The sequence below is a fragment of the Tiliqua scincoides genome, chromosome 3, assembly GCF_035046505.1.
Source record: "Tiliqua scincoides isolate rTilSci1 chromosome 3, rTilSci1.hap2, whole genome shotgun sequence".
NCBI lineage: Eukaryota > Metazoa > Chordata > Lepidosauria > Squamata > Scincidae > Tiliqua > Tiliqua scincoides.
Genome location: NC_089823.1, coordinates 22,267,728 through 22,403,454, shown reverse-complemented (window position 1 = coordinate 22,403,454; position 135,727 = coordinate 22,267,728). Strand labels below are relative to the sequence as shown.

The 135,727-nt window shown below is 42.2% G+C and overlaps 2 protein-coding genes and 1 pseudogene across 5 annotated transcripts; 1 reads left to right on the top strand and 2 right to left on the bottom strand.

Annotated features, from left to right (window-relative positions):
- The first annotated feature begins 18,317 nt into the window (after window positions 1–18,317).
- On the top strand, window positions 18,318–19,826 carry LOC136644129 (gap junction alpha-3 protein-like). The gene has a single exon (XM_066619695.1). It carries the CDS (start codon window positions 18,318–18,320, stop codon window positions 19,824–19,826), a length of 1,509 nt encoding a protein of 502 aa, XP_066475792.1.
- A 10,138-nt stretch (window positions 19,827–29,964) lies between these two features.
- LOC136646265 (5S ribosomal RNA) lies at window positions 29,965–30,084 on the bottom strand (annotated as a pseudogene).
- Window positions 30,085–42,813: 12,729 nt separating this feature from the next.
- ZMYM2 (zinc finger MYM-type containing 2) lies at window positions 42,814–125,240 on the bottom strand. Of its 4 annotated transcripts, none has more exons than XM_066622667.1 (24): window positions 125,153–125,240; window positions 105,085–105,573; window positions 104,742–104,835; window positions 102,430–102,715; window positions 100,096–100,261; window positions 98,704–98,916; window positions 82,580–82,730; window positions 80,931–81,046; window positions 75,132–75,248; window positions 73,113–73,263; window positions 71,030–71,202; window positions 69,522–69,687; window positions 69,033–69,067; window positions 68,392–68,521; window positions 68,117–68,232; window positions 63,877–64,054; window positions 62,007–62,114; window positions 60,659–60,753; window positions 59,250–59,418; window positions 58,687–58,838; window positions 54,724–54,838; window positions 54,074–54,325; window positions 49,280–49,403; window positions 42,814–46,612 (listed from the first exon to the last, which is right to left on the bottom strand). In XM_066622667.1, exons 2-24 carry the CDS (start codon window positions 105,502–105,504, stop codon window positions 46,420–46,422), a joined length of 3,720 nt encoding a protein of 1,239 aa, XP_066478764.1. In that variant the 5' UTR covers window positions 105,505–105,573; window positions 125,153–125,240; the 3' UTR covers window positions 42,814–46,419. The 4 variants fall into 4 exon arrangements, with proteins under 4 accessions (XP_066478764.1, XP_066478763.1, XP_066478762.1 ...); XM_066622666.1 differs by adding an exon at window positions 111,770–111,883 and having other exon boundaries at window positions 104,742–105,573; window positions 125,153–125,207; XM_066622665.1 differs by having other exon boundaries at window positions 104,742–105,573.
- Window positions 125,241–135,727: the final 10,487 nt, after the last annotated feature.

The window sequence follows — 135,727 nt, the reverse complement described above, 5'->3', positions numbered from 1 at the left end:
CGTGAACTTACCTTCCCAGAGCATCACAGGAACATTAAACATTTTAAATGTTTCTTATACAATGAAGTGGTGACTGCAACTGTAATTTTTTTGTATGATCAAAACTTTTCAGTTATCTTAAACCTTTTTTTAGCTCTCCTATTTCCTAATAATTGCAATACAGGCTGGTGCCTGTATAATACACTGGAAGCAAGTGTAGTCTGTCCCTGGTCTGTCTCCCTGGCTATGGGCCTTCCTTCTTTGCTTCTTTGCCTCAGTCTGTTGGGCAAGTGTCTCTTCAAACTGGGAGAGGCCATGCTGCACAGCCTGCCTCCAAGCGGGATGCTCCGAGGCCAAGGTTTCCCATCTGTTGAGGTCCATTCCTAAGGCCTTCAGATCCCTCTTGCAGATATCCTTGTATCGCAGCTGTGGTCTACCGTTAGGGCGCTTTCCCTGCACTAGTTCTCTATAGAGGAGATCCTTTGGGATCCGGCCATCGTCCATTCTCACGACATGACCAAGCCAACGCAGGCGTATACAAGATAATCCAATAAAACAACAGGTCACACTTGACCCTTAAAGGCATGGCGAATAGGAGAGTTTTAACTTGCTGTCTAAATGATGCTAATGCTGGCACCACCTCAATTTGTCTGGGAAGGACATTCCATAAATTGGGTCCTACTGCCACCCAAAAGGCTCATTTACCAGTCAATGCCTCCCTAATTTCCAAAGGCAGATGAACTCAGAGAACAGCTTTGGATGCAGACTTTCAAGACTGGGCTAGTTTGTGTGGGAGAAGGCAGACTTTCAAAGTCACTGGTCCTGAGCTGATTAGGCTTTATAGCTCAAGTAAAGAGGCAGAGTCCATCAACGCGACAGGCTTCACATAGTGGAGCAGTAGCCTTGGTATATATGAACTAGGTCATATATTGAACTAGGTCATATACTTCATTGCACCATTTAAGAGCTGTTGACATATATTAATTAAGCAATTTCGGTCCAACGTTGCATATATGCAACAGGGACCAAATGTGTACACCTGTGGGCTGGGTAAAAATGGGTTAAGTAACATAAATGTACCAGTTTTCCCAGGTTTGCCATGAAGGATCTAGCTCCACTTTTGCTTTGTCAGAGGAATTATGACAAAGGAAAAGCAGGACATAACCGTTCTTCTAAAGAGCATGAACTCTTGAATGTTGTTCTTATGATGGTATCTCTAATGGGGTCGCTCCCATAAGCATGCTTATCAGTGGATAACTCCAGTATCCTGTGGTGCTCTGTATCCTTCAATAGGCCATCACAGACCAAACACTCAACAGATATTTCATATTGTCTCTAAACAACATGCTTTTCCATGGAGGCAACTCAGCTGCTAATTTCCATAAGTCATCAAGGAATGTGACACGTGCATGTGATTAATGGCCCAATCCTAATGGGGCTTTACACTGTTGGAACTAGTGTTCCAGCGCAGGGAAGCAGAGGTATGCATTGAGTGCTGGCTGATATATTGGGCACAGCGATTGTTCTGGTAAGTTGGTTGCAGCGTTGAGTCACCCACTTAATTTAATTCTTGGGATAAATCCTTGAAGAAACCAGGGTTCAGAAATGCATCCTATCAAAAAGTGTTTCCTGTTCGGGGAACCCAAATTCCTTCAATGAAACCAGAGGTGCAGAACTGGGGAAAGCTCCCCTGTGAAAGTTGGAGTGGGGAATTATATAATATCAGCACACAAGTTATTTTCCTGCCCTTAGAAGTCCAAAGCGTCAGAGGAAAGCTCCCACACTATTTGCTACAAGGGCTTCTGGGATGCCTACAGAGTCAGGAAGACTGCCAGAAGTTGACTGGCAGTGCAGGAAAAGGGTCTAGCATGGCTTCCACTATGACAAAAGCCCTGCATCACAGAGTGTTCCTCTCTTGTATACTTCTTTGCCCCTTATCAGGGGCCACCTAGCTGAAAATGTGCTGTGCCTGCCACAACTGAGGAAAGATGTGCACAGGTGTGACTAGGGTCAGTGTTATTGTTAGGACAACTAGACCTCAAGGGGCACAGTAGTAACCTTTGATTGTTAGTGGAACAAAAAGAAGGGGCAGGCAAAGAATGTGCTGGCTTGATACCATCAAAACAAAGATGAATATTCAACAATTGGAAGAAGCCGCGCTTGACAGGGTAGTATGGAGAGCTTTCGCCTATAAAGTCACCAAGAGTCAGACATGACTGAATGGGTAAAACACACACACACAAAACGTGCAGGGGGGCCTTTGTATCTGCAAATCAGATATCTGTGGATTCAATTATCTGTGAATCAAGGGGACCTGCATCCCCTGTGCAAATTCCATTACCTTAGATTTAGGGTACTAGTGCTGGAAGTGCTAGTGTTACTTCTTTAAATAAAGTGAAATCATTACTGAAATGAAGAGCAACTGAACCAGCCTGCACGCTAGATGGAGACTAACTGAACGTTAACAGGAAGTGCTTCCTGTTCACACTGAATTAGTCTCCTTCAGAGGTGTAACACACTGCCCTGGAACCCAGGGCAGTGACATGATTATGTCACCTGACATTGTGTCACCTGATGTCATTTCCAGGTTCTCCTTGGAGGAGGGGGCATTCACAATGACGGCTTTGCGCTCCCTGTTCCTTCTCCTGTGGAGACATCCCTTGAAGGGGAGCCTCCACAGGAGAAGAAATGAGGGCGAGAAGCCACCAGCACCTCCTTCTCCTCCAGGGAGAACCCAGAAGCAGTCAATTCTTCTGCCACCAGAACCTCCTCCTCCAGGGAGAACCCGTAAGTGACCACTTTGCTCCACTAGCAGTGCAAGGCAGTGACTTCTGGGTTTTCCCTGGAGGAGGGAAACTCACTGTGGCTGCTTTGTGCCCCCATTCCAGAAGGAGCAGGGCATGAAGCTGCCAGCACCTCCTCCCCTGGGGAGAACCCAGAAGTGACTGCCTTGCGCCGCTTGGAGTGCAAGACAGTCACTTCTGGATTCTCCCTGGAGGAGGGGCACTTGCTGTAGTGGCTTCACACCTGCGTTCCTTCTCCACTGGAAAACCAGAAAAGACTGGTACCAGAAAGGAACAGGGGTGTGAATCCACCAGCATCTCCTCTATAACTAGGGTGGAGCCTAAGGGACAATTATGTGCCTCCCCTTGGCATAGCAGCCAGGGCAGATGCCCCTTAGTCTCTGCCCTAGTTATGCTTCTGGGTTTTTTCTTAATCATATGGCAAAATACAGCATCATTATATAAAATGCACAATACAGGTTGAGTCTCCTTATTTGCAAGGTTTCCATTCCCAGAAGTGGCAAAAATTGCACTAAAGCAAATCCATTTAAAAACCAATGTCCTTTTGCTCAGCAATTTAAGAACAGCCTTGCTGACCTTTTGTAATGAACACAGAGACAAACAGTCTCTCTCCAGGCACTTAGAAAGGCTTCTCTCCAAGGAAGCGACCCCTCCTTTCCCCCTTCCCCAGGAGCCCAGCTAAGGGAAACAATGGAGGAGGTGATAATGATTTGCATTCTTTCATGTGCTCAGGGGCAAGGGAGGGGTTGCTTGCCTGGGAGTGAGGATGTTGTAAAGTGCCTGGAGAGAGAATGATTGATGGATTGTCTACCAACTGCCCTCTCCTCCATTAACAAGGCTATTGTTAAAAAGGTCTTTTTTCCTTTTATTTAAAGGGTCCTTCTCATTGTGTTGTGATATATATATATATACAAAATATAGTATATAATATAAATATAAAATAATATAAATAATATAATATATATAAATATATAATATAAACAATAAGCAATACATCATGGAGGACCTCTCATGGACTATTAATACTAGCATGTTGGTAAAAAGGCACAAAAGCAGCTGTGTTTTTGCAGAAGGCTTAGGAAGATAAATTTGTCACAGCAGCTGCTTGTGTCCTATTATCATTGCACCATTGAGAATATCCTGACTTACGCTATTTTGGCATGGCATGGAAACTGTTCTGCAGTGGACAAAAAAGCTTTGCGGAGAATTATTAAGACTGCGCAGAACATCATCAACCTTATATATACGAGTATATATAGTTTTTTACGTCTGTATCTCAATGGTGCATCAAATTTCGTTGTGCATTAAGCACAGTGACAATAAAATAATCTAATTGAGAGCCCAATCCTGTGCTCGGCGGCATGCCTCTGTGCCGCCAAGCACTGTCGCAAATGTGCCATAAGTCATGTTTGCGAGCCTCACCGCTGGGCTCCCGCCCGTGCTGGGCTAGCGTGGGGCAGTCGCCCAGCTTCCACAGCTCAGCAGTCTCCCAGACCGCCAAGCTGCGGCACGGTAGGCAGGAGCAGGGAAGGGGGCGAGGAGGAGGTGTTCCGGGGAGATGTGATGTGGGGAGGGGGCGGGCTGGAGGCGTGTCTGAGGGAGGGATGGGAGGCGGGTCCATGGAGCTCCGCTCCGCAGGATCCAAGGCACTCATGTGGGGCTGAGCGCCCTACACAAGTGCCTTTACCTTAAAGTTGACCTTTTGGTTGTCAGTAAACTGAGTAGCCCCATTGCGAGGCTGCTTATCTTACCTGGGAGAAGGGAGCGAAAGTAGCCCTTTCTGGGGACGAAAGTAGCCTCCTGCAGTAGCCTAGGAGGCGCAGGATCCGGCGGCAGCCCTTCTCGGTGCCATCGAGCCTGGACGCCCCGGGCAGCTCAGGATTAGGCTGCCTATCTAATCTAAACATTATTAAAACATGGTGAACAAAATCATGAATAAAGTTACATTATATGTTATATATGAGCAGTTACCAAATGACTAGACCTATGCCTAGTGCAGAGTTTGGCAACCCGGAAGTTTGGGGGGGGTTACCTGAATCAGAGGTCCTACTAATATGGAATAAAGAACCCTAGAGCTGTTCCCTTTGTGTGGAAGTGGAGTGTGTATGATCTGCCATTGTGGAGACAGAGCACATATCCCACACATCCTTCTTCTGTGATGGGCTGGAAGGAAGAGACAGTGTGAGAAGGAGGGGAAATAATGTTAAGGACCACACCTCCGCCAAGAACCATAGAAGGGCAAGTAAAGAGGTTTCAGGTGACTGGACAGTACACTGCCCTGCAGGCGGCGATACATCAGAATTCCATCATTCTCTCCATTACTATGAAAGGCATTGTGCTCACAGCAGGTCTACAGGTAGACCACAGCTGCGATACAAGGACATCTGCAAGAGGGATCTGAAGGCCTTAGGAATGGACCTCAACAAGTGGGAAACCCTGGCCTCCGAGCGGCCCGCTTGGAGGCAGGCTGTGCAGCATGGCCTTTCCCTGTTTGAAGAGACACTTGGCCAACAGGCTGAGGCAAAGAAGGAAGGCCCATAGCCAGGGAGACAGACCAGGGACAAACTACACTTGCTCCCAGTGTGGAAGGGATTGTCACTCCCAAATTGGCCTTTTCAGCCACACTAGACGCTGTTCCAGAACCACCATCCAGAGCACGATACCATAGTCTTCCGAGACTGAAGGTTGCCAACTATTCACCCACATCTGAGATGTTCTTCAGACGTTAAAGAAGGCCTTTCTTTGACAGAGTAAAAAACAGAATATTTTAAAGGGATTTACCTGCGCAGGGTCACTGACTAAATTTATAAGATTCAAACCGAAGCACAGAACACCACCTATGCCCTTAACAGAGACCAGAATGGCACAGTACGTAGAGTAGCAGACCAGAACTGGGTTCAAGTCCTTGCTTAGTTAATTACTACCTCTTCACTTAACCTGCCTCACAAGGTTGTTGTGAAGTTATATGGGGAAGAGAACCATGTACTGTATACCAGGCTGAACTTCTTCAAAGAAGGGCGGGATAACATGTAACTGAATGAGTGAATAATGAAACCTGACTATAGATTTAATCAGCCTGTCATGTTATTATGAGCATAATTCAGTGATGCATCATTTTCATATAATAATAATAGTTGCAGTGGAAAAATCTAGCCAAAATAATAACATGTTGCTGGAGGGGGAAGCATCAAAATTAAGGAAGGCAGAGTCCCTGTAGAAATGGGAGCTTCTTTTGACCTCAAGGCCCTCTAGTGGAACAACTTTAGTTTGCATCCCATGCAAGAGGAGAGAGGAAGAACCTGGAAGGAATGACACCCACCCTCACCCACTCTGGGCCTTTGAGCTCCTCCCTCACTTCTTCCCCCTCCCTGTTACAAGACTGCTTGAGGGAGAAAGAGGGGACTTGCTCTTTGCACCAGCTAGGGACCTGCGGTGGGAGGAGAGGCAGGGGAGGCAGAGCCTCCCCAACAGTCCCTTGAGAAGCACTGCTGCTATGTGAGGCGAGTGCTTGCGTGCCTCACATGGTGGCAGTCCTTCTTGAAGGACTCCAGTGGGGAGGCTCTCCCCACTCACCATAAGTCCCTGGCACCAGCTCAAAAGACACCTGGTGGCACTTGGAAGCCATTGCACATGCGTAGCTCAGAGGGAGAGAGGGTTGGAGTGGAGCAGTCTAAGGGTCGAATCCTAACCATTTTGCCAGCACTGATGCAGCCAGGCCAGTGGGGTGTGCACTGCATTCTACAGTGGGTGCAGTCACAGAGGCCTCTTCAAGGTAAAGGAATATTTGTTCCCTTACTTCAGGGGCTGCATTGGGCCTGCATCGGTGCTGAAAAGTTGGATAGGATTGGACCCTGAACGAGTTGGCAATGGTTCTGCTCAAACACTGACTGAAGTATTTCTAATTCATATTTCTAATTGGGTAAGAGGCACTTTTTCAAGTGGGTGCTCCTTAGCAGGGGGAGAGCTGGCCCACCTCACCCCAGCACTGTCTGTTCTAGTGGCTGTCTGCTGGTATTCATTTGCATCTTTTTAGATTGTGAGCCCTTTTGGGACAGGGAGCCATTTAGTCATTTGATTTTTCTCTGTAAACCGCTTTGTGAACTTTTGGTTGAAAAGTGGTATATAAATACTGTTAATCATCATCATCATCATCATCACAGGGAGCCCTGCATGGGCCAAGCATTTGGCTTTGGGTTACATTTTGCATCACCCAGCCCATCAAACCAGATGTGCCCTCATGCTTGTTTGCTTGATGGGCTGGCTATCCTGCAGTCCTTATTCTTCCGCCCTTATCCACAACCAACAGCCTCATTGGCCCTGGCTGTTTGAGAGCTGTGGAGGGTCTTGCCTCTGCGGGGCGACTAGAGTGGGAAAGCAGAGTGACTGTAGGTCCTGAGCCCGGGTAAGAGAGACACCTCCCCCACTTTCTCTGCAGAGTCCCATCCTGAGGTCTGCTAAGTCACAACAAAAAGGGGGATCTCTAGCAATTAACCGTGAGTAACAAAGGAATTGTTGTGACAAAGTAAAAGCATTTACTGAGCAGCCTCTGAGATGAGAGGCATCTGAAAGCAAGTCGCATGCATGGAGTTGCCAACTCTCCCACCCCAGAAGGTCCCTTGTGCCTTTACAAGGGGTATGACAGCAGCAGGGTGGTGCCTGGTACTGTCCATCACTAAGGTTGCAAGACATGCATAGGATTGGGCTCTAAGTGACTCTCTTTCATTGCCAATCCAGAGAGTGGAAGAGGAACAGCAGAGACAAGCGGGTGGTCAGAGGTGGGTGCCTCCTATCTACACCCTGAGGCAGGCGTCTCAGTTGCTCTCAAAGGTAGCCCTTTGGGTGTGTGTCATCAGTGCACGTGTATATTTGTTTATTCCATCATACTGTCAGCATTCTGCTGCTTAGATATGCATCTGCTATTCCATCAACCTTACAACCAGACACTACTGAGTTGGTACTGCAGGGAGAGTGGTCGTGAATTTTGCTTATGCAGGGGATGGATAGAGTGGATGGAGGGATGCTCTTTTCCCTCTCACAGAACACCAGAACCAGGGGACATCTACTAAAATTGAGTGTTGGGAGAGTTAGGACAGTCAAAATATTTCTTTACCCAGTGTGTAATTAGTCTGTGGAACTCCTTGCCACAGGATGTGGGGGTGACAACTGACCTGGATGACTTTGAAAGGGGACTGGACAGATTTCTGGAGAAAAAGTCCATCACAGGTTGCAAGCCGTGATGTGTATGTGCAACCTTCTGATTTTAGAAGGAGGCTACCTCAGAATGCCAGGTGCGAGGGAGGGCACCAGGATGTAGGTCTCTTGTTGTCTTGTGTGCTCCCTGAGGCACCTGGTGGGCCACTGTGAGATACAGGAAGCTGGACTAGATGGGCCTTTGGCCTGATCTAGCAAGGGTGTTCTTATGCTCTGTCATGGACGTCAAAATTCTCTCTGGCCCACTGTTTCACCCACACCTGCAGAATCCTCTCCTGCCTGCACAGCAGGGACATGCCGTGAGCGGGGAGGCAGGTGAGGCAGAGCCTCCCCACCTGAATCCTTTGAAAAGCGCTGCCACTGTGTGAGCTGCACAAGCACTCACAGCCCATGCACACAGCGTGGCAGAGCCTTTCCGGCTGGCCCTCCCCTGGCTTGGAAGAGGGCTGTGCTATGGGTGGGTCCAGGGGCCTGGCCACGGGCGTCCTGCAAGGCGCTAACAAGGCGGGTGCAGCCAGGCGTGCTGGTGCAATGTGACAGCAGCAGCGATGGCTGAACGGGAGCTGCTGCTCTGGCTCTTTCTCTATGGGAGGCCCACGTTGAGACTTCCCGGCTGGGTGCATCGGGGACGGTGTCTTTATTGCTGAGAGCCTTCCTTCATGTTTCCTCCTTCTTTACTACTACTCTACTATCACTTCACTATCTTTAGTGCTCTCCCCCCTTTTCTCTTTCCCCTTCCCTCCGTTGCGCTCTCTCTCTCTCGTAGCCTTTAACTGTCTTGTAGCCTTTACCTGCCAAGAAGGAGGTTGTTGAGCTTGGCTGGCTGCACTCAGCTTTGGGGTAAGCGCTGGGCTGGGCTGCCTGGGGTAAAAGGGACCCCTGCGCGTGGGAGGGTGGATGGCAGGACGGGTGGGGGTTTTTCTTTGCATAGCCAAGCCCTGGTGCAGTGGGGACACAGTAGAACTAGTTCAGAACCTCAAAGTGGTCTAGCACCTTGAATGACTGATTTATCTTGTGGCATGGACTGCTTTAAGCTGCTCTATCCACACTTACCTGGGAGTAAGCCCCATTGACTCTGATGGGACTTGCTTCGCAGTAGACATGCAGAAGATTGGGCTCTCATTCTGCGGTCTTTTCCTTGCTAAGATCAGACGCGTTCCCCCTCTCCAGGCATTCGATGCTATTGAGTCTTTAGACAATACATACAAAAATGTAATTTGTTTCCTTATTATTTATTATTATTATATTAATATAATCAATAACTTTTTATTAATATTATTATAGTATTAATAAAAAGTAGTAAAAATAATAATAAAAGTGTGGGCTTTTGATAAATAGTACGGTTGACTTTAAAAAAGACTCTTTTCCCTAGACATACATGCTGTTAATTCTGCAAATCCCTAGCTAGCGGGCAAGTCTGTGTTGTTGTGGGGAACAGCGTACTCCACAGAGGGGGAGGTGCCCTGGTCTCCTCCAGGCAGACTTCTGTTCATTTTAGGGACACCAGAAATGTACGATTGGAGAGTTTTCTGCTTTGCCTGTGTGTTCAGAACTATTATGCAAAAAGCAACCTGGGAGAAGAATTTTCCAGGGTCTTCTTCCATAATTCATCCTCCATCATTGCTGCTTCTTTTCCTCACCTCCATTTCTTGTGTGCTCCACTGTCGAAATTGGTCAGATTGTAAGCTTCTCGGGGCAGGGACATTTTTTCTCTCTCTCTGACTCTGTGAAGCTTCTGTATGTGGATAGATAAGAGGAGGAGAAGTAGTTGTTGCTGATAATGATGACGATGATGATGATGAAGTGCAGATTCGAGAAAGAAGGGGAGAGAGCCGAAAGGGAGACTGCCCCACTCTTGGATGGGTCTTCAAGTCTTCTCAACAGGGTTTATGGTCTTTCTTGAGGACCTGCAGGTGGTGGTACTATTGCAAAGAGGCCATGCCTATCACGTTTGAGGAGGATGCTAAATTAAATCCACTTGGGATCAGGGCGCTGTTGATTGCCACAGTGGCAGACAGTGAAGCATTTTTCGGCTGCAGTCCTGTTGACGCTTCACCTGAGAGTAAGCCCCATTCCACGTAACAGGACTTGGGCTGCATGCTTAGCACAGCCAGTGGCTGGAACCTCTTGCCTGCCCTGGATCGCAGCCTCAAAAGGCAGAGACAGGATTTTGCACGGCCCCCCCCCCCACATTAACAGCACAATCCTAAGCAGGCTTCCTCGAGAGCAAATCCCACTGAGTCAATGGACCGATGCTGCCCCCCCCTCCCAAGCACACGTGTTGAGAGGACTGCAGCCTTGGGCCCCGATCCTGTGTGATTGAGACATACAAAATTATGCAGGGCCTGGATAGTGTGGATAGAGAGACTCTCTTTTTCCTCTCACGTATCACCAGAACCAGGGGACATCCAGTAAAATTGAGTGTCTGGAAAGTTAGAACAGATTTCTTTACCCAGCATGTAACTAGTCTGTGGAACTCCTTGCCACAGGAAGTGGTGATGGCATCTTGCCTAGATGCTTTTAAGAGGAGACTGGACAAATTTCTAGAGGAAAAGTCCATCACAGGTTACAAGCCATGATGGGTATGTGCAACCTCCTGATTTTACAAGTCGACTGGCTTGGAATGCCAGATGTAGAGGAGGGCACCAGGACTCAAGTTTTGTCTTGTGGTCTTGTGTGCTCCCTGAAGCATTTGGTGGGCTACTATGAGATACAGGAAGTCAAACGAGATGGGCCTTTGGCCTGATCCAGCCAGGTGCTTATGTTCCCAGGTGGGACAAAGTCCTGAGTAAACCTACAGAGGTAGACTCAATCTGCATGCCCAAGCCAGTTCAGGTCGTCCCTTTGCAGTGTAAGACGTGTGTGTTGGGTGTGAGGCTTCTCTTAAGAAATTGCTGCCTACTTCATTTTGGTTTACAATGGAGGGGGCTTTATGGAAGTTTTTTGAGGCTGCCCTGCAACCCCCTGGCCGTTAACTTGGAAGTCAATTTCTTGGAAGCTGATGTCACTGAAATGAGTGGGACTCCATCCCTACCTGGGGCTGCGCTGCACAGGTGGCACACTGAGAAAGCGCCGGTTTTAAATTGTCTGCCAAGGATCTGATTTCTACTCAACGTTGTGTGTACACAACGGGGATCAAATGTGTACACCTGTGGGCTGGGCAAAAATGAGTTAATGCTTATTTAGGACATAGACATGCAAAACCCTAACGCATGATACTTTCAGCACTAAACTAGAACGGGACTCAGCTGCAGCTTCCCCCACCCTCAGCCCACGTTCAAATGCTCAGGGGATTCACTCCCAGAGACGAATGTGCAGTGGGTGGGGGGAGGCAGGTGAGGCAGAGCCTCCCCATCGAAGTCCTTCAAAAGGAGTTACTGCCACCCGGACGTGTGAAGTGTGCAAGTACTCTCAACCCACATGGGTTGTGGGTGCTTGCACACCTCATCACACTGCAGCAGCGCTTTTCAAAGGACTCCAGTGGGGAGACTCTGCCTCCCCACCCACTGCCAGCGCATAGGTTGTGAGTACTAGCACACCCCACACCCTGGCAGCACTTTTGGTAGGACTCCGGTGGGGAGGCTCTGCCTCACCTTCCTCCCTACCCACTACATGTCCCTTCTCGACTGAAATTCACAGACTCCAATCGGTTTAAATTGCCACCTGGTCAGTTTGACGGGGCTCATCATAGTCTGGGCTGCACTTGGCTCATACCTGCTGCCCTCGCTGTTGAAGCAGAGAAATAGTTCCCCGCTCCAAGGACATTACATGAGAAAAAATGAGCCAAGGCACATCAGACTATTCAAGCTTAGCCATTTTGACTCAGATGCAGCTGGAGCATTGGAGCGAGTGGCGTAGCTAGAGGGGGTGCAAAGCACTAAGTTTTGCAGGGAGCCCCTCCCCCTCACAGCCATTCTGGGTGGGGGCGAGCAAAACTGAGGTGTACTCTGAATGGCTCCGAAGGGGAAGGGCCCCTTGCATGCCGCAGGGAGGTTCTCTGTACTTAGTGCTTTGCACCCCTTCTAGGTATGCCACTGGTTGGAGCTTCTATAAAGAATCTACATTACTAGTATAGCAAATGTAGGATGGCTAGACTGGGAGAAGTGGCCTCCTCCACCTGCTTCAAGTTGGGCCTCTGTGGCTTTAAAATTGAAGCTGGACAGAAACCCTTCCTGGCAATGCTCTCCCCCTTTCTTGCTGTTTTAGAAGTGATGTTTTCTCAATGGAAGTCAGGCTCCAGCAAAGACCTGTGTGACAATCAGCTACATTTTCCTGGCAACCGGAGAGAAGAGGCTGAATAAGGCTGCAATCCTATCCACACTTACCTAGGAGTAAGCCCCACTGACTATAACAGACTTACTTCTGAATAGTCATGCATAGGATCGGGCTCTAAGAGGGTTGGTTAGATTACAACTGTCTGCTGTTCTGGTGCCCGTTCATGGAGTTGTTTTAGTGGAGTTAAGTAGTGGTAGATGAACTGGAGAAAAATCATGCCTTGTTAGGTTTGAGCTTACTCATGTTGCTGTGGCCTTTGGGAGGTTCAGTAAGTGAACTGACAAAAAGTATGGTTCACATGTCCAAACAGTTGTTTTTTAGGCAGACCTATGATAGGAGTGCCTTAAAGTTTGATAGATTGGGGCTCATGTTGTCCAATACATTACAAATATCCGCAGGGTGAACTATTCCAATCCAGGCTGATATTGTATTGCTTGGAAACTTCATTTGGTCCCTGTGCTAACCAAAGAAGGACCAAAGAAATACTGTGGCTCACAGGGAATTTTGCCCCCGCTAAAGTCTAGAAACAAAAATCTGTTCCAACAAGACTGTCTTGGTTCAATACGATTTGGGTCAAGATAAACTGTGGTCAAAGATAAAGGTTAATTATTTAATAAATAATTAAATGGTAGTTATAACGGCAGTGTCCTAGAAAGCGGGCTAAGTTCTCTTCGCTTGATGCAGCCTAACAAAGCATCATATACAAGACTGGAAAGGTTGGAATTAATCTTTATTCTATGAAGTATGAACCACAGACATGTTTTTGATTTCTTTTGGGTAAAATATCACATATTCCTAGTAAACAAATACTGTTAAAATCCTGCTGATCTGATTATTTGGACCCTATCATAACACCGAGCTGTCTTCACTCTACCCCCCCCCCCCCGGTCATTTTATTGTTTGTAACTGGTTGGTTGTTCTAAAATATGCTTGTATGTATTTGATATGAAAAAGTGACTTCTTAAGAAAGTTTAGGCTGTGGTACTTGGGGATGCAACTCACCCTAAGCATCATATTTGCATTGAGCAGGTTTCTGAGGTGTATTTTGAATTGTTGGCACTTTCACTTCCCAGTTTATCTTAGTTCCTCCTTCAGTATACTTTAACCCAACTTCTTAGATCTCCCTCCCCCAAACTAGCAGTCATTATACCTCAAAAGATATCCTAATGATACTACTGAAAATACTGATACATATCTGAAAATATGTCATAGAAGTATAGGCATGTGCCACTTAACAATTGTTCACTTAACGACAGACCACGTATGTGACAGTGGTCAAAGTACAATAAAGATGATCTTAATGAGGCAATCGCGTCTCCCATAGACTGCAGCAGAGTGTCTGTTTACATAACAGAGAGGCTCTTAATGCAAAGAAGAGGCAGTCTATCTCCAGTAGCCTGTGCAGCCAGCTAGTGTCTGCCAGGGAGTTTTTGTTGACACAACAAAGGCAATAGATTGGACTGAGTGTTCACTTAATGACCTAATTGCATAAGAACAGGGATGTGAGAATGTATCCCCTTTGTTAAGTGGTGCACACCTGCATTTGATTTTTACATGAAACAGTAGTAATAGCCAGCTATTGCCTGAGAAAGTAAGCCATCTCACATTATAAAGAGAAGGCACTGGCTTAACACCACAGCACATTCAAATGCTTCTGCAGGATTCCTTCCTTCTCATGCGCTGATGCTGCACATCTCATTGGTTTCAGCTGGAGAGAAAACCTGCCTGGAGCACATATCTCTTATCTGTATTCCATCTGTATGCTGTAACTCCACTCAGGGGCCAAGTAAGCATGGAATTTGCTGCTGAGCAAGTGTGTTTAGGAGAAGGATGGCAGTTTACTAACTCTCTGAGCCATAGTTTAGGTAACCTGAAGTTACTAAGCTGCTGTGCAGAGGCATAACAAGGGTGGAGCCTGAGGGGCACCTGTCCTGGGTGTTATGCCAAGGGGTGCAAACCTTGGTTGGGTGCCAACCAAGATGGCAGCCACAGCGAGGTTGTGTGTTCCCACCATATCTACCACATGTGTTTCTCCTGCTGCACCCTGGTGCTGCCTTCTTTGGAAGGAGTGGGGGTGGCAGGAAGTGAGATTACTCCCTCCTCCTCTAAGTAGCAGCTGACTTGGCTGCTTTTTCAATGCACTGTTGGAGAGCAGCAAAAAAGCAGTTGAGTCAGCTGCTGCTTAAAGGTGATGGTGGTGGGTGCGATTTCTCTTCTCACTTCCCCCATTCCTTCCTTTTCCCCCCAAAAACAACTACAAACAAATACACATAACACATAACACAAAAAACATAACACACTTCACTACACAAAAAACATAACACACTTCACTACACAAAAAACACAAAGGGTGCAGGAAATCATATATCATCATATATCACTAAAACTAATAAATCATTACATATCTTGATCAATTCCTCTTCTAAATTTACCTCTTAATATTCTTTTTTCATTCATCATACATGCATCATATCATATCAAAAATAATATATATGTAAAACAATCATCTAAATGCCTATTATATATTTCTAAAACTTCATTTTCAACCAAGCAGGGTTTTTTCAATTTGTTGAAAAATTTGTTCAATTTGTGTCAGTTTTCGTTGTTAATCCAAAACTTCTAAAAGTCTGTCCATTTCTGTCACATTCATTATTTTCTCTATTAATTCATTTTTCATTAATATTTTAGAATCCTTCCAATATCTAACATATAAGGTCCTCACTACAGTTAAAATCATAATATAATAGGTATACATCATTTTCTTTATCTATGTCTAAAATAATATAAAATTTATTACTCTAATAAATTTTTTTAATTATACTTCCAGATCTATTCCCATTGATCTATTGTGATATCATGGCCTATATTTTATGCCCAATTTTATCATGCATTGTTTTACTGTTTCTTCTTACATCTCAAAGTCCAATAGTCCATCTTATAATGCATATATTAATTTGATCTCAATCTTTCTTTAACATAAATGGCAACATCTTTTTTTTTTTTTTCATTTGAAACCACAAAAACTTCTCCTAATTTTTTATTCTCCAACAATGCCCTATTCATTAGTCATCACATTTCTTTTTACTGGTCTTCCTCTCTTTTTGTCTTTTTCTTGTTGCTATTGATGAGCGCCTCTTACTCGCTCCTCTAAGCTCTTTCCTCTCTGATTCATCTGTTGTTCCTAAATCATCTGATTTCTTTTCATCTGACACCATTTCTGGTCTATATTCTTCTAATTCTTTTCTTCTCAATTTCTCTTCCTCCTTTTCTTCCTTTCTTATCTCATCTTTCATCACTGTACTCTTCTGCTTTCATTGTTGAATTTGTATTATATCTCTGTGTCTGATACTGAAAAAACATACCTTCTGGAGAAAGCCATCTATATGGTATCTGCCTTTCTCTTAAAAATTTTGTCAGGTTTTCATATTTTTTTCTCTTTTTCCTCTCTCCATGGAACATGTCTCAAAATGTTGACTTTGTTATCATCAACCGTCCATTCCTTTTCCTGTGAGGCCTTCAGTAATTTATCTCTGTAAAAGGTTCTGATAAATTTCACATGGATTTCTCTTGGTAATTCGTGTTTTCTCAGAGAAGAAGTGCTCACTCTTAGTCCAATTCTTTAGATATCTCCTCCATCGGTGTATCAATCCATTCTGATATTAATCTGACAATCCGTTGCGATGTATCTTCTCCTTTCTCCTCTGGTATATTTTGTATCCTCAGTACTCGAGCTGCACTATCCATCTGAATTTCCATTAACGTTGTCTCTGCATCGTGCTGATTTTCTTCTGTCTCTGATATTTTAGCTTGATCTTTTCTTATCTTTTGTCCCAGTCTCTCAATCTTTTGTTTATTTTCTTCTGATGTAATTTTCACCTCCATCAGTTGTCCAGTAAGATCATCTAATCATTTCGTTAAAGCATCCACACTAGCTTGAGTTTGTACAGATTGGTTTGTTAGTATGTTGTCTTGCATAGTCTGTTTCCAGTCTTTCCCTTTTGGTTCCTCTTGTACTAATTTTCCAAGTCCCGTATCAGACGCTGGCGAGCCTTGGACTTTCACTGGTTTGCCTGCCATCTTGGTTCTTCTTTCCTTCTGCTCGCAATGTTCTTTAAGGCCACTAGATGTCCTCAGCATATTATCTTCTTTACTTCAATTATAAACACAAATCCAGTTCTTGCAATGTCTTTTAAAATCCACTAGATGTCACTGGTGCACTGTTGTTTTATTTATATTTCTCTTATCTTGTTTAGACTTGTAACCTTGGCAACTCAGGAATGCCCGACCGCAGGAATGTCAAAACATCCAGCCGCTCCTTCAGGCACTCCCAAACGATAGTAACAAACCAAGGCAATAAATGCTCCAATACACAAACTTTTCAAGGACAGTTAATTTGTAATCCACCGAAATTCAAAGTTGTAAAGTTGTAATTATATTTTCATACATCCATAGCAAACTTGGTAAATCTCCTCTACGATTTCTCCTCACACCGATAAACAGCTGGGGGGGAACCTTCCCCCCTCCTCCTCTTCTCACGGCAAAAAAACAAATCAGGCAATCAAATTACTCAGTCCACGCCAGGCATACACAAATGGAATAACACTTACTTACTTAAGTCTTTCAATGTCTTTACCTGCAGGGGCCTTCAGCTTGGTTCAAAATGAATTCTTCACCATTGCTGCCAAGATGGCGGAATCTCCTGGGAAAGCCCCCTGGCCGTAAAGCCCCACTCCTTCCAAAGGAGAAGGCAAGAGGGGGGAGCAGACAGTAGGATTGCACCTGTTACTTATAAGCACCAGCTGACCTGGCTGCTTTTTCAGTGTGCTCTGAGAGCATTGGTTTGAGAGCTCTGCTCTGAGAGCAGAGCACACCAAAAAAGCAGCTGTCAGCGGCTGCTTACTCAGAAGTAATTGGTGGTGATTGGGTGATGTCATCACATCACCATCAACTGCATCTGCACACTGGGGGGGGGCAATGCCAAGTGTCGCCCCCCTGGGCTTCAGATGAGTCAGGTATGCCTCTGCTGCCATGTTCAGGGTAGGGCATAATCAGGATTAAACTGCCACTGCAGAACCCCTGCCACATCTCTCACACCATTATTCCCCCCCCCCCCAATATTTACCAAACAAGAACAGAAAACATAGGGTCAGGTTCTGCAGTTATTGCAATGTGTGGCTCAGCCTTGAGATCTCTCTTCTTGTGCAGGTAGATGCTGAATGGAATGGATCGTGTTTTGTGTTTCAGTAGTTAGAGATGATGTGTGTGGTGTGTTTTTCCTGACCTCATTTATTCAATAATTAGAAACACGTTTAATTGAGGACTGCATCTACTGTTGCCACTGATGAACAGAATTCTGTTTTGTACACCCCATTCATTCATGTGTTCAAGGGTTTAGTTAGTCGTCTAGCTGGCTGAACTGAAAGTCCCAAAACTGAATCCTAGGAAGATTTCCATGCCACAGCTGGCAAAGTAGTTTCCCAGAAAAACAGCCTCTCTGGATTAAATAGGATAAACACATGATAAAAATAATAATCCTGGATTCTACCACTCTAGATAGCCCACTTGCTATCTAGAGTCGTAGTATCCAGGAATATTATTTTTATAATAATAAAAGTGCAGACTGCCTGCACTCAAATGTTTTTGCCGTTGAAAATAGTTCTATTATGATTGTCCAGGTTAATGGAATTGCACGTACATTATGCACCCTATTAAAGTGTGCAACAAGACTATTAAAAATGGCACTAACTCTCCTTCTGCCCCAACGTGTTGGGAACTGTGGTTTGCCTTAGTTATGTTTACAAACAATTCATAGTACAAAAAATATGTAATAGAACACTATACACTACGATTTTGCTATTTTTATCCTCATTCTCGCCTATAAGTTTTCAATGAATTAGAAATGTCTACTCCAAATTACACTGTTTAAGGTAATTTGAATATGTTGAAATGCACTTAATACATAGGTTACTTTTATGGGTTAATTGCCTATCATTTTTTTTGTAATAATGCTGCTATAATGTTCTTATTGTAGGTTAGAGATCTGAAACAATGGGTGACTGGAACTTTCTGGGGAGACTATTAGAGAATGCCCAAGAGCACTCTACAGTTATTGGCAAAGTTTGGCTGACGGTACTATTTATCTTCAGGATCTTGGTGCTCGGAGCCGCTGCTGAGGAGGTCTGGGGAGATGAGCAATCAGATTTTACATGCAACACCCAGCAACCTGGCTGTGAAAATGTCTGCTATGATGAAGCCTTCCCTATCTCCCATATCCGTTACTGGGTGCTGCAGATTATCATTGTTTCCATCCCAACCCTCAGCTACCTTGCCTATGTGCTACACATTGTGCGCATGGAAGAAAAAAAGAAAGAAAAAGAAGAGATGAGGAAACTAGGCGGGGATGCTGGCAACCAAAAAGGATCAGAAGCTGGTAGTGGTAACAGTAGCAGCAACAAAGAGTTGTCACCACAGAAAGATGAGAAGTTTCCACTCCGTGATGAGCATGGCAAGGTGCGCATGGCGGGAAGTGTGCTGAAATTTTATATTGCTAGCATTGTTTTTAAAACCATTTTTGAAATAGGCTTCATTGTGGGCCAGTACTTCCTGTATGGCTTTCAGTTGTTGCCGCTATACCAGTGTGGCCGCTGGCCCTGCCCGAATGTTGTGGATTGCTTCATTTCACGCCCCAGAGAGAAGACTATCTTCATTATCTTCATGTTGTCTGTGGCCTGTCTATCTCTACTGCTCAATGTGGTTGAGCTGTACCATTTGGGACGGAAGACAGCCAGTCACAACATGATCAGCAGACACAACCATGAAATGCCCATCATCACTACCACCGTCGCACCAGCCTCAGAAGCGGAGGACTCCAAATCTCTTTCTCAGCCAGCCTTGCCATCACCTGCAGCGCAGCCTGATACTTCCATAATTGTGCCTGAAACTCGCACCATCACCCCACTGGTTTTTCATGAAACCGGGTTGCCACATTACGCAGAGGCTACCTCTAGGTCTCGACCAGTCTCTGTGTCAACCTCCCTGGCTGGCTACCCGGGAGGAGCACCAACCGGTGAGGAAAGACATAAAGCCACCAGACACACTGTAGACTCTACCCCTATAGAAACTACATCCTCCATTCATTCACCCTCACCAGTTGTCAACTCCTACTTCAAAAGCCACAGCCATGCACTGGCTGATGAGCAGAACTGGGCTAATTTGGTACTTGAACGGCAGAGGAAACTTCCAGCCTCCAGCTCAGTTGCCTCCTCTACTCCCAGTAGCCTCCAACAATCACATCCAGAGCAAGAAGAACCTAATGAGCACCCCCCACCTCTACCTTCCTTGTCACCTGTAGCTGCTGCCAACAGTAGCAGCTTGAGCACCAGCCTGAGTGGGGAAAGTGGGAGCAAGTGGGAAGGAGAAGAAGAGGAACGATCCATGTCGGCTACCTGCACCCTGGTGGAAATGCATGACCCACCCCTGCTCATGGACACACGCCGCTTGAGCAGGGCTAGTAAGTCGAGCAGCAGTAGAGCCAGGTCTGATGATTTAACTGTGTAGCCTGATCCTTTGTGCTAGGAAAAGTAGATGATGAAGATAGCAAAGTGTAAAGGGGAATGATATGGGAGGCGGTGATTAGACTAGGCTCAACACCAGGACAAGGTGCTAGGGAAGGCCAGGATTCCAAAGCTTGCAGTTCTTGCACTCTGTGGGTTGTAGTGGTGGTGGGATACATAACAACACTTTCTAGTAGGTCAGAGGTGGCCAAAGTTCAACCCATTGACCAAGGGACCAATATTGGCCAGATCCTGGATAGGGATGGGGAGAGGCTTTCTCAGACAGCAGGTGCATGCAACAACTGGGATCATGCTGTTTAATGGCATTGCCCTTATTATGTATGTATGTTCTTTCAGTTTTTGACACCTGCGATCTCATTCTTGCTCTCTCTTGCTGTTGCATTTTCTTTCATAAGTCCTCATTTCTTATGCTGAGTCATTTTCCAATCTGATAAACATCTCCCCATTCACATTGTTTTCATAAATAGGAAGATATTGTCAGATCATCTGTTTTGCCAATCCATCATATTAGGGTTAAATGTTAACCATTAAGGGTTAACCCCATTAGGATTAAATGTTTTCCATTTAAGCAGGGCAATTTTCTGCTCTTGACACATTGCCAGTTTCCAGTGGCTCTGGACACGGCAATACTGTAATAACTTCTACTGTTTGCATTCATCTTTCTTATTACTATTCTTTCTTTCTTTAGCTTTTAGTCTGTGAAGCATTCAGCTTAAGATTCTATCCACTGTTGACCAACCAGGATGACCTGTTTTAAATTCATGTTTTTTTTAATTGTTTGATTACATTTTTCAAAATTATTTCTGAAACTATAAAGACAAAGGACAAGAAATAAAAAAAAAAACATCTCTTAGCCTATGACACAATATCATTTTTAAATGAGAAAAGTGTAGAAAACAGTTTAAGCATTTTATGACTCCTTTAGACTGGATATAATTATAAGAATGAATTAGAACTGTTCATTTTAAGTAGAAAGCATTTTTGAGCTAGGTGGAAAAAATATACAGTTAAAATCTTATTTCAACCAAGAGACTAAAACAAGCACTTAACTCTCTAGTTAAAATAAATGGGTTTTAAGATATTTCTATTGATCAGTGTCTTCCTCTATTGAAATAAAATTCATTTGGCCAAAGCCATAAATAGCCAAGGAGGGAAAGTGAAACTAAAGTTCATGCTGAATATTTTAAAATAAACATAGGCTGCAATCCTATACCCACTTACCTAGGAATAAGACCCACTGGTCTCAGTGGGGCTTACTTCTGAGTAGACATGCATAGGATTGGGCTATTAAACTATAGATTTCAAATTAATATGACAATATACTTAGATGTTTAGTTTTACCTTTAAACTAGAAAAGAAAGAAACATAAGGGGAATTAAAATGTAGTAGTGTTTCTTTTTAGCATCCCATGGCATGGGAAACACTTGAATTCACAGTGGCCATGAAGCCCTTTGACAACATTCAGAAGTGACACTTTCCAGACTAACAGCCCAATCCTACCCAACTTTCCAGTGCCCTTGCAGCTGTGCCAATGGGATGCATGCTGCCTTCTGTGGTGGAGGGGCAGTCACAGAGGCCTCCTCAAGGTCAGGGAATGTTTGTTCCCTTATCTCAGATCTGCATTGCAGCTGCATCAGTGCTGGAAAGTTGGTCAGGATTGGGCTGTAAAGCTGCAATCCTCTGCACACTTTCCTGTAAAAGAACTAATTTAATGCAGCAGGACTAACAGCTGGGCTCCTTATCCTGGATCCCATATCCATGGATTCAGATCACCCCCTCCAGCACCCCTCATGCTCATTAGCATTGTTTAAAAACTTATCCAGACAAAGTTGAAGCTCATTTAAGCTTGTAGCACCACAGAGCAGGCTGCTGACAGCCTGAATGCTTGATGAAACTAGCCCTAAAACTAAACAGGAAGTTAACCACTTAACTTAAATGCTTATAGCGACCTGTTTATACAAGAAAACTTTGCCCCTGTAAGCTTTTTAACAATGTTAAAGGGGGCGCAGGGGGTGGTGTGGGGCTTCTGCTTTTATAGCATCCCCAGTGTCTGCAGTTTCTGTATCCGTGGGGGGTCCATGAAATAGATCCCCTGCGGATATGGGGGCATGCCTATACTTCTAAATAAATTTGTATAGAATTGTGTTGTACAAATCTCATTTGTCGCATAGGACTGGGCTATATGGCTGCAATCCTGTGCACACTTACCTGTAAGGAACTAATTTAATGCAGCAAACTTGCTTCCAAATAAACCTGTATAGGATTGTGTTGTACAGGTCTCGTTTGTCAAATACCCTTAGCGAAGTGCCCTGCCCTAAACACCAACTCCCTAAGAATTCAGCTGAATTTACTTTGCTTGTTGATGATGATGCCTGTCAATCAATGGAATTGGAGATTGGAATTTTCCATGTGCAAAAAATTAGCCAAGTTTTGGTCTAATAGATGCAATGATAAAGTTATTATGCATCTAACTGTTGGAAAGTTAAATTCTCCCAGCTGAACTATACTGAAAATTGAGCATGAAAAGTTTCCATGCTTAACGTTCTTTGGGGCACTGTTTGATTAGTTAAAACTGATATGGCAGAATACAAATGCAAATGAAATTTTTTATTATTATTATTATTATTATTATTATTATTATTATTATTATTATTATTATTAATAAGAATATTTATATACCGCTTTTCAATCAAAAGTAGTTTTCAAAGCAGTTGACACAGCAAAATAAAATCAGAAATGGTTCTCTGCTCCAAAGGGCTTACTAGTTTAAAAATGTGTAAATTACATCTTTGGAAAGAAATGCTCTCGCTTAGGATATTTTAATTTTTATGTTAATACTTTCCATCAGCAGGAAATATGACTCTTTTGAACAGGATGAATTATGATGTGGGTTTTACCAGATGAATCAAACACTAGGTTAAAAGTTTGGCTTATATTGCCAAGCCCATATCGCATGGCAGCTTATATAAGGGATATGATTTGGGTTCCTATACCCTGAGCCAGAGAACTGTGGAGCAGCAACAGTTTGTATTTGTTGCTCTGAACTTGAACAGAGAGTGCCTAGTGTGCCAATTTGGGGTGCATGGAATTCTTTAAGAGTCAAGGCTTGGGCTTTCCAGGTGCATTTCTAGATTGCTGGGTGCAACATAGTTTCCACCACATCATACACCTGGCATAGCAGATCTGCCTGCAGTACTGTCTCTCTGAATAGGGATGGTGCAAACTGAACAAGATGAAATAATTTAAAAGTTAGCAACGCTAACAATTTTTTAAAGACTTTCTGATAAAGTATGGTTTAAGCCATAAATTAGAATACAATGGTAACACAATATTCTGTTCTCAGGGTTGCATATGTAACATTGCTGACACCCGCATGAAGTAATCAATTCCTATAAAAGACATGAGAACAGAATTTCATTCCATTTTTATACATATATATATAGTGTCTGGAATAAAAAGCAATTCATATTGCCAAGATTGAATTATGTGTCTCTGTATTTTAAGAACTTTTTTTAAAGATAGAGAAAATTGCTTTCAATGTTCTTCTGGTAAGTACTATACTCATACTTCAGTGTAATGAGTGATTTTGCCAAAGGTACTCCAGTTTTTTATTTAATGAGTGATGGTCCTAATCTAGTTTGCTTGGACTGAAATTTGAGTTGTGATGCTCTAGGCTTCTGGTTAATGCTGTTCTTTTCCTCAAATTTTCTGTGCGTGTGTGTGTAAGAACGACAGTAATAACAAAAAAGGCAGGAGATACCCTGTTTTATATGAAAGTTGAGGCACAAAATATCTATAAATTCAATTAGTCAACAACTCTATTGTAACACCATTTAATTATTCATTTTTCTGTGCGAGACAAGTCCCAATCTAAATTTTTCCAGTCTTAATATATTGGTTACTTATATGTCAGGTATTTTAATTTAATTAAAGGGCCTCATCTTAGGTACCCTAAAAAGTTCCATCTCCCTAGGAAGGACATGGGAAAATGCTTTGGGATCAGATTTCAGTATTACTTCTCCCTGAGATAAACCTATGATTGTAAAGTGTTACATAAGTAAGAACTGAAACTAGAATTGTTGAAAAGAGTGGTTCACTTCATGACTACTAAGCTATCTTTGTGTAAATGTTTATGTATAAATAATTGAAGACAATGTACAAAGTTTTTTTTGTTTGTTTTTTTGCATATTAATACTCTGTTTACATTTTCCAACCAATTTAGGAAAAAAACAAATCAATATTACTACGTAAAACAAATCTCCTGATGGAAATATGTGCATTTATTTTGTGTTTTGTCATTGATTTTTTTAAAAAATGAGAATAGTGATAATTAACCCTTGTAACCTAACCGTGTAGCTTTCTTTTGGACCCCAGTTCTTGAATGTTTTTCATGCTTTGCCTTAAAATAAGCAAGTGAGCTAGCAAGGGAGTTTTCACAACAGACTTTCTGGATAGTATATGAGTGTTCCAAGATTGTCTACTAAATGAGGCTTTTGTCTACTCTTTTAGTCTTTTGAGTACCCAAGTGCAGCATTCATACAGAGCAGATTGACAACATAAGGCACAATTCAGTGCATTTGTTCTTAAATCTGACTCGCTTCAATGGTACTTAGAGCACAAAACTGTGCATTTAAACTGAAGGGTGGTCCAACTGGATCCACTGCCTGAAGTCATGGGTGTGTCCCTGAAAAAAATCAGAAAAATGAAGCCCCTTACCTCGCTCCTTCCTGCATGATCCTGTTTCAACAAAACAGGAAGTGTGTGTCATGTTGGAAGCCCCCAATATGTCTCACACTTCTTCTTTCCTATAAAGAGAGCAGAGGGGAGGCGCAAGGTGAGTGAATAACAAAGCAGATAGCTGCTGCCCGCGACTAAGTAATTCATGTGGGCCATTGTGACCATGTAAGGAAGGAGTAAATTGAGTGGGTAGGGATTGATGTCTGTGATGGGCAGCAGACTTGGGGTACAAGACAGTCCAAGTTTGCTGCTCCAGGCAAGCCACATCATCTACTTCATGGATGGCCTGGTCTTGCTTAAACCCCATTCAAATCAGTGAGGCTTAACTATGTCCAAGTCTGTACAGAACTGCTGCTTAAATGGCACTCTTTATAGCAGCACTGTGCACCCTAACCTGGGAGATCTTGGAAGGATGTAATTCTGAGTAAACATGCCCGTATATAGGCCCGTATATATAGTATATAGGCCCGTAGATATTACTTGTAAAAACAATCTTATGGAGAAACTACATGTGATGGTGGCCAGACACATGTCTTCACACATAGGTCATTGTCAAAGCCCTTCCATCACAAAAGCCCCTTGTCCACCATTTCTCCACTTGAAACTTTCCCCACCTCTGCAGGTATTGTTTGGTTACATGTATTTGTCAGGTTTGTCTTATGTCTTTAAAAATTAGAATTTCAGGAAGTAGTAGAGTCAATATTTTTGAGTATGAAATGCTATATTCATCTTCTTCAAATATACATGTAAATTTATAAGCAGTATGGAATACCATATTATCTATTGTGCCTAACATTCTAGAATGTAGAGCACATGCAAAAACCTGAAATAGTAAAATAAAAGCCACAAGAATTTGTAAAGATTACTAAGACGGCAATCCTAACCACATTTTCCTGAGAGTAAGCCCCATACTGAGAAGGCTTTAATACATTATCGTATTAGCTCATTTTGAGTCTTTATTTAAATATTCTCTTTATAGGGGTCTAATACATGAACATTCATTTTTTAAAATGAGCTCTTCTAGCTCATTTGAGTTTCTTATAAATATGTATGAGGCATTGAACAAAGTAGACCCAGTTCATCCAACACAGATGTCAAACTAGACAAGAGATTAAATGCATCTTTACATTTGTGTCTTGTTTTTGTATTAATAAACAACCATTAGTCCCCTGATACTGCTTGATCCTGCAGAGCCAAGAGAAGGTTTAACCCTTTACTCACACACCATGGCCCCAACAAAAATATCCCCCATTGCCATTTTTGCCCAGTGAATCATCTGTAAAGTCATTAGTGGTCTCACTCCTGGATTAGCACACTTCTTCAAGGAGATGAAACAGAGAGAAGTTGCAATATGTGTTCCCCTAGGCAGAAGGGACATTCTAATAAGTTCAGTAAAGACAGCAGGATACTGAGGAATTGCCATGGATGCAAGGTATAGTATCTCCCTGTAGACCCCCCCCCCTCCACCTTAATCCACATCCTCTATGGCAGAGGAACATCTATGTTAAAGTTGCTCCTACCTCCATCAGAAGATCTGGTCTAGGGAAACCTTGCACCAGTATTATGCAACCCACGAAGCTACACAGGTTTGATCCAATACATGTAACTTCTATTAAGGTACTGATCATTAAGTGCACTGAAAAACTGTAATTCTTTGTAACATGAAAAACATAATTGAGGCTTCTGTATAAAAGAAAAACAAGTAAAATCATTCTCTATTTTTAAAAAATCAGTATTTAAGATTTGTTTTATTTGATCTGTTTTTGTTTAAATAAATTAACAATCTGTTATTAATACTGACTTTTACAACCTGGTAGATTTTTAATAGATATATTTTTAATGAGCTTTTGTTCATTACTGTGCAATGCGGTTTTCCCAAGTTTCTATTCAATTATTGTTCCTTCACACACAATTTTTTTCGATAAGGCTATCACTTCTGTGAGGGAAAAGTCATGTACAAACAGTTTATATCATATGTACTTGTTTTGCTGCACATATATGCAACAGGAAAGTGCCCCAACTATTATTTTGTATGAAATGGATATGGCTGCAGGGTAGCTCAAGGTTTCAAAGGTCCCTCAACAAACTGTCCTTCCTGGACCCCCTCCTAACTGGCAAGCTCCCCTTTAAGTTTGTGGTGGGGCTTAGCTTGGCAGATGGGATGGAAGAGAGGAGGTTTCAACAGATCAGCTCTTTTGGCCATGGAAGCCACTCTAGAACAACCGTATAAGGGCATAGAGGTGGTCTTAGAGATTGGCAGTGTGCCCTTCCGAGAACCCTTGACAGCTGCCCAGTGGTGCTGGCTCTTGACGCTGTATTATAAAAAAATTTATGTCCATAGTTGAAGAACATGCAAATTGTATTTTTCCGACATGTATTTTATAACCATATAGAAAAATCATCATTGCCCTGATCTAGCAAGAGTTGCAGACATATAAGCAAGCTTTTTTTTAGCACATGTATTCCTGATGCAGATATACATCCCCATGAAGATTGAGATACACATCCAAGCTACTCTAAACTGTCTGGATAACCTGCCTGATGCAAATGGAAGCCCACAACCATAGACAGGGCCATACCTGACTATTGCATGTAATTACAGCTAGACTGGGAACCACTTGAAAGCAGGTGTTAGGATCTACCTGCACATTATAGTGGCAGACCTGTGATTTAGAAATCAGTTGTACCAAACTGCTGTAGTGGGAATGATTTCAAGCAGAGAAGCATTGATTGGGGGCGGGTGGGTTGCTGAATGCTTTCCCCCACAAACCTTCACCCCAGTCACAACTTTTGCTGGGAGCAAAAGTAGGCAGAGGAAGCATTCAGTATCCCTTTCTCCTGCCACTTCTCCACCTGAAATTGCCCCTAGCCCATCACTTCATAGCAATTCAACACAATCCACATTCTACCACATGGACTGACCACCATAACATGTACTTGGGTCAACTAGATGTTACTTTAAGGATATGATATGGGCTTGTATGCTTGCTTTTTAATCAGAAATGACCTGGTTAGGACCACAGCATGGGAGAAGGGAGTTTACTTTTTATGAGTCTGTCCCTGCCATTGTCATAGTAGGGATTCCTCTCTGCACAGCTGCAACCTGCCTTAGAAGAAAAGCTCCCATTGCTGCCAAAAAAGATCCCCGTGTTGTGGCCCTGATTTGGCCTCTATTTTCTGAACAATGAGCCATTCATGTGCTTAGAGCAATGTTCAGTTTGATCCTTAAAGTCATTTTGGAATTGCCCATTTGCCCTCAACATGCTGCACTCAAAGTTTAGGTCGGTCTTATTTTGTATTTTTGTTCATATAGCTATGCCAATTTGTTAACCCTAATGGACTGTAACATGAAAAGCATAGTACCTCTTCAAATATCAAGCAATAACTACTCTGGGTAGAAATTGTGATCTCTAATTTACAGGTCTTTCTTCCTAGGTGAACAGGATATGCCAATCGAACCAGGGAAAGTTGTAATTAAGGCAGCAATCCTATGCAAATTTTCCACATTATGCTTTCCAGGTGGCTTGCCACAAATTATTCCCGTGTAGGAACTTTATAATAAGTGAAGTAGCCCTGATGTGAAAACTTCTTTGATAGCTTGATAGGAATAAGTTTAAGGCCAAGTAGTTACAGAAGAAATGCCACCATAGGTTCAGGCTCCTCCCCCCAGTTTCCATTTGCTCACAGATATATTTTCTTTGAAACTAGTGAGTTGATTTGCAGAAGCAGAAATTATTTCCACAAGACAGGCGGAGATGTTCAGCTTTGGATTCAAAAACTGTTATGACCCTCTAATTTCTGGCACTTCCCACTGAAGTTGAAATCTCAGAAATAAATGCATGCAATTTTGAAGCAGAACGTATTCCCTCTTAACATATTTCCCCCAACCAAACGGTTGTGTTGTGTGATTCGGAGGTTTCATGTTGCTTGATCTTTGTGCGTCTTGGACATCACCAAACCTCACAACAAAAAAGGAGACACTTTTCTGGGCAACCAGGGACTTGTAAAACCAAAAAATGCAGCAAGTACTGTCTTTGAGGAAGTGCCTTGTGTATAGGAACCAGTTGATGTAAATGTTCATTTACCTCAAATGTTTACAAATGTGCTACTAAATAAACTTTTGTACCATAATTTTGTCTCTTATAAATGAAATTTCAGAAACCACCTAGCTTATTTGTACTTCTTGCTTCTTTATTAGTTAATTTATTATTACTAGAGCACCGCTTCCCAAAGACAGGTTCCTCCCTCATAGTTTACCTTCTTTTTCAGGGACAAGATACCACAGGGGAAGGAAGGTAATGGCAAAAAGCAAAGCAAATGCATTTACATATTCATTTAAACATTTTGTATTCTGCTTTTCCAGTTTTCAGTCTACCACAATTACAACAATCCTTTGTGCGCAACATCACAAACAATGCAAGCAGAAACAGTTAAAAGCAGCAAAGCAGTGGACATCAGTACCATAAAAGCAAGAGAAGATTAATAACAGTGTAGAAAATTTGAACAATTCCACGTTTATCTGAATACAGGCGTGCGTCACTTAATGATGGGGATACATTCTCTGATCCCCATTGTTAAGCTATTAGATCGTTAAGTGAACATTCAATCTAATCTAGTGTCTTTGCTGTGTAAATGGGCACTCCCTGCCAGACACTTGCTGGCTGCATAGGCTATTGGAGATAGATTGTCTCTTCTTTGCATTAAGAACCTCTTTGTTGTGCTTTGACCACCGTCGTATATGTGGTCTGTCGTTAAGCAGAAGGTTGTTAAGTGACACACACCTGTATTTTGATATTTCTTTATTAATTTTGGTGTGAGGAAAGATAAAACACAAAATTTAAGATAACTAAAAAAGTTTTGATAATACAAAAAAACTAAGATTACCATTGGACTCCGCACCTCAGAACATTATAAGAAACATTAAAAATGTTTAATGCTCCCATGCAGCCCGGGGAAGCTAAGTTCATGCCAACCTGGGGAGACCAGCATGGGGTTTTGGGGAGGGCAGAGGGATGGCAGAAGTGGGGCATTTGGGGATGGGGGGAGGGAGGGCCTGGCCTGGGAGGGAGGTGGACTGGGAGAACTGGCCAATGCCAGTCCAACACTTCTTCTGGACTGTGCCCACAGTGCGATCCAACAAGCTAATCAAGTAAAAAATTTTAGATTGTGAGCCCTTTTGGGAGCCATTTAGTTATTGATTTTTCTCTGTAAACCGCTTTGTGAACTTTTAGTTGAAAAGCGTTATATAAATACTGTTAATAATAATAATAATAATAATAATAATAATAATAATAATAATAATAATAATAATAATAATAAAAACAGCAGGTCATATTTGACCCTTAACTGGCTGGCAACCTTCAGTCGCGAAAGACTATGGTATAAGCCTACAGCACCCAGTATTCCCAGGCGGTCTCCCATCCAAGTACTAACCAGGCCTGACCCTGCTTAGCTTCCGAGATCAGACAAGATCAGGCATGTGCAGGGTAACAGTTGCTGTTTGACCCTTAAAAGACATGGCGAACAGGAGAGCCTTAACTTGCTGTCTAAATGATGCTAATGTTGGCACCACCTCAGTTTGTCTGGGAAGAACATTCCATAAATTGGGTCCTACCACCACTGAAAAGGCCCACTTCCCAGTCAATGTCTCCCTAATTTCCAAAGGTAGATGAACCCAGAGAACAGCTTTAGATGCAGACTTTCAAGACTGGGAGAAAACAGCCTTTCAAAGTCCCTGGTCCTGAGCTGATTAGGTTTTATAACTTAGGTTTAGGTTTTATAACTCACATAAAGAGGCAGAGTTCATGAAGGCAAAAGGCTTTGTATAGTGGAGCAATAGCCCAGGTATGTATGAACTGGGTCATATGCTACATTGCACCACTTAAGAACTGTTGACGCATATTAAGTAACATAAATGTACCAGTTCCCCCAGGTGGGAATATACCAGGTGGGGAGGTGGTATTATGACAAAGGAAAAGCAAGACATAAGCGTTTTTTTTAAAGAGCATGAACTCCATGAACTGGGTTCTCTGAGCCCAGCAGTTAAAAAAAACGGACTTTCCGGTTTAACAAAGAAACCATAAGTGATGTTTTTAATGCTTTATAAGGCATTAGGAAGCCCAGGGATACCCTCCGAGCCAAAATGTCACTTCCGGTTCTCTGTTGTTGTTGTTTTTTTGCTGCTGGGCTCAGAGGACCCTCTGGGCTTTGGAGGGTGGGGGGAGAGGCATTCACCTGTATCCATGGTTTTACGGAACCCCTGCAGATATGGGAGCATACCTGTACATTCAAAAGGACATGGGGAGAAGGAGAACTGGGTATTTATTTTATTTATTTTTCACATTTTTATTCCGCCCTTTCTCCAAAGAGCTCAGGGCAGTGTACACAGCTGCTCCCCTCCTTTTATCCTCACAACAACCCTGTGAGATAGGTGAGGCTGAGAGAAAGTGACTGGCCCAAGGTCACCCAGGAAGCTTTGTGGCTGAGGGGGGATTTGAACCTGGATCTTCCAGGTCTAAGTCCACCTCCCAAACCACTGCACCACCCTGGCTCTCTACATTCATTCCCAAGAGAAATATTGCATACAGAGTGTCTGCTCATGCATGCACACCCATGTTCTATGACTATGAGCATGAAAGTTCTCATATCTGCTATCAGTCATACAGTGGTCTGGCTCAGGTCCACGCTTGTGATCATCAGGAGCAGATACCACAATATGTTATCACCTGGGCAATTAGGCTATGATTGGTGTGGAAGCATTAGGTGTTAGATCCATATCTATGCTGTATGGTCTCCACACAAAGTGCAGAATCATACCCTGCAGGAGCACTATTGGGATCAAATGCTTAGGATGACATGTCACATTGAAAGTCTAATTTGGGCTACTATATCTTTTTCTTCAGTGAATAGTATGTGCATGGGTTTCAATCCAGATTGGTCCCATGGTGAAACTCCCAAGTTGCTCTTTGCCTTGGGAGAGAAGGTTCCCACAATCACCAATGGGAATTTTCTTTCTGGCACAAATAGCAGCCCCAGGGGTCCAAATTCAAATTGGGACCACGATATGGGTAAAGAATTAAAGCCCCATACACACACACCATGGACCAAATTCAAATCAGAGCTCTTACACATGCTATTTACTAAAGAAAAAGAAGTACATATGAATGTTTAACCCTTAATCTAAGCTATTTGTATTGTTCCAGATGCTTTTGTTAATGTTGGAGCAGGCACAGAGGTGCAGCGATTTTGAGTTAGAACAGTTGACAGGTTTCAGGAAATCAGACATGAGTTGCAAAGCTATGTACACATGCCTGGGAAAAAGCTGCACTGAACTCGGTGGGATTAACTTGAGTAGACATATCTAGAATCAGGGATGTGCCAGAGTCACAAATCAAGTTGCAAATCTCCACCTTCTTGACTCAACTTGCTTGTGAGTCATTGCAGGCTGTCGTCACACTCATTCTGAGCCTTTTTTAGAGTCATGTTGACTCAAGTTTGAGTCTTACAAAAAAATGAGCCAAAGCATGAGTCAGGCTCGGCTCCACAGAAAACATGGAGGTGCTGGTGGGGTGTATGTGTGAGAGTTCTCATTTAGCACTGCCCTGATGTTCCCAACCAGTCAGTGATGTGTTGAAGTCCTTCACTTCAACCACCATTTTCATTTCATATACATAAACAAAAGCTGTACTGTTATTCAAGTGAGTGTAGCAGTGCAGAAAAATGATTAGTTTCTTACAAACCCCAGAGATGACCCCCCCTTTCACATCATCCCAATTTCGCCTTCCGAATGAGCACCAAGCAGCATGTCATGGACAGACCAACAGGCAGGCGTCTGAGCTCGGAAAGGCTGGAGGGGACAGACAACATGAGGGGACAGAAATGGCTGGCGGGAGGGAAGGTCGCTCACAACAGCTGGGACGCTTATGACTCAATCCTTTGCAGATATACTCAGAAGTCCAATTGCAGTCAATGGGGCTTCCTTCCTCCCCTTCTATTACAAGGAAATGCCTTCCCCATGGTTTCTTCACCTCCTTTACCTTCTCCCTAGGCTTATCCAGCCACTAGTTCCTATTTCAAGACTCCCTTCACCCCTCCACTGTGCTCCTCCTTGTCCCCTCCCTTGTCCAGAAAAAAAAGTCAGGCCATCCAACCCTTATCCAGTGGATCATCTGTTCCTTCATAGATGGACAAGATCTCATATCCTGGCTGCTCCTCCTTCTGGTTTCTCCTCCCAGCCTTGTTAAGCCTTCTTCCTTCCCCTCCACCCCCCAACCCCTGCCTCCTGGAACCAACCTACCCTCCTCCTACCATGTCTGCTGCTTGTGCCAGTCTGAATGCCAGCTTCTGGCATGCCTCATGAGGTCTGTTGCATGATGAAGAAGCAGCAAAAAAATAGTAAACAAGCACACACAGACACAGAACCAACCTGCAGGCACAAAACACACAAGTCTTTGTGACTTGAGTATCTAAAAGCCATCATTCCAGTCTTTTCTGAGTCACTGCTATGAGTTGCAAGTCAGGGTCTAAGTCAATGACACTTGTGACTTGAGTTCCCACAAGTCATGTAAAATGTGTGTTTTAACAACTCGAGTTGAGTCAACTCGTCAGGACTCAAGCACCCATTCCTGCCTAGAATTGCACTGTTATGGCCCAATCCTATACAGGTCTTGTGCTGACAGAAGTTGTGTTCCATCAGTGTAAGGTCCAGGAAGCTGGCACAACAGCTGCTGTGATGGCATATGGGCCAGGGTGGCCAATGCAATTGGTTCACATGCATGTGACAATGACATCCAGAGCCCCCACCAGAGCAGGTAATTTGTCAGAGGGGTATTCTGGGGCAGAATTAGGGTGGAGATCGAGACTGGCCAGGGCATTACAAGGGTGGCTGTGGGCAGATACTGGTGGCAGCAGTGGCACTAATATCCTAAGCCCCCAGCCCAACACGTCCCTTGGACCCACTCATATTTATGCCGGTCAAACAGCTGGTTCAGATCCAAATAGGTCCATTGGGGACAAGGCAGCAGTGGAGTAGGTAACTAAAAACATTTCTGCCTGGTCCCCAACCAGGCCATAGCATGCAGCAGAGATTGGGCCAGCACTGCTGAATGTTCTGGGCCGGCCCAAGATAAGAATAGGCTGTGTGGAAAGCACAGGCAAGAATCTTACATTTTCTCAGAGAGATATATATATAATCTTGTGCAGCTAAACAGCTGAATAAAGGCTGATTTTTATTCCATGCAACCCTGCAGTTTTTGTTGTAACCCTGTTGTAACACCCTGCAGTGTTTGGGCAGGAGGTCTGGTCTAGAGGGTAGAGCCTCCATTTGCCTGAAGATTAACATCCACAAGGTCGCCAGTTCGAGGCCACCGGCACCGTGCAACCTTGAAGCAGCTGACAAGCTGCAGCTGAGCTGTTCCATCTGCTCGGAGCGTGGGAGGATGGAGGCCAGAATGTCAAACCAGATCGGAGTGTAACACCTTGAATGTAGCGGTTCTTGAAAGAGAGAACCTCCTTTCAATTTGTAAAAATCCCTGCATGGATTTAATAAGCCTGCCTATGTAAACCGCCTTGAATAAAGTCTTGAATAAAGACCAAGAAAGGCGGTATATAAATACTGTATATTATTATTATTATATTATTGTACACAGCTAAACACCATTAGAATTAGTCAATTTTGGATCCATTAATTTTTCTAAATTTGTCTAATGCATTCTATTGGGCAATGTCATATCCTGTGGCCACAAAGCACATTTTTTAGACAGTGGCGCAATTTGATACTATCTGTTCTTTTCGTATGTAAAGAAAAAGATATGAAATAAATCATCAAGATGCCTTTAAAAAAGGTCCACGCCTTCAAACTGAAGTCCTACATCTTTCAGTGTGTCTTTCTAAATAAGAAACTTCAACAAACACAGCCAGGAGCACACAGAAACTCATGCTTAATGAGCTCATGCTTCATAGTTTGAAACGATCAAACAGTATTAAAGAAGAAAGAATGTGCTACTCCTTTGAGCAACAAATGGCCGGATACCCTCAAAGCGGCAGCATTACATGGTGTTATTTTAAGAGACTGTGTTTTGCACAAACTGCAGATGTAAGCAACTGGGTAAGCCGAGTTAAATAAACTGTGTCTCAAATGAGGATCATTCGGGGAAGGCGTAGATGTGAAAAGTGGTGAGCAATGACAAGCCAGCTCAACTGAAAATACTTTTGTTAACTGGATATTTTCACAGCTTGTGTGAATTAGGTCCCAGAGCAGTTTTTAAAAAGTATACGCTACAGTCTTTTCAGTTCATTCAACTTTTAATAACCACATTAGCCATAGCAGAATTTGTTATCCTCTGTCTTCATTTTTGGGCATCTAGGAACTTCCTTCATTTCCTTAGCCTGTATTTATTAGTTGTGCACATACAAACATCAAGACATATAAATGGCTATAACTTAGAATTCTCTCAACATGGAAAAAGGCAAATCTATTTATGGCTGGAAGGCAGATGAGCTGGCAAGATGTGTCACAATTTGTCCTGGTCTACAGTGGTTTCTAAAGGTATGCAGTGATCTGGATGAGGTTATTGGGGTCCACTCTGCAGGAATGGGGGAAGAAGCAAGGTCTATCACCCTGTGTACCTTCTCATGTACCCTCTGACACATTCTGGCCAAAGTTAAGCACTTTTGTTCAGTGAGTTTTGGCGAGAGAGATAAAACAACTGCTCAGCTGGGAGCACCTGTAACCACTGATACTCCCCAGGTACGCCACTGCTATTGTAAGATTTTGTGCTTCAAACTCCACCCACACATAATTACCCAAGGGTAAATCTGACCCTACTATCAGGCAAAGTTTAGTGTCTTGCATCAAATGGCACATTTGGAGGGTTCCATTAAAGGGCAGCAAACCATCAATTATTTAATAATATTTTTATCACAGGTGACACCATTTGGACTTCCCCAGGCAGCAATATGCTTCCCCAGAAAGCAATATTGTCCTGGACCATCTCTGTCTGAGGGCTGGTAATGAATATTATTTATATCCCACCTTTTTTCCATGGTAAAAAACTGTATGGTGTTCCCAAGCAATATCCCATCCAGGCACTGACCAGACCTAGAAGGCCTGCTTAGTTTCAGTGAGGTCGCTTAATCAAGGGTCCTTAAACCATGCCCTAACACCCAGTTTGAAGCATCCTGAGTGAGCCCAGAACCCAGATTATCTATGATCTTTTTGCTTAACCACCTTGAATCTCAGATATTATACCTTGAAAGCCTTCTTTCACCTCTTGTGTGTGCTTTACCTGAGATTGTGGAGGGCATACCTTGTCAAAACTAGCTTTAGGACAAGGGACATATTTCAAAATATCATTTAATTTTATTCAGTCTCAGTGTGCTTTGCCCAAATTAGTTTTCCTAGCTCCATCGTATGGGGAAAGAGTTATATATTTCAGTTTAAATGGCAAAATGTGACACTCCATATCTTGAATGGCTGAAAGCCTTGTAGAAAATTCAAATATACAGTATCAAGGTGGGTAACTGTGTTCTCCTCATCCAGTGAGCTAGACAGGGCTGACTCTTGGTGCCTGAAGTGGTGCGCCAAACGGTGCCTCTCCTTAACCTGGTGATGCAACAGCCTCCCTGCTTCTCACTCCCTGGAATGGATAAGGAAGAGGGGGGTGGAACAGAAGTGTGGAGGAGAATAGTGCAAATATGGATCCCGCAAGTCTTAAGTTCATCCACCCCTGCTCCAAAGCACCTGACTAATTTTAAATATTAGGAATAGGAAGTAGAGATAAGAACATAAGAACAGCCCCACTGGATCAGGCCATAGGCCCATCTAGTCCAGCTTCCTGTATCTCACAGCGGCACACCAAATGCCCCAGGGAGCACACCAGATAACAAGAGACCTCATCCTGGTGCCCTCCCTTGCATCTGGCATTCTGACATAGCCCATTTCTAAAATCAGGAGGTTGCACATACACATCATGGCTTGTAACCCATAATAGATTTTTTCTCCAGAAACTTGTCCAATCCCCTTTTAAAGGCATCCAGGCCAGATGCCATCACCACATCCTGTGGCAAGGAGTTCCACAGACCAACCACATGCTGAGTAAAGAAATATTTTCTTTTGTCTGTTCTAACTCTCCCAGTACTCAATTTTAGTGGATGTCCCCTGGTTCTAGTGTTATGTGAGAGTGTAAAGAACATCTCTCTATTCACTCTGTCCATCCCCTGCATAATTTTGTATGTCTCAATCACGTCCCCCCTCAGGCGACTCTCTTCTAGGCTGAAGAGGCCCAAACGCCGTAGCCTTTCTTCATAAGGAAGGTGCCCCAGCCCAGTAGTCATCTTAGTTGCTCTCTTTTGCGCCTTTTCCATTTCCACTATGTCTTTTTTGAGATGCGGTGACCAGAACTGGACACAGATGGTGGAAGAGGAGTGGTGTTGCATTTATTATTCCTAATCAACACTATAGCAAACACATTTTCTTATTCAGCTGAAATGATGTTCAGTTCTGTTGTTTCTGGTCTGAATAAGGATCAGTTGTTTCTATTATATTATAGAGTTATAGGCCAATCCTATTCTTTCCCCCTCTGCTGATGCAGCAACACCAAAATAGCTACCACAGCATCCTGTGGAGGGGACAGTTGTGGAGGTCTCCTCTGACTGAGGGAACAATCGTTCCCCTACCGGGGGGGTTAAGTACAGCATTGGAAAAAGTTTCACCTACTTAATTTTTGCAGCTAAGCCTACTAAAGTCACAGAAGCAGGGTTAGTTTAGAAAAGGAGGAGTAAATGAAGCAGATGTGTTTTCTCTCACACACACTCAAGCATTTGATGATACTTGGAAACTTTCACAGTCCAATCCTATTCTCTGCCCCCCCCCCCCATGCAGCAATGCAGAAATGACGACTGATGTATCCTTCAGAGGGAGCAGTTGCAGAGGTCTCCTCTAGGTAAGGAAACAATTGTTTGTTCTGGTGGCATTGGGCATTATAAAGAACATAAGAGCCTTGCTGGATCAGGCCAAAGGCCCATCTAGTCCAGCTTCCTGTATCTCACAGTGGCCCACCAAATGCTTCAGCGAGCACACAAGACTACAAGACACAACCTTCCTGGGGCCCTCCCCTACATCTGGCAATCTGAGGTAGCCTACCTGTAAAACCAGGAGCTTGCCATACCTACCATGACTTGTAATCCATGATGAACTTTTCCTCCAGAAATTTGTCCAATCTCTTCTTCAAGGCATCTAGGCAAGATGCCATCACTACTTACTGTGGCATGGAGCTCCACAGACTAATTACACGCTGCATAAAGAAATAGGATTGAGCCAGTTGATGTCTGATTCACACATGCAAACCTTCTCAATATGATACAATGATGAACATACATGTGTGAACACTCAAAAACTATGCCGGTCAGGATACAATGAACATATCAACAAATAGCAAACACTGCAGCCCAAATATCCTTCTCTATTGGCACACTGGCAGCCACGCTAAAAGCATGGAACAGAAAAGTGAAGCAATGTGATCCAAAGCATTGTGTCACATTTAACAACACTGCATGCTTTTGAGTGCACACACTGAGCAAACTTGGAATGTTTTCAATTTTATATCTGGATTTTTGCCTTCATGCCTTCCTGACAAAATAACTGTAAAGGATTTTTTATTTACTGGCGTACAAAGAAGCCCTAAAATAGGAACCTTCAACTGAAAATACAGTTATTTCAACTTAATTTTTCCTTGTTGTCTCACTCAGCCACACTGTACTTGCTTAAACAAAACACTGAAAAATGCATCTGTCATCCATTCTAATCCTCCTGGAGCTGAACACTTTGTTGTTTTATCATGAATTGGTGACTTTCATTCATATCATGTGATTAAAAAGGATTCATCACACATTGGAGCCTATAATCGCAGCCTATAGCCCCATTTTCACTTTCCTCCCTGGTATATCCCACTTGACCCTGCTTACAGAAGCATTTTTATTATGCTATCGAAAAGAACAAGGGATTGAACACAAAGAAAAAATGCAGGGGAGCAAATTGCTGTCACACCCACAGCTGAGTTCAGTATTACCCACCCACCCACCACCCGCTCCAGATGAATGGGGGGAGGGGGGAATGGAGTCTAGCCAGCAACGCTTGATAGGGGTCAAACTCCACTGATCAGTCCACCCCAATCCTGCCCCCTCTTTTGGCTTTTGAGTTTACTGAAACAATTTCACCAAATAAGTGACTGCATTTGCAAAAGTACATGATGGTATTGGTCAACATGCTGTCTATGATCCAAAGAGTAATTAATTTTGTGCTGCAAAGAGGACCTTAGATTCATATTTTTAAAACAGAAGCTTTTCTCCCACTCCATGGCATTGCAAACAACTGCTGCTGAAATTGAGAACTTTTTTTTTTTTTTTTAAGAAAAAAAGATTGTTAAATTGTTTGGGATCCGTTGTAAAAAGAAAAGTAGGAACCATGGGATGCAAAAAAAGCTCTCTGAGACACCCAAAGTTTTCCTTGGTTCAGGGAGACCATTGACATTACATCAATAAATATGAACTGCTTTTACTGGACTCAGAACTAATCACCATTGATTCTAGCCTGCAGTGACGAATGGCTCAGGGTCCAATCCTATCCAACTTTCCAGTGCTGGTGCAGCCACAATGCAGCCCTGAGGAATGGGAACAAATGCTCCCTTGTCTGGAGGCCTCCATGACTGCTCCCTACTGCAGAATGCAGCACACAGCCCATTGGCACGGCTGCACCAGTGCTGCAAAACTGGATAGGATTTGGCCCTTAGTCCAAAAGCCTCCAAGCTGGCTGACCAAACAGAGCAGACCAAAACCTTTTTTAGTGCTGAAAATACAAATGTTGGCCATCAGGGTTTGTGTGTGTGTGTGGGGGGGGGGCGTGTAGCGAAGGGATAAACCTGATGCTTAGCATGCTGAAGCCTCCAGGCTCAATCTCCACATATGACTGGGAAGCACTCTGGTCTGAAACTTTGGCACTTGTGAGATACAGGAAGCTGGACTAGATGGGTCTATGGCCTGATCCAGCAGGGCTCTCCTTATGTTCTTATGTTAAATTGAGGGGAATAGAAACAAAACTAAACGAGATGGAAAAATGATTTCTTTTTTCTATTTTAAAATTGTATTGTATGTAAAGACCATTTGATCCAGTTTTGCATGCCCAATAATGAACAGCCACAGTTTGTAAAAATGCACCAGATTGAATTTGTTCCTTTTGTTCGATCCAGAAGTTTGTCCTTGTGAGCTATTTCTGTTAATAACCAGCCTTCTGCAGAAGTTTTCTGCTTCCAAAGTGGTGCCCAAATTATCCCTGCTACCATTAATGATTGAAGATTTAACAATTTGTTTATGATCCCCGTAAAATAAACAAAATATAGTGTGTCTCAAGAAAATGCCATGTTTGGCCTTGTGCCCTGCCTAGGTTCGCCTACCTTTGCTTTGCAGGAGGTAGAATGGTTGTGGTATAAGGAAGGCCCTTGGTTTTTTTTCTAATTCCACATTGGATGTGTAGGCTTCTGCCATGGGTGACAGACACTCCAAGTTCAAAATGCCACTCAGTCACTGTGTAATCTTGGGCTAGTCACTCTCTCTCTCTCATCCTAATATAAAGATATGGGCGGAGATGGTCCCCCTCACTCAGAGGATTTTCAGGGTGCAGAGGGCTACCTCACCTGTGGTGGGAATTAGGAACTTGCTCATCACTCTCCTCTCCTCATGTCTTCTTCTGCTCCATTTCACCCTCTTTTTTCAGAGTGCACTGAAGAGACTGGGGTGATTCTTTGCATGCTGCCATTAAGCCAGGAAAGAGAAGCGGTGAAAGCAGGCACTGAAAGGTCTTACGCCACCTCTGCAACCTAACCTGCCTCGCAGGAGTGTTGTGAGGATAAAAAGGGAGAAGAACTATGTTCACCACTGAGCTCCATTGAGGAAAGATGGGATACAAATGGCAGAGAAACCGCCCCCCCCCCTTGCACACACACACAGACATGTAATATCTGTGTCTCACAAATTAAGTAATTTGCGTTGTGTCTGGAAGAAACCAAAAAAGTCCCTCAGTCCAATACCTCCCTGTCTGGGGGAGAAGCTGTAGCCAAGGGCCAGTATCTGTGCACAATGATAAAAAGGATTCAAAAAAGAAGACACTCCTTTTTTTGAATAAGAACATCCAGATCAGCGATTTGCAACCAGTGTGCCATGGGAGGGTCATTTATTAGTAGGGCCATCGCGGGATGCAAGTCCCCTACTGATAAGTGTGGTGTGCCTTGTCAATTGTCAAAAAACTGATGGTGTGTTTTGACAATTTTAGTGCCTTATCAATGTGCTGTGAGATGAAAAAGTTTGAAAATCACTGATACAGATGCTATTTACACTGTTCAAGGAGGTTTGGTGTGCCTGGGAAAATTGCTGTTGACAGGTTTTAATTTATTTACAAATATTCTCATTTGTCATTCTCACCATGACAATCATGTACAAACCACTGAGTTGCATGTACAAGCCATTGAATAAGAAGCACTTCATTTAAACCTCAAAAGCTTACTTTTGAGGTTCAAAGCCAGGAGGATATTTAAAAAAAAAAAACTTTAAATCTATTCTATTCTATTTTGTAAAGACAATGTCTGGTTGGATCCCAAAGTTAACGTGTTGTATTTTGACAGCGCTGCTCAGCAAAACAATGCAAAAGGAGAAAGAATGGTGTCACTTAAAATTTGGTAGACCAATCAGAAGTTAACAGCTGCAAGAGGCTTGTGCCCAACAGGCTAGTTCAGTGATTCTCAAACTTTTAGCACCAGGACCCACATTTTAGAATGAGAATCTGTCAGGACCCACTAGAAGTGATGACATGGCTGGAAGTAACATCATTAAACAGGAAAATTTTTGATAATCCTAGGCTGCAATCCTACCCACACTTACCCAGGAGTAAGACTCATTTACTATCATTGTTAAAAGCATATAAAATAGTCTGTTAAAAGTACAGATGTGTAACATTTTGCCAAATGCAGTCACATACCATGGTAGCATCAAGTCTAATAGATTAAAAATAAAATACTGAAACTAATGGGGACACACCTGAAATTAGCTAGTGGGTCACAGTTTGAGAAACACTGGGCTAGTACATTTGGATATATGAAAAACTGACAGGTCAGAATAAAAGTCCTTTCAATCACAGATCTCAATATCCATTCAGGTTTATGCAAAACTGCTTGCCTCAACCCAGAAAAATGAGAGAAACAGGAGGGGAGTGGTATTTGCAAAGAATGCCGGTGCCAGCCTTCCTATGTTGCGCCGTATTTCTTGAGTTAAGAAAAAAAGGTATGTAGTGGTTCTGAAGTTAATGGCCAGAATCCAAAGGACTGTGCAACCGTTAGAGCAGAGGATGCTTTTCATCTGCTTTTATCTCACAGCACAGTCTCATGGTGCATGTCAAATTGTGTTTAAAACTGAAGAAATGTTTGAAATAAATTGTGATGAGGCAAGGCATGGGGTGCGTGTGAGCATTCAGCAGCTCTTTAGACCCTGGCAATCCTGTGGGGTGATTGACTTAACTCTGACTGCTGACTGACCTGCCACTGGATTAGCACATTCCCTATGGGGAAGATATTTCTTTGTGGGATTGCTGTCTCTGCACAACGGGCAGTAAGACTAGTGAGCAGGGATAGATAATTGCCATCTACATTCCCCTCTTCCCTCTAGCCAACTATCCAGCACTTGATAATAGCTTCTAGGTGGATAGAAGCTTGGGTGTCAGATATGTTGGGAAAGGTCCACGGAGAATAGCTCTATTTCTGCACAATGTGATCCTGACCAGAATCCTGCCTCCCTCTATGGCTATGTTTGTTAAAGAAAGGAGGGGATGGCTAAGCTTTACTTAATGCAATAAACTTCACAAGTAATTTGGCCAACCAGACCATGTTGTTTCCACCTTCAGTTCATTTCTGTCCTGAGCTCTTGACAAGTTTGCCTCACTCCCCAGGTGAACTACACACCCTTCTCATTTCCCAGCTCTAGCTCACACCCTGCTCTTCAGTTCTCTGTTCATGCTCCTATGCAGTTGAATGAGAATATAGTACAATTGCAATATGTGGCTCTGTAAGACACCCAATTTCAAACTGAGAATGGACAGATTTAAAAATACATGTTCTAAAATGAAATGAGGTACTTTATGAAATTTAATATTAATTTTATTAGTCATTAAGTTGCTGAGTCTTCTTTTGAGGAGCAGCAAAATAAGTTTTATTTAAAAAATCAGGCAAGTTAATAAAAAATGAATAGAGCGACAGATAGAAACCTTTAAGATAGTGGAGGGAAAAAAGCAAACCCCTGATCTTATATACACAAGAACAATTATATACAGAAAAGTAACTGTGGACCAGCAGTAATCACAATTACCTTTACTGCATAGTACATTCCCTTCTCCATCAAAGAGATACATACTTATGCTGCCCATCCTTGACCAGACCCTGGAAATACTCCCAATGATTTTTACCCAGTCACATTACTACCATGGCAGTTATTCTGTACAAAGTTTCCTAGGCCCAATGTACACATGAAACCTACATTACAGCAATCACTACAATAACATCCGCAATCTCCTAATCATAGTTAGGAGGTTGAGTGCATGTCACAATCTTGCATGCTATCTATTCCCTTGCCATCGCTTAATTTAACCATGCTGTACTGTTAGATCTGCATTGGTTGTAACTATGGTTAATAGCCCTTGTAACCAGGTTGAAATGAAAATTTGAACTAGGTTTCCAAACCCTAGGAATCTAGTTAGTGGGAATGTAGGGGAGACCCATCATATAGGCTGTAACCCTAAACACACAGACCCAAGAGTAAGTTCCATTGAAATTAAATGAGACTTACTTCCAAGTAAGCCTTAGGACATACTTCAGAGTAGACATGCATAGAATTGCACTGTAGGTTATGGTTAAAGCAAAGCATAGAAGAGAGATTGAAGATCATGGTTAGGACAGCAGATCTTCACCAGACTGGAAATGTTATATTGATTGATGTTATATTGAAATTGATTTATATTTCCAAGTCATCAAGTCTTCTTTCAGAGCATTTTTAGAACTATGAGATGGAATGAAGTCACATGGGGGCTTCTAAGATTGCATATTGCTGTATCACTTTGGGAAACAGAGAGACTCAGATGTATGCATGCAAATAAACCCTTTCTGTGTTATGCATTTGGAACAATTACACTGGACAGTGTTACACTGGAACAATTTAATACTTTAGTGTCTCATTAAGGGAACAAGGCCTTAGGAACAGAAATGTGAGTCAATAAAAACATTTATGGCTGATTCTAGGAGTCTTTTTTCAAAAATCAAGTGTAAATGGAGAAGTTGCTAAGGGAGCAGACATAGAAAGCTCTCCATTGGTGCTGTTACATCCAATGCTGCATTTCTTAGTGACAGGTAACTCTCACCACCTGAATATAGAATTTTCATGAGACATGAAAAATCATTGATCACCAGGCGCAGTGACGATATCAAACATACAGATTATCAAACTGATGTTTCAAATCAATGCTAGGCATATAGTTTGTAGAAAACTAGGCATAGGATATCATGCAACTAAGCAGCTGTGAAAGTTATAGGCTATATTGTAGGCTCACACTGTCCAATTGAAATGTAGCTTGAACACAAAAATCTAGCCAAGTACAGATTTTTACTTGTTCTCTTACTTCAGAAAGAGAACAATTGCAAACAAAATTCCTTGCATTTATTTCTTGACACCATGCAAACAAGATTGTAGGTGAAAGTAGCAGAACACTGCATGTCTCAAACGCCTTTAAAAAGAACTGTATAGTCCTGTCCAACAGTGCAGTTAATTCATCACTGAACTTTACAGAACATGGATTTCTAAAATGAAAGAGTCCCTGAGCTCCAGCTATTACAAAGTTGTATCTTCTTCTTTTTTTTTAAACTAAAGCCTTTGTTTATTATGGTATCACAATAGTTGATGAGGTTTTATCTGAATACACTTAAGAATCTGAAGAATCGTTATTGCAAAGTATGGAATACAGATAATTATAGAAAATCTTCAGGAGTGGTAAGATTTTAGCCATTATTATCCAAGTTTATAAATATTGTTTTTAAAGTCTACTTTACAGGTCAACATGGGCCAAATATGGAGAAACAAGTGTTAAGCGCTAAACTACTTCTAATATGAGTTTAAGTATAATTACCTCAAATACATAATCCTGAAGGTTGTCTTTCATATGCTACGTTCAAAAAATGTCATTCACCCTTGGTAATACTGAGTAAAAGTACAGAGTTGCTTAGATGACTTTAAACACACCCCACACATACATGCGCCTAACTCCATGTTGTCATTATGGATCTCAATGAAATTAAATCTACACTTGGTGGTTCAAATTTGAACCATGATGCATACTCCTTGGTGTTTGAAAGTGTATGTAGCCTATTTTATATTCCTCAAATGTCTGTAACAATTTGGAGTTGGTTGCATCTTCCACCTACCATGATCAAAGAACGTAACATTTTTGCGGATGTGTGATATTCCTCTAGTCTATACCAAGGAAGTGGATATTATTCCCATTTAAATGTGTGTGTCCCCCACATTTTAATTTGAATTTTTTTGCATAGTATGCATGCCTCCTCTCCTCCACAGAAATGGAGAACATTTCTAGAAAGAAACAGATTTTTAATGTCAGAACCAGTGCAGTTATTTCTACCTACAAGAAAGCAACAATTACTGTCTAGTAATATGAAGATCACTTATCACATCATGCTATTTTCACTGGAAAAGAACTTGGAGGAATACCAAACAAAGCCCAGGATCCAGACAGCAGCTTATTTTGTGGCTTTTGTATGTGGCTATCGCTTGCAAGGACTCTTCAAGCTTTTGGTCAGATTTCAGTTGTATGGAAACACAGCAAAGCAGAGACTTAATAGAAGATTTTCAATCACAGCATACTTCATTATGCAATCAGTTCCTTTACTAAAACTGGTAAGGTGTGATCATGGGTTAGTTAAATGTAAGAAGGAAAGTTGCTGCACTGTACTGCCAGGTGGCAATCTCTGCTTAAATGGCCTATAAGTCTTCAGTTTGTACTCTTAAATCCAATATTAATTTGATTTGTTTGGGAAATTCAGAGAGTCACAAATAGGGAAAGGATACTAAGGTTTTTCTTTTTTAATAAGGGCAACCAAAAAGAAGATGTTTTCACCAGTATAGATTCACATTACAGTACATCAATATTGACAGCATTCTCTTTCATCTAGTTTTTGGTACATAAGATGGAACCTCTCTACACAACCTTGTAAGGCTTCAGTAACTAAGAGTAAAAAACCTATTAGTTTACAATTTCTTTAAAAAATTCTGAAAGACACAGCAAGTTCTAAACTTTAGTAGTGCCACTCATACACAACTACCTGGTTTCAGAACCCAGTAAAAGCCTCTACCCTCTTCAAGGAAGCTCTGCAACAGTGAAGTTGTGCAATATGAATGTTGCTTACTATGACCAAAAATAATAATAATAATAATAATAATACACATGGCACATTCTCATTCAAATTTTGCAATGTAAAAAGATACAAACATACCTAACCAAATAAATAATAATTAAAAAATGAATGTGTTTAAGTCTCCTAAAACCACTATGTAGAATAATGGCCACTGTCGCTCACAGATTATTTACATGGTAATACCCAGCTGAGGGTACACTGCTACAAAACGTGTTAAACAAAGAGTAAACTTGAAATGTTTCATTTTTTTCCATAATAAAAGTCTAGCAGCTTGACTATCTAATGCTGTTGTGTTTTCTCTTTTTCCACGAACGGTTTGTGAAGTGTTTAATCTATGTCTTCATCCAGTTCGTAATTGTCTTTATCATAAATATCTTTTACTAAAAGAACCTGTACAAGCATGTTTTCCAAAGTACTGCGGTCCACTGAAGTGGAGGTGTACCACACTGGTCTGTCTGAGGAAACTGGGCACGCTGGTCGCAAATAGAACACATCCATTCTCTGACTGAGATTTGGTGGGCTAAAAGGGAAAACAAAAGGTTGGAAGAGAGCAGGTTTAATTAGAGAATTTGCAGATATGTACATACAGATGTCCTTTACATAGAGATACATACACAGACATCTGTAGTTTTTAGCATATTGGATCTACACTTTATAAGCAGGCAGAAGAAAACTTATGCAAGGAAGCTTTACTGCTCCCCTCTTCTTACAGCAGCTCCCTTGCATCCTTTGAAAAGACGCAGTTCAGTTGGGGTAAACCTGGGCAATGGGGTACGACAGGACACAGGAGGCTGCAGGAGGAGAAAAATTGCCAAAAACTCAGCAGAGACACATCCATGAATAAAAAGACACAAAGGGCTAATATGGAGCTGGCAGTGGAAAAAGTTATGTTGCACAAACTTCTTTTCATTCATGCAAGACCTGGATCCAGCCTACCAACTTGGAAATGTGTTTAAACCAAAGAGCAATCAACTAAAAGTGTGCCCATTAATAGCAGCTAATGGCAGGCCCAATCATATCCAACTTTCCAGCACCAGTGCAGATGCAATGCAGCCCTGAGGCAAGGGAACAAATGTTCTCTTACTTTGTGGAGGCCTCCATAACTCTTCCACTACAATATGCAGCAGACATCCCATTGGCATGGCTACGCCAGGGCTGGAAAGCTGGATAGGATTTTGCCCCGCCTCAGTCACAAAAGGTAATACTTGAATACATCCTGAATAGTTTTCAATTCAAAATATGAGAAGTTCCAAGCATGTGTTTCATAAGATAAACTTCAAAACAATGGTCTAACTGCCATTAACCTATTAAAGGGGTTATCCAATATATAAGAGACTGTGCTTCTTCTTTTGCAGATGGAAAACCATCTTAATTGCTGAAATCACACACTCTGGAAACTGAGACAAGCAACAGCAGTCATATGATTATACATTGATTAAAATGATGTAAACATTACATTTATAATTTTCTGTTGAATTTCTTTTTATTCTTTCAGGGTTCCAAAAATTAATATACAGTAAACCTTCCAATACAGTACATATCTAGGGCTCCCCCTATTGGATTTTTAGCAGAAACTAGAAAGCTTTAGGTACAAATAAAATTACTTTGGTATAGCACTTACTAGTCCCATGATCTCAGTAGAGAGCAGTAGAATGGCAATTCCTCAAGGCAGTGATTCTCAAACTTGTTGGTTTCAACAGCCCTTAATATGCTGAGTGTTAGGGAGCCGTGCTGGTGCATGTGCCAAGTCTCAGGGAGCCTCAGAACAGAAGAATAAACTGGGCAGGGAGATGGTGGCCACTTAGGGTGTGCTTGTGAAGCCCCTGAAAAGGTCTCAGGGAGCTCCTAGGAGCATGCTTCCACCAATCAGCTAGGAGCAGCCAAGTGCAGCACTGCCCAGCAAGGGGGAAGGCAGACCTGCAGTCTATCCAGACAACTAGAAAGTAGAAGATGAGTCTCCACCCACTGGAGGAAGTGGAGGGTAGAAGCCGCCAAAGGAACTGGTTGTTACCTGCTCTTGGCCAGAGAGGGTAAACTGGTAGAACCTGGCTAAGAGGGGGTGGGGCCAGGTCCAGCCCTTAAAAAGAGGTCAGTGGAACCAAGTACAAAGGGGAAAGCAAGGAGGGCACCAGGACTGGTGAGAGTTAAGTGCACTGACCCTTAGAGAAGAAGAGAGCAGGGACCTCTATCACAGACAGCAGCCTGCCTACAGGAGAGGCAAGGGGTAGAGCCCCAGAGTTCTGGGTCCCAGTTCCATCACTTGGATGGAACCTAGTGAACCAACAGGCAGCTTGGGGCCTGACATATGGGAGGCCTGAAGATAGGCTTCTATGTAAGCCCTTCAGCTCAGACCCCCAGAAGAAGAGTTAAACAACTCAGAGAGACTACCCTCCCAGCCACCCATTTTCTTTTCTGTGCTGGCTGGGACACTAGGGCAAACCAATTGTCAGGGTGCCCTCCTCCCCGCCAGACCCTGACTTACTTTGCAAGGGGGCCAAGGAGACACAAGGGGAAGGCAGGTTGGCCAGGCAAAAGGGAGAGCTGCCTGGCTCAGGCAAGTCTGCCCAACAGCCTCCCACATCCCCAGCTTGCAGGGAGAGACCTGCTGACAAGGCACCTCTCCCTGACTGGAGCACCTGGAAAAGGTGGGAGGCCAGAAGGACCTGACCCGGTAAGAGGTCAGGGAGGAAGGAGAGACAAGAGAGGTAACACCAGGAAGAGAGGCCCTGGGCGGGGTCCCTTTTATGCCCTTCCCAGTAAGGAAGGGGCGGGGTTGGAGGAGGAAGCAGCCTATATACCTGACAGGAGGCCCATGATGAGGGCAGAAAGCTAGGACTGGAGAGACAGTAGGCTGTATCTTCAACAGCTCCTGCCTAGGACTCACTCTCAAGAGCTATGCCAGGGAGGAGGACCAGGGTGACTTAACCCCCTCCCCCTGAACCAACCTGAGGCCTCCTGAAAGGCCCCAAACTGGGACCATCCCCAATCAGAAGCTGCCTTCTCCCCCAGCCCGCCTGACACCCCTACACCAATAGAAGGGAAAACTTGAAGGATAGCTCCCTTGTCTAGACTGGTATGCTACAGGGTTTTGCAAACGCCCTGAAGGTGGAGATCCCCCATTGGGACGAGGAGGTGGAGACTGCAACAACAAAACAGTTGTTTAAACAACACTTTAAAAAAAAAATACCTCTTTGATAAGTAGCATTCAAACATTTTCACAGGACATCTAAGAGGATCTGCTGTGTTTTCAATTTGTTCAAATACTGGCTCATCATCTTCATGCTTCCTCTTTCCAGTAGTAATTTTATCTTCTAAAAGGGGATTAAAAAAAATTATAAACAATAAGATCAGAATAATAATAATAATAATAATAAAAACTTTATTTCTATCCCGCCCTTCACCCTAAAGGGACCCAGGGCGGCTTACAACATATTAAAAACAGATTAAAACATAATTTAACAAACAAAAACATATTAAAAACACATTAACAGAAACCATAAAAACAGTAGTCAGATAAAAATCAGAATAAAAAAAGAGCAGAAAACAGCAGTTCATAGAGGAATCAGGCCTGTTAAAAAAGCCATGAAGTCAGAAGGCTTGTTTAAACAGCAGGGTCTTCAGGCCTCACCGAAAAGTCTCAAGAGAGGGAGCCATTCTCAAGTCAAGGGGAAGGGAGTTCCATAACATTGGTGCCACTACTGAGAAGGCCCTGTTTCTTGCCGCCGCCCCATGTATCTCCTTAGGCGGCAGCACTTGTAAAAAGGCCTTCTCTGATGACCTGAGAGGACGAGCCGGATTGTACGGGAGTAGGCGATCTCTAAGATACCCTGGCCCAGAGAAGTATAGGGCTTTAAAGGTCAAAACCAGCACCTTGAATTGGGCCCGGAAACAAATGGGCAGCCAATGTAGTCCCTGGAGAAGCGGACTGACAGAGTCAAACTGCCTACCTCCAGTGACCACACGGGCTGCCGCATTCTGCACTAATTGCAGTTTCCGAACCGTCTTCAGGGGCAGCCCCACATAAAGCGCATTACAATAATCTAAGCTTGATGTCACTGTAGCATGGATCACCGTGGCCAGGTCTGCACGATCCAAGTACGGACGCAGCTGGCGCACCAGCCGAAGCTGAGTGAAGGCCCCACTAGCCACAGCCGCCACCTGGGAATCCAGGAGCAGCTGCAAATCCAGGTGGACCCCCAAGCTGCGGACCTGCTCCTTCAGAGGGAGTGCAACCCCATTCAGAGCAAGCCGATAATCCAGCACCTGCATCGAGGATTTCCGAACCAGGAGAGCCTCTGTCTTATCTGGATTTAATTTCAGTTTGTTAGCCCCCATCCAGATCCTCACTGCTTCCAGACAGCGCTCCAGGCCCTCAACTGCCACCCTGGAGTCTGGAGGAAAGGAGAGATAAAGCTGGGTGTCATCAGCATATTGATGACACCCCACTCCAAACCCCCGGATGACCTCTCCCAGCGGTTTCATGTAGATATTAAATAGCATGGGGGACAGAATTGAACCCTGCGGCACCCCGCACCTCAAGGACCAGGGTGTCGAACAAGCATCCCCCAGCATCACCATCTGGGACCGACCCTCCAAGTAGGAGTGGAACCACTGCAAAACAGTGCCTCCCACTCCCAATTCGGCCAATGAGCCCAGAAGGATACCATGGTCAATGGTATTGAAAGCCGCCGAGAGGTCCAGCAGGACCAACAGGGACGGACTCCCCCTGTCCAGTCCCCGGCGTAGGTCATCCACCAAGGCAACCAAGGCAGTTTCCGTCCCAAAGCCCGGCCTGAAACCAGATTGAAAAGGATCCAGATAATCCGCTTCATCCAAGACCCTCTGGAGTTGGGCCACCACCCAACTCAATTACCTTGCCCAGAAACGGAATGTTGGAGACTGGCCGGTAGTTATCCAACACAGTGGAATCCAGGGAGGGCTTCTTCAGGAGGGGGCAAACCACCGCCCGCTTCAAAGCGAGCGGCAACGTCCCCTCCACCAAGGAAGAGTTGACCACCCTTCCTGTCCACTCAGCCAGTCCACCCTGGGCAGCTCTTATCAGCCAAGCTGGGCAAGGGTCAAACAGGCAGGCAGACGGCCTCACACTCCAAAGGAGTCTGTCCACATCCTCAGGCTGTACAAGCTGAAAAGAATCCCACAACACTGGACAAACAGTTGCCAAGGGGACATCGTCAGACATAGTCAATGTGGCATCCAAGTCGCAACGAATACGCTTGATTTTATCTGCAAAATGTTGCGCAATCACGTCACAGCGGCTGACCGTGTATTCCTCCCGGTCCACTGGAGGGGCCTGATGGAGGAGGCCCCGCACCACACGGAACAGCTCTGCCGGACGTCTATCAGCAGACGCAATGATATCAGAGAAGAACAATTTCGGAGTAGGCTCTATAATGAGCTCTACTCCGTGTCCGATCGGATTCATCGTGAGTTTTCTGCCACCGTCGCTCTAGACGCCTGCCCTGCCGCTTCATCATTCGCAGCTCCTCAGTGAACCAAGGAGCCACTCCGAGTCTGCGACGTGGCAGAGGTCGCTCCGGAGCAATCTCATCCACAGCCCTGGACATTTCCCCGTTCCAGAGGTCAACCAGGGCCTCAGTTGAAGTGCCAGTCTCCCCCCAGAGCCCTCAGGAAACCTTCAGGATCCATTAGCCTCCGGGGGCGGACTATAGAAAACGGTCCCCCGCCTCTGCGGAGGTAGGAAGTCGCAACCAGCCTAAACCTTACCAGGAAGTGATCTGTGCATGACAATGGAGTGATCTTGATCTCCTCTACATCCAGATCACCGCCCCCGTACCCAGCTGTAAACACCAGGTCCAACACGTGTCCTGCAGTATGCCAAGATCGGGGCCAAGATCTTCTGGGACAGGCCCATGGTTGTCATGGCAGCCATGAAATCCTGAGCTGCACCTGCCGCAGGGGCCTCGGCATGAACATTGAAGTCCCCCAGCACTAACAGGTGGGGGGCCTTCAATGCCACCCCCGAGATCACCCCAGTCAGCTCAGGCAGGGAGACCGTTGGGCAGCAGGGCAGGCGGTACACCAACAGAATCCCAATCCTGTCCGGTCCTCACAACATGCAGGCACTCGAACCCAGCAGACTGCTGGACAGGGCACCTTGTAAGGGAGATGGACTCACGATAGACCATTGCAACTCCCCCTCCCCGTCCCTGCAATCTTGGCTGCTGCAACACCTGGAAGCCTGGTGGACAAAGTTCAGAGACTAACACCTCCTTCCATGTCCAACCAGGTCTCCGTAATGCATACCAGGTCGGCTTTCTCATCCAGGATCAAATCCCGGATGATACAGGTCTTGTTATTCACCGACCTGGCATTCAGAAGCAGCAGCTTCAGATCCAGGGACTCACCGCCAAGACCACCAGGCATCCAAGAATTGGGGGAGGGACCAGAAGGGGAGATGATCTGCCTACGATGAACTCTCCTTCTCCTGTAACGGCCTGTCCGACGGCCCTCACCGCCATATCTCCCCTGGCCCATCACTCTCTTGATAGTGGCACCCTTCCCTTCCCCTAAGCTCCCTCCTGAGAAAACACACATGTGGCGAGGCCCACCTTCTGAGACTGGCCTGCAGGCGGATCCTCTGCTGTAAAACAACTGTTGCTCCTCTCTCCCTTGCCTCAACAGAAGGGGAGGATATCTGACCGCTGTTACTTGGTCCACTGTCTGAGAAGGCACCAGATCTTCCGGGCACAAGCCCCAGGCTAAGAGCCACGGGCCAAGAGCGCTTTGAATACAATAGACTGGGATGAATGGGGTGTAAGTACAATGCTATAAGTTGTGGACATTGGTAAAAAGCTGATTTAGGAATAACTTGTTTTGACACAGTAAAAAATGTTCTTCCAATCACTTACCATGCCATTTTTGAATAAGAAAGAGCTTTTATAAAAGGGCCCTTGTGGAAAAAATGAAATCACTGTACTAGAGAAAACACTTGAAAACCAACAGTTTTTCTTAATATGGGAACTTCCTACACACTACCCACTACTTCTGTTCTCATACACATCATGTCATGTTATCTCTCTCTCTCTCTCTCTCTCTCTCTCTCACACACACACACACACACACACACACACACACTGAATGTGCAGTCACTGAAAGTAGATCTTGCAATGTAAAAAACATAACATGCTAATCAACTCCTTAATATACAGCCAAGAGAGCTACAATGCTCAAATCTGCTCCCAAAAGCCTTATCTGGAATCCCTGAAGGGTGCTTCTGGGTTGTGCCAGCCTGCAATCCACTCCATGGGCCTCAGAATCCCTCCTGGATGTGACAAGAAGTTGCAGAGGCAAATCAGAAGTAAACCAGAAATAGCTTTTGGTCATGACTAGAAGGAAGAATTCTGAGGCCCACAGAGGCTCATGGAGTGGGTCGCAGGCGAATACAATCTGGAAGTAGCCTCCAGGGACTCCAGGTAATGCTTTCTAGGACAGGTTTGAGCATTGTGTTGTGACCCACAGTTTGGGAATATGGTATCCTGAGTCAACTGGCTGGATTGGGCCGAAGGAAACAGGAAGTCACGTTTTTTCAGTCGAAATCGCCATTCTGAAGCCTGCAGAGGAAGCAGGCGGACATATATTGCCTCTGCAGGCTTCAAAAAGCCCTCTGGAGGAGATCAGAATGCAGCTCCAGTCCCCTTCAGAGGGCTTATGGGGCTGAAAATCACAGACTTGATTATCAATAGTTTTCGGTATCCGCAGGGGTATATATGTGTCCAAAAACAGACTCGCCCCGTGGATACCAAGGCCCCACCTCTATTGTTATTTGCTTTTGCCATGTTATTATTCCATTTCTGAATTTTTATTCTGATTGTATTTCTTGGTGTACTTTGTGGTTTTAACATTTTCATTGTTAACCACCTTGGTTCCTTAGTTTAATGGGAAAAGATAAAGATGCTTTTAAGTAACCAAATAAAATATTCTCTTGCCGATGTTATACTACCTTCATTATCTGTTCCACAAAGGGAGGAAACCTGGTATCTAACACAAGCTTTGCTTTCCATTGTTATAGGATTTTTCTTCCAGTGTTTATAAACAGTGCCAAAGGAAAGTCTTAAGTGCTGCTCCACTGTTTTCAGGCCAAAATATTTGGTATTGAAGTAGAACACTGTATTTAAAAGAGCAACTGGAGAGTGGGATCCAAGCTGTTTTATCTTCCAGAGATAGTCTTCTTCCACCCGAGAAAATATTGAGCCTGGCAGTAGAAAGAAAAAATAGGAGTATATATAAAGAAATTTTCTATTTAAAAAAATTACACATCTGCAGCTGCTAGCTTCAAAAAATACAATTTTATTTTTATGCAAGTCAAATTAAAAACACACACACGTCAGAATAACCTCCAAAGCTAAACTGTTCACATATCTCAGAAATTCCTGATACAAAATAAAAATTCAGTGTCCCAGCTCTTCAATCTACCAAACTAGTTGCAGATTACACAGAATCATAAAATCTGCATTCAAGGTAAAACTACATTATTTCATGGAATTTAAATCGAGTTGCTGCACACGGGAAAAATGGGGATTTTTAAATTACACTGATCTAAACTGCATAAGGAGCATAACAGAAAGGAAAAGACAAACAACAAAAAGTTACCATCTGGAAGTATGCTTGGTTGCCAACTTCTAAGGATTTTATTTAATTCCTGCTCAAATGTGTGATAATTTGGATCCATAAAGATATTATCCTTTCTATTGCTTCCGTTCAGATACTGTAAGAGAAACAGGAGAAAAATATTTAGTATTCTCAGATAAAAATGGTAAAATTGTTATAGGAATATTTATTTATTTATTTAATACTTATTTATTTCAAAGATGTATACCCCGCCTTTCCTCTGCTTCAACACAAATGTATGAATACAAATTCCTTCTTCTTAGACATGAATGTAAGTAATTTTGCTGGGATGAATGACCTGTTTTTGTTTTCCTTATTTTTCCTTATATCTAGACACTTCTGTCTAGATTCTGGTTGGTTCAGCAGCCTAAAAATTGCTGGGACATCCTCCTGCAATAGCCTGTGTTCTTTGCTTCAAAATATCATGTGCTGATGCAGATCCTAGTCCTTCTTTGAGTCTTGAGTAGTCAAGCTACTGAGAGTGGCATGCTGATTGGGCAGCCAAACCTATCTGTCAAGGTAACACAGTGGAATGGAGTGGACAGGTAGACTCCAATCCCCCATTTACTTAAGTTCAAGTACAAAGATGCTTGTGTGTCATTCTGTCAGGTCTGGCATGAAATCTAATGCTCATTTGTAGAAAACACATCTGCTTACTCCAGTAAGTGCAGGACTGGAATGCCTGGGACAATATAAGTAGCCTGCAACAGGGGTTGAATTTCTAGCAAAAATGTTCAATTAGTTCAAACTAATTTTGTTTTCTTTATTCTTTTCATTCCAAGAGAGCCTACAAACTTCACCAATTTAGGAACTGTTTGGGGGTTTTGTATACTTTGCTCCCTCTGCTGGATATTTCAAGTTATTGAATCTGAGTTGATCAAGCTTTGGGTCCATCTGGATGAATTCAGGTACTTTCCATCAGCCTGCTTGTATTTTTCCCCATCTCCTTTCCCCCATTTTAATTTCTTTTCTTTGGGTTTCTAATAAACTAGTTATATTTTGACTCTTTTGTCTGCCTAGTTCATGTTCATGGGTAATGCAGTGGTTTGTCATGTCTGATTGCTTCTGGGTGCTACTGCAATTTCATTTTAAATAAGAACCCCAGAGTTCTGCATTCTCCTGGCAGAGGTGGTCTCCCTCTGTCAGGTCTCAATTTGAGATGGTGGCTTTGGACAGAACTACATTTCTTGGCTGTTTCAGAAAGTGGCAAGCAGGAAGACGTGCATGAACACTAGCTACTAATCCCATCAGTCTATGGCTGTCTCTGGCTACCTTCCCAGATACAGCAGCAACTCAGTGACAAGCAACAAATCTGTCTACAGTAACAAATCTGTAACGATGAGGTTTGTTAAATACAAAAATAAGTCTCTTATAGTGCAATTCTATGCATCTGCTCAGAAGTCCAATTGAATTCAATGGGACTTACAGATAAGTGTCAATAGGCCTGCAACCTGAAAGTCCAAAATGGGTACCTGTATTTGAAACAAGCCTAAACAACTGAATTAATAGAAGCCTATCATGTGATGCATTAAAGCAGAATTTAAGTACCTATAATCCAACTTTACCGCTGTGACAACCTGCCTGTATTACCAATTAAAATGTTTCAAAACAGTTTATCACTCTATATTTCTTCAAAATACAAACATACGCTACAAAGGAGAAGTAGATTAATTCACAATAATGGCTGTGTGATTATTACTTAGCCCAGTGTTATTCAAACTGTGAGGCGTGGCTCGTTAGGGAGGTGCCAGGAACTCAAAGGGGAGGAGCGGGATGTCCTCTAGCAGCGATACAGTCACACCCCTGGACAGAATAGAGCCCGTCTTCTGACCATCTCTGCATCTCCATCAGCAATCCCCCCCCCCTCCATCAACTGTGAGTGTTTGCTGTCGCCCCACCCTCTTCTCCCTCCACTCCGAGGCTGCCGCCTTCTGTGTTCGCTGTATGTTGTTTCCAAAGCTCTTCCACCCCCATCTGGCAAGTACCAAATATGCTCATTTTGCAGTCCTTGCCCTTGCTGACCGTCAGAAAGAAACTCTCCTTGATCCTTGTCTGGTTGGTTCCTAGTTCCCAGCCTGGGATCCCTCATCAAAGTGAAATCTCTTTTTTCAACCCCTGCCCTCTTCCACTCCCCCCTTTCAATCTCCAAACCTTCCCGCTTTCCTCCCCCTTCCCTTAAAGTTGTTTCCATGCAGTTGGCAAAGGGGGAGGGGAGAGACAAGCACACACTTTACTTGGCCAGGAGCAGAAAAAGGGCACTGTTTTTTAAGTAATTTATTAATCTTGTTTGACTGAAGAGGAAAGGCTGTATTTTTAAAGTGATGAATCTTGCTATTTGAAGGGAATACTTCTCAGCCATTGATGAAGTGATTACCAGCCCAATCCTATCCACACTTTCCTGGGAGTAAGCCCCATTGACTCTAAGGGGACTTACCTTTGAGTAGACATGCATAGACTTGAGTTGTGCATCTCCTAGTATAGGAGACAAATCAGTTTCCTAACCAAACCTTTATCAGCTCTGATAAATTTTCATGGTCTATTTTTGTTTTCCCCACCGGCTGCTGGAAAAATTTAATTTAATTAAATTAATAAAAGGTTCAATCCTATCCAAGGAGAATGGGAGAAATGACTAGTTGGATTGGGGTCCACAGGGGTGTGTGTGTGTGTAATGTTGGTCAGACTGGTTGTTCACAAAGTTGACTTGATAAAACAATTCAACTGGTATGCTTACAAAGTTAAAAAAAATGAGTCTTCCTGGACCAGACAAAATCTACCTACTCCAGCATCCTGTCTCCAACCGTGATCAGCAGCTGATCATTTATAAAGCATGTATATTGCTGTGTATTAATAATATATTTTTAAGATCTGCATTTAATTAATGATATGATTAATATAATTAATATTAATATAGTTAATATTTCTGGTCACTTCCTGTTTAATGATGTCACTTCCAGCCCTCAGGAACATGATGGGGAGTCATGGCCAACAGCCATGGGGGTCAAGGGAGCCACTGGCCGGAAAAGTTTGAGTACCACTGACCTAGCCTGATGTAGTGTGTGCATGGTACACATTTTTATTCATCACATTTATATTCCTCCCTGTTTCATTGATCTCAGAGTGTAATACATGAGGATAAAGAGGAAAACCATCATCAATAATGCCCTCTACAAGGTAGGTGAAGATGGAAGACAGTGTTTAGCCCAAGGTCTCCTAATGAGCTTCACAGCTGAAAAAGGAACTGAACTGAGGTAAGTTTGGTCCAGGTTTAATATTCTATGCAAAAGACCAAACTGGCTGGCTCTCAAGAATCCAGCGATGTGCTTTTCCACAGACAGCAGAGCTTTCCCCTTTTCATTACTTTGTAAGTTGCTTTATCAACTCCTGAGGGGTTGTACACATGGGTCAGACTCTGTGCACAAAGAGAAATCATGCATGCAGCAGGAACTTCCACTATTCTTGGATCAACTGTTTCTACCATCATTTAAACAAAGCACAGTTCAGTTTAAAAAGCATTTAGGGCCCAATCCTATCCAATTTTCCAGTGCCAATGCAGTTGTCCCAATGGGGCATGCACTGCATCCTGTGGTGGGGAGGCCTCCTTAAGGTATGGGAACATTTGTTCTCTTATGTGGGGGCTGCACTGGTGCTGGAAAATTCGATTGGACTGGGCCCTTAACCTCTTCAGAAGGAGGAACTGCTGCATCAAAAACAAAAGCAGCTTCTGGCTCTTCTCACAGATCCTGGCCATACTTTCAGGTCTTCCATTAATAGATATTAGGTGGAATTTTTACCAGCCTCCATATGCGTACTAAAGCATTAGTTGTTTGCTATGAGTTTATAGACATCTCTTCAAAGATTATTCCACATTTTGTCATCTCTGGCTTTGCATTAAAGCTTATCGTAACATCTATCCCAGATAGATTCCCCCAATTTAAGATGACTCACCTCCTGAATCCCAAGACACAAATAATAGATGCTGTCAGGTGCATAGTTTTCTCCATTTGGCCTTCGAATTTCGTTAATAAAATGGGCCAATCCAAAGTTTAGCTCATCGGGATTATGCAACACTATGTCTTCCTTTAATTTTACTGCCTTTGCTGTAGCGTAAAATATAGGGCATCATATAATGCAAATGCTTACATTTATGTAATAAAAAGTATCCAGCAGAAGAATACAGAAGATAACAAAGCATCCAACAGAACTACAAAAAATAGCATAAACATTTGTCACAAAGGCAGGAAATATATAGTTTTGCACTAAAATGGTCAATTTATTTGGCACTTTTAACACTTAGCTACTTGGAACTCATCATAAAACGTTGAAATATTTTGCTAAAAGCCCATTTTGCTAATCAGGAGCTGAGGCTGAGAATGACTTGCCCAAGCCATCCCAGTAAGCCCAAGGCAGACCTGGAATTCAAATTCAGGTCCAAGTTCAACAAACTATTTACTGGAGCACACTGGCTGGCTGTTAGACCTAAGACTTATAGCTAAGTAGGAAATACTTACTTGATTTCAGCTCATCTAATACTGGGAGATCTTCATCTAGATTCCTAGTTTTTACCCAGTGTTTCCATGCATTTACACCATACGCATACTTGAAGGGAAAACTGCACTCTGAATTCTCAGAGCTATCATCCTGAGAGTGGTATTCTGACACTGCTTTTCTCTTCGCTCCCTGCCATTAAAACAGATCTGTAAATATTACTGCTTATTAACATTGAACAGTAATTCTGCTCTCTACTACAGATAAGACAAAAGTCAAGTAAACTGTAACTAACAGCTGCCAAGCAGATTTCAAAAGACCAAGGTAATACTTGTGCTTCCCTTAAGCAAAAAGATCAGCTTGGTTAGTTTCTTATACTATAACCTTTTTTCAATAACTGCTCTGCACTATGGTCAGAAATTGGTTTAATTACACAATAAATAATGATAATTATTTATACTGCCCCATTAATGATACCTTAAAGAACCTTGTCAGAAATGAAAAACCCAAGACACCTGCATTTGCAGGTTCATTTTATACCTTACATAGTGTCACAAGCCCTGGCGTAAGGTTTGTATGACACTAAAAAGCCCACAAAGTTTACAACTTGGAAGAGTGAAAAAATAAGGATATAAGTGTACAAGAATCTAAAGTATCAGTCCAAACTGAAACTCTAGTCAGGGAAGGTACAATCATATTTCCCTTAAAATTGATACACTTAACAGTCTAGTATTAAGAGCTTCGGATTTCCATTTGTTAAGGAACATAAGATCAGAAATAATTTTCCATATTTGAAAAGCTACTATTAGGGCTTACCAAAAGCATGTTGTTGCCCGAGGGCCAAACAAGTCACATTGTGAATTACACTGTTTGGTCTGCATGTTTGTCTTCTGAAAAATAGCAGCTGTAGGAGCTTCCTTCCAAACTGGATACAGACTAAGGGGGAACTTTAACCTTTTCCCCCACCATTTTTCTAAGCAAGAACAGCTGATGACCGCTATTTTCACTTAAGAAACTAAACAGGCAGATCTAAACAACATAATTAAAGTCATGTCTAATTTGAAGTTCAAGGGGAAAATCCAAAGGGGATTCACCTCTACTCAATTTAACATGAAGGACAAGCCACCTAGAGGTTCTCTTGCACAAACCCCCTTTGAACGAAAGGAAGCAGTACAAGAATACTACTATGCCATCAAGAAACTCCTTTTCATTTCTGTGCTTATGCGAACAGCATCCCAATCAATTTTGTACTATAGGCCACATCATCTGTCTTTCAATTCTCATGGCACTCCAAATTCAACCCTTCCCCCCCCCCCAGCCAGGTGTGTCTCCTTCCCTGTGGTAAGGCTATTTATAAATGAACATAACTAAATAAGACATCCCATTTGCCATGCAATGCTTATTAGTTCAGAATGCATTTCAGACATTATACCTTCTTTTTAGTTCGAGGTCTTGGCTGTTCCTCATATTCTTCTCCAAAGACAGGGGGCAGAAAAAATTCATTTTCTGTGTCAAGTTCCTCTGTTGCTGTACATATATTAGAAGTATTTTCCCATAAGAAATATTTAACTATTTAGTGGTTCAAAAAATTTTTTTTCATGTGCATATAAAGTGACAATATATTTTCCATAGTATTCATCAATATTTGCAGTCATTGTAAAAAAACTGCAGACAGTTGGTTTCCCAACAAGGATGGCTTTTCATAAAATGAAGCATACTAGTTGCTTCAGCAGTGCTTGGTCTATAACAAAATATTGAATTCTTCATTTTAAAGAGGAAACATTTTAAGCCATTCCCAAGTATCCACTGTGTCACACTACCACACAAACTTTTTTTGTTGTCTTTTAGATATTCCACACCTAACCTGGTCCTATAAGTGTTTGTAAATGAAATTATTCAATATTTCAATAGTTTTCATTCTCAACATTTGTAGTTCTCCTACAAATATTATACTGTATTTGACATAAAATATTAATATCTCTATTTCCTTGCAGATGAATAACATCTACCTCTTCTCCACGTCTCATCACTGTTACCTGCAATTTTTCATTACTTCTCTGCTGCCCAAAATATATAGAACTTAGAAAAAATGGTTTCAATGGGCACCACCGACTTTTGAGTTTCATTCCCATTTCTTTAGGGAGTATGTGTGTGTGTAAGAAAAAAGTTGTGTGGCTCTTGACATACTGGTCAATATTTCACTCTCAATATGAATCAGATTGGACACTGATATTTAGCAAGTCCTTCCTCGGATATAAAATGAAAGCCTTTCGCAGACAAACTTTGATTGCCAACAGGCTCAGGACAAACAAAAAGTCTATGTTCCCGCAAAATGTTACAGGATATACAGCCACAAGATGGTCACTATAGTAGATGGTTCTAAAAAAGATTAGACACATCCATAGGAGAGTATCAATGACTCGTAGCCATAACAGTAAAAAATAGTACATATATACTCAGAGTAACCTGAATGCTAAGAACAAATGATAGTCAGAATCATGCCCTGCCTGTGAGCTTCCAAAAAAGAATCCAGCAGGCCAGCTTCTGAGACCAGATGGATCTCTTAGAAACACATCACCCACCATTCTCTTTTTTAAATGAAATTGTAAACATGCATTTTTGTTTGAGCCATTCTGAAGGCTTGATTTAGAAATCTAAACAACATTAATAAAAATTTATACTTCAGCATGGATTTCTAAGGTTAGTGGGGAGAGTAAGTGGCAACATTTAAAATAATTTTGTCCAATGTTGATATTCATTCATTTTATAAGTATACAAACCTCTTGGAAAATCAAGTTCAATATCAAGCTCTGGTTCATATGGAATATCAGGCAAGCTTCTCTGTGTTTCTGTCTCAGAGTTGAGCAATTCCGTGTCAGTAATTATACCTGTAATTAAAGAAAGACAAGTTATATTTTTGCCCCCTTTAGTAACTAACAGAGTCCAGTAGAAGCTAGTTAGGAATCAACGAGATGCAGAGGATCGGTGAATGTGTCTATAAGGGTTAGTCAAGTACATTACTGCCCTATCATTGTTTTAAATGTTTTATTTTATATATAGAATGACGGACTTCAAATAAAACAGTGGTCAAAATACAACTAAGAGGCTCTTAATGAGTCAATCAGGTCTCCAAAGCCTGCAGTAGAGTGTCTGTTTACACAACAAAGGGCACAATCCTACCCTGCGCTGGCACACCAAGAGACTTTTCCTCTTACCCCAGGTAAGCGCCCTGGCCCCAATAGGTCTCCTCGGACCTGCGCCACTTCCGGAGGTGACACAAGTCTGAGGAGAGTGGAGCTGCTTGGAGCTCCCCGGGAACAGGGGTTGGGATCTGGCATAACTGCCATCCCCACCTCCCACTCCCCACCTGCCCGCCCCCAGGGCTACCCACTGCCTGCCCTCCCACCACCCATGAGCGCCTCCCTCCTGCCCACCCCAGAGCCTTGCGTCAGCCCAGTCGGGCCGACACAAGGCTTACAGAGTAAGCCGCCATGGAGGCTGGATTCAGATTCTGTGTGTTAGCAGACCGCTGTGTGCCAACGCGGCTTACTCCTGAGGAGGCGTAAACGTGCTTTACGGCATGTTTGTGACCCTCCTGGGCCAGCACAAGGGACTTGCACCAGACCAACTCATTCTCAGCGTCGCACCCAAAGAGGCTCTTAATACAAAGAAGAGGTAATCAGTGTCCAGTATCCTGCTCAGCCAGAGAATGTGTTGTAGGGAGTGACTGTTTACACAACAGAGGCATTAGATTGGGCTGAATGTTCGCTTAATGATCTAATCACATAACAGCAGGGATCAGAGAACGTATCCCTGTCATTAAGTGGCGCACACCTGTATAGGTTTTTAGAATTGTTTTATTTGTAAGCCAAATTGACTGCCCTCTGTGGGGTAGAAAGTTGGGAATATAAATTCTAAACTAACTATAAATTAGTTATACTAACTAACTATATATAACTAACTAACTAAATATTAATATTTCTAAACTAACTAACTATAAATTCTAAACTGAATGAATGAACCAACTGAATAAATACATCTTACTAACTCATTCTTGTCACTAAGTTCCCCAAATCCACCCACCTGCACAAATACTTTGGCTGCAATCCTATACTTACTTTTTCGGGAGTAAGCTCCACTGAACACAATGGGGCTTGTTTCTGAGTAGACATAAACAGGATTGCACGGATGGTAACCTACTTCACGGGGTGGTGGAAGCTTGCTCTTGAGTTGGTAGTGGTGGCGCATCTTCCCTAAAAAAATTTGGGGGGGTTGCGTTGTTTGCAGACAGCAGCAAGCCCTGAAAGTGTTGCTAGGGCTGCAATCCTAACCACACTTTCCTGAAAGTAAGCCCCAGTGAAAAAATAAGACTTACTTCTGAGTAGACCTGGTTAGGATTGTGCCCAAAGGTTTATATTTTTCTTATCCTGTACAAGGTTGTTTTAACCAATATACCTTGCACAGAAAAGAACTGCCATTACAATAGCCACAATTTGCTGCGTACTATATTGATACAAACATTACACTTCTTCATGTGAGCAAATACTGGAGAATGAAACAGGACTGCCTACATATATAAAAAGAAAAGCACAAACTGAAACAAAGATCACCAGTATTGGCAACAGTTGTGCAAACTATGCTAAGACATACTTTTGAGCTCTGCAGATTCTGTTTTCTCATCTTGTTCCGGTTTCTTTTCTGCTTTAGCTGGTGAATCCTCAGTCAATGGGACTGGATGGGAAGGGACTTTATTCTTTAGTTCTTCTATTGCTTCAAGTATCTTCTCACTGCTATCCAGTGTGGTGGGCAGAAAAACTGGAACTAGTACCTAATGCAGACATGATGAAATTGTTAACTTTGCTAATGTGCATTACTACTAACAGGTAGGGTAGAGCAGAACTGGAGTAGTCCTTACAAGTACCTTTCCAAAGGAAAAGCAATCAGTGGGTTAGATTCAATAGGCCCAAACATGAAAGTATTGGCAACCTTCAGTCTCGAAAGACTATGGTATCGCGCTCTGAAAGGTGGTTCTGGCACAGCGTCTAGTGTGGCTGAAAAGGCCAATCCGGGAGTGACAATCCCTTCCACACCGGGAGCAAGTGCAGTCTGTCCCTGGTCTGTCTCCCTGGCTATGGGCCTTCCTTCTTTGCCTCTTAGCCTCAGACTGTTGGCAAAGTGTCTCTTCAAACTGGGAAAGGCCACGCTGCACCTGGAAGAATACCAGGCAAATCTCTAACAAAAACCCTTGACTTCCGACGGGCGGACTTCCCTCAAATGAGGAGGCTGGTTAGAAGGAGGTTGAAAGGGAGGGTAAAAAGAGTCCAGTCTCTCCAGAGTGCATGGAGGCTGCTTAAAACAACAGTAATAGAGGCCCAGCAGAGGTGTATACCGCAAAGAAAGAAGGGTTCCACTAAATCCAGGAGAGTGCCCGCATGGCTAACCAGCCAAGTTAGAGAGGCTGTGAAGGGCAAGGAAGCTTCCTTCCGTAAATGGAAGTCTTGCCCTAATGAAGAGAATAAAAAGGAACATAAACTGTGGCAAAAGAAATGTAAGAAGGTGATAGGGGAGGCCAAGCGAGACTATGAGGAACGCATGGCCGGCAACATTAAGGGGAATAATAAAAGCTTCTTCAAATATGTTAGAAGCAGGAAACCCGCCAGAGAAGCGGTTGGCCCTCTGGATGGTGAGGGAGGGAAAGGGGAGATAAAAGGAGACTTAGAGATGGCAGAGAAATTAAATGAGTTCTTTGCATCTGTCTTCACGGCAGAAGACCTCGGGCAGATACCGCTGCCCGAACGGCCCCTCCTAACCGAGGAGTTAAGTCAGATAGAGGTTAAAAGAGAAGATGTTTCAGACCTCATTGATAAATTAAAGATCAATAAGTCACCAGGCCCTGATGGCATCCACCCAAGGGTTATTAAGGAATTGAAGAATGAAGTTGCAGATCTCTTGACTAAGGTATGCAACTTGTCCCTCAAAACGGCCACGGTGCCAGAAGATTGGAGGATAGCAAATGTCACGCCTATTTTTAAAAAGGGAAAGAGGGGGGACCCGGGAAACTATAGGCCGGTCAGCCTAACATCCATACCGGGTAAGATGGTGGAATGCCTCATCAAAGATAGGATCTCAAAACACATAGACGAACAGGCCTTGCTGAGGGAGAGTCAGCATGGCTTCTGTAAGGGTAAGTCTTGCCTCACGAACCTTATAGAATTCTTTGAAAAGGTCAACAGGCGTGTGGATGCGGGAGAACCCGTGGACATTATATATCTGGACTTTCAGAAGGCGTTTGACACGGTCCCTCACCAAAGGCTACTGAAAAAACTCCACAGTCAGGGAATTAGAGGACAGATCCTCTCGTGGATTGAGAACTGGTTGGAGGCCAGGAAGCAGAGAGTGGGTGTCAATGGGCAATTTTCACAATGGAGAAAGGTGAAAAGCGGTGTGCCCCAAGGATCTGTCCTGGGACCGGTGCTTTTCAACCTCTTCATAAATGACCTGGAGACAGGGTTGAGCAGTGAAGTGGCTAAGTTTGCAGACGACACCAAACTTTTCCGAGTGGTAAAGACCAGAAGTGATTGTGAGGAGCTCCAGAAGGATCTTTCCAGACTGGCAGAATGGGCAGCAAAATGGCAGATGCGCTTCAATGTCAGTAAGTGTAAAGTCATGCACATTGGGGCAAAAAATCAAAACTTTAGATATAGGCTGATGGGTTCTGAGCTGTCTGTGACAGATCAGGAGAGAGATCTTGGGGTGGTGGTGGACAGGTCGATGAAAGTGTCGACCCAATGTGCGGCGGCAGTGAAGAAGGCCAATTCTATGCTTGGGATCATTCGGAAGGGTATTGAGAACAAAACGGTTAGTATTATAATGCTGTTGTACAAATCGATGGTAAGGCCACACCTGGAGTATTGTGTCCAGTTCTGGTCGCCGCATCTCAAAAAAGACATAGTGGAAATGGAAAAGGTGCAAAAGAGAGCGACTAAGATGATTACGGGGCTGGGGCACCTTCCTTATGAGGAAAGGCTACGGCGTTTGGGCCTCTTCAGCCTAGAAAAGAGACGCTTGAGGGGGGACATGATTGAGACATACAAAATTATGCAGGGGATGGACAGAGTGGATAGGGAGATGCTCTTTACACTCTCACATAATACCAGAACCAGGGGACATCCACTAAAATTGAGTGTTGGGCGGGTTAGGACAGACAAAAGAAAATATTTCTTTACTCAGCGTGTGGTCGGTCTGTGGAACTCCTTGCCACAGGATGTGGTGCTGGCGTCTAGCCTAGACGCCTTTAAAAGGGGATTGGACGAGTTTCTGGAGGAAAAATCCATTATGGGGTACAAGCCATGATGTGTATGCGCAACCTCCTGATTTTAAGAATGGGTTAAGTCAGAATGCCAGATGCAAGGGAGCGCACCAGGATGAGGTCTCTTGTTATCTGGTGTGCTCCCTGGGGCATTTGGTGGGCCGCTGTGAGATACAGGAAGCTGGACTAGATGGGCCTATGGCCTGATCCAGTGGGGCTGTTCTTATGTTCTTATGTTCTTATGCACAGCCTGCCTCCAAGCGGGCCGCTCAGAGGCCAGGGTTTCCCACTTGTTGAGGTCCATCCCTAAGGCCTTCAGATCCCTCTTGCAGATGTGATGGAAAGCATTTGCTCTTAAAAATGCATGCGGAGCAGGGGGAGGGGGTGGGCGCCCTGATTTGCAACTGAAGAAACAGAATGCCACAAACAGAAAAAGATTAATTTCACTAATGTAAGGTTGCATGTGTAAAGCTTTAATTTAATTCTATGTGTTCTCTCAAAGCAGTTCTGTGTTGTTCCCTTTTACAGGAATGCTGCAAGCATTGTTTTTTTAATACAAGGGAACCCCTGTATCTGCAGATTTACTTATCTGCGGATCTGGTCTCTCCTCCCACAGCGCTCCCCCTCCAGAGAGCTCCCCTCACCCCCAGAGGGTCCTCTAAGCCTAGTAGGGGCTTCAAAATGTCCAGGTTAAAAAAAAAAGTTACTTTCAGTTTCTCCATGAAACTGGAAGTGATGGTTTTAATGCCTTATAAGGTATTAGGAGGTCTCAGGAAGCCCCAGAGGGCTGAAGCCCTGAAGCTCTTGCTAGGATCAGAGAACCCTTGGGAGGCAAAAGAAGCAGAGCTCTCCTCTGCTCCAGAGGATGGGGAGGAGGGCATTTGCCTGTATCTGGGTTCTAATTAACTGTAAGGGGTTCCAGAACGGAACCCCCGCCAATACAGAGGCACACCTGTACATACATCTGAGTGAGGGAAGGTGAGAACCCTGCATTAAGAAGTTCATTGCTCACAAACAGATTATAGCTTCATATTGCTTTTCTGCTTTTGAATACATTCCTATTTCTATTGCTTCTATGTCTGATTGGGCTGGTGGTTTGTGTGTATACAAGACAACAGCATGGCACCAATTAGAACTGTTGCCTGCACAGATATGCAACTTAAGAGACCAAGTTTTCAAAAACCAGCAGCTGTAGGCCTCATTACTGCAAAAGAGACAAGCTGCCCTTGATTCTAATGCATGGAAAACACAGATGGGATAACATTCTGTCTCCAGATCAGAGGTTGCTACCCAACAAAAGCAATCCATAGAGCAGTATGTTTCATTTATACAAATGAAGTTATACTACTATACCATAAAGTACACAGTTATAAAGACCTCTTTAAGTTTGCATCATATTTATTTCTGCCACTCAGAGTGTGGTTTGAACATTCTATTTAATTCCTCTGAAGAGATTACTACAAATCAGAGAACCTCAGCTCAGACTAACACAGTACAGTGCTTTACAAGAGTATATGGGATCATGAAGTCACACTCAAGGTAGATCAAACACAACAATTTCAAACTAAGCAATTAACTTACCGGAACAGGAACTGTTGTTGGAACTGGAACATTTTGACTATACATGTGCATAGGAACTGGTACGTATACAGGTACCGGAACAGGTACAGGGATATATTCTTTTTCCCAGCCATCATCTAAACCAGAAGACAACATACTGTTAGATACTGCACAAGAGATACTGAGACAAGAGATACTGAAGAGATACTGCCCGATGAGCAAATTGCAACTATATTCCTGAGAAATGCTGTTGACAAAATCAGGTCATATAACAATTGACTTTGTTCAACAATTACCTGTCTGACAAGATTTCGTCTGCATGTGGGGTTTACAGTAGGTGGCTTTTGTCATTGTCAGAGGTTTGCAAAGAACAGCTTTGTTCTTCATTTCTTTATTTGATGTTGGAGAAGGAGGAGGTGCAGACCCCTGTAAATAAAGATATCATCCAATATTAATTACCAGACCGAGACAATCCTGAACAATATACGCTCCAATCCACCCTCCCCCCGCCCTCCCCAAACCCACATGCCAACCTAGTGAGGCTGGTGTAAAGGTGTGTCGCCATGGTGGTGCGGAGGCCGAATCTGGCCTCCACAGGCTGCCACAGGGATATGTACTGGCCCAGCCAATTAACTGGAACTTGCAATTCTAGGATCATGCTCTCAGACTGTCATGTTCTGCTACTATTTACTTCCTAAAGAGGGGATCCCCCTGTTGATGAAGAACAGATGCGTTCCCAATTCAACTGCCACCTGCCTGGGCTTCCTATCCTTGGATGGTGGTTTAAAGAAACTATAAAAATCCCACTTAATCCAGTAAGAGTGAAGAGCAACGTGGGGTGCCAGTCACTGCTCCTGTTTTGCGCACTGTCCCTTTCCTTCACCGTATCCAAACACAATGACATTCAAAAAGATCCCTTAGACAAGTTTTTACTTACTGTGACTTTTGTTCGGAGAGTTTGGCAACCTTGATCTATAAATACAGAAAGGAAAAAGAAGATGAATAAAATTCATCTTTTCAAATTAGGTATAGTAGATACAGCTGCAATGCTTGATACTTCAAATCAACTGCACAGAATTCCCATGCTCCTTTGACAGAAGGAAAAGTAACTGATAATATCAAGGCCCATGCATTTGTTTGGCAGGGGGACATATCTTCTCAATATTCTCCTCAAAACTGGAAGTTACGTGCCCACTTTTTTTAGTAAAAAAAAGAGGGGAAGGTAAATTGTCTTGATTACTGGCTCATTATCACACAGGCCACTTTGATTACTCTCACCCACTTAGCTGCCAAGCATTTTCATGTAAGAATGCTCCACTTCTTCATCTTAGAAGATGATTTCATTTGGATATTGGAAGTTTACATTTACATTGCACAAGTCAAGAAGGTAATCTACTATGCTACTGGTCAGGGAAAAAAATAGTACCATAATGCAAGTTTTCTGGTCCTTTCTGTGTTGCCATATTAGGTTCATTTTGTTGACAGTAGAAACGCAGAAGGCAGTGCTGATCACAGAAATGTTTCATCTCCCCCCTCCACTGGACTTTTTCCTTAAGAGTTCCTTGAGTTTTACAACAGTCACACCTTGCAGCCTTAAAGAATAATGGTAGGGTTATTAAATAGGCCTTAGAACAAATTAAATAGGTCTGAGAACAAAAATGAGCGTATATATGTTGTAAGTCACATTTTAAAAATGCTTAAACTCAGCAGCCACAAAGAAGACAATTATATGTGCACGCACAAAGACATATACAGTATTATATAAACATATGAAAATGTGTATGTGCTCCAATTTCCTAGTACTATGAAGGCAAACTTAAATGTGCTATACAATATATGATGTAACTCATCTTTTTAATATTTCCTTCTGAACTTGCAAATACATGACTAATGCTATCATACAAACAGAGGGATATTTGTTAAAGCCATAAATCTTGGCTGGATTACCATGACAATGAATCTTGAAACACCTCTTTAAACATATTAAGCAACATTTCCATAATACCTGCAGACACATTGTAGCCCAACTTATAATGGAACAGCTTATTGTATTTAAGTGAATTTTAAATTTTTTTTTTTAATTCTGATTTTTCTCTGTAAACCACTTTGTGAACTTTTGTTGAAAAGTGGTATATAAATACTGCCATTATTATTATTATTATATATTATTATTATATAATAATAATAGCATAAGCTCCAAATCTCAATTTGAGGATGGAGATAATAGGACATTTCTTACACTCTCAGTGTAAAGTTCAAAGATGTTGCATCCTAACCTTCAATAGAGCAGTGCCTTACTGCTGGACGCTTCTTCCAACAACAGAAAAATTATGCTTAATGCAACGATTAACAACGCCTTTTGTTTGTGGAATGACTTCTTGAAGGAGCAATTTCCTTCCATTCATGGAAGAAGCTTCCGAAGATGGAGTACTGCTGGAAAGAAGGTGAGGATTCAACTCAAGATATGTGAAATATTTTGAACACTTCGCATACATATCATACAATGATATCATATCCCTGACCACAGCCCTATCCCTGACCATAGCCCTGCTAACTGGGCAAAGAGGCACTTTTTGAAGTGGTGCTCCTCTTATATTTAGCAGGGGGAAAATAACTGTCCCTCTTCACCCAAGTAGAGTATCTTCTAGTGGCTGTTTGCTGGTGTTGTTCTGTATCTTTTTAGATTTTGAGCCCTTTTGGAACAGGGGACCATTTAGTTATTTCATTTTCTCTGTAAACCACTTTGTGAACATTTTTTGTTGAAAAGTGGTGTACAAATATTTTTAATTTAAAAAATAACACATAGTGCTCCTATTCATTATATAATGAAATTGCCTCATTTATAAAAACCAGCAGTTGAATAATTAACTTTTTGGATCACACACTTAAGGACTTTATTCCAAGCTTCTGGATACCCACTGAATATTATGTTACCTTATAGTACCAGTCTTGAAACTTCCTAGAACACTCTTCACTGCAAAAATCTCTAATTACTCCATCAAGCTCCTTACTTGCTCCCTTTTTACAGAGCTGAGAGCAATAGTTGCAAGTAACGCATCTCAATCCTAACCGCCTTGCAAAATCTTGCTTATATAACAGCTTGCAACCTGGAAAAAAATTAGAAACCAAACAATTCTTGAAACCTATGCAATGCAAAGGAGTATTTTCTCAATAAAGATTTTTACATTAATCTTGTTACATGTCTCCACAAGATAATCCTGCAGCATGAGACTTCTTTAACAAAATGTCGTCACACCTCTGGCTCATAAACCTTGATTACTGCTTCAGTACCAATCAACAACTCCTGCAATCGAGAGGTGACAACTCTGTTATTGCTTACCAACGGACTTCCATTCAGTGTAAACTAAAGTCCCAAGGAATTTTTTAGTAGTTTAAAGTTCATTTCAAACTCAAAGTGGATTTGAGAGTCCAAAAAGTTGTTGTGTAAACAACTTCAAATATTGTTAACACAATCCTGGTTTACCCATTTCAGAAGTTTAAATGCCACCATATGAGTTTAAAGTACAGTATAAACTTTTTGGGTAGTGTGTTACACCATCTAGTGGAGACAGTGAACAAATTCATCAACTGAAATTTCATCGTGCCGCACTACTTCATAGAACACAGGATTTAATAGGGAACTTTTCTATCAGTGATTATATGGCATTCCAATAGTACATATAATTCAAAGCCTTTTAAAAAGGACTGCTTCATTGTTTCATGACAATGGAATCACCTGAATACGCTGGAAAAAAACAAAATTCTGTCCAATGATGGTTTCTATAAGAGCTGAAAACCTGAATTTTTTGAAAGCTTAAAAAATGACATTACTTTTAAAGTTCATTCACTCCTCCCTGGGCATTTGACATTGCTACTTTGGCTGTTATTTCTAACAAAAAAGGCCCAGAACTTTTGCACTGTATGGCAAAATAAGAACAATGAGAATCAGGTTGTCAATCGTTGTTCTTGTTCTGATTTTCCAAGCTGTTTCTCAATAAGAATCATTGGGGGGGGGGGGAGAACACCCTTAAAACCTTAGCGCCTCCTAAGAGCACCACGTGCTCTAAGTGAGTCTTACACTTACTGAATACAAGTTTTTTTTAAAATCCAAGATCCTTGACTAAGAGATAAAAAAGGTTTTATGTCTAATCATCATTCTAAACATGTAATATTTCCTTTGCCAAATCTATTTTCTCCCCTGTTGCTATACATTACAAGAAGACAACTTCTGCTTTATTCAGCATGTCCTGCCACAGCAATCAGGACAAAGTACAGGTTGGGGAATGTATGACAATAAAGTTTCATTTTTCTGTATCACATAAACCATCTCCTCTCCATTCATTCCTGCAGTCACTGTGTGGACACACAGAGGACAAAAAGGAACTCATCTTTGCAACATGTGATACTGTCTATTAGTCTATAACAGTTATTACATTTACTGGACTTGCAGGTCTAGTTCAAACAATATAAGCTCAAATTGCAAACTGCAACAAGTTGTGTGCCCACACTCTCACTTCCCCTCTCTCCTCATACTTCATGTGCCAGCTGAAGCCAGAGCTTCCTGGTTTGCTAAACCAGTTTCCAGCAGCACCAAATTGGGATACAATGGTTTAAGTAATTAAGTAAATAAAGATAACAAACCATGGTCTAATCCTGATTTGTAATCAGCAAATGCTCAAATATGTGGCTTGTACACAATCCAACACAACTGCGCTCTGTGAACTGCTTGAACTAAGTCACAAAATCTACATAGAAAGAATTAATACATGCTAATCAGTGGTGAATCATCATGAATGCCATGATGATTTTGCCATCATTTGAATACTTGCTGATAAAAGCCAACTCAGAGATCAAATACATAGCAAGTAACTTCCTAAAAGCTAGATCATTTGGAGTCTAGATGCTTTGAAAAATTGGTTCAACACACCATTTATCATTTGTAATGTTGAAGGGCATCAATATTAGACACACAAATGACAGTAATGGCAACTACATAGACCACCGAGACACAACACACCTTCACTACAGAATGGTCTCTTGATGCCAGAAAATTTCACCGTTTCATGCAGCGTCTTTTCCTCTTGACAATATTCACAGTATGTTACTATGCAATGTAGCTTCTTATAGTCATCACAACAATTTCTGCTGCAGAACTGGTAGACTTTGTTCTAATGAAAAATAAAAAATACCACAGAAGATAAAAGGACAAGTAACAAGACTTCAAATACTTTAGAAGAACTTAGCAAAATGATTCATTAACAATGTATTTTGTCCAAAGGGGACAAAAATCCTTGTTTGACTGTGTGACACACACACACGCACGCACGCACGCACGCACGCACTTGTAGAAGGAACAAATAGCTAAAAGGTTTTTTTAAAAAAACCAAGGAAAATCCAGCTCGGATCTAAAGGTGCTCTTTGCTAGTGGAAAGTAAAACTGTGGTTTTTACTTAGTATTGGGCAAAATTTACATATTAACAGAAACAGAAGCCACTCAGCAGGACTGCAGAGGGCAAAGCTGTTTCTTGCTGTGCTTGTGTTAATGCTGTGGTAACTAACTTGCAGTACAAATGCCCAGTAGCAACAAGAGCTCAGATTGGCTGGAGGAATGAACATTTACCACTAGCAGGTTGAACAGAGCTCTGCACACTCTTTCCAAAGCACCACTTCTTTCCTAAACATAAGTCAGAGCGGTATAGTGGTAAGATGCTTCACTTTAGCTGGGGAGATTAGAGTTCAAACTCCCACTCAGCCATGAAGCTTTGTGAGAGATTCTGGGCAGTTACCCTTAGGCTAACCTACTTCATAGGGTGATAACAAACCCACATTCCCTCAGCTGGGAAGGAAAGGATGAAAACGAGAACATATTAGCAATGATGACATTAACACAAATACCAATACTGTATGAACACAATACCATTTTCTGAAGAAGAGAAGCTACAGTTGCAATGCAGTCTTTTTCATTAGTGGGCCACTGCTATGGGCCATGAAATAAGACATTAAAAACAGACGTATTGCACTTATAGTCTCATGATGTCTCAAACTAAGAAGAAGGGTCAATATAAAAAAATTGTTCACATTGTTGCAAAGTACAGTCATGTGCCGCTTAATGACAGGGATGTGGACCAGCATCCCTGTTGTCAAGTGGGGCTTGAATCTATGTGAAGCCTCCAAAGGCAAAGGGAAGCTCTGCTCCCCTCATCTCTAGAGGTTTTTCTGCATGCTGCCTCTGTGAGGCTCAGAATGCTGGAATCATGTAGGAGACATGACTTCCGGTTTCCTCTGGGAAACCGGAAATTGTGTCTCTTGTGTGATTGTGGCATTCTGAGCCTCTGGGAGGCTGAGAAAAGCCTCCAGAAGTGATGGGAGCAGAGCTTCCCTCAGCATCAAAGGCTTGGGGGGGTGCAACCTTCTGAGCAGCAGCGGCCATCGCATATACAACCTGTCGCTGGCTGGAAGGTCATTAAGGGGCGCACACCTGTATAATGAACTTGTGAAACCTCCAGCAGTTCTTTCAAGCACAGACATTCAGAACAGGAGAAAGATGAAAAAGAATTTGAATAAGTTTCTGAAAACCAGAAGTGGTCTCCAGAGGCCCATTCTGAAGCCTGCACAGGCAGACAGAATGGGTCTACAGCCTGGAGCAACCTAGAAAAGCCTCCAGGAGGCTTCCTTGGGCTCCCTCCTGCACCACCAGGAGCATCGTGACCGCCCCCCCCCCCAAGGTCAAGGCAGATGAGGTGGGTTGCAGTGTCAAAAAGTTTGGGAACTGCTATGGCCAGACAAGGTCAGCCTGGAGGGAGCAAAAAGGGAGCTCCTCCCCTTGGGCTCGGACCATGACGCTGCCTGCTAGCAAGAGGAGCTTACCACGAGCAAAGACTGAGACATTCTGGAAACACTGGAGAAGTGAATTGTTTAAAGAATAAGATATTTTATGGTAACATTCAACTAGTGATGTTACACAAATATTAAATAGCATATCTGCTCTATTTTATGGTAATAAAGCAATCATACATTTTCTGAATCATTTACTTACTTCCCATTCCAGTATGTCAGGCTTTGAACAGAACGTATTTTTGCAATAGTTGCATTTCAATTGAATATCACTTGGCGCCGCAAGCTGGCCATTGGATGAAGACTGTACACTAAGAGTCTGAAAATTTTTTGAAAAATACATATATTACTCTGGGAGAAATACATTTTGGCACCATTTTTTTAAAAAAAGTGTTAGTGAGAATACATATATCAAGAACATTTTCCTTTCAAACGATTTCTGCTAGATTTCAGTGGTTCTACATAAGATGGCTCATCGTGCTTCTGATGTTTCCTCTATTAACATGTTCTCCTCACTGTACATGGCATCTTAGTGTTATATAAGCAAGGAGACAGGTTCATGGCCCAAAGGACCTTATAGTTTAGAAATGCCAACAGTGAGAGAGAAAAAGGATGGAAGGAATGGGGAAGGCTAGGACAACAATGAATGTGAACTAGTGCAATTAAAAGTACCTTGGTTTTGTTCCAACTAGGGAAGAGGGTTAAAGACTTGGAAAATGGAAGACATAAAGGCTAACTGACAACAAGTTCCAGATAAGAGGAAGAAAGGGAGAACAGGTGAAGTTACTTAAGAGAGCAAGAGAACTTCAGGCAATGGGAACGATATAGGAGGAGCAAACACCTCAAGCGAAAGAAACACCTGACAATAAAGGATAAAAAGGCAAGATGGGGAAAGCCTGTAGAGATATGTTAAGGACAACAAGCTGACTCCTCATTACCCAAAATTCTGCTACCATTTTACCTCACTGTCCTGAATTCATTGTACTCAATCCACAGTATCTCTCTTCATTATAACATTTCCATACCCTCAAATGATAACAATTAAGGGTGCAATCCTAACCCCTTATGTCAGTGCTTTCCAGCACTGACATAAGGGCAACGCAGCTCTGAGGTAAGGGAACAAACATTACTTTGAGGAGGCCTCCATGAGTGACACCCAACTGCAGAATGCAGCACATGTCCCATTGGCACCACTATGCCAGTGCTGGAAAGTACTGACATAAGGGGTTAGGATTGTGCCCTAAGTTTTACATCTACCATCTGAGACCATGGTACTGTTCAACCACAGCAGGTTAAGCAAAGAAGCCAAGACATAGTGCTAAGGTCTAACAACATGCTCACAGCAGACCCCATGATTTGAGTTTAATCACTCAAGTCCAAACACAAAGATTTATACCAGTCCTATACAACAGTGTTTCCCAACATTTTTTCACTTGCATACCCCTAGGCAGCCCATTTCCATAAATTGTACCCCTCATATTAGCCCCACAAGGCATTCTAATGCCAGCCCTGCAAGGAGTCCACACAGGTAATACAGACCTGCCTTTTCCCGCCATTATTAAATTCTTTTTCAAGTATCCCCTAAAGGTCTTGGCAAGTACCCCTGGGGGTACGTGTACCCCAGGTTGGGAATCACTGCTATACAATATTAATCAACAAGAGACACCTAGCACGAGTCTTCAGAATAGGTTAACCTAAGCCTTTTCCCCTTCAATATGGGCATGAGAAAATAAAGACTGTGTTTAAATGAGGAGAAAAGCAAAGTCAAGCAGAAACTACTGCATGAACAAAGAAAAGAACTAACAAATTCCCAACCACTCATGTTTGAAAAATGGCCGCATCACCAAAGTGCTATCACTCAGGGTCTAGCCTCAACCCCCAGATTAAATTTGTCTAGTACAAATTTAAAATCTGAATCAGTATACCACCAAAACTCAAGTTTGGTCCTCAGGCAAAGTTAACTTGACTTATTTTGTGTGCCTTATTTTAAACCAAGTTTTGCATTATCTGAAACTGGAGTGAGAGAAGGAAGAGAACAGTGAACAAAATGGATATCTGAGGGGGCAAACAAGAAGCTTAAATGTTCGAACCTAACTACAAGCCTGCAGATTTGCAGGTCAGAAATGTTCTGAAGGCCTTCAGAATCTCTAATTAAGATACAACATCAAATCTGATGCTATGTGATTTGATGCTATGTGAACAAAACTTGAAAGATGTGCATGCTTGTTTGATGAAATAGAAAGCTATAGCTTGCCCCAAAATAGGATTAGAGGGAAGAAACTATGCCAAGCAATCCCAAAGCCATTCTCAGCTCATTCATGTAACACCAAACCATGATCTGTTGTTGCATGTGAATCAATTCACTGTGTACACATTTGCAATATAGCCACAAGCACAACTAACTTTAGAGTGCAAAGGGATATGAGAAAAATTGCTTGTGAACCCACAGACTAATCTGACCCCTGTGTTAAGTGAATGCAGTATAAGATGACCCTTTTTAGATCAAAGTTACCTAGCATAAGTCTAGTTCTTCAGCAAATTGTTTTGCAGCACAATCCTAAGCATGTTAACTCAGAAGTAAGTCTCATTGTGTTCAATGGGGCTTACACCCTAGTAAGTGTGTTTAGGATTGCAGCCTTACTTTCATTCACTTGATTTTGATCGACCTTCCAGGCCCCTGGATATTATCAAGGTGCATAGATTTGCAGCATCCCAGTGTTGCCAAAGCATGACATCATGATCTTGCACATTCTAATGTGTGTACTACTACATTTATTTGGAAATATAATTAAATCAGCAACAAAACAGACTTGCCTAGGGCCCCATTTTGTGTCTTGTTTCATCAAGTGCATTAAGTGAATGTTGAATGTGCCGTTCTTTACTTGTATAAGACTCAATCATAATTTTTGCTACCTTTCTTGGAGATAAAACCTAGAACAAGTTAATTAGATCTAATGATCCTGTGATGCACTATTTGGGAGGGGGCTTCTTTACAACTACAAATGAGTCTTACCTGTGATTTTTCATTCTGTCAGAGAAAATGAAAGCAGTCATGTTCTGATTGCCCTCCTTTTCCGCCTTGTATTTTCAGCTTCCCTATCATACAGGAACTGTCCAAATTCTCCTCCCCCCCCCCCCCCCCGCAAATGTTACTATTAAGTGTTGGCATCCTTTAGTCTCAGAAGACTATGGTGTCACACTCTGGAACAGAGTGTCCTCTCCAGTGCGCGAAGCCTGGGTAAAGTAGGTATGGAGGATAGGCTGTTACCCATGCAGCAAATCCCCCCTCTCCACGTCGCTGAAATGGTCCAATGGAAAGGCAGAGGCCAATACGGTTGGTTCCAGCGGTGTCGCAGGAGTTGCCAGAACGTGACTGTGTTCAGCCATGAACTGCCTCAGGGACTCCGGCTCCGGATTTTGCCTCGAGGTTGACTCCTGAAGCCTTTTCCATAACTGGATGTAGCCACAAGGCAGTGGGGGTTTGGGATCAGAGTTTTCCTTCTCTTAGATGAGCTGCCTTCCCAGGCTAACGAGTCCCATCTACCCGGTGGCTGTTCAGTCGCCTCTTACGACAAGTACAGCCAAACTGAGGGCCTATTCTTATCCCCAGCCCCCAGGGATTAAATGTTACTATTGCTATTACATTAACATAGGCAAGATCTATTGGCTGATTTAGGTCCATGACCTTATAACCACAGGGGTTCAGACTCTTCCCATGCCTTCCAAAAGCAACCATTAGAGCAGCCCAAATGTATAGTTAAAAGCAGACAAAATCATTCACCTTCATGTTTCAAACAGACCAAAAGGTAAGACAGATAAGCATAGGAACTTAAGGAGTAGCCCAAAAGCAGTCTAACGGATAACATGCAAACAGATTAAAGATCAAGCTCAAAATATGAACTATCTAATGACAATTTTGCCCAGTATTTACAGAAAAGGTACATTTGGCTTCGAAGACAATAAAGGTCAGGGTTATAGTGTGACAAGGCAAGTGCAGGTAAAATAGATTTTAGTCATTTCAAAAGTATTTTAAATCAGCATTTTAAATTAAAAAGGAGCTAGCTTAGAAAACAAGCCATCAATACATATATTTGTAGATTTTCAAAGACAGGCACAGTCAAAGAGGAGCAAAAGCATCTGTATGAAATATCACCAAAGTTATGTTTCAGTCAATGGAAATTTTCTTTGGAAGATGAGAAGAACTTTCCCAATTTAGAAGTCATTGTTAATAAGGTCAATGTTAATAATGTCAAATGTGAAAGGACAATCAAGACCGTTTCTTGAAATGGTCCAAAACATTTAGGTTTTCTTGTTAATAACTTGAACAAAGCTAAACATAGTCTGCAAGTCTATAAGCAATGGGCATCACCTACAACAAGCTGAGTAAGACCCACTGATTTCCAACAGGGAAATCTTTCTTACAACAGGCTTAAACTTTCCTACTGAAAGGAAAGTTGCCTAAAACTCTTTCCCCAAGTTCAAAAGATCTTGAAGCATTTAGCTTTGGCTGGATTAAGCCTACTGGAAATGAGAATAATATCTTCTTCATTTACACAAAGTTGGCAAAAGGTAAATAAAGCAACACCAACGAAACACCTATCTATAATCAACTCTCATTAGCTGGCACCTAATCTAGTCAAAATGATTAACAAATTATATACATTCATACATAAACAAAACCTATTTGCAGAGAAGACTATTTGAAAACAAGCCCCTGTGATAAAAGCACATTTGTTCCTTTAAGTAAAACATGAAAAACCCAAGAACAAGCAATGGACTACTGTAGAGGCACAGATCACAAGCAGCATAAACATTTATCCCATTTCTCATTTAAACCCATCTGTCGAGCTATAATGTTAGCCACATCTCAGGTACAACTACTGTAATGTAAATAAATACAGTATCTATTGTTAAAGCATGCGCACAATGCCTCGTTACACCTTGTTAAAGCATACACATAAATTCAAGCTTCAAATGCTGACAGTAGGATAAACATCAGGTAATCAATACTATTATTATCTGCATAAGTTGACTGTTTATCTCTAAAAAAAAATGGGTTACACCATTTTTTACTACAGGCGTTCTGGAATCACCCACTGTTAAGTGAAACCACCCTCCCCCATTCTGCTCCCCTCACCTCCTGACAGCCCAGCAGAGGCCACGCACATCCTTCTGCAGTTTCTGCCAGGCTCAGTCTGACTCTTAGAGTCAAAAACATGCGGCTTCAGGCCCCCCAATGCCTTTTAAGGCATTAAAAACATCATTTCTGGTTTTTCAAAAAAAACAAAACAAAACCAGAAGTCACATGTTTTTGACTCTTAAGAGTCTGTCTGAGCCTGACAGAGGCTGCAGACAGATGTGCACGGCCTCTGCTGGGCTCAGAAGATTCTCTGCAGGCAAGGAGAGCAGAACGTACCTGCACCAGCCTGGCCTCTGGAGGGGGCATGAGTGGGGATGAGGCTGAGTACCTGATCCGCGGATAAGTGAATCCGCGGATACTGGATCCGCAGATACAGGGCCCTCTCTGAATATTCTGTTTTTCTCAGACTGTCAAAAGGAGTCCAGAAGTCAACACCTTCCACACACTGGGCTGCTTATGGTGTAACATCAAACCATGTACACCTTGATAAGGTTGGGGGAACAAGTGGACAGCTCCCAATCTCACCATGCACAGACGCAAGGTGGGAGAAAGGAGGTAGTGAATGTCTACACAAGGGCTAGAAAAGAAAAGTTAACAACATAAACACCCTTTGAAAATTACCTACACCTGAGAAGAGCCAATAACCAACATAAGGGCACAATAGAAGGCTAATTTCTTTTCAAGCAGACTTCAACGACCAGTTGGTTTTATGTTTACAACGACCAGCTTTTAGCAGTATTTTGTCTTCTACCTTGTATTAGTAGCTACATAATTCTTGAAGATGAACATGTAAGAGTACCTAACAGACATGCACAGAAAAATATATACCCAGGGAGGAAGAGATTTAACACAGCAGCTAACCTGAAATTTAGCTACACAACTGGAACTGCAAAAGTTGTACAGTATTCCATCAGGCATTGTGGCTTGATACTGAGGTAAAGAGTTTCGCTTACAAAAGTGGCAAACAATTCCCATACCTAAAAGAAAAACGTAGTTTACAAAGAAAATAAATGTAAATGTACAAGGTTATGAATGACAAGTTGGCATTTTTCAAAACTTCATCAGTGTGAAATCTGCATCTCATTATGTTGGATATTTCACCAATTAGAAAAGGTTTATAGTAAAGTCACCACTTCAAATGCTGTCACATCATGGTCGAGTATTTTAAAAACATTTATGTTGATATCAACAGATTTGATGTGCGTGCTAATTACAAAAAAGAAATTAGTTAACTTTTACTGTTACACAAAGAAATTAAATTTTAATTTCAGTACAATTTTTTTGAAATTTTGTTAGATAAGATTTCTACAGATGTCAATTATTCATTGAACCGTATTTTTTCAGTGGCATGTAGCCCAAAAAGCTATGGTCAGTCTACCATAGACTTCAATTTAAAAAAAAAAAAAAAAGCAAGCAACTATTTAAAAGAAATGCTGCATTCCAAAAAATGTAGGCAATAGGTCAATCCTTCAAGAGTCATCAGCCTCATCATTTCATGAAATATTTGACAGTGATCAAATAATAGGTTGTCAATATCAGACCAATCAATTTATTGACATGCTGACATACTGACTCCAAATCTAACATCATTACATTTTCTTCTGCTTAATAACGCCTCATTATCTTTAAGTATGACGCTTTTACACAATTACCAAAATTTACTTTGATAACTCTAACTCCAAAAAAAATTCATCTAGTGTCCTTCCCCTATTTTTTACAATCTCCATCTATTTACAGAATTTCCTGTCCTAAGCAAGCTTAGCTTTCTACGTGAGGAAAAAGGTAATGCCATAATGCAGATCCCAGCAGTATTTACCAAAGACTGAACTAGATTAACACAGATTATCCTGGAACTAGTGATGATTCCTCAGCAATATTCCTATATTGCTATAAAAAAATAAGCCTCGAACTCTAGAAAGAAACTGATACCATTAAGAAGCCAATTAAAGAAAAGTTGTAGCTGTATAGTGAGTTGAAATACAGGTGTGCACCATTTAACGACAGGGATACGTTCTCCTATCCCCATTGTTATGCGATTAGGTCATTAAATGAACATTCAGTCCAATCTATTGCCTTTGCTGTGTCAACAGACACTCCCTGCCAGATGCTGGCTGCACAGGATACTGGAGATATATTGCCTCTTCTTTGCATTACAAGCCTCTCTGTTGTATAAACAGACAGTCTGCTACAGGCTATGGGAGACCTGACTGCCACATTAAAAGCATCTTTATTGTGCTTCAACCACCGTCATAAATGCAGTCCGTTGTAATGCGGTGATTAAGCGGCACATGTCTGCATTAAAAAATGTAAAAGGAACAAAGCTTGATAGTGCTCATATACAACTGATATACATAGTCAAGATATTTTATGTCCTAAATATAATTTGGTCAAGAACCATTTTCAGCATTTTCTCATAAGGAAATCAGCAGCAACAAAAGAAACATGATTCCCCTACTTTGGAAAATAATTTTATCATAATTGATGGAAAACACATCACCCTTTTCACTTACTTTGTGATTTTGCATGTTTTGATTTGTGTGTGTTCATGCATGCAGTTGAGCAGTATGGCTCCATATATCCATTAGGTCCTATGCACTGTGTCATGTCAAAAAACCTGCACTGAGCTCTGCAACCAGTACAAGCTGTTAATTTGCCATATTTCTAAAAAGTAAATAAAAAAAGCAAAAAAGGACATTAGTTATGACTGATTCAAATAGTTGTACTATAAACAGGCATTCAGGAATTTTCTACTGCCCTCTCCCAAACTCAGATAATAAACGCGAAGCCACAACACAGTGCAGCCGGATGTATACATATCTCAAAGTCTGCAGATTGAAATGTGATTGCATCTGCCTACCACAGACACGCACAGTCTTATTTCACACTCACACATTCAGCGTGCTTAAAATGATATCTGGCCGTGTATAGAAGTTACCTGGAATCAGCCCATTAACGCTATTTTTACCCCTCAGTTTTCAGGAGTAATGATGACAAGGATTAAGGGACAAATCCTATCCAACATTCCAGCGGTGGTACAGCAGACACAACAGGGTGTGCGCTGCATACAGTAGTAGGGGGGCAATCACAGAGGCCTCCTCCCGATAAGGGAATGTTTGTTCTCTTTCCTTGAGACTGCATTGGAAAGTTGGATAGGATTGGGCCCTGAGTCCCCAATAAAAAGAGACAGGATATTTCGACCTGGTGAATGGGTGCGGGTATAATGTCCACTTCCCCACTATGCTATCCTCTGCACCCACTGAGGTCCATGCGGGCTTGGGCTAGTCTCATGTCTGGGAATTCAAGAAATATACTACTCAAATGTATCATGCTTGTAAACAACTTCAAGAGTACCAATGACATTTAAGGCCAAGTAGATGGGCATAGAAAATCCAAAATGAACAACTTGTACTAAATGTACATGTGCCTGCAAATAAATAAAATATTGTGAGAGTAGGAATACCTTCTGCAGCAACTTAAAAGATGTGTACTGCATTAAACATTTTAAAAAATGGTTTTGCCTGTTTTCAGAGCTGTATCTAGGCAGCTCTCTGAAAAGGTGTCTTATGCTACAGGAATGGAAGATTAATGGATGGTTTCTACAATGGCCACAGCAGGCTGGGCTCCAGCAATCTTTTCTTAATGTGACTTACCGTATCAGAACCTGATGGGTCTCAAAATATTTTATTGTGTATTAAGTGCCATTTCCTTTGTTTTGAAAAATATAGAAAAGGTCATGTGTCGTCGCCCCCCCCCCCCAATATTAGAAAACAGCAATCTTATCTGAGGGCACAATCGCAAGACTCTTTTGCCTTCCAGCAAGCTTTCCACAGCAAAACTGGGCATTCAAATTGCTTTTAGAGTTGTTGGCGACCAGTTATAAGTCCAGGCTTGATTATTTCTTGTATTTAGACTTTAACCCATTGCTTTACCTAGAAGACTATTACCCTAAAAGAGGAGAAAGTTTAAAAAAAAAAAGACCCCCATAGTTTGCCTCTCCATTTGCAAATCTCAGACATTACACTTTTGCATCCAACCAAATGCCAACGCCTTTCAATTTCATCTGCCTCACTTGGACTGTAAACTCCTATTAAACATGCCTCAGTTTGCATGCCAATGCTTTCTCAGCAAAAACACAAAAATATGACCTGTAACATCTAACCACATAGAACTCATGGACATTGCAGGTAGAGTTCAGAAGATTTCAAGAAGAAAAAGTCATCCAGAAGAGAAAACCCTATTAGAAAGGCTACATAGTGTCATGAAAAATGCAATGGAAGGCCCCACACTTTTTAATGCAGTAAGACTTCTTACAAAATGGAACACTCTAGGTAACCTATCACACAAGCAACTATTGCTCCTCTGTGATGCACCATAGGGTTAAAACAGCAAACAGTGTGAGAAAAAGATTGTAATTGAGTGCAACTATGAATTAGTCCCCCAAAATCAGAAGTTTGTAGTACATTCAGGGTAAAACTTGACCACTAATTCAGATTGCTTTTTAAAATCAGTTTTTATGCAAAATATTTTACATTCTGCTTTTCCTTGCCAAAGGAGGCATCAAGGCAATTCAGAATCATAACTAAAATTACAAAAGTTCAATTCACAGTAACCAGAACAAAATCCAAAAAACCAGAACTAAAAAAAATGGAAAAAGGAGACAAATAGCATCAATCAAAAACAAAAAAGGTAAAACTCACAGAACATTAAAAAGAGGTCACTCTAGCTCAGAAAAAGGGGGAACAAAACAAAAAGCTTCTGCAGGTGGGCCTTCCAGAGGGCCTCAAAGGGCAAGTCACTTCATTCAGGGAGCAACAGTTCATCAGATACAAGAGTAACACTAAGAAGTGCACTAATAGAGACGGTGAACTTTAGACTTCTTATAGGAGTTTATTATGCTTACTATGATTGACTAATGAAGTATCGCACTTCTAGTTTCTTTAGAACAGTTTCTCCAAAGTTCACACATTCTTTTGTATTGCAGTGCTAGCTGACTGCCTTTCATATAATAAAACCACTTCTATACCAATGAAAACATATTTCTGCTTTCCTATTAATCTCCAAATGTTTTGACACAAGGGCCGCATCATGTATCCGACACAGTGTCGAGGGCTGGAAAATAAATCATATAAATACATGGAGGACCGATGTGCTGAGAATTTGACTGAGTAAAAGAAGTGGGTGGGGTTGGAAGGAGGAGGGGAGCAGTGGGCAAAATTATTTTGCAAAGGAAAAGAGGGGGAATGGATTTTGAAAAAGCATCAAGCAACCTACAAGGCAAATCTCAAACTTGTTTTGTCTCAGCTTCTGCTCCATTTTAAGTTTAACATTATATTAATATTTATATTCCAGGTCTCTCAGCATCAGAGTATATCACTGTATATCAGCATCAGTGTATTCAGCCACTAGATGTGCTCAATGTAACACATTCAACCATTAGAGGTTCTGAATGTAATGTAATGTAATGGAAAGAAATTATTCCATTACATTGCATTACATTTGGCACCTCTAGTGGTTGAATGTGGTATATACCTGGAAGTGCATCTTTTGAGTTAGTTTTAGCTGTGAAGCTGGGGAACCTTGGGGGCTGGATAAAATTCTCCCAAAGGCTGGATTTGGACCCCAGGCTGGGTTGGAGACCCCTGTATTGATCTATCAAGTAATATGGGTGGAACCTACAAGGTCATACAAGAAAATGTAGACAGGTATAAGTGACTTCTGAAATTTGTCCCCACTCTGACTGCGCCTAAAAAGACACTGCCACAGTAGAATCAGCTATGAACTGCATATAAATCAAATTTGATTGAAAGCTGTGCCCAGACTTATCTTAAGCATTCTTTAGAGCAGGGGTCTGCAAACGTTTTGGCCAAAGGGCCACATCAAATATCTGGCGCAGCGTTGAGGGCCGGAAAAAAAAAATTTAAATATAAAATTTAAATAAATAAGAGATGGAACTTAGATGAGTGAATAAATGAATGAATGGGCTCATTCATTCAGCTTGTCCAGCCCTCACAACACCCTCCAGATGCAACCAGAGCACAGCTCCGGATATGTTCAGTTGAGTGGGCTAGAAGCTTCAGGGGAGAAGAGAGTAGCCGCGGGCCGGATAGAGGTTTGCCATGGGTTGCATCTGGCCCCCGGGCCCGGGTTTGGAGACCCCTGCTTTAGAACATATCTCAGCGTGTTTCTAAATATTTTGTCTACAAAAAGTTTGGAGATTCTCAAGCTGCCAATTTCCTTTCCAGATACACTTTGTTTGTATAAGAAACCACAAAACTTGAGACTAGCTCTCAGATTAATTTGGCAGCATGGCATACCTGATTTTAGATTTCTAATTATTGTAAGTTGTTTTAATGATTGTTTTTAATGTTGTATTTTAAATTGTTTGTAATGCCGCCTTGTGTGCCCGTTGGGCAAAAAGGCAGGGTATAAATTAATAAAATAATAAAAATAAAATAATAAATGAACTATGTTGCCAAATACATTCATAAAGTTCTACATGTATGCATGGTGCTACAATCTATCTACTAGCAGCTCCAAGATCAAGAAGTTGGGAAGTGGCAACAACCCAATCCTATTGGCTAATCCACTGGCAGAATAAGTGTTGCACCAGAGAAGACTGCCTTACAGCAGTCATAAAAACCTCTCCAGCAGCACAGAAAGCCATGTGTGTTGGAACACTGGTGGACAGGTCAAAGCAGCCCACACAGTGACACCTTCAGAGAAGGCCCGTCAACAGACAGCGGGGGAAGCAGAATGCAGTGCTCTGGGGAGGGTGGAACAGGGGCAAGGTGGAGGGCAGATTGCCAGACCCCATCAAATCCTGATCCTCTTCCCAGATCTGATCCCCCACCCAGGCCACGTGGACTTGCACCAGCTATTTTACTGGTGTGAGAAGATCTGTCTGAGGTTCAGAGGCTTAATCCCAAGTAAGAAAACAAATGTTCCCTTACCCAGAGAAGACCTCTAGTAATGTATATACTCCTCTATAAATTGAGAAATTTCTGCCAAAAAATCAAGCTTAGATAATCTCTTCTCCTTATCTGTGAAGTCACAGGGGTCAGGGTTGTTCAGGCAAGTGGAGGCAGGGGAGAAGCAAGAGGACAATGCAGAGATAATTAGAGGGCTATTAAACTCCATGGCAACCTCTCCAGGGCAAGCTTCAGTCAAAGTTAGCCTTTTATTCTACACCTGAGAAAAAAACATAAGCCAGGGCTCAAGGCTTCAAGCAAGTCTCATTCTCTTTAGCAGACCCTTCTGCACCCTCATTCCATTTTGCAAATGTTTGTGTGTTTTTTAAACACCAGGATGTAATCCTTGTTTCCATTTGAAACAAAATCCAAGGTTACAATTCAGTATACCATTATTTAAGAATGACAGCCATGGAAAACAATGGGTCTACTTCTGAGTAAATAGGGTTGCAACTATGTGTAGCTATGCTTGGTCATGCTCATTCCTTGTTGCTTGTCTCTCCACTGTGAACTGGATTGCACACTTCCACTTATGTGTTGCATGTTCTATGTTGAGCATCTGGCTTAACACACCAGGCACCTTAAAGAAGAATTTGATTAATGGTTCTACTGGTATGTTGTTTATAGTGCACTTACTCTGACAGCGATAGTGTTAAGTGCACTAACTCTGATAGTGTTTACAAAAAGGTTGTGAAGATCAGAATTTTAAAAATTGAATAAAAATGCATCTTACAATCTTTTACTATATTTTTAAAAAATTAAAGACTATTCAGGTCTTAGGTAATAATTACTGGTAGGTTATTTTTCAAGATCTGGCCTCGAGTAAATACTATAGACACACACCCCCAACTTATCTGAGGGTCATAGAAAATTTCATGATTTTTGGCTCAAAACCTGTCCTCAACTTAAGTAAGAACTAATTATACTCTAGTACAGTGGTTCTCACACATATAGCACTGGGACCCACTTTTTAGAATGAGAATCTATCAGGACCCACTGGAAGTGACATCATCAAGCAGGAAAATTTTTAACAATCCTAGACTGCAATCCTACCCATGCTTACCCAGGAATAAGACCCATTGACTATATTGTTAAAACAAGATACATAGTAGCTTGTTTAGAGTACAGGTCTGTAACATGCAATCACATACCATGGCAGCATCAAGTCTTAACATATTAAAAATAAAACATTGAAATGGGGACCCACCTGAAATTGGCTCACGACCCACCTAGTGGGTCCTGACCCACAGTTTGAGAAACACTGGTCTAGTATCTACGGTAACCTGTCTACTTCTGTACCTTGTATAGATATACTATTTTACGAATGCTTGCAAAAGCATATTTTGAGATCATATGTCTTCCAGGTGAGAATTAAACTTTCATTCAGTAAAACTACTGATAAAAGATATCAATAGACTATTGGTAAGTCTGAAAGAGCTTCCATTTTCAATTAAGTTTACTGAGTGACTGTATATTTCTAGAGTGGTAAAAAAAGCCACAGTACTTTGAGGAATGGTGAGCAGGAGCATATATACGGAAGACCGTCTTTAAAGAGTCAAGGTTTTCATTTTCCTACGGTAACTGAAAACAGTGGTAACCCAAAATATGGGTGGCTCTACTAACTGGAATACTCTGTTCTGAGCCTCAGGCCATACAACAGGCAAATCATGATACAGATACTGCTTCAGTTTTCCAGCTGCTCACTATGTTATTTCCTAATCACTTGTCTCTGTGGTGCAGAAAATTCTGGGCCAACAGCTACCCTCAATTGCTATTTGTGAATTCAGACACAACAGCAAACCACATCTGGCAAAATGATTTGCAGTTTCATACCTTGATGTGCCAGCTATAAGCAAACCATGGTTTTCTGGGAGGCTTCGGTTCAATTTTTAAACGATTTTATTTAAACAAAGCATAGTATTGTGTTAAATCAGTGTTTCTCAACCAGTGGTACTTGAGATGGTGTCTGGTGGTACTCGTAGAATCCCTGCACCCTTGTTGCCTGACAGCAAAACCAGGAATGCAACACAAACAGCAGTAAGAGGCTCAGCTTGGTGACAGAGCTCCAAAGCATGCTTTTCCGCACTCAAAAAAAGCCTTCCTGTCCACCCTGAGACTCTCACTGTTTTTCATGTCACACCTAGTTTCCCAACCCAGAACTGGTGATGATGCAATCACCAGTTACTTCTGGTGGTACTCAGTTTAGGTGGGCCATGTAAAGTGGTATGGCAGAGGATAAACATTGACAAACGCTGTGTTACGTCTTAACACAGCCATCATGCTGTCATTGCTAAAAGAAAGCAAAATTACTTGCTTCCATTTTTTCATTATTTCTGTTTCCATTGTTGCAAGACCAGACATTATGCTATTGTGGCAGCCTGGAAGTTAAATGTTTTTCTCATTTCAGGTGAATTAGATACTGTTGCGGTCATTGACCTATCAGCACCTGCTTCTTCAAACTGGATTAGGATAGTAAATATCACACAGCTCTTTGTACTGAGCAAGGCATAAGGCACATGCTGGTTACAATTCATGTCTCAGCATATAGGCCAACCAGAGCTTGTGTGACAGAAAGACGTTTCATCTCAACTATCTGAATAAAATTCAATATCATGTTGACATGGGTATCAGACACATACCATCTGAGATCTCTTAATTTGGGCTCTTATAGTCAAATACTAATTCAAAATAAAAGGTGAACTGTAGATAAATGTAGATTTTTTTGTATTTAGGTGAACATGGAAGCCAGGGACTTTATACAAGTTAATGATGGATGAAAGAATAGGGTAACCACTGAAAGACAACATGCAGGGAGAATGTCTGCTCCAGTACAGGCAACATAGAAACGGAACTGTGAGGGGACAGCTTGCAAATAGGATGTTGCGTTAAAGTGGAATGTTGGTAATGGCAAATTAGGTAGAACAGATAGCTTACAAGGCTCTTAGACACAGCTATAGACCAAAGAGAAGAACTAGAACCTTTTGATTTTCTCTTAATTCCCATGTTATGTTTAGAGTAAATCCAAATTGGTTTTGCTAGGGAGAAACTTGAAGGAAAACTGAAATCTTACTTTAAACAGGTCAGAGTAGCTTACTCTACTTGCTTCTACTGCTGAGATGTGAATGTGGAACATATTTTTCAGTATCTCATGGCCTCAACCCTTTAATTTTGGTGGAGTTTTTGCAGTTATAAGGGAAGTCAATGATATTCAACATATTTGTCAATACATTCCACAGCAAACTCCATGCTAAGAACTGCAAAAGGAGTTAAATCTGTGTTTTGCAATGCTTTTACATATTTGTGGAACAGGCATATTTGGAATACTATGTCTTTTGGGTGCCCTCTCCCAAAACATATATCCTAGAACGGAAAAACGAACACATTTCCTTCCTTATGAGAAAAAGTTAATGCAATCAGGGCTTTTACATTTCTATGGGAAGATGATTTAGGAAGGGATATGATCAGGATGAATTGTTTTAATGCAAGACAATTTTAGATCAACATTGAAAATTACAAAATAAAAAGTCTCCACTTGAATGTTTCCCAAATAAATGTGTATACCAATTGGCTGGCTGATATGCAGAGGTCAAATAGGACTACAGTACTGACTGATGGCTCAAACTTATGCTTCCCAGCACCCGGAGCTGAAATGGCTATTGCTGCATCCAATGGGGTTGGGAAAGTAGTGCAGGGTCTACTGGAGGGGGAAGCTTATTCTCCCATGCCCCATGTAAACCCTAGAGCCGATGGGTCTCATTGGACCTGCACCTGTTCTTATCAGGACTTAGGGTGGAAGGGGGGGTCAGGATATGGCAGTATCTCTGCTCCCCTCCCACACTGCTCCCTCCCACCACCAGCCCCAGAACACCTCCTCCCCCCGTGCCTCATCTTACCTCTCTGTGACCTGGCGCTTTGCAGGGAGTGCCGGGCAGCGGACCGCCGGCCTCTGAGCAACGCCTGCCGAGGGGGGGCTTGCACTGGGCTAGCTCCGGTGCTGGGTCAGCACTAAGTCCCACACATGTGCCTTATGGCACATTTGTGACAGTGCATGCCAGCGGTGAGCCAGCTGCAGAGTTCAGTGATTACCAAGGATAAAACAGGAGTTAAATGTTACCAAGATCAGTGGGTGACACATACAGACTTGCTAATCTCTTGCTCCTAGCATCAAGGCATAGTACAAAGTACTTCCATGTCTATGGTGTATGACAATTGCTGAAGGTGTCCTCCTTAAAACTCATCCTTTACAAAGGAAAGTACCCTTAATTCATGACTCTTACAAATTTCAGTTTTCAGACATGATTTTTCCATCAAGCTACAATTTCATTTTAAACCAGATTTTCAAGATTAATTTACAAAAGACACAGGATCATCCAACAAAATTTCAGGAAAGACAAAAGTTTTTTATACAGTGTGTATAGAATGCAAGATGTGAAGGATACCATCTAGGAGGGTAGACAAATTCAGGGAGGATATATCTAGTAGTGGGTATAACTTAGGATGGCTACGTAAGTGATGCTCTTATGCTCTTAAGCAATGAATCTTTGGCAGCATATAGATCTCTAAGGGACGGTACATGGGACTGTAATGATCTGTACATGTTAGAATCTTGTACAATGAAAGTTCTATCAGAATACATGCTGCACATTCACTATGAACCGGTGTTTAAAGATGGGCAATTCTAGAGGCTGAAGGAAGTAAAAGAGGACAAGTACACAAGTATATTTCCAAATCTGTATTTTGAACTGATTTAAGCTTGAAGAACTAAAAAGGAGACACAGACTATGGGTCAGCTATCACAATAATTATGGACAAGCATCATGCTCTCCAGAGCAATCTGGTTCACACCTGTAACACACAGCACTGATTACTGCTCTCCCCCCCCCACACACACAATGGGAGTAACCCTACAAGGCTCCCCCCCATTTAATATTACTTCACACTTAACATGAAGCCACTAGGAACTGGAATGTGGAGACAAAAGTATGCTGGTGTCACCCAGCTCTCCTAAACTTTTCACTTCTAACAGATATGGCAACAGCCTCTATGAATGAGTGTCAGTGACAGACTGGGTGAGGGTAAATAGACCACAGTTCAGTCCAGACAAATTTATGCTTGTCTGACAGGAGGCACAATGAACCAGCTGGGAAATAGCCTGTTCCAGACAGTTTCATATTCACCCTTAAGCTTGGGTTTGAAGTTTAGAAGCATTTGTGGATCAAGCTCTGTTCTAGGATGACCAGGTTGCTGCTACAGACAAAATACTTTTTGCCCGCTTCCAACTGCTACCCCTACTGGAAGCCAAAGATCTGAGGAGTGTCATTCACACTTGTTGACTTCTAGACAAACAAAATGCACTATTAATAAGCTACTAGCTGACATTTGTCCAGATGCTTTTTAAAAATGGAACTGGGCAACTCTTCATTTCATGGAGCATCTCTTCACCTAAATGGGCATTCAGCCTATCTGTTAAGATCAGTTAAAGCAGCACTAATCCAAATATTGGTGACAGTAGGTTGTCTTCAGTAAGAAGTAGGGAATCATCTCTTCCCTTGAACTTCAGACATGCAGCATAACCCCTTGCTGTTTTTCAGCAGGAAGAACAGAGCTTTAGAAACCTGGAGTTCATTTTTTTATTAGTTAAGTTGGTACTGATTGCTATGTTCCATTTCTGTGAGTATTTTGACTATTGTAATTTCTAGCATCACTTTATGGAGTAACTGTTCCATTTTAGGTAGATGGTTTTGTAAATAGTCAAAACTTCCAAAGCAGTCTCTAATAAAATAAAATGCACATGCTTGGTATACAGGTTTGAAGAAGAGCCACATGGTCTGATTGAGAAGGCAAGTGATTTCTAGCACCAAACACTGGGCACCTGTGGCCAGTTGCCTTGCAGGTTTAATCTTATCTACTTGGACAATGTCTGCTTTTGGTTGCTTTGCAGCCATTCCAACTGGAACCACATGGAAATAGCATCAGTATTTTTATTTATTATAAATATAATGAAGAATAAGCTGGTTTGGGCTTTTGTTTTTCCTTATCTTTGTGTCTAGAAAAGCTATGGGGGTTGTGATAAATTGTTGGGTCATAGTTCTAAAATTTTTGGGAACCACTGCTCTAGAGTATTAACCAAACATAAAAAGCCAGAAATAAGTCAGACCGCACAAGTAAATGTATGGCTGGAAATGCAAACCACCACCACCCCAACGCAAACCTGGTTTATACACAAGAAGTCATTAAGGTCTCTCTACCCAGCAGCCCAAGACACAGCAAGACACTGCCATCTTCCACATGGTCCAGTGCTGCTCAGGTGTTACTTTATCAGATACAAACATTAATGTGTATTAAAATAACCATGTGCACTCTAAAGTGTGAATGATGAAATAGTTTGTTGTACATTTGTAGCACAGATATCAAGGACCAGACAGCCATATCAATTCTGCAACATGTGAATTGATAACTTGACATGGAAACCACAGCAAAATACAGCTGGGGCCTCGGTATTCGTGAGGATCTCAAAGTCCCCATGGACACTGAAAATCACAGATAATCAAATTGTGATCTTTGGTCCCTTAAGTGAGTATCAACCAGCTGCCTCTGCAGGCTTCAGAATGGCCAATTCAGCCCAAAAAAACACTACTTCCAGTTTTCAGCCAAAACAACCATTGTGAAGCCTGCAGAGGAGGAGAGTGGACATGTGCTGCCTCTAAGGGTTTCAGAAAGCCCTCCAGAGGTGACCAGAGCACAGCTTCAGCTGCCTCCAAAAGGCGCAGGTGGAACCAAGTCTGGCTGAATGCAGGTTCAGGGGACCTGCATTGAGCCAGATCCTTGAATGCACAATCCAGATATGGAAGCTTCACCTGTATGTACAGTGCTTCATTCACAACTGCCTAATGTATACAGCTAGATTACCCCTTATCTGGACATCTGAAATCCAGACTATTCTAAAATCCAGACATTTTTGTCCAAGACTTGTTTTCTGTAATATGAACACTAGAAAGTCTTGTGCTCATTCCCACATACAGTGCAGGTTCAGGCTGTATGTTCTGTTTTCTGCTCTGTGGTGTGTACCTGTTCAGGCATTGTTGAAAAATAACAAAGAGGCAGTAGACACCCTTATGGGTAACAGTGAAAAGGGCAACAGTGAAAAGAGCAAGTATTTATGCAATTATTCCAAAATCCAAATTGGAAATCTAGACACCTTCCCGTCCCAAGCATCTGGATAAGGATAATCAACCTGTACATCATTTCTGACACATTTATTAACATATCTAAGCACCTCTTAGATGAACATTATGCTTGAGCTCTAAACAGCTGCTGTGGCAATCAAATATTTAGCTTCTTCATCTGACTGGTAAAGCCTCATGTCACATCAAACTGTTTTTCAAAGTTTCTTTGAAATCTGAAAAGCAGTTTGTAATGCAGGATGAAGCTCTACACTCAAAATGAAGAACCCAATGTTTTTACTGGGTATCCTCAAACCTCCAAAACAATGGGTATTGGATAGAATGATCAGTGACATTAAGCAATCATTCTCAACTATACAGCAATAGTACAATATGCACAAGCCCAGGATCACCCGCTGATTCATAAAATAAATTTTGTGTTACAAAATGCATTAAACAATTCACATTCGCACACCTATAAGAAACCACTAATGAACCATCTTTATGGAACCACTCAAATAAGCTGTAACATGCTATGTCTCTTTTCCCTTTGTTTCTACTCCTAGATCTGAGGCTAAGGAAGCAATATGTTTTCTCCCTGTGTTCTACAGTATTGGCATTTACAGACCACACCAAACAGGAAGCTACAACTTAGAACTAGAGTGAGAGCAGGTTCATCTTCCCCTCCTCTCTTGGGGCTGCTTGTTTTCCAAGAAGGAAGCTTGTCCATCATGTGGGAAGGCAGAGAGCTACATTATTCTCAAGGGCTCCTTTTCCAGCCAGGCTGTCCTTGTGAAGGAGAATGATGGTATTCAAGTGACTGTCTTCTGGGGTTGTGAGATGCTGTACAGGACTCCTGTGCCTTTAACAGCTGTACAGGAAAGAGGATTAACAAGTGCAGCTTCTTCACTTCTTCCTCACCAGTGATTGATGAGCCATGCACCTGTTAAAGTTCCCCCAGCTATTCAAGGACCAAACATCAAACCCTCTCATAAAAAACCAAAAAGATGTTTAATTATGTTTCAGTTATGCAACATAATAGTGTCAGTGCACATAAAGAGTTGTGGGAACCATGATTTAAGGAAACAAGAGCAAACTTCAAACAAAAGAATTACTTAGCTAGTTATCCATTAATTCCGTTTAAGAACTACCAAGTATCTGAGACCAAAATGAGCTAGAACTCAAGCAACTACTTCAAAAAAGTTATTTGTGAGAAAAAAAATTTATTTATTTAACATACGGTACAAATATTGTGTTATCAGTTCTAGTTTCTCCTACTACATAAGTATGAAAATACTTGTACTGCTGTGATACAACTCATAAGACCAAAAAAAACCTAAGGCAGTGTTTTGGTACAGCCTACAGTGCTTAGGAACTCCAGCTAAATTTTAGGTTTAAGGCAAAAATTTCAAGATAAAATTTATCAAGTGACTGCACTCTGTTTCAATATTAGGTGCCAGAATCTTTAAATATTTGATCAACCACAGCCCACTGCTAGAAGCATCCAAAGCGCCATAATAAAAATAAAGATGCCTCGATTGCTAAATGGCAAACGCTAAAAGTGTGGCATATGATACCATCTACAAGGCTAACGGTAAGTATACATTCCCTTATAATCATTTCACACCCATCCAGAAATATAAAAATGGTCAATTATGATTATAACCTTCTACATTAGTATCTAAAAGAATGTTTAGATTATGTTTACATGCACCCAAATGTCACACATTTATCAACCATTCTATATTTAAAATCAAACCATCTCCCTACATTTTTTTAAAAATGAAATAACTTCGAATTCAACATGACAAACCATTTACAGACCAATGCAATGAACCATCCCTCTTCCACATGAGAAGTGATCCTGCTGAAATTCTTGGCCAGATGTATATAGTGCCAGGCATACTGCAAAATGTCCAGCTATTACCTGAAATGGACACCTCATGAACATCTCCTATAACAAGTTTGTGTCCACTTGATCCCACTAAAGACAGGCGTGCATGGGACCCCATTGCAGGTAACAGTCAAACAGACTGCTGGAAAACCAGCCAAAGGCCTGCAAGGTAGAGGGAGGGCACAACAAAGTTCTTTGGTTATCCCCTTCTGTGCAAAGGGAGGAAAGGCACCATGTCCCAAGTACCAAAATATTTCCCAAGGCCTCCTAGGAAAACTTATCTACTGAGCATTCCTCCTTCCTCAACACACTCTGAATTAGGTCAAAAGAAATGAAAAGCTCAAGGATTTAAAGATGATTTTAGAATGGCCACTACATATATCATGCTACCTCATCCTCTTGAAACACATGGGATGATGCGTCAAAAACAGAACGAAGCATCTATACAGGTGAGAAATGTACATGTCACAATAAACTGACAAGTTACAAAGTCATCATTCAACCACAATTCCATGTTCATTTGGAATTTCAGCAACGAATTTTTGGCTGTGTGGGAAACTCCCAAGTTATTCTTGTATCTTTTGTGTTCCTTCATGAACTTTTATTCAAGGCTTCTCCAAGTCTCTCCGTAGCTTCAGTATATGCCTAGCATTTTTAGTATCTTGAATAACCTATTTTGCCCCTTTTGTTTTGCTGTGTAATAAAACAACAAGGCCCATGTTACGTTTCTAGTAGTGCGATTGACATATTTAAAAAAATTAAGTAGCATTTTAAATATTTAGAACAGGTTAATACAAAAAGTAAGATCATGAAGTATGCTTCATTCAATATAAAGTTTCTCTAGGTTAAAAGACTAACAAAATTACCTTGATCAAAGAAAGGAAGTTATTCAAATGGGGATAACCTAAAAGGACTTTGGTGAAACAATATTAGGTTGGATCCTAATATGGCGCAAGTGAGGCGCAAGTGAAAAGACACTTGTGCAAGTTGATTTTTCCATCCCCCCCCCCACTTTAGCCATGTGCTTCTCTTTTAAAATGGGGTCTTTCAGAATAGGGGGATGTGGAGGGGCATCTGCTAAACTTAGGCTGAGTTACCTTGCATAGCATAATGTGCCTCTGGTCCTAGTTTCAGCAGACTCCCACTAACTCCACAGTCCCATCTCCATACTATATCCTGTGTCATTTGTGAATTTGTGAAGCTATGGATTCTGAGCTATGACAAATCAGATCTGGGGTAGCTGTGAAAAAATTCCATGCTTAACAAGCCAATTATTAGGCCACTGGACAAATCAATGGCAAGGTGACATCTGGAGTATTGCTTCCAGTTCTGGTTGACACAGGTCAAAGAGGAACTGGAAAAGGTACAGAAGAGAAACCCCAAAATGGCTGGAGCACCTCTTACATTCAGAGTTCTTCAGTCTAGAAAGGTCATGACTGAGACATATGCTTATGGAATGGGGTGAGGGAAATGCTTCCTTCTCACACAAAAATAGGATCAGAAGACATCCACTAAAAATGAATGCCCTGGCAGGAGAGCCAGGACACAAGGAAACATTTCTTTACCCAGTGCATATCTGTGGAACTCCTTGCCACAGGATGTTATGGCACCTGCCTTAGATGTCTTTCAAAAGTGATTAGATAAATTTATGGAGGAAAAGTCCACCACATGTTACAATGACTGTATGCAACCTCCAGATCTCAGAGGTAGCCTCTCTCTAAATGCCAGGTGAAAGGAGTGGCAACAGGATACACGCATTGTGTTTTGTCTGCTCCAAAGGCTTCAGGTGGCCACAGGAAGCTGAACTGGATTGGCCCTTGGTCTGATCCAGTAAAGCTGTTCTTATGTACTTATTTGAAGGGTGCAGCTAAGAGGAAAAGAGAAAAACTTTCCATTGCTGCTTCACTGGATTCAATTTAATGTTTGCAAAATGTCATATTAAACATTAAAGAAAAGGATTTTGGTGTTTCAAATGCATTTCAGTTCATAGGATGAAACAGACAAGTGACTCCTCCTCAGCTTATTCGCCATGCTAGATCTTTTGTGGTAATAGAGTGAAAAAACCTGACCATACACCACCCTTAGCTTCTTAACTAACAATGTAAATAATTCTAATATTAGAAATTGACTGTCATATTTCAAAAGGAGCCTGCTATAGAAAGTTATTGAAACAGCCTCACAGTTAAACACTCATATACTAACTGGAGGACATATGCCAAACAGTTCATCCTTGTATACACCTATAGCTGAATCATGGAAAACTTACACGCAAGCAGGCAAATTTTTGTGGAATTTTTTTGCACTAGGTTCAAAACAAATGGAAGACTAAAAACCTAAATGTTATCAATTCACCTAAATAAGAAAAACATGCCTGCCATTCTACAGACATGGCTCCAAATGAATCAAAACATATGGGCAGACTAGAGAGGCAAAATGTAACTGAAGATGGAGCTACTAGACATACTCAGTTTTATCTTCACTTCTGAATATGCAATATGCTTCTAGATTGACAAACATTAATACTACTGTTGATTGTAATGCTAAACATAAGATTTTAGTATATTGGAAGAATTGAAATATTTTATTACCAAGTGGAAGAAATAGATTACCTGTTTATATTCACCAACACAGTTTTGGCAACAGAATCTTTTCGGCTCTCCATCAACCATAAGGATATTGTTTGCTGCACCTTTGCTAGGCAAATACTCCCCACAGTGCTCACAACAATTCATTATTAAACCATTTGCCATTCGATATCGATTGAAGCAGTGGTCACTACACAGCTTATGAGTCATGTTTTTAAAGCTAACTTCATGACGAATCTAAAGGGAAAAAAGTTACTATGTATTATTCGATATATGCTGATAAAATTTCAAGTATAACTTTAAACTAGATATTCACAAAATATGGAAAATGACACCTAAGAAATACAGTGTGCTGGTATTTGAATTTTTACACACACACACACACACACACACACACACACACACACAGTGGATAAGACATCAGAAACTCTACCAAAATTTTCTTACAAGAGAACTGAAGATACAGAAACCATAAGGAAGGTACAGGCATGACCCCCGTATCTGAGAGGCTTCTGTTCTGGAACCCCCTGCAGATACCTGAATCTGCAGATACGGGGGATGTCCCCCTACCCTCCAGAGGCGAGGGGAGCACAGCTGCCCTCTGCATCTGCCCATGGCCTCAGAATGACTATTACAAGTTAAAAACTCACTTCTGGTTTTGCAAAAAAAAGAAACGGATGTGACTTTTTTCACTTGTAATAGTCATTCTGAGGCCTACAGAGACTGCAAGCAGACACACATGGCCTCTGCAAGACTCAGAAGAGTCTCCAGATGGTGCAGGGGGCAAACTGAATCCATGGTTAACTGATATCGCATATACTGGATCTGTGGGTCGTCGTCCCCCTAGCAATACACACAAACCAAAGATATTCTGGCTTAGATCTAAAGGTGCTTTTCTGCTCACAGAACTACTATTGACATAGCGGAAGAACACTGCATAAGTTGAGTGACACAAAATCCAGAGAAGCTCCTTTGCAAGACTTGCAAAAGATCTTTTCAAGATCTTTTTATGGTCATATTAGCTTTATATGCCAGAAAACCTGAGCTACTCAATATAGAACTCTTTCTATGAAAAAGAAACCAGATGCAATACCATTAACACAAATGTCAGGGAGGAGACACTACCACAATCACAATAAAACAGGAGCATATCAAAGACTTATTTAGGTTAAGTCAGAGCAGGCTTAACCCAAAGCAGGCTTAAGTTCATCCAAAGAACCTGAAAATGTGGGTAAATATTCATAGCACAGAGCTATGATAGAGACCTTGTATGATGTCAGAACATTATATATGGCATATAAAATGACTAAGGCACCAATAAAGTTTTATGCACAGTAAGAAATTTTACTGAAATAAAGTAATTAAAGGAATATATAAAACAGTTATAACATTATTATAGGAAAAAAGCAAACAAACCTCTGTTAGTTTACCACAAATAGTGCATCTTGACTTATTCAAGACTCCTTTTGAGGGATTCTGTTTTTCTTCATAGAATGATAAGCATGATGTACTGCAAAACTCCTGGAAGGACTCACTTGAGTCAACCTGAGCGACAATGGTACCTTTCATAGTTGTTATATCTCTGAAAGACATGCAGCATTTCAAAACAGATTATTTTTAGTGACCACCACAAACTTCCCCACATTCCAAATTTGGGTTGTCTCCAGAGTGCATCTTCTGTTCACACAAGCAGCTCTGTTTGAGCAACAGAGCAAGAGTAATTTTACCTACATCTTTTTCTCTCTGCCACTCCGAGAGAATTTCCTGACCCTCAACAGCAGAAGCCGAGTATAGGAAGCTGCAGAATACAGTGAAGTCACAACTTATGTGGGGGTTAGGTTCTAGTTAGTGCATAAGAAAGTCATGCAGTCAAAATTATCCTTGAAAAATCCCCTTAAATCACTTGCACTTAAGGACCATCTTGTACAAACATGTACAATATTTCTTTAAAAACTAGAATCACACTATGAGGGGCACACAGGAACCAAGACTGACTGAGGGAGCAACCATTCACGCCTCCCATTTCACACTCAGGGACATATGCTCACTGAAAGGAATGGTGGGTGGAATGTGCATGAGTCAACTCCACTGTAGGTAAAAACTACTCACACAAACAGAACTGTTTCCATCTACAGAAGCAGCACTAGGATATAACCCAATATATTTCATAAAATTTACAGGAAGTGTTAAACAGTCCAACTATATTTATGTCAAAAGTTCTCATTTTTCTGAATCCCAGATGGTCAAATAAACAAGTACCAATGATGTGATATCAATAAATCAAACAACTCACAAATAGATATTAAAACCAGGGCATGCAAATATTCAACTGTGTATTTTGAGGAATTACAGGAATGAAAAAACCTTCAAGTTCACTTTTACTACTCTTACTGGAATCATCTTTCCATGCTGATTCTGAAGCAACAATACACAGGTGTTCAGTTGTATCAAGACCTGACACAGATTTTCTCTGCTGTTTTTAAGCTCCAAGTTCCAGAGCTATCCTAACCAACCATGGTTATACACCACATGTGTACCTATGGTTAACATACGGTCTTTCCATATAAGCCAGCAACTGCAGCCATTGTTGCAACTTGTAGAGCATGTGCAATTAATGCATTCAAGGTTTGCCTTACTTGGTTTCCCTTATAATAGCTTTCATTGGTACATATCCAAGGCAAGCATGCTAAAAGCCAGAAAGGAAATTGATTCCAAGAGGGGAAGAGGAAGAAGTAATTCCATAAACGAGTTTTTATTTTGCAGATCATGGTTTTGTGCAGAGTTCACGTTATGCCTACACTGGTCCTATGTAATAGTGAAAATACAAAGGGAGTGGCTAATTCCCTCTGGACGTACAGTTTATAGCCCTAAGGGATGCCATGAGAAGCCAATAGATCAATCACAACATGATCATAAAGGTTTTTTGTTCTTTAAACAAGGGGGAAAGGAGCAAGTTTCATACTTGTGCATAGAAGACCAGTTTGCTGCTGGTCTCACACCAGAAACCCGAGTTCTTCTACTGAAATGTACCCAAGCTAAGGCCCATTAATCATCTTTAATCTTGAAAGACGTTGAATGGTTATCAAGCTACAGTTTTATAATTGAGCAAAACGTGTTCAAACTATATTTTAATCATGCAAGATGAGTTAAATTCATGGAAGCATACAGCAGTTTTAAATCAGAAGTTTCACAATATTTTTGCTAATTATGACATAACAGATCTACTTATAACATCGTGTTTCCTGTATTTACTTGTCTATGTAATCTGATCTACATTTGGAATACATTCTTGTAAAAATAGCCTTTTGGATACAGTCCATTAACCTGAAAAAATATTTGAATATTTTAGTGTAAGCTTAAGGTTGGACCCAGACCTTGTACATGCGTCCTTAGTTTTGTGTAAAGTCTGAATACAGCCCTATATTTTTAGTGAAGCACAGACTCCTTCAAAATGAACTGGAATTGCATTATAGTCACAAAAACCAGAACTGAAAACCATGATTCAATCTGCAGCTTTCTGCTCTAGTCCAGAGGCAAAATGTGGGTTATACATGACACGAGAATGGCAAATATAACCCCATAGGCAGTATATCTGAATTGGGTCAATGCAGTTGAAATGAAGACCTCCACATTGGGGAAAAACAAAAAAATTATTCAAGATGTAAATAAGCCACCTTCAATGACTTATCTGATAATCAACAAGAATACTGATTTATTGACCAGTATCATATAGTAAGTCATATTCCTTACTTTTTGCACATAACACAGAGTTTCTTTGGAGCTGGTTTATGCGAGAATGATGAAAGGCAGGTAGTGGAACAAAAAAGGTGAACCGATCCTTTCCGCTGATATGCAGTCTGACCCTTTTGTAAAGGTTTTTTGCAGTTAGCACATGTGACTTTAACCTGCTTAGAAGGCTGCTGTTGTCCCGGAGATTGGAAGACCTGTTTAGGAAGGGATGCCACTGGTGACAAAGTATCCACACCTGATTGCTTCTGATTCCTGGGAAATGAAGCTGACTGAGATATCCAGGAATCTTAAAGAGAAAATACAGAGAACTGAGTAAACTATTTGTTTACAACAAGTTACAAGAGAATTTTGTTCTAGTTTTATGAGAACATCTCTACTACTTACAAAAGACTGCAAAACCTTATAAACTAATTTAAACCTTTTAAACTTGTCACTAGAAAAAAGCTTCCACTCAGTATCTCAAATGGAAAATCCTGATTGTAAGATTTAAGGTGACAGAAATCAGTGAATGCAATATATCTTCAATCTATTTGGAGGCCAGAGTGAGACATCTGTCAGACACTTAGCACAGGCTTGACCCAAGCCTCAAAGATCTAACTCTAAACTTTAAAAAAGGTTACGTGAGAAACAGCAATGTTCAATTATTTTAATATTAAGTTTATTTGATTCACAGACAGGTTAAGCCAAACAGTACCAAAATCTGTCAATTCTTGTTTGCCTACTTAATGTTTTAGCAGTATATTGTTAGGGCTGAAAGAAAAACAGAGAAAACTTATGCACAAGGTAGAGCAGGAGCACAAAAGTCTGAGTTGTTCACAAATTAGTCCATTTTTAAAAAGAAATATTTGCAAGAATAAACTACTAGAGAAATTGGTTAGCCCTTCCTAGCAGTGATACACATGAGGGTAGACAGGTGAAATGCAGCATCTTGAGATACTTAGTTGTCATTAGCTTCAAATCCCTCTGACTTAGAGACAAGCATAACTTGACCAGTGAAATATCAGAAACCAGCTGAGGACTGAGCAGGATTCTCAGCACTTCTGGAAGATATGGTTTCAACTCACTGATATATTCTTGGTCCTTCTCAACAGCTAACAGACAAATTATTCCAACACACCAGTATGTTAATGTGTTATGTCAGCATAGTTTGTTATTTCTATGGGCAAATTTTTATCAAGCACATACACACAATCCTGTTTTCAACCTTCCACTGTATTGTCATCAAGTAGATCTCTCCTGCTGGAGTACAGTTCCCACATTTTCCTCTTTTGTTGCATAGGTGTCTCACTTTTCCCAAACATTCCCTTAATTCTTAAACAGTTGAGTCTCACATGCTTTTGTCTTTTTCTGATCCATATCAACTCTTAGACATAATTCCAAGACTGCAATAACTTGTTGTCTTAAAAAATGTTGTTTCCATGTTTAGGATTCTCTTTTCCTTCCTCCTAATACATGTTGCTTGGTTGCCATTTTCGGTTATTACTACCTTCTCAAGTACTTTACCCCTTGCACTACATGTTCTAGCTTTAAGGACTCAAGCTTCTTGAATTTTGAGGCAAAGCATTATAAATATTATACAATAGGTCATGTAGTATATTTTTTTATTGCGGCTTTCCTACTTCACCCAAGAAGCAGTAAGTCAATACAAGCACTATAATTCAAGAGACAGGTATCATCTTTCACAACAATCATCTACTGAACCCACTTGGATGATTTTAAACTTTTATTTTATGCCCAGTAACTATTTGAGATCTGCAATTTGTTAAGTTCCCCATGTATGGAATATTTATGACAGAATTTTTACTTTGGATCTCAAAGAAAAACAGTGTTGTGTTCAGTAACTATCATTCTCTTTACAAGTCAACAGAGTTTAGTGGGCCATGTTCTCAAGTTCTTGAGCATAACAGCCTTATTCTTCAAATAATTTATCCTAAGTATTTTATTCTGCTTCATGTCCCTGCATGTGTATGGAGAGTTTAAACAAATCCACTTGTTTCCCAGTTGCCCACACTCACTCCATCTATACATCTTTTGTGTAGCCAGAAGTCATAAAAGCTGGACAACAAAGATAATTATGCTTCCGTGTGATATAAAAGATCTATTTCACTAATGAACATGCTTTGTTATAGAAACCAATTAGTACACATACTGATTTATTGAATACATTGAATCAGATTTTTTCTCTCAGTATAACAATTTACACTATCATTTTAAATCAATTCACCCCAATGTGAAAAAGTGTACCCAACGCAAGCTGACCCTTTCAGAATTATGCAACTTTTATGAGCAAAACACTTAAGACACAATCTTACCAGGGTTATGATGAGTTGCAGATTCTCCATTCTGAAAGACATCTCCAGTTACGTTCATCCTGCCAGGATTGAAAGGTCCTACACCAGTCTTGGTCTGTGAAGTTAAAGATGGGGTGTATGTTTGTAAATTACTTGACTGCAGTCCGTTAGATACATCTCCCAAGTTGGTATTCTGTAGTGATGTTACATGTGTAATCATTAAGTTCATGTCATGCCCTTCAGTATTTTCTAAACGGCCAACATTCACAGAGCTCATACCTCTTTCTAGTGTAGTAACATTAGCAATCTGAATTTCCGAGTCTGGTTCTGTGGTTATACCACTATTACCTATTCCTACATTTACCTTACTTCTTGAAAAACTGGGTGTTGAGAATTCCATCTCACTGGCTCTGTTTTTACATTCTGGAAATCTTCGTTCACTGAAATTGGAATCATTTCTCTCTTGCCCCTGATTTGTTTCAATGTCTTCTTCATCATCAATAATGATAGTCTCTGTTATACTTCCCTTTTGAGAAGTCAAGTCTTTTGATGGAGTCACTACTTTGGGGTCATTTCCATGGCGCTCTTCATTATTTGAAGAACTAAAAGCGACATTTCTATGCTCTGGCATCAGTGGGGCAGAGATCTGTGGAGGTTGTACAGGTTCAACAAAAACAACATCATCGTCATCTTCTACAGAAGTACTCTGGAACTTGGATCTAGAAACCAGAGAATTAGATGGACCTCCAAACGAGTTTCCTACATTGGCCAGGCCGGTTGCCATTGTGCTTCAACCCAGTTGAGTGTTCAGCCAGTGTCAGCTTTCAGACACCTTGTGGAACTTCTAGAAAAACTGTTGCAAAAAGGAAAACAGTTTTAGTATGATACAATTTCCAAGGTGTTCAAAGAAAGCATTTTCATAAACACAATACTTTTACTTGTTCTCCTGCACTAACCTGTTTATATTATTTACATATATTTAAAACAAAACCATATTGCCTTTGATCAGAGTTTGATCTAGAAGTTGCCAGATTCCGTATGCAAGACCACTCTCTGCTCTACTAAAGACAGACAAAGATCCTCTTTTTGTTTCACTCAGAGGCTAAATCTCAATATTACAGATGTCAAAATACTTTCAACAGTTTGGATAAGGCAGTGGTTCTCAAAACCGTTTCAGCACTGGGACCCATTTTTTAGATTGACAATCTGTTGGGACCCACCAGAAGTGACATCTTCAAGCAGGAAAATTTTTAACAGCATCCATATGAGAAAATCTACTCTGAGTGAGTAAATTAAAAGTTTACAGTAAGTTGTAAAATTATTTAAAATAAAGTACCACCCTAACCCTCCTAAGCAGTTGCTGATCTGTTTAAAAATCCCCAAACATCCACAGGCTACAATCCTATCCACGGTTACCAGAAAGTAAGCCACACTGACTATCATTGTTGAAAGCATATATATAGTAGCCTGTTAAAAGTACATATCTGCACATAGAAATGAATGGGAACCCACCCTGAAATTGCCTCGCGACCCACCTAGTGGGTCACAACCCACAGTTTGAGAAAGAAAGAAAGAAAGAAAGAAAGAAAGAAAGAAAGAAAGAAAGAAAGAAAGAAAGAAAGAAAGAAAGAAAGAAAGAAAGAAAGAAAGAAAGAAAGAAAGAAAGAAAGAAAGAAAGAAAGAAAGAAAGGTGGCCAGTCCATTCACATATACAGAAAGAATGATGGCCATTTTAAGAGGTAAAATAATTGCAGGAAAAATTGCACATGAAAAATATGGTAGAACGATGCCTCTTTTATATGCCATTGCTAGGGACATGTCCCAAACCAACATTGAGGTGATTTTTAAGCAGAAAAAAACAAGACCAGGGAAACAGTCCAAGGAGAAACGAGCTGTAACACTGGGTAACATTTAAATATGACAGACACAAAATTGCTAGATACAGTATATCATAGTGCCTCAGAAATCACAGACTAGGGAGAACCCTTGATATAAATCTTGAGCAATATCAGGAATCTGGCAAGAGGCAAGTGTTTGCCCACCACTTAACTACACAGCTATCAAATTTGACATAAAAGTTTCAGAGAAAGCCCAACAAGGAAAGGCACAAACAAGTTAACAAGCTGAACCAAGGAAGCTTAAAACTAGCATTAAGATTAACTTTAAACAGTGTTGTCCAAATGAGAAAGACTACAAAATCTGGCATAATAAAAACTGACCAAATGTCAAGGAAATAAGGAATTTGAAAAGCATATTGCTAAAACCATCAAGAAAAATTTCTTTCAGAAGTTTGCTAGAGCAGGACAGGGAGATGACAGAACCTGAACAGATTTTCTTGCATCAGTCTTCACCGTAGGCTACTCAAATATCTAAGCCCAACTCACCTTTTTCAAATCAAATAGAGATAACAAATGAAATTCTAGGACCAACTAACAAATTGCAAAGAAAGCAGTCACTAGACTGCATACACCAAGAAATTCTTAAAGAACTCAAATGTAAAATTGCTTGACCTAACAATAATACACAACTGGTCACTCAAATATGCCTTCAATCTGACATACAATTATCAGATGACTGGAAAACAGCCAACAGAAAACTCATTTTTAAAAAGACGTTCAGGACATTATAGGTCCACTGACCTTGAACAGATGTTTGGATAATAGAGGAAGCATTAATAAAAGCTAAAATTAAACATTCTAGAACAAGCCTTGCCAGAGAATAAGCAAAGGTTCTGCAAATTAAAGTTCTTCCTCAACCATCTTTGGAGTTCTCCAAGAGCACCAATCAGCATGTAAGTGCAGGAATCTGAAAAATGTACTAGGCTTTCCAAAAAGTTTTTGCAGAAGTGTATCACCAAAGGCTCTTGAGTAAATTTAGCAATTATGGGATAAAAGGTTGGGATTTGTCATTTTTATGGATCTGTTAATTGGTCAAATATATTCCTTTCAATTCATATTCCACCACAAAAAGCCTCTGAGTGGAACAGGGGAGGAATAAATTGACTGTTCTCATGAAGACAATGACTACTTGACAGGGATGCCTTCATCTCACTTAATCAGGCAAATAAAACTCTGTCATTGGCGAAAAAGACATTAAGATATGCATATGCAGGTGTTAACAAAAACACCCAGCCATATGATGCTTTTGTTTCTCTCAAGCAGAGGACTAGATCTCACCAATGCAACTGATCAATTATTTTGGAACTTGCCTAGACATAAAATTAACAGGAACAAAACTGAAGCTCTTAGACAAAGGTAAGGTTTCCCTGCCCAAACAGGTAATAACTGACCATTCAAGTAAGTCTCTCAACTCCTGAAATTAACTAGCCATCCAAGTCAATGCAGGTTTATGCAGAAGTAATTTTCATTGGTGCTTACTCCCAAATACACACCAGGTAAATGTGCATAGGACTACAAGCCTGGGTCTCAACTTCTAGAGAACTTAATTTTTTCCATGTGGCCCCTTAGAAATATGATATGGCCCACACCGAGAACTAATGTTCTAGATCAGTGCTAATCAAAGTGGTGGTCCATGAACTGGTGGAAGTTCACAAGCCACCAGCTGCCAGTTTGTGACAGATTTCCAGGAAAAAAAAAACTAATAATAATACAGCATAGATATGGTACTGGTCCCTGCAACATTTGGGCAAACCTACTGATCCCTGGCACATCAGATAGTTTTGAAAAGAACAGCTTTAGATGACTTTAATTTATTTTATTTAAGGGCTTCCCATAATGCATTCCTATTCCTATGGACCAAGTGTTAGGCCCTGTGCGCAAACATCTTTGCTCTCCTAAATTGGTAACCTGTAATTAACAAAATCCACTTTGAATGTGGTTCATTAGGCTTACAGCACTTCAGTTATGTACACCTACATAGCCCTACCATAAAATCAGACACTAGAAGCAGGCTGGTTTATCTATTGCTAATCGGATCTATTTTGTTTCCTATTGACAAGCAGATCTAACTTTATGGAAAAGTCTCAACATTCAGATGACTTGAAAGCAAATGCACTGGAAGAAATGGGATGAATGTGGAACTGTAATTTTATCTTAAATTATTAGTCCCAATGGTATGTTATTTTTTATATGTAACAAATTTATGCAGTGCCAAAAACTGAGAAACCACAACAATATCAACTACAATAGTTTGCCTCAAATTTGGCACCAATGACTCAACTGCTTTAGGACATTCCAACACGCTGGACATTCCAACACGCTGGACCTTCTAAACTTCTGCCCTTTCTCTTGAGGCCACTAGAATGTACGTGTTACTTTTAAATGGTCTAAACCTGACAAACCATTTGAGAGACAAATTCAGGGGAAAACATTAGGCAACCACAATAGGCAACTGCTCTCAAGGCAACCACCTCATCTATTACCAATGACTTAGGGTTATTATTCAAAGCACTGCATTTCATATTCAATGCTCTCTCAGAATCATTTTTTTTTTATGTAGGTGACAAATGCTGAACTTGTAGCAATTCATAGCTAACTACATTTGTTTTGAAGCTGCTATGTCAATCTTTCTGTAAAGGCTCTTGATTTAACTGATTTTGCCATGTTATTTAGCTGGCTCCTCAGACCAGGACACAAGTTTACATCTCCACCCTGGCTTCAGGAAAGGGTTTCCAAGTCCACCCTCCAGGAAAGTCTTTCTTCAAAGACTCAGACCCTCAATGATCAGAGAAAAGAGCAACCCAGTCACTGGATCACCAGACAGCGACAAGTGTCAAGAACAGTTATATTCACAGGGTTAGGAATATAACTGCTCTGCTATTATGTTATAACTGTAATTCTTAATAAATAAAATGTTAACACACACACACACTGGAATTTCAGGATATTAATAAATTTGCTTTCTTCCTGCTTAAAATGTGTTTGCAAAATGGCAGCATACAAAAAGTCTCAAATACATAATCGCATTCAGGGAAATAAAAGCTATTTCTTATCTTTCCAGGAGGCTATGGAAGTCCTGGACTGCTATCTGAAGGCAGCTGACATTTGGATGAGGGCCAGTGGAGATTCGATCCAGAAAAGACGGTCCTCCTGGTCAGGAAATCCTCAATACAGGAACTGAACCAACTGCCCACTCTGAACAGGGTTGCATTCCCCCTGGAGAAACAGGTGCACAGTTTGGGAGTACTCCTAGACTCACAGATCTCCCTGGAAAGCCAAGCAGCAGTGGTGGCCAAAAGTGCTTTCAGTCAGCTTTGACTGGTGCACCAGCTGCGGCCATACTTGAGTCGATTGGACTCAAGCACAGTGGTCCATGCCTTAGCAACTTCAAGACTGGATTACTGTTAACATGCTTTACAAAGGTCTGCCCTTGAAGATGGTTTGGAAGCTGCAATTAGTAAAAAGTGTGGCAGCCCAGGTGGTTACTGGAGCTAGACTGCTTGTTGGACTGCTACTTCAGTGACTGCACTGGTTGCCCATTCGTTTCCAGGTCCAATTAAAGATGCTGGTATTGGTCTTTAAGTCCTACACGGTTTGGGTCCAGGTTACCTCAGGGAACACCTTCTCCTATACATTCCAGCCCCACACTCTTATGTCATCTGAGGGAGCTCTCCTTCAAGTGCTGCCTTTATCCCAAGTTAAGGGGATGGCAGCACAGGGACAGGTCTTCTCTGTAGTGGCACCACAACTATGGAATTCCCTACCAGGGGAACTAAGAACTTCCTCCTCTTCATGGTCTTTCAGCGAACATTTTTGTTCCATCTTAAGTTTATGTGATGTGCCATCTGTCTGCCCCCTGTGCCTCTGCAGCAGTCCTTTATTTATAACCAGTTGCCCTCCTATAGTTGGTTGCTTTTATTTGAAAATTTTATATTCTACCTTTCCCATGCCAAAGCAAATGCCCAAGATGACTTACAAAGGTCCATAATAAATGCACAATGCATCACAGTAACTAGGGGAAAAACAAACATCAAAACAAGGCATGAAAGTCACACTAAAACATTAAAACAAAGCAAAATCCAACACACATTGTTGAGCCATGGGCGGGGCAAATTAGTCCAGGGAAGTAGTCAAGCCATAGCACTTATGATTTTATTTACTGTTTTTATGTATTGTATTCTTTAATCTGCGTTGTAAGCCGGCTTGAGCATTTGCTTCAGCATTGGAAAGGTGGAGTATAAATCTTTTAATAAAATTTCTCAAAGACTACATTTCACTATTGTCAACTAATCAGGACAGCTTTACAGTGTGATAAATACAAGGAAAAGTTAAGACAGAATGTATTTAGCAACAGCAATCTGAAAGAAGTCTATTCAACACAAAACATGCCAGTAAAAAGCCAATCAGCAACATGTTTGAAACATGTAAATTTTAGTATGCAGTAAAATACTAAATATGTATTAGACATACTAAGTATATATCTAGTTAAGACATTAAAGTGCACAGTATTAATGGGTTTCCTATGGAGCCATTCTTAGGAATAAACTTTCTGTCAGCAGTAATCTTTCTGTTAAAAAATTTCAATAAGTTCTGCAATTATATCCATTCTCATTGTGGTGTCCATAATTTTATACATTTTGTGTCACCTAGTAGTTGCCTTCTTTCAAAGCTGAACCACCCAAATCTTACAGGTGTTTCAAATTCATGAAAGTTTAGTTATTTTTAAATAGTTTCACTTTTTTATATATAAAAAAGACTAATCAACTAGAACCATTCATAATATTATAAAATATGTGGTGCAATCGTGTTTACAATAGCATTACAACAAAGGTCATTTTCAATTCTTTTCCTTCCAGTTCTCAACATTAAGGTTACCTTTTTTTTTACTATTCTAGTACACTAAGCTGACTTCAGTGAATGTATCCTCCTCGGACATCCACCAGAACACTCCTTCCTAGGTCTATGCAGCCACACCAGATGCAATTAAGATGAAACCCTAAAGTGTCTCACATCAATACGAAGTCTATTGCACTTACTTGTGTTAAAGTTTGCCATTCTGTAGCTCATTCATCTAATTAGGAGAAATTCTTTGGAGGTCTTCACATAGAATTTCACTAAAGAAAATGATGTATTCAAACCCTAAACACTTACCCATTCAGAAATGTGCAGCAATATATTAAACTTAAGAAGTTGCTCCAATACTGTGTCGGAAATTGGATTTCTTCTCCAAAGAGGCTTGTGGGCCTCTGAATGAAAATATGTATCCTGAGAAACAAATTTAATCTCTATTAAGAATACATTGTCCCAATAAAGATATTATTTCAGTCCTAAGCAGAAAAGTTACCCTACAATACAACAATTTGAAATCCTTGACGCTAACATGCCATCAGGGAATTTGGTGATGTTAATTATATCAAGTGAAAAACTCCATTCAGTACTTAACACAATAACGCAAGCAACATACACATGGCTCAACTATCATTGCTGGGTTGGTTGAGATGAGACAAGACTTGGGAAAGAACAGTATAATGCCCAAAAGATATGGAAACAAAAGCCCTTTCCTGTCAAAGAGATGGATCCAGACTCGAGTCATGGAAGCTCCTTCAGTTCATGAAACAAAGCTTCGGCAAGTGCAGAAACAACCCAAAACAATACATCTTAATACTTCCTAGTATGAATCTTACAAAAAATATGAATCTTACAGAAAATTTTGGGAATCTAGAACAGCGTTTCTCAATGTTTGTCCCCTGCTGTACCACTTCGCATGGTCCACCTACTGGAAGTACCACTATCGCCAGTTACTTCTGGATTGAGAGGACAGACGCAATGCAACAAAACACTGGGAAGAGGCTCAAAGCCTTTTGTAGCTTGCAAAAGAGGAGGGCCTTTTACAGCTTGCAAAAAGTGCATGCTGGAGCTCTGCCCATCAAGCTCAACCTGCTAACGCTGCTTGTCAAGTTGCATTGCTGATCTCGCTGCCAGACAGTGGGGGCCTGGGGGTCCCATGTGTACCATCAAACACCACTTCAAGTATCAGTTGAGAAACACTGATCTAGAACAGTGTCACTAGCTAAAAATAAGCTAGCATTATCTGAAAAGATTTCCATTTTCCAGCTATTTTCACTACTTGAATAATTTTAAATTACAATGCTTTTGTTGTGATGAAATTATGAACCGAAACAAAAACCTGTAGATTTCTTCATCTTTGGAAGAAGAGAATTATTAAATCAGCAGGAGGGAGAGTTCAGAACTCTTGTTGATAAGTAGCAGCATGTGTTTAATATTAAGGATCTTGTTGCAAAATAGCAGAAGTGAATTTTCTTTAGGCAAAAGAAATTGGAGAGCTTCAAGTTCTTTTTGTTCTAATTGCAAAACAAAACAAGGGATGAAGTGCAGCCCAACTTATTTCACCAGCAGCTACAGTTATTCCATGAAATTAAGTTAGCCCTAATGCAAAAATTGTTCAAATATGAGGTCTAGGAAATTCTCTCAAAACCTAGTCTATACCAAAGGACTACAAGTATTTATTATAAATAAAAACCAAACTCAAATATTAGAATTATATACCATATGCATGACTGATACAGTTTTAATGCAAATTAATATAGCTAAAGAATTTATCTTCTTCAAAGCACTTAAGCCTCAAGTTGAAAGTTTTTACAGCACAATGTACACCAATTCTTACTCTTCAAAATGAACTACCAGCTAGACAAATCTATCTATGTGCATTAATAAATTTTAATAGTGTTATCTGAAACTTTCACTAGCCTGTCCACAGGCACATATCCAGCTCTCTCCCACATCTCTAAGCGCACTCTCTCTCTACAGCTGCCTTAAACTGTACTGAGAGGTTGGCACAAAGTTCTTTTTCTCTTGTTTAGTGTAACTGTATAACAAATTAAACAGCTCAATGCAACTACCGCTACAAACATGTGTCACTTAATGAGGGAAATACATTCTGAGAAACCCGTTAGGCAATTTTGTTGTTGTGCGAACCTCATAGAACACAAAGTACCTGTATTCTCTATTGCTCCTAGGCTACAAACCTGAACAGCATGTTACTGTACTGAATACTGTCCAGTACCTCCCTGCCCCACCACGACCAACTTCATCAGCCACACAGCATCCCAGAATGCCTTGCAGCAGTCAAGTAGTGCCCCAGAATGCCTTGCAGTACCACAGCTAGTGCCTGCTGCAACCTACCCAAAACTGGGTCGAGATCTACTGGTGGATCATGATCCACAGCTTGGGAACTGCAGCTCCATTACAGGACCACCATTGTATACGTGGTCCATCATTGACTGACATACTGTTATGAGGCATATACCTGTATTGTTCTTCATTATTCTTTTTTGATTACCATTCTAGAAAACTATTTCAACAGCCAAGAAACATCCTTTAATACAATTTTAGATATATGTAGGTGGCTCATTATTTGAGCGTGCAAACTGGCAGCTCATATGGTGGCTAAGTTAAAAAGATAAGAATCATAACCACCCAGGTATTTTGATTGCTGCAAGGGCTTACGCACTAGGGGTGCAGAGTTGAATATCATTTTAAAAAGGAGATGTCTACTTCAACTGATTTTTCACACAGAACACACATTATAGCATAGCAGCGGCCAAGGAATTACTGAAGTTTATTACTGAAGCTTACAATGTGTCAATGGATATGCTTACAACTGCATTTCAAGATAAGAAGTTGTGTTTTTTCTTACTAGAAATCAAGAAACCAGAACAGAGAACTGGCATATTGTACTCCTTTCTGGCCATCACTCCTTTCATGACTGTAATTCAACAACTGAGAATTTTGGTAGATAGAAGCCACCAATACAAAGACTATAAGGCAATAGACTTATGTCCAGAAATGAGATCAAACTGGATATCTGGTTTGCAAGCAACTGCTTGCCTGCTTCCTTACCTTCCAAAATGAAGGTGAAGGAAGTGAGAAAGTGCAAGTAATTACTAGTTCAGGTGGGCCTTGTTATCCACGGGGGACAGTTCCAGGACCCACCCCCTTAAAACCCAAGGATAATGTTATCTGTGGGTTCCAACCCACAGGTGCTCTGAATGCAGTCAGAACCTTATTCTGGTTGCATCCAGAGCCATTCTGAGGCTCACAAAGGCCACCTCAGAATGCCACCCAAAGGAGTTTAAAAGCAACTTCTGATTTTCAGCAAAAACTGAAGTTGCCTTTAAACTACTCTGGGAAGCATTCTGAGGTCCACAGTGACCACGGGCAGTAGCAAGCGCCCCTGCAGGCCTCAGAAAACCTCCCAGATACAACAGGAATGAGGTTAATGTCAGCAGCTCCTCTTCCCATCATGAGTCACAGCAAAGTTCTGTCCACAGGGGTATTTGTTCAAGTTTCTCGTCCTGCCTGTGTGAAATCTGGGAGGATTGGAAACTTTTGCCAGACCCAGAACTCTTTCAAATTCCTACCAGGATGCTTCCCAGTATTCTGCCAAATGGAAGTAATAGCAGGAGTGCTTATACTCAAGTCAGGGAAACCAGCCTGCCTGACCTACTTATACCACATCAGCTGCTTCATCTGTCTGTGCTAAAGTGAGAGTCTTTGCACAGGCTGCTGTACTACCTGTCCACCAGCTTAGTATCAACTTTCCTGGCAGATCTGTGAACATATGAACACAAAAAATAAACACTACGTTGGTGATTTGTATATGTGTATGATCACAAGAGACTACGGGTCTCTGCTCTATAGCTATCTGGGAAGTACACGAGAGAAAACTGGAAGAGTATGTCCATATACGAGGTATGTCTATTAAATAACAAGACTGATTAAATAACTCACCTTTATTGGTATTACAAATTTAATGTTTGTCCCCTTCAATATACTCTCTATTTGCACTAATACATCACTGTAGTCTTGTTTTCCACTGGTCAAAGGCATGGAGTAAATCAATTTCTGTCAGTTGTTTTAACATATCTGCCGTTTTCTTCTTTACAGCACCAAATGACTCAAAATGTGTCCCTTTAAGCACTGATTTAACTTTTGGGAAAAAAAGTTGCAAGGTGCTAAATCGGGCGAATATGGAGGATGTTCAAGTATAGTAATGTGACTGTCGGTCAAAAACTGCTTCACAGAAAGTGCTGTGTGAGCAGGCGCATTGTCCTGGTGAAGAACGAAACCATTTTTCCACAGTTGCAGCTGTTTCTTTCTGACTCTCTCTCTCAGCCTTTTCAAAACTTCCTTATAATAATGCTGGTTAACTGTTGTGCCTTCTGGAACCCATTCTTTCAAAATTACACCCTTGATATCGAAAAAAACAATGAGCATTGCTTTGAATTTTGACTTGCTTTGGCAAACTTTTTTCATTCTTGGCAATGACGGTGTTTTCCAGTGCATTGACTGTCTTCTGGTTTCAGGATCATACTGGAAGACCCAGGTCTCATCACAAGTGATTACTTTATGAAACAGGTTTGGATCTGCATCAAGTTACTGCATAATGCTGTTGGTGTTCTGTGCAATTTTACTAAAAATTTTAAACTGACACGTTGTTCAACTTTTAAACTTAGCATTTTTTCGGCACTCTACAGAAAACACAACCAAACTCACAATCAACTGAACATCACAGAGTGTTGCTACTTGTCATGCAAGTTCAGACATGTTCAAAGATTATTACGTATGCAGTTATAACCGGTTCTGACTGCTTTGTTTACTAGGTGGAATCACAGTCTCGTTATTTTATAGACATACCTCGTATTGCCCTAGGTTTACACTTAGAATTATCTGCATGTACCTTAGCAAAGCCACCCACAGCTTCACATTTATTCAACCCCATTCTATACATTTCCTCAGAAATCAGTCCTATGTTCCATGGAGCTGTGTTCCTTTAAATTGTACGTAAGATTACAGGCTTCATTTCTCTCACCTTAACACTGCACTCCTTTATTACTGGAAATAATCTTAGAAGATACTCGCTGGTTTTCATACTTCTTTTAGACTCCCAATATTCTCTTTGGGGCTGGGGAACAGCATATTTGCATAGTATGTGCATATGAGATTTGATTTGGAATCCATGTTTTTTTTTTTAGTTATCCACTCCACACACTTGAGTTCTTATATTAAGAACAGTGTCCATATATTAAGCCAGTGTTCTTCAACCTTGGGGTTAGGAACCCAATGGGGTCACAAAGCTTCAGTTGTAGGGTCATGGCAATTTATAAGGTTGAAGACCACTGGATTAGAACACCACTTGGTAAAGTGGGAGACATCTGGTATACCCCTTCAAGTACCAGGAGATGGTGTCCCAGTCCTGCTCAGGTTCTTAGCAATTGTGCTAAAATAGCTTTCACTAGTGCCAGGCTCTGGTTACAGTGAACAGTGCTGGGACAGCGTTGCAAGGGCGGGAAGTGGGTGACAATGGGAGTGGGGGTGGGCTGAAAGGTCCCTGGGAGGGAGTTTCTATTGACAGTAGGGTCCCCAGTCTCACACTTTACATATTGGGGTCATGGCACAAATAAGGTTGAAGACCACTGTATTAAGCAATTGACCTTGGAAGAAGGTGGAGCATTAGTACTCCAACTATAAAACAGATGTGCTTTCTTCATAGCACAATAATACACATGTGCTGTACATGGGATTTGATATGTCTGCAGCACAGGTCTGGAAAAGTTATTTGCTCTGTTATTAGTTCTTATTTTGTGTCCATGTAGTCATAGTCATGGTATGAATAACTATATGCTTATCAGTAATGCCATCTTACATGGGGATAGTATGGAATCATGGCATGTATGTAAACATATGCAGCAGCTGTACACTAGCAAATATGTTTCCTGTGAGTCCTGCCCTCTGATCTATCAGGTTTCAATGTCCCTGAACTCCCCCTTTGACTAGCTCCACCTGATGGTCATCTGGTCAGAGATCTTATTTCTTTAAATAAGTCTTTCAACAGATGTTACATATGCTTATACACATGTTTTTACACCACAGCAACTAAGCTCGATAACATCTAGCAGCAGTGAGTTTCAAAGCACCAGTGTAGTACAACAGATAGCACAATAGAGACCCAGCCTCAAATCTTTGTTAAGTCACATAGCTTATTAGGTAAGCTTAGGTCAATCATCTAGCCTACCCACTTCACAGACTACAAGAAGATTAACTTACTGTCCATATCCCCTGTTTTTATCACTTAACATTATAGATCAGTTCTTGGAAACTGCAACTTTAAAGGAGACAGTGTAACGAAACCAATTTTACCTAGTATCAATACATAAACAAGAGTTATTGGGCAGCAAGGGGGATTAATTCTAAGTAATTGAACTAAAATGACAGAAACTTAAAGAGTTTCTCAAAACGGTTTTAAGCCCAGCAATGCGTAGCTAGGAGAAGAGTTTGGAGTTGGCGGCCAGAGAGGTTCCAAAACTTGGGCAAGGGCAGGGTGAATGTGAGTGCTGCAGCGCTTCACTGTTGGGGAGCTACTCTTCTCTGGCCCAACCTTTACCTGCATGCTGATCATCAATGAGAGGGGCAACCAACCACTACTGCTTTGGCTGCTTTTGGCTACTGAGTGCTACTTTGCCAGGTACTGCCTGTCTGCTCAGCTTGTTGAGGAGGAGCAGGAAAACAAAGAAGAGGCCAAGCAAGGGGCAGCTGATAAAGCTGCATTCCTGCAAAAGGCAGGGAGCTTCCAAGTGGCTGAAAAGAGGAAGAGGTGCTAGGGCTCATGAAACTGGTTTTGATCTTATGTTCATGCTTCCTACCTAAGCCCAGATTTGTGGAGATGGGCTGTGGTCTGAATTAGCCCCCTTTCTCTGTCCCCCATATGACTGCTGTATGTTTAATGAAGCCCAGAGAGAAAAAATTCACCTGTTGATTTTGTATCAATGTTAAAACAAAACAGCATTGAACAAATTGACAGTGAGGTCTTGCTGTATGTCACAGACGCCTTGGAGAAAGGATGAGACAAGATAGAACTTACTAGCAAAATTCATTATGTTATGTAGCTGACAAAAAATTGTGCTGTTCCACTACTACATAAATGCCTTTAACAATAGCAATAGAAGAAAACAAGTAATTGATAACCACCTCTAGTATTACTGTAGACCTAATTTATTTTACTAATACTGACAACTGACTACGCATTTTTAAAAATAACATTTTTAAAAAGTAAAAGGGGTTGCACTCCCTCTGAAGGAGCAGGTCCGCAGCTTGGGGGTTCTCCTGGATCCACAGCTGCTCCTGGAGTCCCAGGTGGCGGCGGTGGCCAGGGGAGCCTTTGCTCAGCTTCGGCTGATTCGCCAGCTGCAACCGTACCTGAGCTGCGTGGACCTGGCCACAGTAACCCATGCCCTAGTGACATCTAGATTAGATTATTGCAATGCGCTCTACGTGGGGCTGCCTTTGAAGACGGTCCGGAAATTACAACTAGTACAGAACGCGGCTGCTCGTGTGGTTGCCGGGGCACGTCGGTTTGACTCCGTCGAGCCGTTGCTCCGGCGGCTACACTGGTTGCCAGTTCTGTTCCAGGCCCAATTCAAGGTGCTAGTTTTGACTTTTAAAGCCCTTTACAGCTCGGGTCCGGGGTATTTGAGGGACCGCCTCCTTCCCTACAATCCAGCCCGTGCTCTTAGATCTTCTGGGGGGCCCTTTTGACTGTGCCGCCACTAAGAGATGTGAGAGGGGTGGCGGCCAGGAATAGGGCCTTCTCGGTGGTGGCCCCCGAACTGTGGAATACCCTCCCCTTAGAACTGCTCCCTCGTTGCTAACGTTTCAGCGTGGACTGAAGACCTTTTTATTTCAAAAAGCTTTTAATTGTTGACATGCTGGCTGGCGTTTCTTGCTTTTTATATGAATCCACAGGGTTTGTTTTGTTTTTTAGCTTTTTAATCATTGTAAATTGTTTTTAACTGTTTTCATGTTGTATTTTTAATTGTTTGTTAGCCGCCTTGTGTGCCCGTTGGGTAAAAAGGTGGGGTACAAATTAATAAAATAATAATAATTCAATATCTTAGTGATACAAAACTGCAAAATCTACTGCAAAGATTCCTTTTAAGGTGCACTTGCAGACAAATAAGCAAAGCTACAAATAATGAGATAAATGCATCAAGAAAACTTCTAGTTATGCATTTCTAAACTTCTTTAACAAGTCTACCGAGTGAATACTTAGCTTCATTTAAGTTATGCAGTGATCAACCATTCAATTTTTCTGGAAATGTAATCAGAAAGGAACAAATGGAGATCTAGAATTCTATTCTTAAGTATCACTAGAAAAACAGTTTCCACATAATATCTCTACATGCAAGTGCTTTTAATAATTAGTAAATGTGGTTATGTTAGTAATGTGGCACTATAGTTTAACTCTCAAAGAAAATCAATTTTCCTCAACAGACATCCTTACATATACATAGATGTGTTTGTTTCTAGTAAGATAGGATTACAGTCCAAGTCTTACTGACCACAATGGGCGAACTTCCCAAGTAAAACACTATTTTCAAACACCTCTACATATATGAAATTGTATCATCTTAAGACCTTTACTTTTCCAAATTATGCATCTCATTTACCTCATCCAGTTATTCATTTTATATGGCCAACTCTTTTTTCTTGCAAACAATTTCTATTGGGGTTTTTCTCCCACTACAGTAATAAAAGAGTTAAAAGCACAACACTACTAACATCTTTTACTGCAATCCATAAACCACAGTCCAATCAAATCCACTTAACATGAGTAATTCTAGTGAAATCATAAGAACCAAAACTGTTAAGTCACAAGGTACTTAGTGTTATATCCTAACCACCTCATCTGCATCATCATTTATGCAAGTTGTGGGGAGTGATCCTCACCAATTTCCCCATGACACCACAGTCCGCTATGCCACACCAAATCTCAATCTGCAGGATTCTCTAAGTCATCAGAGTAGTTTCTCAGAGGGTGCAGAAGGCTACTGGTCCAAGGAGGAGCAAGGAAGTTCACCTCTTGCATGCTGCTTAATATACAACCCTTCCTTAATATACAACCCTTCGTATCCCAGTCCTAACCCAACTTATTTGTACACAAATTCCTGTGTGCTACATGCGCATGAGTTACAGAACCTGGTTGTCTAACTATACACCACCTATGTAAAAACACTAATTTAAGGAATGGTTAGGCCTGAAGTGCCAGACTCAACTCAATCACAAGATCTCATGAGGCCTACCCCAGGGATAAAGTGGCCCTATCAAAACCTTGCCTAATAGAATCTTTCAGTTTTTCTGAAATATATGGCACAACTTGTAAATATATCCAATAATTTCCAATATAATTTCTAAATAAGCATATTTTGTCAAATAAGCCAAGTCTAAAACAGCAGTTTTAGTTGCTGTTGCTACAACTTTTGTTGTTGCTACTACAAAAGTTGCTACAACTTTTAGCAACAGGACCCACTTTTTAGAACGTGAATCTGTCGGCAACCACCAGAAATGTCATGATTGAAAGTTACATCATCAAGCAAGAAAATTTAACAAACCTAAACTGCAATCCTACCCATGCTTACCCAGAAGTAAGCCCCATTTACTATCATTGTTAAAAGCATATACATAGTAGCCTGTTAAAAGTACAAATCTGTAACATTTCCCCAAATGCAATCACGTACATCAAGTCTACTATACTAAAAATAAAATACTGAAAAGATGGGGACACAACTGAAATTGGCTTGCATCCGACCCACACTCTGAGAATCACTGGCTTAAAACATAAGTAAAATGATTTAAGTAACTTGTAGATCATACCCTTCACAGATATGACCAAATCATTGACTTATACAACATGCTAATTTCCACTGACCATCTACTTTGGCAGCTTTTAAAAATAATGCATGGAGAATGCCAAGCCAACATTTCATCTTTTATTATCCATGACTCTCTGCTGAAAAAAATACAAACTAGGATAGAAGTCACAAAATGTCAGTCACATTTGCCTACAATTTAACAGTAATGTATGCACTGCTTTTCCACATCAATCCATTAACATTTTGTCAAATGAAACCTAGCTGATTAAATTGAAGATCAGCATTTTTTTTCTATTCTATCAAAAATGCCTGACAGAAAAGATCCTGTAGAAAGACATTTACTCTACAGCTTTCCTCATAGTCTTCAAAAATTCTTCTAAAATCTACACTAGTGTTTCTCAAACTGTGGGTCAGGATCCACTAGGTGGGTCATGAGCCAATTTCAGATGGATCACCATTCAATATTTTTAATATATTAGATTTGATGCTACCATGGTACATGACTATTTGGAGAAACGTTACAAACCTGTACTTTTAATGGGCTGCTCTGTATATGCTTTTAACAATGGTAGTAAATGGAACTTACTCCTGGGAAGTGTGGGCAGGATTGCAGCCTGGGATTGTTAAAATTTTTCCTGCTTGATGATGTCACTTCTGGTCATGACATCACTTCCAGTGGGTCCCAACAGATTCTCATTCTAAAGAGTGGGTCCGAGTGCTAAATGTGTGAAAACCACTGATCTACACCATCTTTTGAAAGAATAAATTTTTCAGACTTCTACTTTTTCATAAGCAGACTGGAAAAAACTCACATTAAAAAACATATCCCACTTCCAACATTATCCTATATCAGGAGTGTCAAACGTAAGGCCCGTAGGCCAGATATACTCCTGGAAGCAATTTCTCCTGTTATAACTGGGCTCTCCCAGTGTCATAACTGGGCTCATATCTTGAAATTATAAACAAGATTTGCACATTTTCTCTTCTGTTATTTGCAGCTAATGTGTTTCTATGTTAGAACAAAGTGTTTATACCTGGCCACTATCTGCTTGGCGATGTCACTTCCTGCTTAGTGATGTCACTTCCAGCCCTCAGCAATCATCATGAATGCTATCCAGCCCACTACATGAAACAAGTTCAACACCCCTGTCATAATCCCTAGAAGAATTATGGGAAATGCAACATTGATCTTGACTGCCTCCTACAGGCAGCTACTGCCAATACACAATTTGCAGTCAATAAAGTTCCATAACCACATCCTGGTGAAAACCTCCACCACTGATAACAACTGATTAATCTACCTTTGACCAGGGCAACTGCTTTCATTAAGGCTACTCTTGCAGACCTAGTTTAAGTTTATGCTACAAGAAATGGGCTAAGTTTCTCTATTTTGCCATCTAAATGATTTTAGTTCTTTACAGTGAAGTGGCGGAAGACTGTAAACCTTCTTAGAATATAAAAATATTAAAAGACACTTCTCCTTGGGTAAAACAGCTTCTAGAAAGAAACTGTAATAGGCTTTCCAAAATATAAAAATGGAATAGTGACAACTTATGGGCTTCTCAACCAGCCTTTGAAGTTTAAAGACAAACTGCAAGGCAGATAGTTGCCCATAACAAAGTAAGACCCCAAAAAACACATGAAAATGCTGACAACATCCAAATGTAGCCTCCCCCCCCCACCTCCACCCAACAACCAAATCTGCAGCAAGAAAGAAATGTGTGAGCCAAACACACACAGGAAGCAGCCACGAAAGATCTGATTATTTTGAGTCTTCTCCCCCATTTATCCACAAGGGAAATCAGGTAAAACTGCACAGATTATGGAGAATTTAAAATCAGGTTCAATGTATCACTTTAATGCACGCTCCAAAACTCTAGAGGGCACTCCAGAGATACCCTTCCTCTCTCTGGGTGAACAGCGAGCAGCAGCCCGTCGTCTGCTTGCGGGTGTTGGTATTGCAGGAGGGATGAGTGCAGCAGCAAAAAAGCCCACCCCCGCGGGGGAGGAGTCGCCTCACAGCCATTACAGGGGCTTTGCTCCAGGGCAGCGGCAGCAGCTGCACCCGACCACCTCCCCCCTTACCCTGGAAGCACCTCCTCTTAACTCCCACACCCACCCACCCGTCGTGCCAAAAAAAAAAAAAAAGCAATCTACCACCTCCTCCCCTCCCCCCCCAAGGTAGGTCTAACTGAGGCAGAAAAAAACATATATAAATAGCACTCACAATGGAGTTCCTTTTCCTTGCTGGCCTCTGCCAAGGCTGCACCAAACTGGCCTGGAGCCTACAGAAAAGGAGGTGGTGGTGGTGGTGGCGCTGCTGCTTGTGGTGTTACGACAGGGAACAGGGGCAGTGGGGAGTCACAACAGCGCCTCCCCACTGCCCCCACTAGGAGACACCCTTCCTCCTAAAGCAAGAAATGGGGTGGCCAACCAGTCCCTCCTCTTCGTACCCATCGCCCCCTCCAGGAGATGCCCTTCCTCCTCAAGCAAGAAGCGGGGTGGCCAACCAGTTCTTGCTCTTCACCCCTCCAATAACCCTTCCTAGTAGGAAAGGAACCTAATGCCCCAGGGGCAAGCGCCAAACCCCCCAGGAGGAAATCGCCTACCCTCCATGAGCCAAGCCCTCTTCCCAGTAGGATAGGAGCCTAACACCTCAGGGGTAAGCTCCAACCCCCCAGGAGGAATCGCCCCCCCCCATGAGCTGATTCCTCTTCCCAGTAGAAGAGGCACCCCCAGGGGCAGGCTCCAACCCACCCCAAAGAGGAATCGCCTCCCCCCCATGAGCTGACCCCTCTTCCCAGTAGGATATGAGCCCAGGGCCAGACTCCAATCCTCCAGGAGGAATTGCCTTCCCCCCCCCCAAGAGCTGTCTTTCCAGCAGGAGCCTGTTACCCCAGGGGCAGACTCCAACCTCCATAGGAGAAATCGCCTTCTTCCCCCCCCCCCCACTGAGCTGATATCTCTTTCCAGTAGGATTGGAGCGTATTACCCCGGGGCAGGCTGCAACCCCCCAGGAGAAATCGCCTTCTTACCCAATGAGCCGACCCTTCTTCCCAGTAGGATAAGAGCCTATTACCCCAGGGGAGGCTCCAACCCCAGGAGATATCGCCCCCCCAGCCATGAGCAACCAGCAGGAGAAAGCTTTGCTGGAGGCGGGGGGGGGAGAATAATAGGCGGCCCACAAGCGGGGAGGGGAGAAGGCATTATTCAGACTTTCTCCCCCAGCGCAGGCACAAAGCCCCCCAGTGTGGGAAAGGAACACAGGGAGACACAACCCCCACCCACCCCCCGCGGCGAATCCCAGCCTGGCGCCCGCCCCCAGCAGTTGCCCCGGGCGTCGGGTTTGGCCCCCTGCAGTCGGCCAGCAGCACTGCTGCCTCCAGCCGGCCGCCGCCATTAAGGAGACCAGCCAAACAATACGGGAGGGGAGAGGGAGGAGAGGAGGCTCCGCGGGGCGCAGCGCTGGGCAGGGAGGGCCCCCCGCGGGGGGGGGCGAAGACAGCGCGGGGGGCCAACTCACTCCGCCGGCGGGCAAGTGAGCATTGGAAGGGGCGCCCCTGCTGCCCCTCGGGCGGGGGCGCCCCTGCTGCCCACGGGGCACCCCCGTCCCACCCCCGGGCTCTGAGGAGTGGGGAGGGAGAGCAACACGCAGCGGGGCACCCAGCCCGGGCTGGGGCTGCAGGGCACGGCTGCCTGCGCGGCTCCCATCCCCGCCCTGAAGGGGCAGCTGGCTGGGCTAGAGGCGGCTCCTCAAATCCCTCGGCCTGCGCTCCCCCCTCCCTCACCGGTCACCCGCACGCACCCTCCGCGGCGGCGTCTCCTCAACTAACTCGGTCCAGTCCCGGGCTAAGCGCTGCTGCTGGCGAAGAGGGAAGGAGGAACAAACCCGACCAGCCGAGCTCTAAGGGAAAGGCCGCCTCGTGCGCGCGCCCATTGGCTTCCCCGGGGGGTGGGCATTCTGCGCCATTGGAGGGAACGCCTGTCCATCGGCGACCCCTGGACCCGGTTGGCTCACCTCTGTGTCATTCAGCAGGGAAGGTCCCGCCTACGGTCCCTCCCCCTCTTTGGTTCCATCAGGTTACATACAGAAGCCCATGGCATTGCCCAGCACCACCACCAGCTGCGGCAGCACCTCTGCCTCTCTCCTGGTGGGGGGTCCTAGTGGTTGCAGCAGCGCCTGGTGGTGCTTCCCTGCAAGTGTGCTCCCTTCATTGACATCATCCCCATGATGATGGGTGTTGGATTGCCCAGAAAATGGGTGTTAACCCCAGTGAGTGGGTCACACCTCACAGTGGAGGGGCGGGGGAATGAGTCCTCCATACTGATGTGGGAGGCTTTGACTAGCGCCCTTCAACCACTGTGTGCTGGTGGCATCACTCCCACAGCAGGGTTAAGAGCCCAATCCCATGCACGTCTATTCAGAAGTAAGCTCCATTAGAGTCAATGGGGCTCACTCCCATGAAAGTGTGGATAGGATTGTAGCCTCAGAGCCCAATCCTATGCCTGTCTACTCAGGAGTAAGCCCCATCAGAGTCAATGGGGCTCACTCTCAGGAAAGTGTAGCCTCAGAGTCCAATCCTATGCATGTCTACTCAGAAGCCAGTCCCATTAGAGTCAATAGGGCTCACTCCCAGGGAAGTGTGGATAGGATTGGGCTGTAAGGACCTGGAGCTACGTGCAGGAGGAGGAGGCGGCAGCGTAAAGGAGACATTGTCCCCACACGTGAGGTCGGGGAGTGCACACGTGCTTCCCCCAGGGCAAGGAGCCCTGTGCCCCCCAGAGAGGAGAAACCTCCCTGTGGTGACGTCTGAGGTGGAAAGGAGCCGTGGCAGCAGAAGCTGCGCAAGAGCAGCAGTAGCAGCAGCCCAGCACGGCGCCTAGTGGTGGTGGTGATGGCTGGTGTGTGGTGACGTCCTCCATTTTGTCGGAAGCTGCTGCTGCTTGGGGAGCACCTCCAGCCAACCTGGGTGGAGGGGGCGTCGGTGGGGCGCCTGAGCCTCCTGCCTCAGGGCCATGACGCCAAAGCACCTCTGGCGACGCCTGGGGGGGCCACCCGGACGCCAGGGCCGGCCAGGCGGCAAAACGCCCACAGCCAAGCTCCCCACCGCCCTCAGCCAAAATGGAGGATGCGCACTTCCCCTGCGCGACTGGCTCCCCCCCTCTAGCCAGGGGACTGACGCCCGCTGCTTGGAGGAGGCGGGGGACGGCATTGCTCAGGCTTTCCGCCCACCTACTGCCCCCTCGGTGCCTGTTCCTCCTCCCACCTAAGCCGGGAGAAAGAGGCGGGAAAGGGAGCCACAGCCTTTCCCTCCTCGCAGCCACTCCGCCCGCAGCGCCCCTCAGTCCTTAGGGGCTGGGAAGGAGCCTGGCCAGATGGAACTGCGGCTGCTCCGTTCTCCGTCTCAGCGCTAGTTCCCTGAGTAACTTGCGTTGGAAGGGCTGGAGCTGGCTCAGAGCCCAAGCCTAGGCATGTCTACTCAGAAGTCAGCCCAATTGTCTTCAGTGGAGCTTACTCTCAGGAAAGCATGGATAAGATTGTAGTCTTGGAGAGGTGACACCTCCGTTTGAGCCCAAGCCTAGGCATGTCTATTCAGAAGTCAATCCCATTGTCTTGAATGGCAGAATGGGCAGCAAAATGGCAGATGTGCTTCAATGTCAGTAAGTGTAAAGTCATGCACATTGGGGCAAAAAATCAAAACTTCACATGTAGGCTGATAGGTTCTGAGCTGTCTGTGACAGATCAGGTGAGAGATCTTAGGGTGGTGGTGGACAGGTTGATGAAAGTGAAAATTCTATGCTTGGGATCATTAGAAAAGGTATTGAGAACAAAATGGCTAATATTATAATGCTGTTGTACAAATCTATGGTAAGGCCACACCTGGAGTATTGTGTCCAGTTCTGGTTGCCACATGTCAAAAAGGACATAGTGGAAATAGAAAAGGTGCAAAACAGAGGGACTAAGATGATTACTGGGCTGGGGCATCTTCCTTATGAGGTGGCATTTGGGCCTCTTCAGCCTAGAAAAGAGGCACCTGAGGGGGGACATGATTGAGACATACAAAATTATGCATGGGAAGAATAAAGTGGATAGAGAGATGCTCTTTACACTCTCACTTAACACCAGAACCGGGGGACATCCACTAAAATTGAGTGTTGGGAGACTTAGGACAGACAAAAGAAAATAGGGCAGGAGGTCTGGTCTAGAGGGTTGAGCCTCCATTTGCCTGAAGATAACATCCGAAGGCCACCGGCACCGTGCGACCTAGAAGCAGCTGACAAGCTGAGCGGAGCTATTCCATCTGCTCTGAGCGTGGGAGGATGGAGGCCAGAATGTGTGACCAGATCAAGAAAGAAACACCTGAATGTTGTGGTTTCCTGAAAGATAGAAACCTTCTTTCAAATTGTAAAAATCCCTACTGGGATTTAAATTACCTGCCTATGTAAACCGCCTTGAATAAAGTCTGAGGAGAAAATCTGAGGACCAAGAAAGGCGGTATAGAAATACCTGTATTATTATTAAGAAATAGTTCTCTACTCAGCGTATGGTTGGTCTGTGGAACTCCTTGCCACAGGATGTGGTGATGGCATCTGGCCTGGATGCCTTTAAAAGGGGATTGGACAAGTTTCTGGAGGAAAAATCCATTATAGGTTACAAGCCATGATGTGCAACCTCCTGATGTGCAACCTCCTGATTTTAGAAATGGGCTATGTCAGTATGCTAGATGCAAGGGAGGGCACCTGGATGCAGGTCTCTTGTTATCTGGTGTGCTCCCTGGGGCATCTCCACTGTGAGATACAGGAAGCTGGACTAGATGGGCCTATGGCCTGATCCATTGGGGCTGTTCTTATGAGCTTACTCTCAGGAAAGCATGGATAGGATTGTAGTCTTTGAGAGGTGGCAGCCTCCCTTCAAACCCAATCCTATGCATGTCTACTTAGAAGTAAGTCCCATTGTCTTCAATGGAGCTTACTCTCAAGAAAGTGTGCATAGGATTTCAGCTTCATTCGACCTCCATATGTTCTTTGTCACTGCTGCACTGTATCTACGCTACAATCCTATCCACACTTTCCTGGGAGTAAGCCCCATTGTCTATAATAGGACTTACTCCTGAGTAGATATGCATAGGATTGGGCTCCTAGTTTCTTCCTGTTGCTCACACTACTACAGCCAACACCATGTCAAGCAGCTAAATACATATGTGAAACTAATAGTTTCAAACTATTAATAGGTTACTGCTGATTTATTAAAAAAAAAGATTGGAAAGCTTGCATTTAATGTGGCAACAACGGCAGAAAGTCTGAGATGTCAGTTGACTGGGCAGGGCTGGCGGGGGTGTTTTCACTTGTGGAAGGTAAGGAAGAAAAAAACAGTACTTGGGTATTTGCTTCCTCTAACAGTTTCTCAAACTGGGTCCGGACCCACTAGGTGACTTGCAAGCCAGTTTCAGGTGGGTCCCCATTCATTTCAATTTGTATCTTATGTTTTTAATATACAGGTGGGACCTCAGTATCCACTGATTTGACATCCACTGATTTTACTCGCTGCTGATGCTGAGGTCCACCTTTGAATGCCTTTTAACATGGAAAAAAGCCCAAAAATCCAATTTCCCACCTTCTCAGTTAAATAATTATAATTATAATTTTTAGATTGTGAGCCTTTTTGGGACAGGCAGCCATTAGTTATCTGATTTTTCTCTGCAAACGGCTTTGTGACCTATACTTTGTAAAGTGGTATATAAATACTGTTAATAATAATAACAATAATTTCATTCCACTAAAGAATGTATATTAAAGATCAAATTATTCTTTATCCATTAATGCATTTTGACCAAACATCAGGAAAGCATTTTTGATTATCAGTGTTTGTATATCATATCTGAAGTTTAGAAGGGATTTTTCCCTAGCTTAGAGATTGACAAGTGAAAGTTAAGATTTGTTTTTAAGTTCTTCTGTAATATTACTTGTTGGCTTCAGTTAGCTGAAGTGACTTGCTGTGCAAGCAATCTGACCAGCACACCTGCTTAAAGCTTGCAATAGGCTGTCTGTAGTCCAGACTCTAGATCAGCCATTTTCAACCTTTTTCAGCTCACGGCACACTGTCAAGGCACTAAAATTGTCAAGGCACACTCCCAGTTTTTTACTTAGATTAAATTACTATATTACAATTAATTTTTAATTAATATAATTAATACAATTAAATCATTACATGACAAAGGGCACAAGCCTCAGAAGTAAGTCCTATTTTGTTCAATGGGGCTTACTCTCAGGAAAGTGTGGTGAGGATTGCAGCCAAAGACTGGGGGGGCATTGGGGGGGAATATGCCTGTGGGACTTACTTCTGAGTAGACATCCCCAGGATTAGATTTTTGGTTGCACTCTTTTTTCTCAAATACTTCCTTGCACGAGTTCTCCATAGAGGAGATCCTTTGGGATCCGGCCATCATCCATTCTCACAACATGAACGAGCCAACGCAGGTGTCTCTGTTTCAGCAGTGCATACATGCTAGGGATTCCAGCGCGTTCCAGGACTGTGTTGTTTGGAACTTTGTCCTGCCAGGTGATGCCAAGAATGCGTCAGAGGCAGCGCATGTGGAAAGCGTTCAGTTTCCTCTCCTGTTGTGAGCAAAGAGTCCATGACTCGCTGCAGTACAGAAGTGTACTCAGGACGCAAGCTCTGTAGACCTGGATCTTGGTATGTTCCGTCAGCTTCTTGTTGGACCAGACTCTCTTTGTGCATCTGGAAAACGTGGTAGCTGCTTTACCGATCCGCTTGTTTAGCTCGGTATCGAGAGAAAGAGTGTCGGAGATCATTGAGCCAAGGTACACAAAGTCATGGACAACCTCCACTTCATGCGCAGAGATTGTAATGCAGGGAGGTGAGTCCACATCCTGAACCATGACCTGTGTTTTCTTCAGGCTGATTGTCAGTCCAAAATCTTGGCAGGCCTTGCTAAAACGATCCATGAGCTGCTGGAGATCTTTGGCAGAGTGGGTAGTGATAGCTGCATCGTCAGCAAAGAGGAAGTCATGCAGACATTTCAGCTGGACTTTGGACTTTGCTCTCAGTCTGGAGAGGTTGAAGAGCTTTCCGTCTGATCTGGTCCGGAGATAGATGCCTTCTGTTGCAGTTCCAAAGGCCTGCTTCAGCAGGACAGCAAAGAAAATCCCCAACAAGGTTGGTGCAAGAACACAGCCCTGCTTCACTCCGCTTCAGATGTCAAAGGGGTCTGATGCGGAGCCATCGAAGACAACAGTACCCTTCATGTCCTTGTGGAAAGATCTGATGATGCTGAGGAGCCTGGGTGGACATCCGATCTTGGGGAGAATCTTGAAGAGGCCGTCTCTGCTGACCAGGTCGAAAGCCTTCGTGAGATCTATGAAGGCTATAAAGAGTCGCTGTCGTTGTTCCCTGCATTTCTCCTGCAGTTGTCTAAGGGAGAATACCATATCAGCGGTGGACCTGTTGGCTCGGAATCCACACTGCAATTCTGGATAGACGCTCTCTGCAAGTACCTGGAGCCTCTTTAGTGCAACTTGGGTAAACAGCTTTCCTACAATGCTAAGGAGAGAGATGCCGCGGTAGTTGTTGCAGTCACCCCTGTCACCTTTGTTCTTGTACAGCGTGATGATATTTGCATCCCTCATCCCACAGGGACATTCCAGTCATCTCATAATTGCAGTTAGCACCTCTCCTGCTGCCCTCCCCTCACTGGTCCACACCTTCCAAAGGTCCAGAATCACTTGCCTCACATTCTCCCCCCCCCCATTACCTGCTCCTGTATTTCAGAAAAAGGTGTGACCAAAAGCCGAATCCTAGGCATGTCTACTCAGAAGTAAGTCCCAGTATAGTCAATGGGGCTTACTCCCAGGAAAGTGGAGTTGGAGAGGAACCTGACAGCCCAGCCCAGCTCAGGCATGTCTACTCAGAAGTAAGTCCCATTATAGTCAATGGGGCTTACTCCCAGGAAAGTGTGGATAGAATTGTGACCCAATGCCCTTCCTCTGAAAGGCAAAGGCAAGGCAGGGAGGGTCGATTTGGGGAGCTGCACTTAGAGGACCCTTGGCCAGCCCATTCTTAGGCTGGTGGCCTCAAGCAGACTCACTGGCTTCCTTCCTGCTTGCCTGCCTCTGGCTCCCTCATTTTCACTCCGCCCAGACCTCCTCCAGGATTTTCTGGTTGCCCAATCAGCAGGCAGGGCAGACAAGGGACTTGATACCCAATCCTAGGCGTGTGTACTCAGAAGTAAGCCCCATAATAGTCAACAGGGCTTATTCCCAGGTAAAGGAGGATTGGGTTGCAACCTTCCTCTTGCTCACAGCAGGAGATGCTGCATAGCAGCAGCTGCTCCTTTTTCACCGCTGCCTTATGAGAGTCAAAGCAACCACTTCTCCCTAGAGCGCGCCTGCCTGCTGCTGCTGCCTGCTTCCTCTGGCCCCGCAGCACACCTGAGGCTGCCTCATGGCACACAGTGGTTGAAAACTGCTGCTCTAGATTGCACAGGATGATCTGTGGCAAGCTGGTGACTGGACAGAGTTAGGCAGAGTTAGAGTGTTTAAATTTCTGTTATGCTGTGGTGCCACCCATAAAGCATTTTGCATTACTAGCAGCCAGATGAGATTGCCAATTTATTTCTTTAAAGTTTTCCAGAATTCCTTTATATCTGCTATAAGGAGACAAACAAAGCCATGGGAGTCGACACCTGTTTTTTAAGCAATAAAGAAATTCTTTTGTAAAGGCCTGGATTTGATGAAGTGCATATGTATAGAGTGACCCTTGTTCCAGATGGCACCTGTGTCACAGGAGTTAACATGACAAGGAAGATGAAGTAGTTCTTCCAATTACTTTTGGCATCCAGATGCACTGTAATCTGTTTTCTTAAATGTCATATATAGAAGAAAAAAAAACAGACTGTTGAGAATAGACTGAAATGCAACTGTTTTCAGAAACAATGAAAAGGTATTCTGTTACTACAGGTCCAGCCTTGTTATACACAGATTTTTTTATACACAGATTTGACTCAACAGGAATGGCCACTGCAAATGAGAAGGAATGTGCTGATCCCTGGAGAAGGGGAAAATGCATCCCTTTAAAATCAGTTTTAAAAACTGAACAGTCCTTTAACAATAGCCTCCTTAATGAGATAGAGAAAGCAGCTCCCTGACAATCCATCAGGCCTCCTCTCTCCAGCAGGCCCCTCCCTTCCCCCTGAGCATGTGAAAGAAAGGTGATCATTGTGAATTGGTGAAGGGCGGGGCTGAGTTTACAGCTCTCAGCTCTTTGTAAGCCCTTGGAGGAGGATGGAATGATGATTGTCTTCTTAGTGACTCTTCTTACACCACAAAGGTCAGCAAGGCTGTTTTTAAATCAGCAGAGCAAGGAAACTTTATTTTTTAAATTGATTTGCTATAATGCATTTTTTTGCCATCCATGTGAGTGCTTGGAATGGAACCCAAGCGAATAATGAGGCTCAACCTGTATTTAACATTTGTTCACCATCAACAGCATTATAGATGTAGTACAGAACACAGAGGTGGGCTCCTGCCATGGGATTTATCATTAAAAAGATAGGAAAGGTGGACAGATCCAGAATTGTCAATATGTGCAGGGATAGAGAGGGAAAAATCATGGCAGCACCTGTGGTGGTACAGAGGAAATGGGTCAAATACCCTCCAAATTACTTGTGCCTCATTTACCCCATTACTGTAAAGAATAATTTTCCTAACAGTTTGTCCACACAATGCAGAACTTGGAGTCTAATCCTATCCAAATTTTCAGCACTGGTGCAACCGCAATGCAGCCCCAAGGTATGGGAACATTTGTTGGAGTCCTCTGTGTCTGCCTGCCAACTACAGGATGCAGTGCACACCCCACTGGCACAGCTGCTCCAGCACTGGAAAATTGGATAGGATTGGGCCCTTGGTCACTCAGAGTACACTTCAATTTTTTCCTGCCCTTTCCAAATAGTTGGAGGAAAACCCACCACCTGTGGATGGTGACAAATAAGCAGGAAGAAAGAGGTGGCAACTAACCAGGACTTTGCACTGGAGCCTAGTTTCAGTTTCAAGAAGGCTCTACTTGGAACTATGTGACGTATCTATGCAGATGAGTGTTCCTCTGAGAATACACAGATTATTTTCCCTAACTGCTGAGGAATTTCAGCCAGACCACATTGGCTGTAAATAGAAAACAACTCCCATTGCAACCTTAATATTATGATACTGGCTGTGTGTTCAGAAGTTTTCCTTAGTTCAGTGGGATGTGCTACTACATAAGAATGCCTTGGATTATAGACTGAGGACCCAATCCTGTCCAACTTTCCAGCACTGATGCAACTGTAATGCAGCCCCAAGGTCAGAGAACACATTCCCTTGTCTTGAGGAGGGCTTTGTGACTGCCCCCCTCCACAGGATGCAGTGTATGCCCTGTTGGCTGCATCAGCTCTGGAAAGTTGGATAAGATTGGGCCCTGAGCCTGTAATTAAACAGAATTCAAACTATTGTACATTACTCCAGAGTACCCCTCTTCTTATCTGAAAAAAGCTATGTACTAGTTTTTCAGTCTTTAGATTTTTTTAAAGGAATGCAATTGTTCAACACATTCTTGAAAACTCCTAGATCTTCTGCGTGCAAACAAAAGCATTGGGCCCCCCCTTTACTATCTCAGCTATCATATTACAATTTGAAATAACTCATTAGAGCAGTGGTTCTCAAACTTTTTTTGCACTGGGACCCGCTTTTTAGAATGACAATCTGTTGGGATCCGCCAGAAGTGACATCACGCAAGAAAATTTTTGACACCCCATATGACAAAATCAAATCAATTAATTAAATTAAAAGTTTTCAATAAGTATAAGGTTAAAAATTTATTTAAAATAAAGGAGAACCCTCCTAACCCTTCCAAGCAATTGCTGAACTGTTTTCTAAAAAGAATTCTCCAAACATCTCAAAGACTGCAATCCTATCCACAGTTACAAGGTAGTAAGCCCCGCTGATTATCATTGTTAAAAGCATATACATAGTAGCCTGTTAAAAGTACAAGTCTGTAATATTTCCCCAAATGCAGTCACATACCGTGGCAGCATCAAGTCTAAAACAGGTTGTACCTCGTTATCCATGGGGGTTCCGTTCCAGAACCCCCAGTGGATTAAAAAAAATTAGCGTATACAAAATCAGTGGAAAAATAGCTTTAAAGACCCACTTTCAGATTTCTTGCTCCACCATTGTTGCTCCAGAGTGCATTGGTATAGACACTATACCACGCCCAGCCACTAGATGGTGTGAATAATGGCATACACCTGCAGTTTTCAAACTCTCTCAGAGGGTTTGAACCACTGTAATTCCTTTTGGGGGCGGGGCGGGGGAAGGCTCAGGGGGCTGCAGGGGCGTGGCCGTACTTACCAGAGCCTCCTGCAGCCTCCTGGGGGGGCAAGGAGCCCTGCTCGACTGTCTGCAGGGATGCCCAAAATTTAGAAAGCGAAAGTGGAGCGATTGCACCCCGCCTCCGCAAAACCAGAAGTGGAGCACGATTGCTCCACTTTCACTTGTTAAGCTTCAAGGAGCCCTGCAAATGGTTGCACCCTATGCAGCCTCCTCCCTGTCTCCTTGCCGCCCCCACCCCTTAAGGGGGCAGAGGCCAGGGCCCTTGGGCTGGGGTGTCGTGACACCCCAGTTTGAAAGGCCCTGGAATACACTGTAAAATGGAATGAAATAATTTAATAGCATAAAGATGGGAAATTTGATTTTGATGCTTTTTTTCTTGTTACAAGGCATTTAAAGGTGGACCTCGGAATCAGTGGTAAATCGGGATACCACATCAGGGGATACCGAGGTCTCACCTATAATGTCAGATGTCATTGAAAAAATATCAGAAGTAGTTAACCCCTGCTAACTGGGTAAGAGGCATTTTTCAAATGAGTGCTCCACAGGGGGAGAGTAACGCCCTCCTCACCACAGCAGTGTCTTCTCTAGTGGCTGTCTGCTGGTGTTCTTTTGCATCTTTTTAGATTGGGAGCTCTTTTGGGACAGTTATTTGATTTTCTCTATAAACCACTTTGTGAATTATTTGTTGGAAAGTGGTGTATAAATACTGTTCATCATCATCATCATCATCATCATCATCATTATAATAAACTCCAATGTCTATTAGTAGTGTGATGTTTAAAGTGGAATCAAATAGCGAGTCAGGATGTTAGGGCTGCAATTGTGCTGGTTAATGGTCATGGACTTGGGTCTACTATGTGGTACGCATGTGCTTGTTGGGTCATTACCCATGTAATGTAAAGAACCGATGCCCAGAATAAGTATGATTAGGGATGAGTGAGATGGATGCAGAGAGCATTTTATTTTTCTTTAAGATTTCCTTTTAATTGTCTGATTG

Excerpts from the sequence above, each read along its gene's own strand:
- LOC136644129 (XM_066619695.1), top strand. The coding sequence starts at position 18,318 with ATGGGTGACTGGAACTTTCTGGGGAGACTATTAGAGAATGCCCAAGAG.
- ZMYM2 (XM_066622665.1), bottom strand. The coding sequence starts at position 105,504 with ATGGCAACCGGCCTGGCCAATGTAGGAAACTCGTTTGGAGGTCCATCT. Across the intron at positions 102,716-104,741 it reads TGCAACTCATCATAACCCTG|ATTCCTGGATATCTCAGTCA; the intron begins GTAAGATTGTGT and ends TTTCTCTTTAAG. Across the intron at positions 62,115-63,876 it reads AGAATCTGCAGAGCTCAAAA|GTATAATTACTGACACGGAA; the intron begins GTATGTCTTAGC and ends CTTTAATTACAG.